Consider the following 123,715-nt stretch of genomic DNA (forward strand, 5'->3'; position numbering starts at 1 on the left):
CTAAATTGCCTAGTAGTTATAGGCCTCAGTTAGATAGACATCTCAGTTGGGTAAGACCATGGAACGAATGGTAAATGATAGATTAGTATTCTTTTTAGAAACTAAAGATGCATTAAGGAATTACCAGAGTTGTTTTAGGAAAGGCAGGGGGACCATGGACCCAACTGTGTTACTTGAAGATGACATAAGGAAAGCTCAGGTAAACAAAGAAACAGTTTTAGCTATATTTTTTTATAAGAAAGCATATGACATGATGTGGAAGGAGGGGCTTCTTATCAAATTATATCAGTTGGGAGTAAAGGGGAGAGGGTTTGCGTGGGTAAAATTTTTTTTATCTGGGAGGAAAATTAGAGTTAAAGTAAATGGGGTTTTGAGTGAGGAATATGAGGTAGACAATGGTACTCCTCAAGGGAGTATTATTAGCCCATTACTTTTTTCAGTAATGATAAATGAGATATTTAAAAATGTAGAAAGGTCTATTGGTGTAGCTTTATTTGCAGATGATGGAGCAATGTGGAAAAGGGGAAGAAATGTCAGTCACATTGTAAATAAGATACAACAAGCAGTGGATACAGTTCACAAATGGACAATTGAATGGGGATTCAGGATAAATGTGGAAAAAAACTAATTAATTTTCTTTACCAGGAAGAAAATAAGCCAGGAGTTACAGATTCAAATATCAGGTAAGGAATTGGAAAGAGTAGAGAACTTTAAATATCTAGGTATATGGTTTGACAAAAGATTAACATGGGCAGTTCATATTCAGAAGATGGTAGAAAAGTGTAAAAATGTATTGAATGTAATGAGGTGTTTGCGTGGGGTGGAATGGGGTGCAACTAGGAGTGCTATGCATACAATATATATTGGACTGATTAGATCAGTGTTTGATTATGGGTGTGTTGTATATGGGTCTGCTGCTAAGACGGCTTTAAATAAACTAGAAAGAGTGCAGAGTCAAGGTTTAAGACTATGTTGTGGAGCCATGAAGACAACTCCAGTGGCAGCCATCCAAGTAGAGATGGGGGAGTTGCCTTTAGATCTCAGAAGGGACTGGCTTAGCCTGGTATTTTGGGCAAACCTTAAAGGTCATAGGGAAGACCATTTTAGTCAATCTACATTGGTAGAGTGTCAAGAGAGACATAATGGTACAAAGAGTAGTTTTGGGTGGACTATTAAACAGAAAATAAATGAGATGGAAATAGCCTTGTTGGATCTAAGTCCTACAGTAGTGTTTCCAAGAGTTCCTCTATGGACTCTTGAAGATCTTTCAGTTGATCTCAGTCTCTTGGAAGAAGCTTAGAATGGGGATATAGATAGTAATGTGGTGCAGGGGTATTTAAGTGAAAAATATGGCGATAGGATTATATTGTACACAGATGGGTCCAAAAGGGATGTGAGAGTGGGTGTGGCTTTTGTTATTCCAAAATTAAAAGTAGTAACACAAAAAAGAATGAATGATAATTTAGCAGTGTATACAGCAGAACTAATTGCTATTTTAATGGCGCTCTCTTGGGCTGAGAGTAACAGGCCAAGAAGTTTAGTAATTGCTTCAGACTCAGCATCAGCTCTGATGAGTATTCAGAACATTAATTCACAATCCAGACAAGACATTGTTATATAAATGGTCCAAATGGCTAGTACATTAATGAAAGCTGGAGTCAGTGTTGGACTTGTATGGGTTCCTGCCCATACAGGAGTAACAGGGAATGAGTTGGCTGATAAGTATGCAAAAAAGGCAACAGAAATGGAGTATATACATTTAAACATTAAGTATAGTAAAGCTGAGGTGAAATCAATCATTAAAGGAAAGATAAAGGAGAAATGGCAAGTATTGTGGGATAATGGTCAGACTGGTAGGAAACTAGATATCCAAAAAAGAGTGGGGGTGAGTAGAAGTACTTGCAGAAATGCACAGAAGGAGAACATCATTTCAAGAATGAGATTTGGGCACACAGGGTTAAACAGTACATTATTTTTAATGAAAAAACATGCTGATGAGGGGTGTAGTGTATGTAACACACAGGATACCATAGAGCATGCTATTGAAGAATGTACTAGATATAATAATGAGAGGCAACAATCCAGCAGCTAGAAGATGAAGAGATAGCTTTGAAAGTAAGGGATATTTTGCTAAGGAATTCTGGTGATTTTTGTCTTGGGTTTGTCTTTTCCTTTTTTAGAAGAACAGGTTTAATAAAGATGATTTAAGTGTAGGGAAATATTTTATTCAGACCCACACTCCATTTCAGAAGGTGGCGGTAATGCGACCAGACGTTGTTTGCCAACCGCCATAAAAACAAGAAGAAGAAGAAGAAGAAAAGAATCAACTTCTCATCCTACACGGTAGAGGGCGGTAAACTTCTATGCTCCACTAAACCTTGTAAAGCTGGCAGTCGAGGAAGAAAAGCCAAACAAACCCAAGTTCCGTGGAGCTAGCGACAGTAAATCTGTTTGTTGTGAGTGGCTTATACTTAGGTATTTAGTACGGAAAAGTGTGCTCAGGTATATCTAAACCTATATCTCACGGAGGAGGTTGCAATTAAAAAAAAAAAACTCAGTATGTAAACGTTATCCTTAATCTTAACTGGAAGGCAACACGCAGCAGGGTTCGACTTTGCGCTGCCTCCGTTTGAAACATTAAGGCTTAATTTAAACTGAGAAAGACTGAACACAAACAATATGCCTCCCAAAAGAAAATCCTACTCTGCAGATTACAAACTGCAGGTAGTAAAATATGCAGCAGAAAACGGTAATCGAGCAGCAGAAAGAAAGTTTGGAGTGAGTGAGAAAGTTGTGAGGGACTGGCGAAAAGTAGAGGTTACTCTTACTGCAATGAGGAAAACAAAGAAAGCTAATCGCGGGCTGAAAGCGAGATGGCCAGAGCTGGAGGAACGAGTCCTCAAATGGGTGCATCAACAACGTGCTGCCGGGAGAGCCTGGTCAACGGTCGAGTTACGTCTCCACGCGCTGGTCGTCGCCCAGGAGTTGAACATACATGACTTTGCAGGTGGGCCTTCTTGGTGCAACCGCTTCAAGCAACGCAACCGTCAATCTATCAGAATCAGACCACGCCGGACAACGTTGTGTCAGAAACTTCCCGCAGACAATGCCAAGGACGACAGTTTCCGTGAGTTTGTTGAAAAGCAGGTAACTGAACACAAAGTGTCATCGGATCATTAAATTATTTGAAGGAACTTTTACTACGCCACCAAATATTCGATTTTCGGGGCACGTTGACTTCCAGTCCAGCCTGGTTAACACCAGACCGCTTGGCAAATCTCAAATGTTGTTGACTCGATTGCAACCCCAGGCTACTTGCAGTCACTCTTGGAATTGAACTCCTGCACACCTAGGCTAACTAACACACTGTTGATTTAAGCCATCGCATCATCAACCATTCCACTTTGACAATATACTTATAAGACATTTGCACAGAGAATAACACCAACATCAATTTAATGGGTTTTAATGGGTTTCGAGAAAAGACCTGCTACCATTCCCCTTTGCGTAGACATTATCACATTACCATAGTCACTTTGCACGTCTGAGGTTTGGAGCAACAGTGTTGTGTTATAATGGTGTTGTAATAGAGGTGTGTGTGTGTGTGTGTGTGCGCAGATGAACGAGGTTCGTCAGCATATGGACTTGAATCACAAGCAAGCCTGCATCGACCTGGAGAAGGCCACCCAATGCATCATACAAGCATTTCAGGTAAGACACACACATTGAATGTGTATTGTGTTGTGATATTCATTCTCTCTCTCCACACACACACACACACATACCTGTATATGGCCATCTCTGCAGTATTTTTTCATACTCACAGGATAGTTTAACTACACACACGCACACGCACACACTTTGACACCTAGACTGCACATACACACATGATTTGAACGGCCTTTTTGCAGTGGTGGAATGTAACAAAGTACAAATACTTCGTTACTGTACTTAAGTAAATTTTCCACGTATTTGTACTTTACTTAAGTAGAATCTATAGAGCATACTTTTGACTTTTACTTTGTTACATTTTGCTGCAATTATCTGTACTTTTACTCCACTACATTTCTACAACACCATCGTTCCTTTTTACGATACATTTTATGATCAGTTTTTTCTCTCTCTTTGACAAACACGTTTGTTTCACCAGGGGGCTGGGTTGCTACCAAAGATAGAGCGCCACGTGTCCCGCTTCTAAATCTTTGAAACTAGTCTAGACCAGGCAAAGCGTGAGCTTGTAGTCATCTGCATTCGGTAGGCTATATTCACCAGACCCATGGCTATACTGGACATGCAACTGTGTTCTGTGCCCTGAGCATATGCTTGCCTTTCTCTATCTATTATCTGAAGCGTTAGGGCCTCCTCTCCGATGAGATTTCTAGTCCACGGATCAGCAAAGTTACAGGCTATGCCCATGTGTCTGACACACGTCTGATCATTTGCGGCACAAATGAATGGTAGACTATAACCGCTGTCCGAAAAAAACTAAACATGTTCCAGATTAAAATATTTCTTTAATTGTGTGATCAAATAAAGAGGCATAGCCTACATTTGGGGGGTAGTAAAGTGAGCGCTTATTCAATGTTTATGCGCATCTGCGCAAGTGAAACTGAACCTTATCATAAAGACACCTTTCTCAACAACTTTTCTGTTCAATCTGGACCAGCAGAATTGGCATTATGATCCAGCGGACGTTTCCCTTGTTTACCCCGTTAAACTTCAGGCTCTCGTGTTTTACTGAATGATACTTAACTCAGCAGATCACACTAGATAACCAGAATTAGTCTCCAGAATTGTAAGTCAGAATGTAAACTGGGCCACAGATGGTAAGCACAATTACCGTATTTTCCGGACTATAAGTCTCTCCTGAGTATAAGTCGCATCAGTCAAAAAATGCGTCATGAACAGGAAAAAAACATATATAAGTCGAACCGGACTATAAGTCGCATTTATTTAGAAAAGTATTTCACAAAATCCAAAACCAAAAACAGAGACTATGTAACTGGATTATTGAGGCCAAAAAGATTAATGTTAATGAAGACAAAGAAGTGAATGCAGCCAAGAGGAGGGCAGGAAGGTAATTGCAAAGCAAAAGATTCACTGAAAAAAAATGGCATGTGGTACACCAAAATGTATTTGCATTGTATTCTCTGCATTTTAATCAAGCATTTTGGGCGATGTGGAGTCACAAGCTGGCAGCAGATTAAATGCTCACGAGAGAGAAAAAGATGCAGTTTTAGACTTGACTGAAGCAAGCCAGGCGATAGGCCAATAGGCCCGACAGTAATTGTAGGCAATTTACAAAAGATTCACTGAACAAAAATGCTGATATGATGCATGAAAATTTAGCTAAAAATGTGGAGAATGCAATGCAATCAAGCATTTTGGGCGATGTGTTGTCACAAGCTGGCAGCAGATTAAATACTCATGATAGAGAAAAAGACGGTTTTAAAAGGACGTGACCGAAGCTGAGGCAAGCCATGCAATAGGCCTATAGGCCCGACGGTAATTGTAAAGCAATTTACAAAAGATTCACTAAACAAAAATGCTGATGTGGTACATGAAAATTTAGCTAAAAATGTGGAGAATGCAATGCAATCAAGCATTTTGGACGATGTGGAATTACAAGCCGGCAGCAGATTAAATGCTTGAGAGAGAAAAAGATGCGGTTTTAAAAGGACGTGCAGGTGATATTTAGAAATTTATTTCACAAAATCCAAGACTAAGAACAGACCGACTATGTCAGACAGAGGCCAAAAATATTGAGAATTCTACAGGGAATGTTGAAGACGAAGGAGTGAATAGTGGCAAGAGTCAAGCCGAAGGCTGCTGACAAGGGCCTGATGCTAATGTAAAGCAATTTACAAAAGATTCACTGAACTCAAATGCTGATGTGGTACATGAAAATTTAGCTAAAAATGTGGAGAATGCAATGCAATCAAGCATTTTGTACGATATATTGGCACAGGCTGGCATGCAGCAGAACAATTGCTTGGCTGGCCACATCCGAGAGAGCGAGAGAAAAAAAGATGCACATTTAAAACCACGGCCTACATTTCAGTGCGGGATTGTGGGTATTGCGCATAAATTATTACGTATTGAGCATAGGCTACTAACAGAAATTCCCACACATTTTACAGCGCTGTCTGACGTTAATCTAATAATGGAGCGGACTGAATGTGGGACTATTGACTGGACGGGCCAACTCTGACTTCACTTGAACCCCATGCAGAGACACACACACGCACGTGCGCGCGCAGGACCACTTTGGGGGTGCCTCTCTCTCTCTCTCTCTCAGCAAGATTTGTCACCGCTAAAGTCAAATTATAGCCTATAGGTGCTTCTACATCAACCGCTTTCGACAGGAAAGGAAAACAAATGTTTAGCGATCAGGAACCGTCAGGAATTTTGCAAACACAGAAGCATGACAGCCTATAATATAACGCGAGAGAACATGGATGTGTTCTCCATTTGAGAAACGTTATAATGGATTGCGGACGTGAACAGACAGCTTTCTGTGCATATTCACGTGAAAGATAGCAAAAAAGATAGATAGATAGATAGATAGCAAAACAGTGATGAAATATTACATGGCAGTGAGTTTTGTTGCAACTTTTGTTGCAAAAATGTTTTCATGTCTAGATAACAGGTGAGGAATGTTTAGGTGACAGACTATCGTAAATCCTCAAAGTATGGCTGGGCAAAGCACAGCACCTTTATTTGGACCATGGCTTGTAGGCTATTCGAGTCAGCTATAGGCCTTTATTTCTTGCGTTTTACTGTGAGGCATAGGCCTATATCAATGGCAATGGTTCATTAAGTTTCATGTATGAAAGAGTGTTGGGATTTCCATCCGCTTATTGCGAGATAAGGCATCCGCTTTCATTCATTCATGGAACGTGTGCTGTGCTGCAAGGGAAACCTTATTCCAAGAGGTCTAAGATGGCCTACATTTAGTTATTTTTTAAATTATGCATGATTTACTTTTTTTTATCAAATTCGTAGGCTGATGCCTGGCAGCAACAATTGTGTTTAAATGTAGGTTATTGCTTTAGCCTCTAGCTCAGAAAGGGGCTGCGTGCGACTGGTAGCTTGAGCGCAACGTGTTGTAGAGTCATGGTGTGGGACACTGACTTTTCATTGGCAACAATATTAAACCAACCAACAATATAAATTATTAAGAAGAGCTCTTTTATGAGTTAAATTGAAACAAAATTATACTGGCTTTTATTTGTCCGAATCTGAGGCTATGAATAGAATCCTGGCCATAATTTGAGCATTTAGAGTATGCACATGTGTTTCAGGCATAGCAAGCACTAATCTCTGACTGAAAGTGCACAGGACTTGTGCATTTGAGAGCGCTCTCTCGCGGCTAGACAGTAATGTTTCATGTAGGGTTCATGTCAGTTAATATAAATTAACATTTAAAAACATTCAATTATATCATTTTTTTCATATATAAGTCGCACCTGACTATAAGTCCCAGGACCAGCCAAACTATGAAAAAAAGTGCGACTTATAGTCCGGAAAATACGGTACATCAGCTTAAAACTATCTGAGCTGTCTTCGCCACCCTTTGAATTGCTCTGCGGTGGTGAGCTCACAGCCACAGATCTGAGCTGTCTTCAGCACCCTTTGAATTGCTCTGCGGTGGTGAGCTCACAGCCACAGATCTGAGCTGTCTTCAGCACCCTTTGAATTGCTCTGCGGTGGTGAGCTCACAGCCACAGATCTGAGCTGTCTTCGCCACCCTTTGAATTGCTCTGCGGTGGTGAGCCGTGCACTTCCCATCCCGTTAGTATGCTTTCGATGGAGCAGTGGAGTATGGGTAATGTAGTCCCGTTAGTATCCTTTCAATGGAGCAGTGGAGTATGGGTAATGTAGTGCAGTATGGGTAACGTAGTGCAGTAGTGAAGTATGGGTTGTATAAGTATAAGTATATATACTCTTTTGATGTGCATCCCGTTAGTATGCTTTCAGTGGTGCTTCTGTAGAAGGAAGACGGTGCTGGGACTCATGCCAAATATCTTCTATTTGGTTCCCAATCTACTTCCTCTGCATTAAGATAACATATGGAATGTTAAAACGGAAGCCTTGTGGGGCCAACTATGATGCTGATAATGGAACTCTCTTGAAAGGGTCCATTTACTCTTTTGATCCCATGAGGCAAAAATTCGGTCTCTGCATTTTTCCCAATCCATGAATTAGTGAAACACACTCAGCACACAGTGAGGTGAAGCACACACAAATCCCGACGCAGTGAGCTGCCTGCAACAACAGCGGCGCTCAGGGAGCAGTGAGGTGTTAGGTGCCTTGCTCAAGGGCACTTCAGCCGTGCCAACTGGTCGGGGTTCAAACCGGCAACCCTCCGGTTACAAGTCCGAAGCGCTAACCAGTAGGCCACAGCTGGTGCTTCTGTAGAAGGAACAGAGGGTGCTGGGACCCATGCCAAATGTCTTGAGTCTTCTTAGGTGGAAGAGGCGTTGTTGTGACTTTAACATTTCCTCTGTGCATCCCATGTGAGGTCTTCTGTGATGGAATTTAGAACAGCTTACCCTCTCCACAGCTGCACACTTGATTGTAATAGGGGCCAGATGTGTTTCAGTGTTTTGAGTTGTGTGTGTGTGTTTACCTGTTTGATGTGTTTGTCATCAGCATGAAGTAGATCAGAACCAGGAGCTCTGCATGTTGATTCGTCGTCTGGAAGAGAAGGAGGCGGAGATTGGGCGGAGTCTGACAGAGCAGGTGGAGGCAAACAAGCAGCTGAAGCTGAAGATCGATGAACTGCAGAAACACCTGGAGGAGAAGAACAACTCACTGACACAGGCCAACCAGGTGAGTGTGTGTGTGTTAGTGTGGCTACCCGACCCGAGCCCGACGGGACCCGATGGGTCGGGTCGGGTTCGGACAAATATTTAGAAATTGTAGTCGGGTTCGGTTCGGGTTCGGACACATGGGGGCGATATGCATTGGAAGCTTTACATTTAAAATTCCTTATTATGTTGGGTATCCAACAGGTCTGCTTTACATGATTCAAACGTTTGTTTGTTGAGAATAAAGTAAAATGTAAAAAAGACCTAATAGTGTGTAAGATTTGTTTATCGTGACTAAATGCACACGCGTTGTCACGACTAGATAAACAAATTTTTATGCACATTTCGCACATAAGCACAGTCTTGAGTGACGTTAAAAAAAAGTTGTTAGCCTATCAGGAGATTTTTGCATTGCATAGGGGAGACCGGGGCTGGTTGGAACAGGGGCAGGTTGAAACTGTTAATATCCAGGCTACTAGAGGGAGCTGCAACAAAATTCCAACGCTAAACTGACGGCCTTATTGAGTAGCGTAAACTCACGTATGTAACTGGTCTCCAGGTCCCTTTAGGTGAGAACAACTTTTTAATTTTGTAGTGTCAAAACTTAGAATATGCACCTCCCACTAAATACATCTTAGAAGGGTAATAGTTAGGGATATAAAAAAAAGATTAGAATTGATTGCTAGGGGACTCATCTAGATTTTAAAATGAAGTTTGAAAACCTGAGGTGACTGATATTAGCAGGCTAACAGCATTTGTGCAAAAAAGTTTGACCTAATGTGGGCGGGGCAGGTTGGCACACTGATTTTGGGGTTGGTTGGCACATACATTCCCTATGGCTATTTTGTGACAAATCTATAAACTTTGTATTTTATGCATACAAACATCATCAATCTTTATTTTAACATTGCTATTGTAATTACTGAACATAGTTTTACATTTGGAAAGCATTTCAGACATTTTTAAACATTTGAAGTTAAAAAAAAATCGGTAGGGAGCAAATTGATCTTGACGGTGGGCCCTACTGAAGAAAAACACACAGGAAAGACATCAGCAAAGCCCTACAGGCAGTGTGATATAGATGAGCACTTCAAACAAAACCAAAAGCAGTACTGCAAAGGACTATAACATAGGTGTTCCAACCAACCCCGACTACATGTGCCAACCAACCCCGTGCATGGGGCAGGTTGGCACACATGCACAACACCACTTTAATCATAAATAACTCAAAACAAGGGATCATTTGTTGACATTGAATGTACACATTTTGTAGCTGAGATCCCAAGCTTTCAGTTAATAACAATTTGACCATTTCAACGCATTGTAAGACGGAGAAATATAGCCGAGAGTGAAAAGTGTTCCAACCAGCCCCGGTCTCCCCTACTGTGGTAAAGACATAGGCTACCGGTATGCTGCATATGGATAAGTGACAGAGGCACTTTAGTTTCAAAGACTGTTGCAGTTCATTTCAAGACTTTTCGTCAATGGTAAGACAAGAATTCTATTTAGGCTATGCTTGCTTGGGCCTCTTGTGTTAATGTGCGCTGTGTGTGACCTGCGTGCGTGCATGCTCATCTGATTCTGTAGACAATTTGTTGTGTGTTCCGTTTAATGGGCTAACGTGAATGTTTAATCACTAGCATGGGAATAACTGAGGCATCATCTGCGTCGGGCTCAGGTCGGGTTCGGGCATAAAAATGAAAATACCTGTCGGGTTCGGACCCAACTCTGTCGGACGCGAGTCAGGTTCGGACAGAAATGTGTGGCCCGATCCGCACTCTAGTGTGTGTGTGTGTGTGTGTGTGTTTGAAGAGACTTCATGCGATCAAGACACACACACACCTGCTAACATAAGAGTTACATACAGAGTAGAGTTACTCAGTAGATCTGGGTTATTTGTTTGCCTTACTGTTGTCATATGAACCAAAGATTCTAGAGCAGAGCAGAGCGTAGCGCTGTTGAAGGCGACGTTGAAGTTCAAAATTAGTCATTTTCGTTTTTTTTGCAGAATGTGCTAAAGTTGTAGGTTGAAGTTGAAGTCCTAAAAAAGCAATTCCATGTTTCAGATAACAGCATTGGTTGCTTGACCATTAGTGCTCTTTTGTTCTGTCGGCCAATCAGCTGTATGCTAGAAGTAACCTCATGGCTACTTATACTGAACCAGCATGCTGTTTGTTTACAATTGGAATGGAGATGGACAAAACACAGCCGGTTGCAGATGAGCTGAATCGTGGTTGCAGCAACACAGATCTATGGAAGTACTTTTGTGAAGAGCCCACTCCAGATTCTGAAGATGAGTGCTCTGATGATGAAGGCGACTGCATTAGACTACATTGGATAACATCCCTAATCTAGAGCTGACCTTAGCCGAAGATCATTACAACGAGGAAGAATCTCTCGGTCTGGCAGCAGAGAAGCTAGATCGTAAGATATCAGATGCTATCTCCACAATTACATTTGACGGGGATAAAGACCGCGAAATGGAAAAAATCCGTAACTTTGACTGCAAATGTTATGGAAGAAGAAAGGAAAACTCTCTCCTTGGTACACGTTCGTGTAGTCACAAACTTTCTCCAGAGGTTATGTACAACATACGCTTGGATTCTCTGGCTGCCGAAAGAGAGTGGCAGGACATGCGAATAATTGGGCATCTCGAAGCAAGCAGACGTACTTCAGAGATAACAACATCAACCAAAAAGCTCCCGAAAAAAAGAAAGTGTGCCCGGACAACTTATTGCATTGGAGGCACTGATGTCTGCAGGAACACCTTTCTGTTTCTTATGGGGTAAGTTATCTACTTTGCGTTTTGTGTCCATTCGAGATAATATGGTTTGCAAACGTGATCTCATGTTTGTTTTAGACTACTTTATCCATTGCTACTAGCTGGTTCTGTAACCCATTACAGATAGTTTCGATGGGTCATTAGCATCATATGACGACTAGTTTCAATGGGCAATTAATTTGAATAATGTGTGAATAATGTTGACTAATAGCAGGTACCTGGTGCCTTGTCATTGTCTGTGATGCTAATTATTTTGAGACTAGCCTACTGGAACAGTTTAGATGAGCATCCCGAGTCAGGTGACTAATGATGTGAAATGTCTTTGCCTTTTTCAGAATTTGCAAAAGCACCCTCACTGATATAATCAAACACTCTGAGGAGAATGGGGCAAGACCACGGTTAAGAAAGAAGAACTCAAAGCCACAGTCACCAGTCAGGTTCATCAACTCTGAAGATATCAACAGAGTTGTGAAATTTATAAAAAACTATGCAGAAGACCATTCCATCATGCTGCCTGGCCGACATCCTGGGCCAACCCATGTGTCCAAGGTCTCAGTTTGGCGTCTCTACACAAAGTCTGCCAAGGAGCTTGGTATGTATATACATTGATTTAGAATTGAGTGCTTGTGATGTGAAGCACTATTAGCAACTAGTATAATTAACCATAAACCTATCTGTTTTCAGGTGAGCGTGCAGTTTGTAGAACAAGCTTTATAGCACTGTGGAACGAACTTCTCCCACACATCAGAAGTTGCAGGCCACACACAGATCTTTGCTGGCAGTGCCAAAGTAATAACGACCTGCTGATACGAAGTGCAAACCTCCCAGATGATAGAAAGTCTGCAGCGGTCAAGAAGCAACACGATCATCTTGCCCTTGTGCAGAAAGAGAGGGCTTTGTACAACGAGCTGACTGCTGCCTGCAAAAAGACATGTGCTGACACTGTGCTGACCCTCCCCACCAGCAAGTAAAAACATCAGGATTCATTACAGCTTTGATTTGGCACAGCAGGTACTATTTAACACACATTTACTTCACTAGAGAGCTTACTTTACTTGGTCTAGAGAGAGCGCTGTAATTTCAAATCTTGTATACATCCTGTTTTTTGGTAATAAAATCATTTTCATTTCAACAAAGTATCTTCTAATTCATCATCCATCAAATGACACACATAGTAACTGCAATGGTTAACCATGGTTCAGACCACTACAACACACTCTGCACTGCAGGCTGACAGATCAGTGACCGTGACAGGGGGAGGGTTGATCTTAATGTCATGCAAATGAGGACCATTGTGTTCCCCTCCCATGGATTCAGGGAGAAAGTAGCCAATCTTTCTTGAGATGTGTATACTTTAAAATGGCTACAACTTCTTCAAATGTTATCGGATTTCCACGTGCAAGACATTGTTAGAAAGCTTAAAACCTACACTTTCTGAATCTGTGAATAACTCAAAATGCCTCAAAACGCACTTGCGACCCTCAATTCCACGCCTGGTCACAATTTGGTCTCTGCATTTATACCAATCCGTGAATTAGTGAAAGACACTCAGCACACAGTGAGGTGAAGCACACACTAATCCCGGCGGAGCAGTGAGGGGTTAGGTGCCTTGCTCAAGCACGGCACGGCAGCTGCACGGCAACCCTCCGGTTACAAGCAGAGACTTTCTAATGAGGAGACACAAAAATACTCCATAGAAATGCATGGGGCTAGTTTGTCACGCCAATATGGCCGTTGTCTACACATATCGAACCCCTTCCTCGGCAAAACGTCGACATGTGAATACATTGAGCCAATCATGTGGTGTGATGTGAATACATTGAGCCAATCATATGGTGTGTTGTGAAGACATCGTGCCAATCATGTGTTGTGATCTCGCCGCTGGAGCGAGATTGGTGTCGTGAAGCCTTGTGCACGCGCATTTCTGCCAAAATGGATGCCCGACGAGTGGCCAAAAAGCGTTGTCATATGGCCGTCGAGTGGAGGGACTTAAAGGACGTTGTTACAAGTCCGAAGCACTAACCAGTAGGCCACGGCTAAAATTTACGGCTAACAGTTTCTTCCAGTAGCAGCAACTGGAATCCATGCATTTCCACAGAATTATTTTTGGAATCTGATCCCTTATCATACCTGTTCATTCTTACTCGTCGCTCGACTTATCGTGACTAAATTCAAGATGGCTGCAAACACTAAACTTCGCGGAAGATACTGTCTGTATAAATCGCCTTGTAAGTAAATGACCAGTGCTTTTTCAAAGTTCTCAATGTCTCGTTTTAAATGTCAGGGCCCTCGAAGTCTACCAATGAAGTGTGGAGATACATTGCGCCGTAAATGGTGTAAAACAGTGATTTATTTGCATGGCTAGGCGATGCCGAAGCACCACCATTGAAAAAGCTGTTGGTAGCATCGGGCTAACTAGCCAGATTTTGGAGTGCAGGGGACAAGCCGAGATGGGCTATGAGACATACGTTCACACTCTGTATCATGTTTCAACACACTTTAGGTCAATATCACACCGGAATTACATCAATATGAAATTACTATTATACTACTATACTTACTTGGCTATTAGTAATTATGCAGGTCACAGACTATGAATTATTAAAAAGATATGAACTTAATATGAATTACAAAATATATGAATGTATTGAAACATATGACATGATGCCATCTCTTTAGGTGACTGTCTTTTTTGGACAGTTCTACAAAAGGTTATACTGCTTTGTCAATTACCTCAGTCAAAGCATTTTCACAAATAAAGTAGGCCTACTTTGATTTTCTGTAATCCTTACTGTTTACCTTTGATTATAATTTTTTAATAAGCATCAAAATTATCAGTGTGATTTTGGTCTTACTAACCTTAATTGCCCTAAATTAAAAAAATCGCAACTATTTTTGCAATTTTCACTTCCTCCTGCAATTTCTCCACAAGAAACAGCTAAAAACACAGCAACTTCCATCCAGGCATTTTAGGTCGCAACAGTCTCAAAAAACCTTGTGAAATCCTGGAGGGACTGATTTTCTACCTATCCCTTACTGCCACTGGGGGAAAAAAAAAAAATTCCCTACCGACCCATGGCCTCAACTGACAACCAACAGGAACCAAACCTTTTTTTTTATGCCTTATTGGGAAAATAAGTCCCGACAGGGCGAACCGGACTTGTTCCGCTTATTACAGGGCTACTTGCCAAAACGAAACGATAAACTCCCCACGATGTGACTCTTTAGCCTACATAGCCTAGGCAATAGCTTCTTTGTTACCGTTTCGTCGTGGCTTTTGGTGAGAAACAAATAGCAAAAGCACACGCTGAACTTGAATCAAACATTCTTTAGAACTCAGCTGATATAACTCTAACTGCATTTTCCGTTCTTGGAATGAGTATTCGCGAAGTTAAAGCTCATTGCTTGCAGCTGATGACTGAAGCTATCGGAGAACCAGGGCCTTCAGCTTTCACTGAGAGAATCTGCTTCTCCACTAGGCCTGACTCAACAGCTTTAAATAAAGACTCCTTAAGCGTTTTATCATCACTTGAAAGAGAAATCGAGTAATGAGCCGCAATCTCGACTAATTGTTCTTTAGTGCATTGTGCCAAAAGAACATCTGACGGACTCTCAATAAAGTTTTCTACCACAGACATTTTGACTAATTGCCACTAACGAAATCGAAAAGGTCTGTGATAGACAGAATATCCAGTATGAAAGAACTATTGTGTTTACTGATTTCGTTTCCTCCCTCCACACCCAAAGAACAGGCCTTTATTACTCAAAAATATCCAGTATGAAAGAACATTCTGTATGAAAGAACTAGGTTTACTAATTTCGTTTCCTCCCTCCACACCAAAAGAACAGGCCTATTGCTCAAAAAACAATTAACCAGGAAGAGGGGAAAAAATCGAAGCCACGAAATCTAAGCTTTTGCTATACAAAGCCACAGCAAAAACGCGTCTCTGTCCAACCCGAACAACGATTGGGACACAGAAAAAAAAAAATTGCACGAGTCAAAAAACAGCCTTGCAACTAGACTAACAAAAATGGCATCTCCCAAAAAAGTTTGACTAAAAAATCTCAGAAAACGATAATTCGAAAATACAACGCTGTAACCTACCCCGGCTTGGGCACGAAACTCTGGTCCCTACTTACCTACCCCAAAACTAACATAAACCTACCATAGCTTCAAAAGCGTACCAATTGAAGGTCCACAAGGAACCTCCCCCCGGAGTTGCTTTCAGAAACCCACAACCCAAACAAACAAATAATCAAACGTCTAACTCATCAGAGTTCCACGATCACAGCGTTTCTAAAAGACAAAAAAGGCTTTTAACGCAGAAAACGATTAATCAAAAAACGAGTTAAAAAAAAAACGGATGAGCCCCCAATTTGTCACATCCCACTGTCTAGGGGTTTTGTGGGACATGAGCAAATGATAGGAGATGGCAAAAACTACTGCGGAGGATCAATGCAAAAATATTTATTTACAAAAATATAAGAAAAAGTATTATAGAACAAAGACTAAGGCTGCAACAAAAGTCCAAAACGTAAGGCCTCGAGCACAGGCCCAGGCAATCCCCAGCCTATTCCCGACTCTCACTCCGAGAGCACAGGCCCAGGCAATCCCCAGCCTATTCCCAACTCTCACTCCGAGAGCACAGGCCCAGGCAATCCCCAGCCTATTCCCGGACTCTCACTCCGAGAGCACAGGCCCAGGCAATCCCCAGCCTATTCCCGACTCTCACTCCGAGAGCACAGGCCCAGGCAATCCCCAGCCTATTCCCGACTCTCACTACGAGAGCACAGGCCCAGGCAATCCCCAGCCTATTCCCGACTCTCACTCCGAGAGCAGGCAGGAGCGACGGAGACAAAACTGCTGGAGCGCGTGGCTTGCGCGAAGCGGCGTAGCGGCAGAGCAGCGGAGCAGCGTAGCGTGCCATGGCAGCGGCAACCTCAACCAAAATCCTGAAAACGCGCGCGAGCAAACGAACTCCCGGATGACGTCAGCCGACACCTTTTTATAGGCAGGCCCAGCAATTAAGCCCCCCCCCCCTGCTGGACTGTCTGAAACACAACAGAAACATACACAGGACAGACCAAAGCAAACAAACACTGATAAAACATACAGGGACGTAACCAGGGGCGTTACATGGTTGCAACTTCCGGCACCAGTTTTTACATGCTGATTGGTAGATGACAGCTCATGCACGAGTTTAGTGTTGGGCACGAGCGTCCTCGCGCGTCCACGTTGGTTTACATTTCTGTAAGACGACAAATAAACAACTAACTACTTGGATTAAGCTACTGATACTTGTCTTAATGCCTACATGGTTAGGCTGTATTATACCGGACTTTGTGGTAAATAAAATAAAAAGTAAATGTTGTCATATCAGGATATTATTTGCCTTATGTGTGGGTTGACAAGGTAACTGATTATGACCATACATTTTAGCAGAGACATAGCAATGACCTATATCCAATTAGGCCTATTAGCCTACTCATTGCGTTGTGTATGAAAACTATTTTAAAACGTAGATTGTATTCATACCTGTAGTCCATGACAACGCAACGCCTGGATCATGTAACCTATCTCCTCAAGTGATTAAAAACGAAACAAATGTCAATGACTTATTTAGTTTGCTTTCTTGCAACATTCACATGATTAGGCTATGCATTTGATTTAAATGGCCAGGATTCGAGGCAAAAGCCAAATATCAACTACAGTTGCAGACTCTTGAAATGCCTGCTCGAACCACAATACCCGAGGGATGTGCGCTTATCGGTAAGTTTAACTTGCGCTGGCCTTTCGTCTGCCTGCAGATGAAGCCTAGGTTTAACAAGCTGCAAATTCACACTGGGTGCAGCAAAAATCCCAGCTATCCACAAGTTTCTTACATCCCATGTCTACTTAATTATAGCCATTTTCGTTAGATAGCCTATTTCGTAATAGGCCTACAACCTGTCCAAATATAGCATTTAGGAATCATTATGTGTGTAGCCTAAAGTGACTCAATATTGATTCGCATTGTTTATTATCACATTAAATAACCTAGGACTTCAGAGACAGGGCAAACTTCTACCACCATTCCCAAAATGTTATCCAATGAAATACATTTGCGCTTATAACTGAGTGAAGTGAAGCGCGTTCCTGAACAAATTCTTTTCCTCTGAGGGAATGCCCAATCCTCATCAACGACATACCGTTGTACCTGACGTTGTCTCTGTCTGTAACGTGAAATCTAATAGGCTAATTCTAGCTGGTGCCGGAAACGAACACCCATGAAACGATATTTTCATAAAGATGGCTGCGGTCAATTTCAAACTTTTTTTGGCTGAAGTAGCTAGCCTAGCATGGGCCATTGAAATGAATGGGGGCGGGACTTAGTCACTCTCTCCAGTTATATATAATACCTCCATGGACGTAACACACACACAGACACACAAAAGGTTCACATACTATCTCTTGCCACTGTATAATACCTCCGTGGTTTCAAAACACACACGTACAAACATTCACACACGTTCTAACATCTGTCATGTGTTTTGCAGCAAATCAAGAGTCCCAGCTCTCCTGTCCAATCAGATCAGCTGATGGCAGCTGATGAGCCACTGGTCTGGTCAGAACAAATGATCTCGCCTGAAGTCCAGAGCGTACTGGCGTCGTCTGATGGTCAGATTCCGCCAGTCTCGTCTGATGGTCAGATTCTGCTGATCTCGTCTGATGGTCAGACCCATGCGGAAGCCCCAGTGTCCGGGATTAAAGAAGAAAATGCTGTTCATGGATATGAGGAGTGCAGTCAGTATGGTAAGGAGTTGTGGGGAGGAACACACACACACACACAATTGGTTTTTGTTCTGAGCTGAACCTGTATTTAATGTTCTTCCTTAAAGGAACCCTAACATAACATGTCTAAAACATTTTGATGGCACCCCCTACAGTTGAGAAGCGCAATGAGGGAATGCATTGACAGCAGTCTTTAGAAAGAGATGTCCTAATTCCTGTAGTATAGTGGAGAAAAAGTAAATCCTTTATTTTTTAACTTGACGTAACCTGTCCAAAAACATTTAGATGCCAGATACCCTCTTAGCATCACAAACGGCACTTCTGTCTGAGCGGCTCCCTATAGGCGATTACAGACCTATCGATTACTGACTTAGCAACTTTCTGTGTTCCGGTAGGAACGCTGTTCCCCCTTTGAAATCTAAATGTAAAAAAAGATCTGCTATGCTAAAGGAATTAGGAAATCTCTTTCTACAGACTGCTGTTGGTGCATTCCCTCAATATTGTACTGGAGTTATGTTCATACTTTGTTGCAAAACACACATAGTAAGCTTCTCAACTGTAGGGGTCCCCGAGAACACATCTTCTTTAGTGCTGCTTTAAAACAATTATTTCTGAACCAGTTGGTGGCCTGACATTTAAACTCAAAATCCCTTGTTAAAACATTATTTTCAACGACTTCGTGTGTTTGTTGATTTATTGATTCTGATGGGTTTCTGCTAAATAAAGTGGTTTGAATATAAATGTCCTCTATTCCTAATTTAGAGACCAGATTGGAGTATATTGTCACTTCCGCTGCTGACATTAAACTTGAACAGATCCAGGTACTGTATTGGGATTGTGTGGATTTTTTATAATATCATAATGGCAACCCGTTTGATCTGACATGCTAAGGCTAATATAATTGCTAACCCATTTGATCTGACATGCTAATGCTAATATAACTGCTAACCCATTTGATCTGACATGCTAATGCTAATATTGCAGCTAATCCATTTGATTTAGCAAGCTCATGTTAGTACACCTGGAAATTGATTTAATAAAACCATGTAATGTCAATGGTCAACAACCTCACATCATAAAACAACAAAATATGGTCAGAAAAACTAATAAAAGGTCTCGTCTCAGACTCCGCTGGTCTCGTCTGACGGTCAGAGGCTGCTAGAGGCTCCAGTCTCTGAAGATGAAGATGATAAAGATGAAGATGGTGACGATGATGAGTATGAAGAGTACAGTCATCCAGGTAGGCAGTGCTGAGGAAAGAGCAACAAACACACACACACACCAGGAAAAAACTATTTTTATTCTGGGTGGAAAATCACTTTTTACTGTAGACTACAAAAACATGCCAGCAAAGACTGCAGAGTGAAGTTCTGTGTTCTATGTGATAGTGACATCATGAACAATAGAGTACCAAAGCCATGAAGTAGCGTTGTCAAGGCAGCAATTTCACAGGATCTTAACAAATCAATGATAGAATGACCAATACCAGAGCCGTCATACAGCTAAAGGCTTTGGTGATCGCTAAAGAGCTAAAAACAATGGGCAATGCTGATCAAATGCCAGTTTTTTGACATGCCAACATCTGTCAGAGTTGAAATTGTTTGTTTCAAGTCTGCACTCTAAGACGTGTATGGTTAATGCAGTTGTTGAAAGTTATTGAGGTTATGGTTCTTTTCTTTCATAATAGTGTTTCCTCTAGATTTTTTTTTAACAGTGGCGGCAGGTTATAATTGGTTATAATGAATCAAACTTGCCGAGAACCAAGACACGATAAAGGGTATAGCGGTTACATTCGGTCTCATTCAGTCTCCTCGTAACAGCCTGCAGCCTACAGTCATTCACTTCTAAGCATTTATTTAACTTAACTACCAAGATGACATTAGGCCTATGTGTATTTGTAGGTATGTGATATAATACTTTCCCATCGATGAAATTTCCATGAACATAATCATCTAGTTTAGGCACTAGAAAGGCTTAGGTGATCGGTTGATTACTGGAACTTGCCGAGAACCTAGCGAACGGTTTGACTCGTGTGGTGTGGCAGCCACATTTACGAGGCCCAGAGAACCTAGTGAACTGTTTGACTCGTTTGGCAGCCACGGTTATGAAGCTCAGAGCCATACAGGCTCATCATAGTTTGACTGATTTTACTACCACTCCAGTAGAGGCGCTAATACGCGATACGATGAAAGAGTAGCGACGAGAACACTCGAGCACTGCCAATCAAGCCAGTGTTGCTCTGTATGTGAAAACGAATGATGTTAGGAACACTGAGTCGGTTTATTGACGTTTGGCATTCGATTCTCCCGGCTCAGTGACACGAACCGGGTTAATTAACCGACACATCGGTCAGTTCGTCAACACTAGCTATTACTCAAACCCCCTGCAGGACAGCAGACTTATCTCCAAGTGGTCGACAATTTTGTGTGGTAAGTTATTACATTAATCTATTTTGGGCATTCGCTGATAAAATACGTATATTAGAAGTTGTGTTGCACTCTCAGACTTATAAATCTGGGATTTTGTTTTCTTTATAAAACTGTTGACTTAGAAGTTGCATTCCCGCCAGTTGTCAACGTTATCTTAGCACTGAGTTGTTAAAGCTTTTAGCTGCTTGATAACATACTAAATTACATTCTGTGTGTTTGACTTGGTGTGGTGTTATGTGTTATCTTTATTTTCATTTTTAATTATTTATTTTCACGAAGTCCACGTTGTCTGTTTGATCTAATACATCTACATCACCATGCCTTGTTAGTTAATCTTACGTTAGGCTAGCGTTATTAGCTGTAACATAACTGGTGTGCTAACTAGGTAACCCAGTTACATTCATGCATAATGACATCCACATGGTCAGTCAGCTAACATTAACGTTACCGACGTAAGTTAGTCGCTAGTAGCTAAGATAGATAACTTAGCTAGATATTCATCTGCCAAGCGAATAGCGTTACCCACATTAAAATGAAGATTGTAAAATTGTTTGCCTTTTTCATCAACAGATGTAACATTAACTAAAGTGGATGTGATGATTATCAAGGTAAAATACCAGGACATAAAAAAATATATCAAGATATGTGAGCCATGCTTGGATATGTTCATGACTGAAGGTAAGTTTTATATGCAGCAGTAGGCTACTAGCTAGTAAGCCTCTGGTAGGCAAACGTTATCCTACGAGGTGACATGACTTACGTTAAAGGTGCCATGTGTAATGTCCGCTAAAAAATCAGTTCTAACTCCACATTCCATAAAAGATGGGGGCAGTATACCTCCAGAAAATGAGTTGGTCTACCCTAGAGTAATAACCGAGAAACGTGTATTGCAGTTTGGCTGGCGGTTATGTTGCCCGTATACCACCTCCCATGGCCGAAATTGGTATTATGACACCTGTCTTTTTTTTTTATGACATCATCGCCCTTATTTCTTCTCATTCTTTTGATGTGTGTATCTCATTTTTTGGATATTTTTACCTCAATTCTTACACATGGCACCTTTAAAGTGAAATGGTTGGCTGAAGGGGAATATGTTTGCTGAAATTATCCAACTTAAAGGAACCGTATGTAAGAAATGTATTTCAATTAATTATAAAATTGTCCTGATATGTCACTAGACATTAAGAAATCATGTTCATTTCAAATACTTATATCACTGACAACAGTAGTCCGGCCAGGATATTGTCATTTAAAAAGTGAAGTTGCAGCCCTCAACTGATGTTGATGTCATGTTTTGTCATGTCATGTTGTGTTTTGGCCTGATGCACCACCCTCCACCTATCTACTAATCACAAAGTCAGTAGCGTTTCGGCATCTGGGTTGGCAACCTCGAGTCGGGGGAGGGGAAGGGGATACACCGCTCTACAGTAATTTGAAAGTGATTGCAGTACCAGTTTTGGCCACAATCTTACATACGGTTCCTTTAACTAAGTTCCAGTACTCTCTTAGTTGTGCAGCATGTGTACGTTCCACAACTGTCTCGACAAAAACAGAACGCGAGCGAGTTAAAAGGTTAAAAGGTGCAGTCGTTTTTCCTCTCCTGATTTCGCCGTCTGTTCGTTCTTTAAGTAAGATGCAGAATAAAACCATAATGCGGAATGAACGACAATGACGTTCATTTATTTATATGTTTGGGAAATGTCATTTTTCTGAGTAATATAGAGTGTTCCATTGAATCACGTCATGATTTGCAAGTTAGTTTCTGCATGAAGTGCGCCCTGTGAATAACATTACGTGATCACTTTCATAATTTGTGCACAGATTAGCTTTAAAAATGTTTGCCATGCAGCTGTTGATGCCATGTGCATATTCATGGATTTCTTAGACTGCAAAGCTCAATTCATTTCAGTTATTAATTTGTTATTTATATACGTACTTTAACATTTACCTTATTTAAATCGCTAGTGTTCTGAATTAGTGCTTGTTGTTAAACGATTCTAGGCAAACAATATTGGAGTTGGGCAAAGAAATGTCAATGTTGATATCTGTTGTGTGCACCACCACAATATATTTTGGATAATAGTAATATATTTATTTATTTTGTAGTCCGGGTGAAGTTCTCCATAAATGAAGACAAAACCTTGATAGTGACTGATGATGGAGGAATGGAAGTGGATGCTGATGTGTTTCCAGAGCTGGTTACCAAGGACATGTGCTTAGTCATCCATGATTCTGATGAAGGTATAATTTGTGCTTGGTTTGGGGTTTCATACAGTTGCCTTGCAAAGGCACAGAAGGAATTGTGGAGCTATTTTTGAAAGTGTACATGAATGTGTTGCATTTTAATGGTGGGTGACACGCAACGTTTCGACCACTCAGGTCTTCGTCAGGAGTGGTCGAAACGTTGTGTATCACCCACCATTAAACAGAAATTTAGACACAGTGTGCGAATATCTCTTCTTCTGTTTTACTTAGTATTCCCAGTATCCAGCACAATTAATATAGATGTGCCTCTACACTTCAGTTTGTGTTGCATTTTCCCTCTTTGCTAGAGTCGCCTGTCCCTGAGTTTTCATCTAGCCTCACGGACACATGTTCGTTGCCAAGTAGTCAGGATAGTGGGACTACCCTTAGCTTGTGCAAAAGAGCATGCTTGGAGGAAGACGTGTTGCAGTGTGTTCCAGCCAGAGAGGTGAGAATGCAGAGATTTGTTTTCCGGATTTTCTGCATTATTCTATTGTTTTAAAGTTGTTGTTAAAACTTTTTTTATTTTTTTTTTCATTATTATTTTTTTATTATTTTCATCAAGAAGTAATACATCAGGGGTGTGATTCTTCCGTTTTTAAACGGAATTCCGTTTTTTTCGACTTCAAAATGAGACCCACGCAATTCGTACAGATCCGATGAGTTTTTTTTTTTTGGGGGGGGCGGGGTCTGTCGATCAGAGGAATGCTATATTTCTGCATTACAGAGGCCATCATTATAACAGGCCGCTGACAATGACGACGGGTTTTGTGATTCACATCTTTCGGGGCGGAGTGTCACTCTGTGCTACGTATATTTTCCTTTTTTTGCCAATCACACCCCTACCAGCATATACTGTGGAACTTCATATCACCATCAAAATACAAGTCTAGTAACTAGTAACAGTACTCCTCGACTCCACAGGATCTTAACCCACACTCAAGTTGTTGTTAAAACTGATGAGTTTAATAGACATACAATTGTTTGAGATTCATGTAAAAACAAGGTAAGACATTATTTACTTTGTATTGAGACATATGTCAAATATTTGATGGTGATTCATATTTTTGCTAATCATTTCAGCTTGTTAAGAAGGTTCTGCTTTCGAGAAACCTGGTGGAGCGGCAATCATGAAAGAGTATGAGGACACTGGGAGTTTGTGTGACAGTTCGAGGCGACAGATGGTCAACATTTTAGCGGCACACATGACAGAAACTGAAGGGTATGCCAGTCTTAAAGTTCCTTTTTCCTGTTTTTTAATATGTAATAGTATTGTATTTTAATTTTAGTTTTTATTTTAGGAGAATTCCACAAAGGCTGACTAAGGAAAAATATGCCCTTGGTGTCATCACCTTGTTCCCATACCTGAAAGACCCATTCTCTAAAAAAGGCTATGTAAGTTATTTGAAACATTTGGGTTAGCCAATTACTTCTTATTATGTCAGCTATTATGGTTAAGTATTACAAAGTATGTTGTGTTGTGTTCCTCTCAGTCTAAAGCTACACAGGCACACTGGGTTAGCGCACAAATGTCAGCAGTATATAGGGGTTGTGGTAAAAAGATGTAGGGGTGGTGTTGTGACGTAGGATGCCATTTATAAGGGAGTATTCTATAAGGGAGTATTCTATAAGGGAGTGTTCTATATGGGAGTATTCTATAAGGGAGTATTCTATAAGGGAGTATTCTGGTCTTTTACTGAAGGCACAGTTACAGAGAATGTGTTGTTTTGTCAGGAGCATTTCTATGATGGCCAAAGTGGAACAGGATTCATCGCTTGGCGACTCAAGACCATCCAACGGAAGACTAAGCTTCGTCCTCTGTCATCTAGTTCTCCGAAGGCAGATGGTGGTCCAACGGTCGCCAGGAATATCAGTCAAGATCAGCTTCAGGATGAGGCATGTGAAGAGGCCATTTCTCTGATGACCCATACCAATGATCGTGAGACAATATTCCAGAAGATGCAAGAGACATTCCAGTACAGGCAGAGGCTTATCCACAACCCTGCAACTTCAGCAAAAGTCTTGTCCGTGTTCCCAAGACTGTTGGACACAAAAGGATTAGTAAGTGTGTAATTGCTGATAAGGTTGTCAAATTCAACAGTGCTCTGCCTTTTGCCCTATTCTAAGTTGTACTTGTGTTGTCTTTAATGTGTCAGGTTCTTCAAGACTTCAGCCTTCTCGTTGGATCTGAAACATCTGCAAGACTTCTGGAAAGATGGCCCTCATTCAAGCCCAAGCTAATAAAAGAAGGAGCTGCACTTGTACAAACACCATTGCTCCAAGGCCTATTGCTGTCTGCCAGGGAGGAGCAAGTGGAGCCGTCTGCAGACGACTTACAAGGTAAGTGTAAGGAGTCATGGAATTTAACATTTTAGGAAATTACATGGGTATTTCTGGGTACTAATTACAGTGCATGAAAATGCACTGTACTGTTCTTCCTAGGCTTCTTATTACAGTGCATGAAAATGCACTGTACTGTTCTTCCTAGGCTTCTTCTTATTCTTCTTCTTCTAACGCGTTTAATGCAGCTTCAACCGTTTAACGTACAAACTTCATTCAAACTATGTTACGTAGGTCTTACTTAGGACATGGGTGCTATGTATTTTTTCAGCTTTGTAACTTTTATACTTTTTTAAACTATTAATTAAAAACTGTTCAAAATTTCCCCATAGACTTAACATGGGCTGATGACATCACAATAGAGCCGTTAAGCAATTAGAATCCTATGGCAGGTGTTCGGGCCACCTGTCCCAACTGCCATTCTCAGGCTTTAAGCATACAAACTGGCCCTATTAAGACTACACACCCTATTCAACTGCTTCCTCTGCCAAAACTGTTTCAGAATAAAAGTCCTCACTACAATATTTCACTGTTAAACAATTTAACCCTTTAAACTACTGAACCTTTTAACTGTTCAGCCATTGTAACTGTTACTTGTCAACAACTATGACTCCTACCCACTGGAGCTAGTTAGCTAAGTCACATGGTTAAGATAGTTAGCATGCTAGAATGCTAGTTACCATTTTTAGCAAAACTGCTTAAAATGATTAGCTAAGTTAGCTAAGTCACATGGTTAGCATAGTTAGCATGCTAACATGTTAGCATGCTAGTTAGCATTTTTAGCAAAACTGCTAAAAATGATTAGCTAAGTTAGCTAAGTCCCATGGTTAGCATAGTTAGCATGCTAGTTACCATTTTTAGCAAAACTGCTTAAAATGATTAGCTAAGTTAGCTAAGTCACATGGTTAAGATAGTTAGCATGATGTTAACATGTTAAGATCTTAGTTAAGCATTTTAGCAAAACTGCTTAAAATGATTAGTTAAGTCAGCTAAGTAACATGATTAGCATAGTTAGCATGTTAGTTAGCATAACTGCTAAAAATAATTAGCTAAGTTAGCTAAGTCACATGGTTAGCATACTTAACATTTTAACATTGTTAGCATGCTAGTTAGCATAGTAACTTGGTTAACATTATTATCTTTGTTAATATAGTTAGCATAACTGCTAGCAAACATTAGAGCCATTCCAAGTGTCAGTTATCGTCAACTATCTACCTAAATAATTTAACCATTTAAACTATCCACTTATTTAACCGTTCAATCATTCCAACTATATTAAACCTTATCTACCAAGTAAATTATTTACCTATATAAACTATCCACCTATTTAACTGTTGAGTCATTCCAACTATATTAAACCTCATCTACCTAGCAACCAATATAGTTTGTTTTTACTCTGTATGATATTTGACATCATATTTTTTGCATTTTCATGCACTGTATTTCCTTCAGGAAATGCTTTTCTAGTTTGTAGTTACTGTACGTTTTCAAAATACCTATTTTACGCATGAATGTTGAATCTGAAGAATTAAATAGTTATTTTATGACTCTTCTCCAAACTCCACCCTTACCCAGGCTGGGACAGTGATATGTCCACTTTACTCCTGCTGTTGCACATCCTGTCACCTCAGGCAGCTGGGAGAAAGAGGAGTCACAAGATCAGTGCAAGTCAAGCCATAGACAACTTGGTAGTTTTTCACAAGGTGTGTAATTCCATTGGCCCACTGTATTGTCTTTGACATGAAGTGTATTCATTTGAACATGGGGACTTGATTATAATCCTTTCTCTTATGTTTCCTCCAGTCATGCCAGAGTCTTGATGAGCACTTGAATGAAGATGAACGTCGGCAGCCATATCTGCTAGCTTCGGGAACCTCCAAGCGAGCCATCAACAACTTCTACATAGCTATGGATAAGAAGCTCATTCCATGCCAAGGAAACACGTCTCTGGCAGCATTCGACGAGCTTTTCAAGGTTCATTTTGTTTTCAGTTTGAGTTACGACGAGTCTCTTTGTAGCTTTTTTACATTCTTGCAGACCACTGTCTACAATATTGATGTGGGAACCACCAAAGAGAGCCCAAAAGTAAAGGAATTGCGAGCAAAGTTGATGAATAATGTATAGGTGTTACGTTTGTGGGACACTGCATGGCTCTGGTGGGGTCTTGATTCAACAACTTAAACTCTTACATGGCTTATATCCTGGCAAAAGGTTACGTTTGATATTTGCACAGGATAGTTGTTTGAGTTCAGGTTACTCTGGTTTCCGCAGACATCTTAAACGTTTACACACTGACTCTAATGCTACTGAACCAAGTTGGTCAGACGAACCAATGCCTATGTCTGACATCACAACCAATGACATCACAATGCCTACGTCTGACATCACATCATCAGGTATGCTGGCACTGCCTTTGGATGGGTGTGGTGATTCACATTCTATTGAAACTTTGGACTTATATCAAGACTTGGCCAATCAAAGTGAATGTTCTATAGTGTCAAAACATATGTGTGCTTCTGTTGTTGCAAAGTTGCAGGGCAGTGGAGGTTCAACTAATGTTATTTTGTCAGTTGTTGGGAGTATGGAGGAATGTTTGAATGATATCCACACATCCATTAAACATCAAATCTTGAAGGTTGTTCCAGAGTGCAACCCTAGTAGAAGGGCAGTTGAGGATGTAGAACCCCTGAGGATGTAGAACTTGCAGAACCCCTTTTCTGAACTCAACACTGATAGCAAATAGAAAAAAATATTTTCATACTAAATGGGGAATACACAACCTGTAGAGGTGCAATTAGGAGTGAGATATGATTCTAAGAAAAACAAAGTTTCTGGAAATTATGAACAGGTACCAGACAATGACACTTTCATCTATATACCGTTGTTTAAAACACTTGATTTTATTTTCAAGAATGAGGTGATTCGCAGCCACATCCCATCTTCTACATTTAGTGATCTGTATTCTGATTTCTGCGATGGTTCTTATTTTAAGACTAATCAGTTGTACTCTAAAACCGAACATGCCCTACAGATTCCGGTTTATTAAGACTTTCGAAACCGCTAACCCTCTCTGTTCCAAGCATGGGGTACATAAGCTCGGATGTTTGTATTTCACAATCTTCCACCTCATCTCAATTCTTCACTTATGAATATACATCTCATTTCTCTATTTCACTCACAAGACGCCAAGAAATATGGCTTGGATAAAATACTGACTCCTTTTCGAGATGATGTTAAAAAACTTGAAGTTCATGGAATGAAAGTGTCATTTTCTGAGGAACCTCTTTGTGGAACAATATCACAGATTACGGGTGACAATTTTGGTTCAAATGGCATCCTTGGCTAAGTAGAGTCTTTCAGTACCACCTACTATTGCAGGCTATGCTTAACAGACAAGCACACAGCTCAGACTGTATAGTGAACATGATCCAAGGGTTGTTTTGAGATCAAGAGAGCTGAATGAGCAGCATTACAAATCCCTTGAGAACTCTGGTGATGGTTTATGGATATGGTATTAAGCACAACAGCATTCTCAATGATTTAAAATATTTTAATGTTGCAGATAATGTTGTCGTTGATATAATGCACGACCTGCTTGAAGGTGTAGCACAGTATGAAATCAAGCTACTTTTAGACTACCTCTCTCAACATTTCATTACCAGTGAACACATCCTACTGGGAATTTATGGTTATAGCTATGGATACTTGGCCAACAAAGATCAATATGCAGCGTAATCGACTTGGTCTTAATGCTAGTCAAACTATGTGTCTTTTGAGAAACATTCCACTCATATTTGGGAGTGTTGTTCCAGATAAAGATAAACATTGGAGTCTACTGCTACTTCTGCTTGATATTTCTAGTATAATCTTTTCGCCTAACATTTCTGAGGGTATGACAGTCTATTTGGGGTCTTTGATCGCAGAGCATCACAAATTATTGAAGAAAGTCTACCTTAGTCAGAATTTGCTCCCTAAACACCATCTAATGATCCATTATCCAGGTGTGATTAGAAAAATCGGTCCATTTGTCCATGTATGGACCATGCTATACGAGGCCAAACACAGATTTTTTTTAAAACCAGCATTAAAAATTCTTTAGCAGTAAAGCATCAGTTAGCTACAGCCTATCATTGGGAGTCACTTACGTCACTTAAAGGTATCGAATCAGGTCCAGTGAAAACTGAAATCTTAAATGAGTTTGACTATGAGGAACTGGTCTGTGCACATTTCCAAATGGACAAGTCCACTACTGTTTGTTCTACTTTGTGGGTAAGATGTGATGTGGTTGATTACCATTGTGGATCTATTGTTTGTGTTGATGTGGAGGATGAAATGCCATTGTTTGGTAAAATTGTGTCAATAATTATACAAAAACAAGACATACATTTTATTTTGATGGATACTGAGAGACTGTTTATGTCGAGCACCTTTACGCTTTTGAGGTTAAAGAACTTAATCATTATTATATTGTTAAAAAAGATGATTTGCAACATTACAAACCGTTTGATCTTCAGATGTCATATGGCTGTGATTTGTTGTTTTATATTGTGCCTGACTGTTGCATTTTGTAATGAGCTGAATGTTTCACTGTTTAATAAATAAATGTAGTACATCTTTACAGTAAGTGTATTAAGTGTTGTTTTGTTGTTGTTCAGCAATTCTAAAACATACTGTATATAGCACCACAAGAAGTATTCCTTTACTGTTCTAGGGATTAAAACAAGAAGCATTATTTGGCAACAAAGTAATGTAATAAAAATGCAATCCTCACTACTAGTGTCAGTTTAACATTGGGCTTAAGTTAGCAACAACTTTTTTAGCCTGAAACTTCTGTGTTAGTCATTGTTTACTGTGTGGAAATGATTAGCATGTGACATGATATGTAATATCTTGGTATAATGAAATGAACAGCTGTTTATTTTAGCCTAAGTGATATTGACAGACCGTCATTTCATACATAGTAATTGTTTGCCTTGTATTTTTCCTTTAGTTATACACTGAAAATGAATGGAAAGGAAGAATGGGAAATAAACAACTGTATAATCCGGACAGATCTTCGTCCTGCGGGAGCATTCGTGCCAGTTTGCTATCTGCTTGTTAAGGACACAGTTGCGAGGGCGGAATAGTGTTCTTGTATTCCAAAGGCCTCATGGGAAGTGGAGTTTTTTTGGACCTCGGATGCCATTGAGTTGGGACAGCTGGTGATGCTGTCCAGCAGGGGAGCGTCTTTTGGCCTACATGCTTTAAGGCAAAGATTCTAGAACAGAGCTCCGCTCTAGAATCTTTGCTTTAAGGACTCTACAATCAAGTTGTAGAAGCATCTCAAGGACCATTGATAGAAGTAGGATGCACCAGAGCTCAACTGCAAGTGTCATCATAAAAGGTGTGGAATACTTATGTAAATGGAATATTCCAGTCTGTTATTTTTTTTATACATTTACAAAACACTCCAAACACTTGCTTTTTTGTGGGGTGTTGTTGGAGTATTGTGTGTAGAGTGATGAGAAAAAATATATATAATTGAATCCATTTTAAGATGAGTCTGAAACATAACAAAATGTGGAAAAAGTGAATCGCTGTGAATACTTTACGAATTGTTGAATATTGGTGGTTTTTGTTACTGTCTTTTGTCTTAGCCAGACCCCAGGAATGTATATTATGTCACTCACTATATTGTGTGTTCTAGATGTCAGATAGTTCATGGTCTTCACTTAACTTTGCAACACTGTGAGCTACCAGAACTCTGTTATTACATCCAGAATAAAGAACTATTCTTTCCCAAGCCAGGCTCAAGTTTTTGCTCAACTGCACTGGATCAACTCGGTCAGCAGTCTCCATTTGGAATTTAAGGAGACCGTTTCTAATAGACCCTTTCAACAATAAAAACATAAACAATGCTTGAACATTCTATTTGGGTCCCAATCTACTTCCTCTGCATTAAGATAACATATGGAATGTTAAAACGGAAGTCTTGTGGGGCCAACTATGATGCTGATAATGGAACTCTCTTGAAAGGGTCCATACCATTCTTCTCTATATCTTTCTGCCGTACTCTCACACATACAACACGCATCATACAACACAACAAGACAACATACACACATACAACACGCATCATACATCACAACAAGACAACATACACACATACCCTAAATTCACAATCACATGTAGATGTATTAATGGCAGTTCTTACAGCCCTGTAGATATATACACACTGATAGTAGCAATATAGGCTATAAACAGGTGATTTTCTAAGCTTATTGAAACTTGGAACTATGTTATCATTCAGGAAAAGCTTCTACTTTGGCAGAGTGATTGCGCACAGCACCTCAAAAGCTAGTAGCATGTAGTTCCAGGCATGTATATGCTTAGAAAATTGCTGTGTTGCATTTTACATTGAAGTATCTTGAGTGTTCAAACTAATGTTTATTTCTCAATGCTGCTTCCAGGCCATAGAAAATACAAGGAGGACACCTAGTGGTTTATCTGGGTATCGTTGATATTTTGGGGCATTTAGTTGATTGATATCGGCAGCAACTCTCACGTTCAGAGTTTTGTGAAGCGAAATGTTTATATAAAAACAACGATTTCATGTTAGCAGCAACACTACTGACTAGCCTGAAACTTCTGTGTTAGTCATTGTTTACTGTGTGGAAATGATTAGCATGTGACATGATATGTAATATCTTGGTATAATTAAATGAACAGCTGTTTATTTTAGCCTAAGTGATATTGACAGACCGTAATTTCATACATAGTAATTGTTTGCCTTGTATTTTTCCTTTAGTTTTATACTGAAAATGAATGGAAAGGAAGAATGGGAAATAAACAACTGTATAACCCGGATAGATCTTCGTCCTGCGGGAGCATTCGTGCCAGTTTGCTAACTGCTTAGTTGCGAGGGCGGAATAGTGTTCTTGTATTCCAAAGGCCCAGGGACCTGTTGGAGCATTCGTGCTCATGTTTGCTATCTGCCTACGCCTTGTTAAGGACACAGTATTCGTGCTCATGTTTGCTATCTGCCTACGCCTTGTTAAGGACACAGTATTCGTGCTCATGTTTGCTATGTGCTCATGTTTGCTAACTGCCTACGCCTTGTTAAGGACACAATTGTTCGGGCAGAATATCGTTTTTGTATTCCAAAGGCCCAGGGACCTTTTAGACTTTCAGTTGCCTTCCTTTGTATCCTCCATATTTATGGGGCGTAGTAGGAGAAGATTACAAGCTGTTTTATTGGCAAGGTATTACATGCAGGGGTGCCAATAATTGTGGCGCTTGGCATTGTGGTCTTTTTGGAAACAAATATTTGTTTCTCAGAATAAATGTGATTTCCTTGAATGTTTGGTTTCTCCTTGTTTTCACGCTTTTAGTGATCTATTATGATCTCACAATGATTTTCTGTTTTCTATCTATGTTTTTGGTCAACTTTGGGGCTCTATTTTAACGATCTAAAATGCAGGGTCAAGTGGATGGTTTAAATACGTTAGATAGCTGCACCAATTAACAGTAAGTGCTCTATCTTAGAAAGTTAAATTTGAGGTAGGCTACTCCGGGTTCGAATAAGCTGGCAGGAATCACATTTTTAGGGCGTTTCAATTGCAACCTCCAGTTTGTAACTGGAATACGACTTAGGAGTTAGCAGGAACATACCATAGCACTAGGTTGTTCAAAAATCTTGATTTCAATTTCGGCTATTGGAATCGGATAGGATCAGATCTTGAAAACCCAATATTGTTTTTGATTGGGATAAAATGTTTAATATGTATTGTAGGGCTGTGCAATTAATCAAATTCCAATCTCAATTTTGGCTCCAAACACATCACAAAAACAATCACTTTCAAATTAATATAAAGCGGTCCCAGATAGCAAAATTTGACCGGCCCACCTCTGGCCCACTACCTTGCCTCAGGGTTTTGTGAGTGGCCAACAATGGCCCAATTACTGATAACTGACACAAAGAATTTCCTCTGGCCCAGATGTGGCCCACACACTGCAAAATGACTCTCATTGTTTCTGTTGGCCCAGGTCTGGCCCACACACTGTAAAATGACTCTTATTGGAACTGTTGGCCCAGGTGTGGCCCACACACTGTGAAATGACTCTTATTGTTTCTGTTGGCCCAGGTGTGGCCCACACACTGTGAAATGACTGTCATGCATTCTGTTGGCCCAGGTCTGGCCCACACACTATATAACTGAGTGTTGGCTGAGTGTCGGCTGGGCCTCTGGGCCTGTACTGGCCCACACACTATAAAACTGATCTGACTGAGTGTTGGCTGAGTGTCGGCTGGGCCTCTGGGCCTGTACTGGCCCACGCACTATAAAACTGATCTGACTGAGTGTTGGCTGAATGTCGGTTGGTCCCCGGCCACATGTGGCCCATTAACTACCAAAAGTACTTGAAAATAAACACAAATCCAGAACTAGTAATTAAAAGCACAAGCTACTTTTATTAACAAGTTTGACAAACACAACCTTGCAAATAAAACAAACATTTAAAAATTATACAAGCTTTTACATATATACACTTTAGAAATTAAACAAGTTAAAATATACAATCTACTTTTATCTACAACAATCGACTTCTTTCATATACAAAAACACAAACAATTAAACATTTTAAAACTGTATAATGATTCAAAGAAATAAATTATTCTAAATTAACATTAAACATTTACAGAAATATTCTATCTCTCTCCCTCACTCACTCACTCTAAAAGAGTAATTCCATTGTCAGTAGTTGTGGGTTGTGAGTTAAGTGTTGTGCTAGTGCTTTAAATTCTGTATTTTTGTACCATGTACCATGACCTACCCAGCTACATACATGCACACACACTCACTCTCAAAGTATTTTTCAATAGCAGCCACCTTTGCCACCTGCCTTCTCTTTCTGTTGCCGCTTCATTGTTGCCTCCACCAGTTTCAGCAGCACTACCAGCCGGGGGTGTCTCCAAACTGCATTTAGGTATAAAAGAATATTATAAGATCATTATGAGGTCTAAAGCAAGATTTCAACATGTCATCTGTCAGAAGTTCTGTTTGTCCACTCAAATATACTTACAGATAGCCACCTCAGCTCTCTGTGGGGGTTGATCAAAGAGTTCTTTCCATCCATCCTTCAATTTGAGATGTATGGACAGCATGTCATTTCAAAAGAAAAGAAAAAAAGTCATTAAACTATGTATCCTTTACTGTCTGACAAAATATTACTAAAGCCCAGTCTTGCCATTCTGCAGCTGTCTTGGTAACACCTCCCTGGTAGTTATTTTGGGCAACATTGACATTGTGTGATTGTTAAATGCTGATATATTACCAATGACAATCACCAAGAGCAAGACATATTTGTCAACACATACAGACCTGAAGCACTTGAGGACTTCCTTCACAAGAGCCTTGTGGGTGCTCCAGTTGGTTGGCCATGTTTTCAACAGCGCATGTTTCCTGCCCACTCCTGTTCTTTGCTGACATAATGGATGAGGCAAACCAAAAGCATCTAAAAATGACATCACAAAACACAGGCCTAGATGAAAGCTGATTCCTATGATTTGGCTCATCTAAACAAAAACGTATTACTTATTCTATTAAATCAATGTACAACTTACCAAGAGCTCTTCAGGTCTCCTGTTTTTCCAACACAAGAAATGGTTCACACATGTATACACGGGTAGCCTTCTTCATCCAAAGGAGTGCAGGCAGGTCTCTGGTCAGTGTGGCCTGGATTCTGAGGTGTACATTTAAAAAAAGTCACAGTAACGTTAGGTTAATGGAAGTATATGTGCTCAAAATGATTACATGATCATAAAACAACCCCTCAGTACAAAATACAGAACGACCTTAAAATACAGATTTTGATGAGCTTTACATGACCAGGACAGGACCCACCCTGCTACCATCTCTCTCTCTCTCTCTCTCTCTCTCTCTCACACACACACACACTCTCTTAAGGCATACAGTCTCAGTCCTGCCTGCCTAGTGCCTTAAGTTGGATAGATAACGATGAAATGCCCAATTACCAATCGCTATATTCTAAGTCATGCAATACTGGTTAACTGTTAAGCTATTTCTAAAATGATTAGATCACACTTTTCTTTGAAAACCACATAATTATGCAAGTATAGCTAACGTTACAGCACTGAACGTTTTTGACCACCAACACTGACGTTAAAGGTAGCAGCTAATTAGGCCAACAAAGTAGGCTAAGAAATCATATGTTACCGCTAGCTTCGCCATCGTCAAGGGGGTTAGATTGAAACACCCATTCTTGTTATGCTACTTGTTAAACTTTGTCTGCAATAATAAGCCTACGTACATTCATAATGATTTACATGCAATAACAGGTAAAGTTGCATGTTACTTACCACAGGCAGTGTCCAAAACGAGACAGTTTCGCGCCGTCCTGCTGGTTTCAAACTGAACAGTTGCTCTGCTCGTGGCTCTTCCACATGTAATGGGCCGACAGTCACTTCACAGAATTGGGCCATGTACGTTTAGCGTCCGGCTGTCGCTAAATGTTTCATTTTTGCCGCCAACAGCCTCGATACTGATCAGTGTTTGTTCCTGAAGTATCGGGCCACACACTGTATGAAATCCGTCTGCCGAGATTGATTCGAAAACTGGCAGTAGCCCACCAAACCCCAATCGGGCCAAATAAGACACTCAGTAATCAGCCCAACTACTGCGTGTCAGTGTCGGCCCATTCAAGGGGACAGTGCCTCAGCCGACCTGAAACTCCGCCGACAGTGGCAGCACTCAGCCAGGATCGGGCCGACTGTGTTTACTGTGCTTCAGCCGACTCGGACCTCAGCCGACACTGCCAGCACTCAGCCAGAATCGGGCCGACTATGCTTGCTATCTGGGGTGTATCCCGTCCCCCTCCCCCCTGACTGGCAGAGCTGGTAACCCGGATGCCGAAACACTACTGACTTCGTGATTAGTAGATAGGTGGAGGGTGGCACATCAGGCCAAAACACATGACAACATCAACATCAGTTGAGGGCTGCAACTTCACTTTTTAAATGACAATATCCTGGCCAGACTACTTACTGTCAGTGATTATAAATATTTGAAATGAACATGATTTCTTAATGTCTATTGACATATCAGGGCCATTTTATGATGAATTAAAATACATTTCTTACATACGGTTCCTTTAAAGCTTCCTTCCAACACCTTGACCAGGCCGACGGTCTCGCAGCCTAGCTTGCAGCCTCGCGATGCAACACATTGCTTTACTGCACTACACCCACACATGCCAAGCACCGGCTAGAACAAGGTAGCGATGGAGTTTCTCAGACATTCATCATGACGGAGCCAGAAAAGATGCAGAAAACGAGTAAATCGTTATTGGAGGAACAGGAAAAGAGGAAAACGGCAGAATGACCGATTGAGGAGTGTCGTAAATCATATACTCTGAAGCTGTAGGGGGAAGAAATAGCTAAAACTGCATAGGTTCTCTTTATATTAGTGCATTGGTTAAGTTGCATTGCATTGTGAGTGTGGTTATGTGTACAGTGATTAGGTTTTGCTAATGCATTGTGGTTAGGTTGCATTGTGAATGTGGTTATGTGTAGGTTAAACATTAGTAATAAAGTTGTTATGGCATCCTGTCAATCTTTTCCCCATTGGGTGTACTAAGGGCATCTTGTGTAGCCTATGCTAATAACAACCCATTTACAGGATACAGTTTCATACATATTATTTGACCCTAGGCAGATCAGGCCCTTGAGTCGTGGATCTGCTCGAGGTTTCTTCCTACATGTATCTCCAATTCTAGTTTCCCCCCCCTGTTACCCATGGGCCTCTCTCTTTCTTTTCTTTTCTTCCTTTCTTTACTTTTGCCCCTGTTCCCCTGTTACCCTGTTACCCATGGGCCTCTCTCTTTCTTTTCTTTTCTTCTCTTCTCTTTTCTTCTTTTTCTCTGATTGTCTACACTCTGTAAAGCGCCATGATACATGTGTAATGTTTTGCCGCTCTATAAGCACAATTAAATTAAAATTGAAATATTATTTCTGTGTAGATTGATGACCCCTTGGTTTCAGCACGGATCTCGGATTGCCTCTCAGACATAGCTACGTGGATGAAGGCACACCACCTCCAGCTGAACCTCTCAAAGACTGAACTGCTGGTCCTCCCAGCTAAACCTACCATACACCATGACATCAACATCAAAGTTGACTCCCTGTCTGTTTCACCTACCAGGACTGCAAGAAATCTAGGAGTTGTTCTCGACAACCAACTAAACTTCTCAGATCATGTTGCCTCAGTCGCCCGGTCATGCCAAGCGCAGACTCTACAACATACGGAAAATCAGGACTTACTTGACTCAACCCAACTTCTGGTTCAGGCAATAGTCATCTCCCGACTCGACTACTGCAATGCCCTCCTGACAGGTCTCCCAGCCTGCGCAGTGAAACCACTTCAGATGATCCAGAACGCGGGGGCGCGGCTGGTCTACAACCAACCCAAAAGGGCACATGTTACCCCGCTGCTCATCCTCAGTCGCCCGGTCTTCTCTTCTTTTATTTTATTTTCTCTGATTGTTTACACTTTGTAAAGCACCATGATACATGTGTAATGTTTTGCCGCTCTATAAGCACAATTAAATTGAAATTTAAATATTATTTCTGTGTAGATTGCTGGAGCCAATATGGAGGAGTCTTGGGGATTGACAAAGAAATGTAAAACTCTGTGGAACGTTTCTGCATTGACACTGACTTGTCACCCCATAATCAAAAAGTAACACATGAGACGTTAAAGTCCTCAGCAGGATACCATGTTGAACAGCTGCCTGCAAAAAGTATCTCACTCTGAGAAAACCTCCACAAGGCCGAATGTGTCGACATCTCAAACATTGCATCTGCATGCTTTAATGTAGAATCACAGTAATTAATTTATTTGAATTACTAATTTGAATATAACTAATTTGAGTGAGTTGAATTGGCTACGCTACTGTTGTGAGGGCATTTTAATAAATTGGTTAGTCATTTGCTAGCTTACTTGTTTTAAAGCAATTTTTATTTTTATTTTTTCTATATAAAATTATGAGAAGTGCCCTTTTCCACTTGAGCCCCTGCATGCCCTCCAAAATATCTGTGCACGTCCCTGCTCTGTAACAGAGCCCATCTTCTCTGCTGTAGGCTAACAAAAAGGGGAAAAAAGAAGCAAGCATAAACAGTCTATCTAGGGCAGTGTTTCTCTTGGGATAGATCCCAAGCGTACCACTTGGGATAGATTGAGGACGACCAGTGGTGCCCGGACCACACTTTGAGAAACACTGACTAGGCTAGGGAATCAAGAGAGAGCGATTCGACGAAAATCATTGGATGTCTTTCAAGGCGCGAAATGAGGGGTTCGCGAGCGTGGTAGTCTACGTTACCTCAGAGGTTCGGCACACTGATATCAACGGAGGGAGTAAGAAGAAAGCGCTTTGCCAAACGTCCTAACAGTGAGATCCGTTGGTCACATTTTAGATAATCTAAACAGGTTTGTGATATTGAACTTAAAATTAATAATTACCGACTGCATTCAAAGTAGTAAAAACGTTTACTGGTCACTCAGCCTTAGCCAGTGATATGGAGTAGCAGCCGATAACGTTACCGTTAACTTAATGCTAAGTCGGTTAGCCAAAAATCACTTCTAACATAACGTTAGCACATTAGTTAACATTAACCAGCTAACGTTAACGTTGTCGGTAACGTTATGTCAACTTACAAGACTAAGTTAGTGTATTGGCGTCGAATAACGTTAGATAACCCACAGCTCCTGTAACGTTAAGTTACTGTACAGTTAACATCAATGTTAGTATAACTTGTTAACAGCGGTGCTTGGCCCACAGTTAACGTAAAGATTTTGGATTAACGTTAGTGTTGACCGAAGTTAGGTTAGAGTTCTGTGTTAGTGATGATGTTATTTTTCTTCACAAATTATTAATGTTAGTTGGGGCATACATTAAGACAAATGAAGTTAATGTTAACGTTCGTTTTAGTTATGTGATTTTCTTTCGCGTTCTCCCGCGCATTTTGTTCTGAAGATATAACAATGGACATTTAGCTATTGTTAACGTTACCAGTTGCACTGCTTCTCATGGTTTTGGCCAGGTGTTTTTGAAAACGATAGTTTACCTCCTTTGCATCGTAGGCTCTGTCCAATTAAGCTTTTTTTCACGGATGTATTTCCTCCTTTGCATTTTATTATTCTCATACATCTAGACTTTTACAGTGTAATCATGGAATGGGCAGCTAGCAGTCGGGACAAGGTGCTGAATGTGACAAAAAAATGTTGGGCTTGAAATGGCGTAATTCCTGACTGCGCCTTTAAATAGGCTAAGGCCATCCATAAAAAAAATTTCGTTTGCCGTAACCCGACCGACCCTGTCAATTTAGAACCGACCCAAATATTTGTTTTTTTTTTCCCTTTTAGTCCAACCGACTTGCCGGTTGTAAACTTGCGTTAATACCAACCGATTGTTTTTTTTTACTCTAAACAACCAATACAAATGCAATAAAATAATATTTCTTTTAGTAGGCCCAAGTATTGTGAATATAAATTGCCTACATGCAAACGTGGCTCACTTAAAAAAAAACCTGTGGCGTCATCTCTACACTATGGCCTACGCTTCGTTTCATTCACACAAACTGATAACGCTTTTACTTGGCACGAAGTTCTGGAAGAACTGTGGCCAGATCTTTTCTCATCCCTTCTCCCCCTAGTCTAGCGGTGACCGTGTCGGAGTATTGAAATTGGTTGTGGTCTATTCAGCATTTCTCAAAATATGGGTCCGCAACATGGAGACTGCTGGTCCGCGGAGTCGTGGAGTGAAATTAGGCCCGGTGCTTCATCTGATAATTTGCTGCGCAGTTGATTAAGAAACCGCGGATCGACGAAAAAAGAAAACAAACGTTTCTGCTATCGATGTCATTAAACATGGAGCCCTACAATTAAGTGGTGGTATGAGCATTCATTCATTGTGCGTCTGCGCGAGAGAAACTGAAACTAATCGATAACGTTGGTATCAAAGCTCTGCTTCAACCTGTTGGAAGGCTATTTATTTATTTAACGAAACTTAATAGAACGACGTTGTTTTTTGGAACTTCCTTAGAAACAGAGCAGAGACTGTAAAATACACTGTATAGCATTGAGTATTGTATAGTCAAATTTCAATATAACGTGGCCAAGAGCTATTGTAGCCTTCTTTCTGCATACATGTAGATGAGCCCTATGACCCAAAAGTCTGCCATGACCGGGCCTCAGGTCAAAGAAGTTTGAGAAAGGCTGGTCTATATAACCTGCATCAGAATGAGGTTTGCAATGGTGCGCCTGAAGGCACGGGTTGAAGTTACGTTATGATATGCACATTTGTGTAAATTCATTCCTACATAATCACCATGACCAAAATTGTTCTTTTTTTTTTTTACTTTGAATCTTGAAAAAAAAAAATATTGACCTACCTACCGACCCATTTAAAAAAAAATTTTGGCTGTTACTGCAAACAAAAATATTTTTAAGGATGGCCTAACGTTAAAGAAAATGTTGATAACATTGGGTAAATGTTAAATTACAAGAAATTACAAATGTTTTCTTGTTTTTTGTTTGTCAAATAGGCTGTGTGTCTTATCAAGAGATTTCCCACTCAAAAATCCTAGGTCCAATCCTGCTGTGACGGTAAGGTTTGGTGGGAGCATACATCCAGCCATGAGTTCATCCGATGAGGTAAGTGAAGTACAACAATACTACACTGAAAATCAGCCACTCAGATTATCCCCGACAGCTGCAGCAGTCTCGCCGCTACAGTTACAATCATAACACACACACACCACACACTCAGACACTAAAGCAACGTGTCCGACAGAGTTGCGTCCGAACCTGGCCCGCGTCCGACAGAGTTGCGTCCGGTTAGGTGGCGTGGCAGTTGCGCGGCATTTTCTATCGCCGGTTATCCACTAGCGTGCGATGCGAACTCCTCAAATCGCAACGCTACCCTCCTTGAAGACGCTTTGATGGGCGTTCCCTTTTGTAGATGTGTGGAAACGGCAGGGCAAGAGCAGGTAGCCTAGTAAACAACCAAACAAAATGTTTCCCTCCACTATTGAAATTACCGAGGGAAAGTCACATCTATAAATTAGTTTGCAAGTTGGGAGGTTATTTCAATCATGAAGTTGTCCCTGTAGGATTCTAGCCACAAATCATACAAACACGGAAATATACTTAAGACACTGCTATGATTATTTTTTCTCATCTGCCATGTTTCTGTACTTTGGCGTTAACCACACTACCTGAAAATGAGGTTTTGTTTAATTAGGCTATGTGATGATGGACCTCCCCTGCGTTTTTGCTCTGCTATTGAGCTATTATAGAGGCCACGTAGCTGACACGCTCACTCCACACACCCGGTGTGAAACGGGCCTAACACAAGAGGCCCAAGCAAGCATAGCCTACTGAAATAGAATTCTAGTCTTACTATTGAAGGAAAGTCTTGAAACTGCAACAGTCTTTGAAACCACAGTCTTTCTGCCACTGATCCATATGCAGCAGCAACGTTAATTTGGGCAACTTAAGGAAATCCTCCTCCAATTGAATGAGACGAACACACAGTATGCAACGCAAATAGGCCTGCCTTCACATAGTAGGCCTAGACTTAATTTGTTCCGCTTTCTTTGCTCTTAGAATCTCCCAATAGACTAGCAACTTTTTTTGACCTGAAATGCACATGCGTTCTCACGGCTACATAAACAAATCTTTCACACACGTAGAAAACTGTTAGGTGTTTTTTAACATTTTATTTTATTCTCAAAACTCTTCTTCGTAGTGACATTTTTGAGTAAGTGCAGTCTGGCTATCGTGGCTGAAGGAGGCAGACAAAGTTAACTTTGCTAACGTTTTTCTGAGCTATGACCGACTAACTAACTAACCAACAAATTCCCTTAATAAATTGACTACATTTGTTGCATATTTGAAACAAAATGTCTTCAAAAGTATGTAGAAGGTTGATATTGTTGAATTTTAAAGTCTATAATGTTGGTTTGGCAGTTCATTGATTCACTCTCAGTTTTGCCAAACTTTTTGTTTTTAAGATATGTTCATAGTAAAAATGAATGCATGCGATTCATTTAGATGAATTAATCACAGACTGTCGAGTAATCGATTGACAGCACTAATTAATACCATATTAACTGCCCACGTGTATTAACCTCATAGCTAAAGAAATTTTGCAAAATCACTGTATAAGCCGTGGCTAATAGTTGGGAAATTTGGCCCCAGCTGTGGCGCAACTGGCTGGGGCTAATAGTTGGGAAATTTGGCCCCAGCTGTGGCGCAACTGGCACCTACACCGTACGCCGGCGCCGTGGTTCTTTCCGGATCCGGACCCCGACTCTCTCTCCCACTCACTTCCTGTCATTCTCCACTGTACTATCAAATTAAAGGCATTAAAAAAAAAATAGTTGGGAAATTACGGTACTGTGAGTTGTGTGTGTGGTCCCATCCTAGGAGAAGTTCGATGGCCTCAGGGTGCACTTCACCCAGACGGAGTGGGCCCGGCTGGCCAAATGGGAGAAGGTGCGCTACAGCAACATGAAGAGGAACCACCTGTTCATGCTGGCCATAGGTAGTGATCAGGTCACAGTTTTCTACTGCTGTACTGGGACGCCTTTCCCAAAACCATAGTTGCTAACAGGTTAGCAACTATGGTTTTGGGAAATGCACCCTTGAGCATCTGACACCAACATACTCTGTTGAATTGATGTTGCAGTGTTAGAATGCAACGGTATCTGGCCTGTCGGTGTGTTTTGCTCTGTCAATCTCTCTGTTTCTCTTGTTTTTGTCTTGCCTCCAATGCTGTCTCTCTATCTTACTCCTTTCTCTCTTTATTTTGGTTACTTTGCTGTCCTTTTGTCTCCAATGCTGTCTCTCTAACTCCTTTCTCTCTTTATTTTGGTTACTTTGCTGTCCTTTTGTCTCCAATGCTGTCTCTCTAACTCCTTTCTCTCTTTATTTTGGTTACTTTGCTGTCCTCTTGTCTCCAATGCTGTCTCTATCTTACTCCTTTCTCTCTTTTATTTTGGTTCTCTCTATCTTACTCCTTTCTCTCTTTTATTTTGGTTACTTTGCTGTCCTCTTGTCTCCAATGCTGTCTCTCTATCTTACTCCTTTCTCTCTTTATTTTGGTTACTTTGCTGTCCTCTTGTCTCCAATGCTGTCTCTCTATCTTACTCCTTTCTCTCTTTATTTTGGTTACTTTGCTGTCCTCTTGTCTCCAATGCGGTCTCTCTATCTTACTCCTTTCTCTCTTTATTTCGTTACTTTGTTGTCCTCTTGTCTCCAATGCTGTCTCTCTATCTTACTCCTTTCTCTCTTTATTTTGGTTACTTTGCTGTCCCTCTTTGTCTTGTCTCTCTATCTTACTCCTTTCTCTCTTTATTTTGGTTACTTTGCTGTCCTCTTGTCTCCAATGCGGTCTCTCTATCTTACTCCTTTCTCTCTTTATTTTGGTTACTTTGCTGTCCTTTTGTCTCCAATGCGGTCTCTCTATCTTACTCCTTTCTCTCTTTATTTCGGTTACTTTGCTGTCCTCTTGTCTCCAATGCTGTCTCTCTATCTTACTCCTTTCTCTCTTTATTTCGGTTACTTTGCTGTCCTCTTGTCTCCAATGCGGTTTCTCTATCTTACTCCTTTCTCTCTTTACTTTGCTGTCCTCTTCTTTTCTTTCTCTCTCCATTATTGTTTCTTTCTGCTTCTGGGACCCTCTCTCACTCTTTTTCTCTCACTCTTTTTCTCTCACTCTTTTTCTCTCTGTCCTCTCTCAGGGCTGTCCTCTCCTGCTCCTGCTTTCATGAGGCAGGGCCGGGCCAGGAAAAAGGCGTTGGTCAGACCGCCCCCTGCTGACAGCAGCGACTCAGAGGAAGAGTGGACACCCAGTCTGGAGAGGAGGCCTCCAGGTCAGCTTACAGCACAATCACACACACACACACACACACAGCTGTAATGTCTATGGGTAAATGTGATCGTCTTGAATCGCCCAAAGCATGGCGTCATTGAACAGATCAAGAGTTGTGATCTCTCACACAAAAGTTATGATATGTTACACAAACGCATATGTAATAACCCCCTCATACGAATCTCTATTAGGATGGATCTTGTACATGTACCGTATTTTCCGGACTATAAGTCACACTTTTTTTCATAGTTTGGCTAGTCCTGCGACTCAGGTGCAACATATATATATTTATATATATGTTTTTTTCCTCTTCATGACACATTTTTTGACTGGTGCGACTTATACTCCGGTGTGACTTATAGTCCGGAAAATACGGTAATAACCACCACACCACTATTATGAATCTGTAATGAGTTCAAGATCTTGTATCCATTCCCTCATGTATGTACATGCACATACATTTTTTATTATTAAATAAAGTACCAAAGAGTTCTAAAATAAAGACATTACAGTATAGTATAGTACAGTATAGTACAGTATAGTATAGTACAGTATAGTATAGTATAGTACAGTATAGTATAGTACAGTATAGTATAGTATAGTACAGTATAGTATAGTAGAGTCTTTATTGTCCTATAATGACATTCTTTTTTCACACACATCATTATTACATTCCATGCAGGATATACACAGCCTCATACATAGTTTCCCTCCCTCCTCAACACCATACAAGCAAAACGGTGGACAGTGCAGACAACATAAGACACAAAAGAATAAGGGGGATGAATGATTGTCACAGGAGTTTGTTTAGTGCAGTGATAGCTGAGGGTACAAAACTTTTCTTAAAGTGCGCTTTTTTCCAGTCCAGGGCTCTGTATCTGCGGCCAGATGGGAGTAGGGTGAAGAACCGGTTCAGGGGATGGTATGTGGTTTAGTGACAAACCTGGGTATATTAACTCAGAGTAAGTGGTAAACCTCCTACAACAAGAGCCCTATGGTAATGTTTAGTCAGGAGAATGAAGCCATACAGCTCTTCTACTAGGAGGTTTACCACCTACTCTGAGTTAACTTACCCAGGTTTGTCACTAAACCACGTACTTGGAATACCCCCCAGGGCTGCTTACTATGCTGCGTGCAAGGCAAAGAGTAGTAAAGATAATCTGCTTGATTTGGACTTGAATAGCTGATGATGTTTTGTTCTCCTTTAGCCCCTCGTGGCTTCAGAGCTCCAACCAGAGGCCCTGCGGACTCCAGAGTCGCCCCCGTAAAGCCCACCCAGCCCCCAGCTCCTGCTCTTCCATCTCAGGTAAACAGCAGGACTGTTTTGGCCATTCTGTTTTTTGGGGGGGGGGGTTGCCTTTACTTGGACAGGACAGTAGAGAGCGACAGGAAGCCAGTGGGAGAGAGATGGGGTGGGATCAGGAAATGACCGCAGGTCGGATTCGAACCTGGGTCCCCGTGGGCACTCGGACCCGTATATGGTACGGTACAATGTTCTCAGGCCTCTGAGGTGGAACCAATAGTACAGGCTATGGAGACAGAGGAGAATAAACAGGTCTCGTTAAAGATAAACCCACAGTAACATGCACTGTGTACACACACACACACACACACAGAACATGAGTTACAGTTTGTTGACAGCACTATGGAGGGAGTGAAGAGCCCCGACAGAGGTCTCATTAACACACACTCATTAACAACACACAAACACACTCAAACACAGATCATTAGAACAAAACTAAGACAATACGATGGATGTGTTTGCTCTGAAAATGGAGTGTGTTTGGTGCTGCTGTTGTTCCTCAGGTCCCTACAAAAGACTCAGACCAGAGTAGAGAGAAAGACAGAGTGGAGACTGTGGATGGACAGGCAGGGAGAGAGACAGACCCAGCAGCAAAGACACGTGGTGAGCAGGGTCACACAGAAGAGAGCCTACATACTGTTTCATGCACTGTTTGAAGTTGCACTGCACGCTGTTAAATGGAATTACAGATCTCATTCTCATTGGTTTTTAAAATGAGGTTACGGCCAAAACATACCCATGACTGATTTAAGAAACATAAGGCCCACTTTCTTGCGCCACGCGCCGAACATTTCATAACTAAACCACACCCAATATGGATTGGACAAACCCTTGGATTTGTTTCAATTATTCGCCAGTGACCATGCGTTTTAGACTGTCACGATAGAGCCCCTAATGTTGTTAAAGTTAGTGATATTAGACCAAAATATAGAGAGACACCGCGAGTTCATTTGATGAAGAATACATGATGTTTGAACCATCTAGATCGGCAAAAGGTGAAGCAAATAAACAGACTTCAGATAAGTTTAGCAAGCCAAAAAGAAGAAATAGGAGAAGGCATTTTTTTTAAGGCTAGACACGGCAGGTGAAAACATTGTGTATATTTCTCAGTTTCTCATAGTTCAGCCAGTGTTTGTAAAATATCTGAAATGCAATGGCTTTCAATTTGTCATTATTTAATCCGTGTAGCACACACTTGATTTGACATTCTTGAACAATCATCAACACATGAAGCGGTTCATTTGTAGCCATATGCCCTTGGCTACAGGCTTGCATCATTTAAAGTAGCCCACTGGCATAGCCTATTTATCGTCACTGAACAGGTTACTCTTTATTGAAAGACATTCCTACAATTGACAATGGTCATGCTAGCCTGGCGAGCCAGACCCACATTAAAATGTAGGGTCTGGGCACTCACCGTTCGCAGTGCTCAGTCCGAGGGGCGGGATAATCAGTTGTCTTTCAAATTCCACACTGTCAGGAAAAAAAAATGTTTCGACTTCCATTTTTGAAGTTGTAGGTGATGAAAACACAAAGCAACTTGGCGGAACCGTCTTTTGGGACTCGTTTTGGGACTGATGTTTTTTTTATTACAGTGCATGAAAATGCACTGTACTGTTCTTCCTAGGCATTTTCTTCTTCTTCTTATTCTTCTTCTTCTAACGCAGTTAATGCAGCTTCAACCGTTTAACGTAGAAACTTCATTCAAACTATGTTACGTAGGTCTTACTTAGGACATGTGGGCTATGTATTTTTCATCTTTGTAACTTTTATACTTTTTAAACTATTAATTAAAAACTAGTCAAAATTTCCCCATAGACTTAACATGGGCTGATGACATCACAATAGAGCCGTTAAGCAATTAGAATCCTATGGCAGGTGTTCGGGCCACCTGGACCAACTGCCAGTCTCAGGCTTTAAGCATACAAACTGGCCCTATTAAGACTACACATCCTGTTCAACTGCTTCCTCTGCCAAAATCTGTTTCAAAATAAAAGTCCTCACTACAATATTTCACTGTTAAACAATTTAACCGTTTAAACTACTGAACCTTTTAACTGTTCAGCCATTGTAACTGTTACTTATCATCAACTATGACTCCTACCCACTGTAGCTAGTTAGCTAAGTAACATGGTTAACATAGTAAGAATGCTAGCAGGGAAGCCTGCGCTCCCGCACTACCAGACTCACCAACAGCTTCATACACCAAGCTGTAAGGATGCTGAACTCTCTCCCTCCTCTCCCCCCTCCACCCTCAGCTACATAACATCCTGGACATTGGATCCACAATGGCCGCCTGCACTACTCCACCTGCACACTTGAACACTTGCACACTTGCACACTTTACAACTTGGTGTTGTTGTCTTGAAAACACAACACTTCTGCTGCTCTTACATAACTTGCACCACTATGCCACTTTCTTTATTACTTAGGTCAAACAGAACTAACCAAGCCTCTTATTGGCCTGACTTTGCACTAGTATTTTATTGACTGTCTATGCACAATTTCAACAAAATTTTGCTGCTCTTATTTTTTCATTATTATATGTGCCCTCTTATTTACTTATTTACTTACTTTTTTGTTTACTTGAATGTTATGTTTGTCTGTGGACTTAAAATTGGTCAAATATGTCTTGTCTTCACCGTGGGATAGTGAGAAACGTAATTTCGATCTCTTTGTATGTCTGGAACATGTGAAGAAATTGACAATAAAGCTGACTTTGACTTTGAGCATGTTAGCATGTTAGTTAGCATTTTTAGCAAAACTGCTAAAAATGATTAGCTAAGTTAGCTAAGTCACATGGTTAGCATGTTAGCATGCTATTTAGCATTTTTTAGCAAAACTGCTAAAAACAATTAGCTATGTTAGCTAAGTAATGTGGTTGGCATAATTAGCATGCTAACATGTTAGCATGCTAGTTAGCATTTTTAGCAAAACTGCTTAAAATGATTAGCTAAGTCACATGGTTAGCATAGCTAGCATGTTAGCATGCTAGTGAGCATAACTCCTAAAAACAATTAGCTAAGTAACGTGGTTAGCATAGTTAGCATGCTAGCATGTTAGTTAACATTTTTAACAAAACTGCTAAAAATGTTTAGCTAAGTTAGTTAAGTAACGTGGTTAGCATAGTTTGCATGCTAGCGTGTTAGCATGCTAGTTAGCATAGTAACTTTGTTAATATTATTATCTTTGTTAACATAGTTAGCATAACTACTAGCAAACATTAGAGCCATTCCAACTGTCAGTTATCGTCAACTATCTACCTAAATAATTTAACCATTTAAACTATCCACCTATTTAACTGTTCAGTCATTCCAACTATATTAAACCTCATCTACTTAACAACCAATATAGTTTGTTTTTACTCTGTATATTTTTGCATTTTCATGCACTGTATTTCCTTCAGGAAATGCTTTTCTAGTTCTTCTTCTTCTTCTAACGCAGTTAATGCAGCTTAAACCGTTTAACGTAGAAACTTCATTCAAACTATGTTGCGTAGGTCTTACTTAGGACATGTGGGCTTTGTATTTTTCATCTTTGTAACTTTTATACTTTTTAAACTATTAATTAAAAACTAATCAAAATTTCCCCATTGACTTAACATCATGATTATGACATCACAATACGGCCGTTAAGCAATTAGAATCCTATGGCAGGTGTTCGGGCCACCTGGACCAACTGCCAGTCTCAGGCTTTAAGTATACAAACTGGCCCTATTAAGACTACACATCCTGTTCAACTGCTTCCTCTGCCAAAAACTGTTTCAAAATAAAAGTTCTCACTACAATATTTCACTGTTAAACAATTTAACCCTTTAAACTACTGAACTTTTTAACTGTTCAGCCATTGTAACTGTTACTTGTCATCAACTATGACTCCTACCCACTGTAGCTAGTTAGCTAAGTTAGCTAAGTAACATGGTTAACATAGTTAGCATGCTAGTTAGCATTTTTAGCTAAACTGCTAAAAATGATTAGCTAAGTAACATGGTTAGCATGCTAGCATGTTAGCATGCTAATTAACATTTTTAGCAAAACTGCTTAAAATGATTAGCTTAGTTAACTAAGTCACATGCTTAGCATAGTTAGCATGCTAACATGTTAGTTAGCATTTTTAGCAAAACTGCTTAAATTGATTAGCTAAGTCAGCTAAGTAACATGGTTAGCATAGTTAGCATAACTGCTAAAAATAATTAGCTAAGTAACATGGTTAACATACTTAACATTTTAACATTGTTAGCATGCTAGTTAGCATAGTAACTTGGTTAACATTATTATCTTTGTTAACATAGTTAGCATAACTGCTAGCAAACATTAGAGCCATTCCAAGTGTCTACCTAAATAATTTAACAATTTAAACTATCCACTTATTTAACCATTCAATCATCCAACTATATTAAACCTTATCTACCAAGTAAATCATTTACCTATATAAACTATCCACCTATTTAACTGTTCAGTCATTCCAACTATATTAAACCTCATCTACATAGCAACCAATATATTTTGTTTTTACTCTGTATGATATTTGACATCATATTTTTTGCATTTTCATGCACTGTATTTCCTTCAGGAAATGCTTTTCTAGTTATTATTATTATTATTATTATTATTTGCAACACAGCTAGATTAAGCTTGAAAGTGAACCTGCTATGGACCAGGTTAGTTCTGTGATCCTGTGAGGAAAGAAACCCGGAGCAGTGAAAATTTAAAATGTCACCTGGAGTCTGGCCTTAAATGAGTCAATGTACCCTCTTCACCTGGAGTCTGGCCTTAAATGAGTCAATGTACCCTATTCACCTGGAGTCTGGCCTTAAATGAGTCAATGTACCCTATTCACCTGTAGTCTGGCCTTAAATGAGTCAATGTACCCTATTCACCTGGAGTCTGGCCTTAAATGAGTCAATGTACCCTATTCACCTGGAGTCTGGCCTTAAATGAGTCAATGTACCCTATTCACCTGGAGTCTGGCCTTAAATGAGTCAATGTACCCTATTCACCTGTAGTCTGGCCTTAAATGAGTCAATGTACCCTATTCACCTGGAGTCTGACATTAAATGAGTCAATGTATCGTAAACGTCCTAATTACCGACCATTTCGTTCGGAAATTCTAAAACAACAATGTTTTTTAATACTTCAAAATAACATTTGTTAAATGAACCTTACATTTTTCAGTAGTCATAGGTGTGTAGATTTGAACAAAATCTACTTTGGTTCTTACCGGGGCTTTTACTGCCTGAAATATCCGATTTTGTTTACCACGCTCTGAGTTTAGTGCTAGGCTGGTGGGTACTTATTTGCAACCTTTCTCACTGCACATCAACGGTTAGCCCGAGAATTATCATCATCGCAATTCAAAATTCCACTGGAGCTCCAAGCGGATTTGTACACGCAGCCTTACAACACTCTTTACAGCTCTTCGAGTCACAGTAAAATGTAATTTTTGGTACATAGCTAATTTAGATAAACTTAAGGTGTGGGTGCTTGCGTTTCTGTAGGAATCCGCCGTCTTGGTTTGTATAGAAATTAATATTAAGTGACACATACACGTAAGAGGTTGGACATAAGTGACGGTTGGTAATATATGACGTTCCTATATAGTTTGTTTTCTTGGTAAATCTCTGGTTTTGAGCCATTTCATACTCTATGGAAGCTATTCACTATTGGCAACAACTGTTTTAAACTCATAGTAATCATTAAACGTTAATTTTAAAATGGAAAAGTATTTATTTTGTTGTTGTAGGGTATAGCCCCATGTCAGTTCTTGATGTTTGTGCAGAGTTCACTAAAGGAAAACATTGTTGCTTTGTGGTATTCTAAAGGAAAACATCGCTGTTTTGTGGTATTCTAAAGGAAAACGTCGCTGTTTTGTGGTATTCTTGTGTGTGTAATATGTGTCAGGTGTGTCAAAGAGGGAGTGGTTGAAACAGCAGAAACAGCAGTTGAACAGCTACAAGCGAGGAGGCAGTCTGCGCAACAGACCCAGAGTGAGCTACACGGAGGAAGATGTGCCCAAAGATGAAGATTACCTTTGTGAGCTGCTCTTGTCTTTTTTGCCCCTAATATGGCTCAGTAACACACGCTTCAGTCAGAGCTCGCCACTGGGTTTTCCCCCAAAGTTTATACGGCTGCTTAAGAATTAAAGTTTAAAATGGTTTCAGCTTTTGCCTCAAGCAACACGCCTCAAGCAACTCACTCCCACAATTCAGTTCGGCGATGCCTCGAGCAACACGCTCCCACAATTCAGTTTGGCGATGCCGACTGTAAAGTGAATTAGAAGCGCCACAATCAAAGCTTTCAACGCCTGTGTGTGACTGAACTGTTACTTTTCTCCCTGCTGACAACGCAGTGATTAATACGTGATTGGTTGCTTTCTTCTGCAGACTGTGAGGACTGCGAGTCTTTCTACATTGAAGAGTGTGGGGTCCACGGTCCCCCTCACTTCATCCCCGACACCCAGGCTCCTGTTGGGGTCCCCGACCGAGCCAGGCTCACCCTGCCACCAGAGCTGGAGGTCAGGACATCCAACATCCCAAACGCAGGTCTGGGGGTGTTCAACCAGGGCCAGACGGTGCCCAAAGGTGCCCACTTTGGCCCCTATGAGGGGGACGTGGCCGACAGGGACGAGGCCATAGAGAGCGGATACTCCTGGGTGGTGAGAGAGCGAATGCTGTTTCTAAACGGAAGTTTGTTGACTGTGTCTTCTCCCTTAAAGGATCAGTATGTAGGAAATAATGGAAAATAAACTGTAACCATTCCAAAAATGATCACCATATGTTGTCAGAGAGTAAGGAAACACGATGAATTGAAGTAATGGCTTATTTGACAACATTACTCTAACCCGTAAAACCCATGAAAATAATGAGTTATGGGCCGGAATCTCTTGGAATTTTCGTTTATATCTTTAACGATTAATTCTAGAATAGCGTATAAATAATGGGCTGGCGTGTCCTCCTATTTGTGTTGCCAAATTAGCAAAGGCTAATGAACGCCTACGAGAGGCAGGCAAATTTCCAAAATTAAAACAAGAAACAAATTAAGTGGACATCGGAGAGCTTCCTGAGATGGTGATGTCTTCATCAAACGAAGAATATCAAGCTGGCCATATTTCTCCACAACAGGTAGCCTAGGCTAAACTTAATCTGCATCGCTAACTTCAGCTAAATATGTTACGTTGGTTAGAGAGGTATTTTTTGTTTTCACTGTTTCCGTAATGTGTAGTTGGGTCATGGTTGGAGAAACGTTAAAGCAGCTGGTCAACTAACGTTAGCTAAGTCTTCATTACACCTGGCAACCCAGAAGAGGCTCGCGTCTGGTAGTCTTGAGAATGTTTACCAGTGTTTTGATTTTGGCCTACAGAACATTTGGTAACAATCCTACAAATCGCACCTTTAACATAGTTTATTCCTAGTTTACTATCCCTTTTTTGCAAAAGGCATGTGAAAACTGAGGTATGTCCTCTAGAATGAATAGAAGTGTCGTTCTCCTAAATGTGGGCCCTGACACACATCCTGCCTGACTTCTGCAGGATTCCTGCAAGGCGTTTTTAGGACCCTGCCCGGGTTCATTTCCTCTGCAGTGAAACCAAGTTGTGTTTGATGTTTCCACAGATATACAAGAGCCACCATTCAGATGAGTACATAGATGCCAAGAGAGAGACACACTCCAACTGGATGAGGTTACATCCTGCACTTTTCACTTAAATGTCAAGAGTTACATTGTAACAGAGTACATGGAGCTCAAAAATATCTACCGGTATTCTTGTAGAAATAGTATAATACTGGGGCAGCCGTGGCCTACTGGTTAGCGCTTCGGACTTGTAACCGGAGGGTTGCCGGTTCGAACCCTGACCGGTAGGCACGGCTGAAGTGCTTGAGCAAGGCACCTAAACCCCTCACTGCTCCCCGAGCGGAGCTGTTGTTGCAGGCAGCTCACTGCATCGGGATTAGAGTGTGCTTCACCTCACTGTGTGCCAAGTGTGTTTCACTAATTCACAGATTGGGATAAATGCAGAGACCAAATTTCCCTCGCGGGATCAAAAGAGTATACATTCAGGGAAAAGTCATGGACTTTTACATTTGACTTAGAGTGGGAACCCTGCACTCTTCTCTGTTTTAAATCTCTGGTTTCTCCATCAGGTATGTGAACTGCGCTCGTGACGGTGAGGAGCAGAACCTGGTGGCGTTTCAGTACAGAGGGGGCATTATATACCGCTGCTGCAAACCCATCGGCCCTGGAGAGGAGCTGCTTGTCTGGTACGGAGAGGACTACGCCAGAGACCTGGGCATCGGCTTCGACTACCTGTGGGACATCAAGAGCAGCGCCACAGGTAGCAGCACACAATGGCAGCGCTCGGGGAGCAGTGAGGGGTTAGGTGCCTTGTTCAAGGGCACTTCAGCCGCGGCCCACTGGTTGGGGCTCGAACCGGCAACCCTCCGGTTACAAGTCCAGAGTGCTAACCAGTAGGCCACGGCCACTCAGATGTTTCTTTGGCTGATCCGATAATTTATCAAATGAAACAACAGTAAGAACTCAGATGACTCATACCTCTTGATGGTACAGGAAACCTGTTTGAACAAACCTTCCCTCTTTATTCTTTCTTTCAGACGTGACAGTGTCTCAGGTGTTCCCGTGCTCCCTGTGTCCGTTTGCCTACACGGCTCAGATCTACCTCCAAAAGCACATCAAGAGGAGCCACACGGACGAGTACACGCGACTGCTGAGGTCTGGAGAGATCGGACCAGAGACTCTGGCACCTTCTAGAAGTAGCCGCAACCAACACACACAGAAAAACTCAACTGTGCCATGCAGGTCAACATCCGGTAAAGTCATTCACCGCTCTTCAGAACAGGAAGGAGGGAATGGCCAGAGAGGTCATGCATGTGCTGAGTGTGGCAAGAGCTTCACTCAAGGGAGGGATCTCAAACGACACCAGCGCACTCACACAGGAGAGAGGCCGTACCACTGCACTCAGTGTGGCAAGAGCTTTACTCGAGAGGATACTCTCAAACTACACCAGCGAACTCACACAGGAGAGAGGCCGTACCACTGCACTCAGTGTGGCAAGAGCTTCACTCAAGGGAGGGCTCTTAAACTACACCAGCGCACTCACACAGGAGAGAGGCCGTACCACTGCACTCAGTGTGGCAAGAGCTTTACTCGAGAGGATACTCTCAAACTACACCAGCGAACTCACACAGGAGAGAGGCCGTACCACTGCACTCAGTGTGGCAAGAGCTTCACTCAAGGGAGGGCTCTTAAACTACACCAGCGCACTCACACAGGAGAGAGGCCGTACCACTGCACTCAGTGTGGCAAGAGCTTCACTCAAGAGGCACATCTCAAACTACACCAGCGCACTCACACAGGAGAGAGGCCGTACCACTGCACTCAGTGTGGCAAGAGCTTCACTCAAGAGGCACATCTCAAACTACACCAGCGCACTCACACAGGAGAGAGGCCGTACCACTGCACTCAGTGTGGCAAGAGCTTCACTCAAGAGGCACATCTCAAACTACACCAGCGCACTCACACAGGAGAGAGGCCGTACCACTGCACTCAGTGTGGCAAGAGCTTCACTCTAGAGGGAAATCTCAAACGACACCAGCGCACTCACACAGGAGAGAGGCCGTACCACTGCACTCAGTGTGGCAAGAGCTTCACTCTAGAGGGAAATCTCAAACTACACCAGCGCACTCACACAGGAGAGAGAGAGGCCGCACCACTGCACTCAGTGTGGCAAGAGCTTCACTCTAGAGGGAAATCTCAAACTACACCAGCGCACTCACACAGGAGAGAGGCCGTACCACTGCACTCAGAGTGGCAAGAGCTTCACTCGATCAGATCATTTAAAGACACACCAGTGCACTCACATGAAAGAACCCTAACTATGGTTTTGGTGAAACAACAATTTAATCTAATTTCCAGAAACAAACAAGTGCAATAGTAAAGATGTATTGCTGTTTAATTACTTGCATAACTAATGCTGTTTTTAAATCATTTTTAATTCAGTACTGTGTAACCTTTATAACATTTGACATACCTAATGTGAAAACCTAAATTTACTTTTTAACTTTTTTACTCTGCATTATTATGCTGAGACTTGAAATGACTTGTACATTTTAACATTTGAACTAGTACATTGTACATTTTAAACATTTGAACTAGTTTGAGTAGTGGCTATTTTGTGTTTTTAAATGCTATAAAATGAAATGTTTTGTGTAAGGTATTGTGCGCAAGGTGCATGTGCTTTGAAATTGTTTTAGGATATATTTATTTTTTAAATCATATATAAATGATGTTGATGAAATACATTTCTGGGTACAGTCTGTTTGGTAAAATCTAAATCATTACTGTGCACAGTGCAGTAGGGAGCATGCAGCTGGAGCAGTGAGTCATTGAGTCACATGACACTTGCAAGATGCAGAAGCCTGCTGGGGAACAAGATGAACTGCTGGGCACATCACAAGGTTACCAAGGTGACATAGACCTCTGAAGTTCGCCTACAAAAAAGCAGCCATCTTTGACATCCGGTATCTGGCGATTTTTCCTATGGGAAAATAACATGGGGATTTTGAATTATCGCATCTTTTAAACTCTCGCGGGGATGAAAACGTCTGAAATGCAGACGTTTTCCTGAACACACTTGTGTCCTCTGCCTTCGAGTGGATACTGTGATCTCCGGTGCGTGAAGGCGGCAGGACTTGTAAGTAGTGCTATGAGAGAATTGGAATATTGTAGATTAAACGATACCAACCTCGTCCTGCCGCTCCCCAGGCCATGTCTGATGCCAAACTTTCAAAGCAGCCATCCGATCCAGCCCCTTCATTAATTACTAAACATCTGGTGTGATGGCACAGGCACTCCATTTCAACTCATTACAAAAGTAAATACGAAATTCACAGGCATGTAAACTCCTCACCTTTCGGCGAAATTCGCCGTTTTGAAACCAAAATTACATGGGGACTTACGTGGTTCGCGCAGATCCGATGAGAAAATATTGTGGGGGCAAGTTGTAAGACAACTTGCCTGATCCAGCAACGATTATGTGAATGCAGCCCCTATGCATTTAGCCTTTCAAACAGTGGGAGCTAATTTTTGCCGCGGATGCAACGCGAACAGAACTGTAGCTACAGATATATGCGTCTGAAATGTTAGCTGGAATGTGAGCCCGGCGAGGAGAACCGCCGTCATGCTATCCGGCAAAAGATTCTTTGGACGCCGCTATTTATGGATTTCCGGCTCCCATTGACTTACATTGAACACATGTAAACAAAACGTCAATTATGTGCTCAAACTAACGCCGCTGACTTATGAAAACCACCATTCCACTTTGATACGAAACTACATAATTGTACAACATTTATACAACAAAAATCACAGAATTTGGATCAAATAATGTGGAGAAATCTTATGCGTCATTAAGTGTCAACTCCTAACAATGTGCCCATTGTCCAAATTTATGGTCGACTAATGTCGAATGTCAGAGTAATGACATTGAAAAAGGTACCTTAATGATACACTTTAATTTATAAAGGTACGAAGTATAAAAAGAAAAACACAATTTATCAGATGGATTACCCAAATAATTAGTAACAAAGTACAACATTTATTCGAGGGCACATCTATTCCCAGAACTATAATGGGTGTTAAATATTCCACAACCACTAGATGGCAGCATGACAGCACATAAAGTACACCTACGTGTCGCTGCGACCTGAAGGATGGCGTGGTTGAATATCCACTTCTCCTGCACTTCGGGTCTAATAGCGGGTGAATTGTATGACCACCAGATGACGCCATTTCACTGCACCTCGGGCCTAATAGCTGCTGTAACTTCGTTTAAGTAATAAGCCTCGAGGAGCCGACGGTTACACTTGTTTTAGGGGCGTTGTTAGCCACGCTGCGCAAGCCTGGTAGGCTACAGGAGAAGCCCATAGGCTACAGTCTACAGTTTGTGGTGATTTATTCCATGTATTAACAAAATAATAATGTAACATTAAAGAAATAGCCTACATAGATAAAAAAAAAACTAAATAAGTAAAAAAGCTTTATCATTGATATATAAGCTTACTGAAAATCAAATATAGGCCTAGCCTACAATTGTGTTCCACAGACAATATGTCCTACAGATAATAACAACAGTAAGAACATAGGCTAACCTAAGTCATGACGACAGAGGGTTTAAGTCTCATGTTGGCCTATGACTACGTAGCCTAGGCTACCAAGCACGTCTGTGTCTGCGACAGTGAACTAGCTCCAATATTAATTGTGTCGCCAATAAATATATGCTAACATGAATCTCATCAGTCACCTATAGATAAGGGTTAGGCTATAACATATGTAGGCTATAATGTAAAAATAGGGTCATATCATATAATGTTGACTTATTAAGATGGGGGAGAGAGCTGGACATATTACACTGAACTAACTGTTCATTGTTGAAAATCAATCAAAAGTTTGTAGTTGATCCGGATGTCATTGGTTGCAAGGACTGTTAATGGGTGTATCCACAATTGGGACCTTGTTACAAGTTGGTCTTTCAGCTGCTAATGCAATCAGTGGCCGTCAGAAAACATGTTAGACAACTGAGGAATGAGATGCCACACATAAAATGTACAGTCAAACAGAACCCACAAACATCAATGGGAATCAACCAAACACTGCAGGGAACCATGTTATTGTCAATCAGCACTCTGCCACGCTAAATCAGACCCTCCTTATGTTTGTGCAGAGCAGAACAGATATTTGTAGATATGGTGCAGGACCTGTTAAGAGAGATTGGCAGCTCAGTCTCCCTCATATTAGTCCCTACGGTGAACGATATAATAGCATAGTGCTGCTGCTTCTGATGTGCAAGACAAGACAGGTTATATATTCATAATGTGACAGGCAGCATGTATTTATCATTATGTTACAACCTCTGCACAACTACTATTGATGTTAGAAGAACAAAACAATACATCTTCAAATGTTCATTGCTTATTACATGTGTTATAAAAACAAAATCCTTGTCTGCTTTCTGTGTTTTTGCATGCACCTGTCTACAGGGGTGTAAAGACATATTTGTTCACCATGCACTTAGGCTGTTCTGAGTCATTGTTTGTATGTTATAGTATTTGTTGATTTCCATTTATTGCCCATTGATATTGCATTCACATTATTGTTTATTATTGCTATTCTCCTTATTAATGTAGTGTCACCAACATTTAAAATAATATCAACTGACATTGTTATTCATAGCCATATTTATTCTGCTCTTATAAGGTAATACAGTGCACATATTTATATTTCATTTATACTACTCTAAACCACCTTCTGAAAATCAACTGTATAGTACTGCACCATATTTCTTGACCTGTCTCACCACCTGCCTATACTGTAGGCTACTTACACCACCTTACAACACTTTGAAGAGCCAAAAACAAAGCTCAGCACACCTGTTCTGTGCATCAGCAAAGTTGGAGGGTTAATTTATGAACCATCACTTCTAGCTGAAACATCACTTCTAGTAGGCTACATGTGACGTGTAGGCTAGAATAGAAGTCTTGGTAACACTTTATTTTAATGTGTCGCTGTTACAGTGTACCTACCTAATTAGGTACAGTGGTACAACCTGTGTAACAACATGTACTATCAGGTACTATCATTGTACTTGCATTATGTATTTGTGGGTACCTACATATAGTTGTTACACTGTAATACTGAGTGCTTTTACAAAACTTTGCCAATTTGCCTACATTTTCATCAGAGGCAAAGAGCTGACCTGAGACCTGCTGGATGGGGTAAATCTGGTCATGATAGATTTGATATACAAAGCATTCTTAGCTCCAGTCAAGGCCTCATTGTCTTCAGTACATGTAACAGCTGTGCTGCTACAACCTTGTTACTCTTTGATACAGTGGAATAAACCTATTAAGTGTACCAGTTAATTACTTACATGTACATATGACATGTATGTTATATCTTCGATGTCTTGGAACAGGTCTACTAATTCACTACATAGTACATATATTAACTGTGTTGGTACACACTTATTGCTCTTTGATACAGTGGCATAAACCCATTAAAATGAAGTGTACCAGTTAAGTACTTACAATTACATATTACATGTATGTTGTGTCATTGGTGTCTTGGAACATGTCTGCCATTACCCTACATACTGTAGTACATGTATCAACTGTGTTGGTACACATTTATTACTCTTTTGATACAGTGGAATAAACCCATTAAAATAAAGTGTACCAGTTAAGTACTTACATCTACATATATACATCCTGTAATTGATGTGTTAAAACGTGTCTGCTGTTACACCACACAGTACATGTGAATTAGTAGACCTGTTCCAAGACAAGACCTGTTCCAGTTTATTCCACTGTATCAAAGAGTAACAAGGTTGTAGCAGCACAGCTGTTACATGTACACTGAAGACAATGAGGCCTTGACTGGAGCTAAGCATGCTTTGTATATCAAATCTATCACACAGAATGTGTATTTTGTGTTGCGATATACATTATCTGTATGTTGCCATCTCTGCAGTGTTTTTGTTTTCATACTTAGTTAAGCTACACACACATATGCCTACATGTACACTACTAGACAGATGTGTAGGGAGAACACACACACACATGCCTACATGTACACTACTAGACAGATGTGTAGGGAGAACACACACACACATGCCTACATGTACACTACTAGACAGATGTGTAGGGAGAACACACACACACATGCCTACATGTACACTACTAGACAGATGTGTAGGGAGAACAATTGTATCACTTATTTTCTCAGTTCGGTACAGATGTATTGCTTGCACAGTAGGCCTACTGCCATTAACAATGTTACAAAGCAGTTTGACCATCTTGTTCAAGGACAATAGAGTAAGGACTTGTCATTCAGATTCCACTGACAGTTTCATTGGGACTGTCTGGCACAGGGAAACGCGTTTTGAGTACCAAGAGAAGACGAAACAAATATATCAACTTCTCATCCTGTACAATAGAGGGCAGTAAACTTGTATGCGTCACTAAACCTATGGCTTCAGTCGAAGAAGAAAGGCAAAACAAACCCCAGTCAGTTTTCAGAGAGCAGTCTGAATGAATGGTGTGAATGGCTTATGCTTAGATATTTATTACGGAAACCTGTGTTCATGTTTATATAAACCTCTATATCTCACTTAGGAGGTTGTAATATATATATTTTTTAAAAGGTCAGTATTTTAAATTTCATCTAAGGCGACATGCAGCACGGCTCGACCTCGACCTCGCGATGCCAGCGTTTGTCCTCGTCAAATCACACCGATCCCGGGAGGCTACGAAGTGTTGCCACAAAGGTGGGAGTCGTGCAGTTGTTTTGGTATATTGTTGGAAGGAAATATATTGTCTAGTGGTTTTGCCTAGTGACAAAAATTAAACTCTACCGAAATCAGTGACCAGCTATAGCCAATGAATGAGGCAGCAGGCATACGCTACGCCAGATAATCATTTTTCCCGTACGCTTTTTTTCTTCTTTTTTTTCTGTGAGCTTTTTTGTCTCTTCTGTTTTACACCACCGGTGTCTGTCACGCTAGCAGTCAAAATATTCTTTTGTTCATTATTCGACATAACTTTGTGCCCGTTTATTAAATTGTGTCAAATGAACGCACAAATGAGCACATGAAATAATTAGTCACATGAGCGCACATTCTTACGACACATACACACACACAGACACACTGTATTGATATCCTAATGTAGCCTATTCTTTCACACAAACATACCGGGTATTTGTGGGCGTTTTTGGGAGGTAACCACGCCATGCTTTTGGAGGTGCAAATAATAGCTGCATTGCCATTGAGATAACATAGTCAGGAACCAAAAATCCAATTGTTTGCACCTCCAAATGGGCGGTGACGTACGTATGTGACGCGAGTTTGTGTGCAAAAGAATAATTCCGATGCAAAAACGTTTAATAAAGAAATAACTGTTTGTAGCCTATAATTCTACTCAAGAAAAACAACTCTGAAATGTATACAACTGAACTAGCAGATATCAAAGAAAAAAATAAACATATAAACATCACAAGCAGCTCCAGAAACACATTTGGTGAAGCCTTGTATTATTTCTGGCCTTTTCTGTCTCACGCTACTTTTAGCACAATATCTGTGACTCCCAGTGGCTCTGTTATATATTAGGATAGTGATGACAAAAAGAAAATCTAAGAATCATGCATTCGTAAAGCCGAGAAATCTAGATGCACCCTAGTGGCAGCCAAAGTATGGCTTGTCAGGCTAGCATTCTTCATTCATAGTCTAAATCGGGGATGTCAAAGTCAAATACATTAGAGGGCCCCAAAAAACAAATTTGCTACAAGCCGAGGGCCGGACTGGTTCAATGTTTATTAAAACATATTAAAATGACTGCACGTAACCTATTGAACCAAGACGTGTACTGTATTTTATTTAATGATTAAATGAATAATGACTGTGACTGAAGTGCGGGCAAAGTTTGCACAGAAATGTACGATTTTTCCCACCCTCATCGACCTTGTCATAAAACTTGTTTAAATGATCACACGACGCCTCCTTGCTGCTTTGTCGTCTACATGAGCCTTTCTCAAACTTCTTTGACCTGAGGCCCAGTCAAGGCATACTTTGGGGTCATAGGGCCCACCTACATGAACCCACCCCCTCCTCCCAACCCCCATTAAATTATCATAATGATATCACAATTATTATTATTTTTATACTATATTGCTATACATGCACTTCAAAACAGTCAAGGTTTCAAGTGCTAAGATTGTTCACAAAAGTTTGTGAAAACATGCACATCAGAGTACTGCTTTACTAATGTAAAATATAATTAGGCCTACAATAGTTTCATTGTTTTTGCATTGTTGCATGATGCTTGCATGACAAATACTTCTCAAAACAACAGCAGTTATATGGGTGCCGTTGTTTTGGGATGTTTCCCTCATGCAAGCATCATACACTGATAGAATATTTATATGTTATTTAATTACATTTCATTTGAATGCCTGAATGTAAGGATTCAGGAGACACAATACCAGCTTGTGTGAATGGTAAATGGCGGGTCAGATCATGCTTAAATCACTGATCTGGAGATCTTTAACTATCTTTAACTAAGACTAATTAATAGCTTTTGGCTGACTTTAATACTTAATGCTAAACAGTGTTTTATATAGTCTGTGTTCTCTTTTTTATGGAAGTTGCATAAATCCACGTTGTTCTATTAAATGTCGTTTCATAATTAGCCTTCCAATAGGTTGAAGCTTAGCTTTGCTACCAACGTGCACACGCATGCATTGAATAAACGCTCATACCACGACTTAATTCTATGCCTCTATGTTTGATGACACCAAATTAACAAGTATTTCCTACTAATTGCAGAAATGTTTGTTTTCTTTTTCTGTCCGCGGCTCCTTGACCAATTGCGCAGCAAATTGTCAGACGATGGCCCGGGAATAATTTCACTCTGCAGACCATTGTCCACATTGCGGACCGCGGCCCATAGTTTGACAAATGGTGACCTGCATGCTGCCATATTAAGGCCTTTTTACGGTGTTTTAGACGGGTTTTTCGCGTGGAAGGCTCTGTAGAAATCTGGCACCCTATTCAACGAAGTTAAACTGAAAGAGCGTGCCGCTCAGACACCAGAATGAACGAGTTCATAGTGATGTTCAGCAGTAGTAGCCTAATACAGTATACGTTCAGTTCAAGGAACCATATGAAAGACATGTATTTCGATTAATCATAAAATGGCCCTGATATGTCACTAGACATTAAGAAATCATGTTAATTTAAAATACTTATATCACTGACAACAGTAGTCCGGCCAAGATATTGTCATTTAAAAAGTGAAGTTGCAGCCCTCAACTGATGTTGATGTTGTGTTTTGTCATGTCATGTTGTGTTTTGGCCTGATGCACCACCCTCTACCTATCTACTAATCACCATAGACATAATATGCACTCACCAGCCGTTTTAAACTGACAAGTAACTGTTAAAAACAGCACTCACCGACGCACTTATTCTTACTGTACTCTAATGTTTTTTTTTTTTTAAACTGTCCTAAAATTGTGAGAATTGTTCTAAAAACTTACTGTTTACCAGGTTGTTAGTCGCTTTGGTTAAAAAGCGTCAGCCAAATGTAATGTAATGTAATATACATAGACGCCGCATCGACCGCTGCTCCCTACTAGCGCTGACGAGATTTGGAGCCGCCATCTTGGACCGGTCATCCACTCCACTCAGTGTAATCTGTTTGGCCGGTGCAATGAGCTGTCAGCACACTTAATTAATCATATCTCACTGAATACCGAACAGATTTTCACACGTTTTTTTTTGCTGCAAAGGTCATACATGTAGCTATGATACAGGCCACATTGTTCGAAAAATACAAAAATACAACCAATAGTACGGTAATGTTAAATCTTACTTGTGAAAAGTAAATCCCGAGTATGGTCCGCCGATTTGAGCAGGAACATGCTGCACAGTGCTGTCATCTTGTGTTTTCTGCTGCAACGCAATGAGGAGTATGACAGGTCCAAGATGGCGGCCGCATTTCTTGTTTCCAGTAGCCAATGCGGCGTCTATGTATATTATGTCTATGCTAATCACAAAGTCAGTAGTGTTTCGGCATCCGGGTTGGCAACCTTGAGTCAGGGGGGAGGGGGAGGGGATACACCACTCTACAGTAATTTGAAAGTGATTGCAGTACCAGTTTTGGCCACAATCTTACATACGGTTCCTTTTACGTTCGCTCAAAATACATATGAACGAGTGACTTTCGTTCAATGAACGCGTTCAGGCACAACACTGGGGAGGGGGTAGCTGAAAGTTGACATCTGCCCTGACTGAATACTGATGAATAATGAAGCCGAGGCCCACTTGTGCCGCCGCAGTGAGTTTGTGGGGCTACCGTTGCATTGTGGGGAATGGTGTATTGATGCGCGAAACAGCACCCGGCGGCTGGCCTGCGGGCCGGTTCTAATACTAATCAAATATCATCCTAGCCTGGGTGTTCCCATGCTGCCTTGCGTGCGATTTGATTCACGCTGCTATGGCAGCCTGGAGACCATGGAGCAAATTTTCGCCTGAGATAGGGGACCAATCACAGAACAAGGGGGAAAGCAAGACGATGATGAGCTATGCACAGACGCATTTGATAGACATCCGTGGCACCCAATAAACGGATCTGGGTATTTTTTTCAAATACGAGAAAATTAACGTTTGGTTCCCAGACCACGTCTCATTGAGAAGTGGTGGTGCTAGCCAGGCTAATATCATCCTGGGGGCCGTAGATAATTCAGATCCGGGCCGCGGGCCTTGACTTTGACATGTCTGGTCTAACTTATTATACTGATCTGTCATGGATTTGCACTGAGTTGATTCTCAATAAAATGTAACAAAATACGGATTACGTATTTTACCGAACGGTTGGCAACCCTACCGCTAGTCTTCCTCTAGACTACTAGTGTAGGTTAACACCAGACCTCTTGTCAAAGCTGAATTGCTGCAGTCAGTGAGCTTGTGAGCTCCTGCACATCTAGGCTAGTGCACTGTATATTTAAGCCATCGCATCATCAATCATTTCACTTTGATAATTCACTATTCCGGAAAAATAAAGACGTTGTGCGGAGAATAATACAAATCAGTTGAATGGGTTTCGAGAAAATACAGCAGTATATCACTTCCCTTTGCGTATACAATATCTTGCACGATTGAGGTTTGGAGCAATAGTGTTATAATTGTGTGTGTGTGTGTGTGTGTGTGTGTGTGTAGATGAATGAGGTTAGTCAGCATATGGACATGAGTTACAAGCAAGCCTGCATCGACCTGGAGAAGGCCACCCAATGCATCACATTAGCATTACAGGTAATTGATACACACACACACACACACACACATAATGTGTACTTTGTGTTGTGATATACATGTCAAAATAGTTATCTTTGAAGCCTGACAGCGGTTTGTTCGATGTAGCTAATGTTACGTTGTTCACAGATTTGTTATTTCCACACAGCAAAACATAATCCTTTTAGGTTAAAATGTGACTGATGTCTGACAGTAACAGTCGCGCAATGAAACGTTGCAGTTAAATTACCCTGCAACCAAGCCATCTTCGTGTTAACGTTAGTTAACCAACCCATCTTCGTGTTAGCGTTAGTTAACTAACCCATCTTCCTGTTAACGTTAGTGAACCAACCCATCATCATGTTGCAAACCATCGGTTACATCGGTCTTGAAATCTGCTTTACAGTGGAGGTTTTATATATTTGTGATATACATTCTCTGTTTTATTTTTTTTTCATACTCACACAGGATAGTTTAGCCACACACACACACACACACTTTGACACGTAGGCTGCACTTCTCTGAACTGGTCTTCCAGAAACAGTGGTCTTTTCTGTCTGTTATAAGGGGCCACATGTATCAATGGTGTTTACAAACTGCAATCATGCTGAGAGCTTTTCTAGGCACAAAACTGTGTGTTTTCCCTGTTTGATGAGTCTCTGCCTTGATCAGCATGAAGTGGGTCGGAACCAGGAGCTCTGCATGTTGATTCGTCGTCTGGAAGAGAAGGAGGCGGAGACTGGGCGGAGCCTAACAGAGCAGGTGGAGTCAAACAAGCAGCTGCAGCTGAAGATCGATGAACTGCAGAAACACCTGGAGGAGAAACACAACTCACTGACACAGGCCAACCAGGTGTGTGTGTGTGTGTGTGTGTGTGTGTGTGTGTGTGTGTAAAAGAGGAACACAACTCACTGACACAGGCCAACTAGGTGAGTGTGTGTTTAAAGAGACTTTATGTAATCAAGACACACACAAACCTGCTAACATAAGAGTTACATACAGAGTAGAAATGGGTTTGGTTGGAGTTACTCAGTAGAACTGGGTTTGGTTGGAGTTACTCAGTCTGTTGAACTGGGTTCGGTTTGACAAATTCAGTAGAATTGGGGTTGGTGTGACAGGGTAGGGGCCATTGATTTGCCCTGTGCTTTATTTATTTGTATTGTATTTATTTGCAATACTGTTGTTGTCATATGAAGGGTTGATCGTTACCAAGAGTTTATAGACCCCTTCAATGTGTGTAAACATCCAGAGCTCATGGCACCACAAGATATGAGTGAAGGGGTCAGTTAGACCTCCATGTGAGAGATAGAACGGACGAGTGGGAGAGCGGGAGGGAGAAGTCATATTTTAGTGTAAATAGAGTGTGTGTGTGTGTGTGTGTGTGTGTGTTTCTATTTCTATACAGACTGTGGCTTCCTTTAAGAATGAGCTAAGGGACCTGCATCAACATCAAGCCCAACAAAGTGATAGGTATACACACACACACACAAACATGCACGCACGCACATAAACACACACACGCACGCACACACGCACGCACATAAACACACACACACGCACATAAACGCACACACAAACACATACACATATACACACACACAAACATGCACACACAACACATTCACATACACACACACACACAAACATGCACACACGCACGCATATAAACACACACACACATAAACGCATCATAAACGCACACACGCACATAAACACACACACACACATAGACACACACATGCACATAAACGCACACACAAACACACGCTGTTTTCATTATGGAGCACTCTATTTTGGTCTCTCTCTGTATGTCATGCCACATTGGGCTGTTTCATCCAGCATGTTTAGTTCCGGTAGAGCGCCAAACAATGGCAACACACACACACTTTTCAGCACGTTTAGTTCCGGTGGTGTGCCTTCTGTTATTGACACACTGGGCTGTTTCATCCAGATAGATAGATAGATAGATAGATAGATAGATATATACTTTATTGATCCCCAAGGGGAAATTCAAGGTCTCAGTAGCAAACAGACATCACACACAACATGTACTTACAGCAGAAAGGGTAAATATAAGTATATATAACAAAACTCCACTGTACAATAGAGACAGTAGAAGATAAGAAAAACTAACAAACCTAAATACTAAATATACTATATAAATTAAAAATATACATATTTAAAAAAATTGATTCCGGTGGAGCGCCAAACAATGGCAAACACACACACTTTAACCATTTATTTATGTCCACATGAAGAAAATGGTACAGGGACACAAATGTTAAGAATGCAGCACAATACATATGCAAACCCATGGACCAGTAGCATGCACCAGGTCTTCACAATATCACTTAAGTGATATATAACTTAACAAGCACAATACTCAGTTCTTAAGGGTATAAGTACTGTAGCAACGTCTACGCCACATGTGGCGGCTGCCAATAATAGCAGAGATCGCACAGTACTTTGCAAGCTGTTTACAAATACATATACACAGACACACACACACTCACACACATTTTTCAGCATGTTTAGTTCCGGTGGTGTGCCTTCTGTTATATTGACACACTGGGCTGTTTCACCCAGATAGATAGATAGATAGATACAAACACATACACACACACACACACACACACACACACACACACACACACACATACACACACACATGTTTAGTTCCGGTGGTGTGCCTTCTGTTGTATTGACACACTGGGCTGTTTCACCCAGATAGATAGATACAAACACACACACACACACACATGTTTAGTTCCGGTGGTGTGCCTTCTGTTGTATTGACACACTGGGCTGTTTCACCCAGATAGATAGATACAAACACACACACACACACATGTTTAGTTCCGGTGGTGTGCCTTCTGTTGTATTCTGCTCCGACTCTAGACAACTTGGCCAACAACGGCATCTTGTTGTTTATGGCTGAGAAGCCTTCCAGGAAGTGCGTGGCATGTTACCAACAGGACGGTTCAGGAAGTGAATAAGTGGCCACAGGGTGGAGAGAGCCAGATCAAGGTGAGATGTACACACACACTACACACGCACTCCATAACAATACACCACACACACCACACACTACACACTACACACACAATACCCACACTAATAACCACACCACACACTACAATAATACCCCAACATACCACACACCACACACCACACACACACACACTACAGTTAACACCGTACACTGCACACACACACACAATAAACACACTACACACACACACCACCTACAATAATAACACACACTAATAATAACACACCGCAATAATAACACATAATAACACACATTGCCGAACATCAGCAAGGCGTGGCATGTTACCAACAGGACGGTTCAGGAAGTGAATAAGTGGCCACAGGGTGGAGAGAGCCAGATCAAGGTGAGATGTACACACACACTACACACACACACACACACTACACACACTACCTACACACACTACACACACACACCACAACAACACACCACACACACACTACACACACACACACTACAATACCACATACACACACCACACACACACCACTAACACTGGCCAACACACAACACTGCAATAACACTACAATAACACAACACACACTACAACGCATGCACACTGCACAACACTAACACACACACTACACACACTACACACACACACACTGTACACACTGCACACAAAATAATACACACACTACACACAACACACTACACACACTACAACACACACACACACACTGCAATAAACCACACACACACACACTACACACACACTACAATAACCACACTCACAATAATACTGCACACTGCACAACAACAATTACACTACCACAATTACACACACCACACACTACACACTACAATAACACAATAATAACACCACATACACATTACCAATCTTCACAATAACACCAACAACTAATCGCGGCATGTTACCAACAGGACGGTTCAGGAAGTGAATTACACAGGGTGAGAAGCCAATCAAGGTGAGATGTACACACACACTACACACGCACTCCACACACACACACACACACACTACCTACACACACTACACACACTACACACTACACACACACACTACCTACACACTCACACACTACACACACTACACACTACACACACAATTGCACACACCAACAGGACGTTCAGGAAGTGAATACCACAGGGTGGAGAGAATCAAGGTAATAATCACACACACACCACACCACAATACACACAATTGGCTACACAACAACACTACTCAATAATTAATTACACTACAATAACACACACTACACACACACACACACACACACACACACACTACACACACTACACACGGTATGTTACTAACACACGTTCAGGAACACACTGTGGGTGGAGAGACAGCCAGACAGGTGAGATGTACACACACACTACACACACACACTACACACACTACACACACACACACACACACACTACACACACACTACACACACTGCACACACTGCACACACATTCAACAATACATTACCATTCATACCACACACTGGCTAATACTATTTATTCTACAAGTGCGCGGGTGCATGTTACAACAGGACACAGGAAGTGAATAAGTGGCCACAGGGTGGAGAGACCAGACACGTGAGATGTACACACACCACACACACTCACACACCACATAATAACAATTCGCGTCACACACACACCACTAACACACATAATTGCCAACACCACACACCACACACACCACACACACTACACAATAACACTAACAATGTTACACACACTAACACACACACACCACACACCACCCACAATAATAACACACCACACACACCACACACCACACTCCACTACCAATAACACCTACAATACACTGCACAATACCTGCAACACACATTACACTACAATTAACGCCTATACTTTGCCAATAACACACACACACTAACACCACACACAATAACACTACGTTTACTGGCATAACAACCAACAATAATACACCAGGAAGTGAATAAATACCCACAGGAAGAGCCAGACTAAACAATGATGCACACATAATTGGCCACACACAATAACAACACCACACACACACACCACCTACCACACACACTACACACACACACACACCACACTACATAACACACACATACACTACCCACAATAATAATAACTAAGCACAATAACACACTACAATACACACAATAACACACACCATCAATAATATTATTCACAAGTGGGGCATGTTACCAACAGGATCTGTCCAGAAGTAAAATGCGGCCACAAGATGGAGAGAGCCAGATCGGGAAGGTGAGATGTACACACACACACCAAGCACACTACACACACACACTACCCACAATAATACCCGGCTAACAATAATAATAATAATAATTGCCACACACACCTCACAATAATAACCAATAACACCACTACAATAATACCACTCCAATAACAATAATAACACACATTGACTACAAGCGTGGGTACGTTACCAACAGGATCGGGCGTTCAGGAAGTGAATAAGTAGCTGTACAGGGGGTGGAGAGAGCCAGACTGGCTAATAAGAGATGTACACACGCACACTGGGCTAATAATTAATTCCTCACACAATACACACCACCACACCTAATACTACACTACACAATAATACTACACACCAGCACACACCACCTACAATAATACCACACACCAAACGTCAATAATACCACACAATAATAATAACAATAAACAATAACACACACAAAAATAATTCACACACTACATTAATAACAACACACAATAAACCTTAACAACACACCTGCCACTACCACAATTACACACACACACCAAACACACACCAATAACAAGCACAATAATACACAAAACACACCACCAGGTCAATAACACACAATAACACACAAAACCAATACACACACAAACACACAATTCAAACACTAACACACACACTAACACACACATACACTACAATTGCCACACACACACACACACACTACACACACAAACACACTTCCCACACACACCACACACTACACACACACACTAAAACACACACAATAACACACACACACACACACTACACACACACTACACACACACACACACACACACACACACAATAACACAATACACACACACACACACACACACACACTACACACACACTAAACATTCGAGGTGTGAATCTTCCCTTATCTCTCGATTCAATTATGATTATCATGTCAGCGATTCGATTCAAATCCATACTTCTATGCATCACGATGCATCACAATGCGTCAAATACATTTTTCTATTAAAGCCATATAGGATATTTGACTTGACAGAATGCATTAAGATGCTATATATTACTTATGTTTTCATCCAAAAATACAAGCAGTAAGATATAAACTATCTTTTTTATTTAACAAAATCTGTACACAGCAGACAATCTGATAGACAGATAATCAATTATGGCTGGCCACGCAGCATCGTCCATGTTTTAATACATCTACAGTGTGTCTACACCAGAGGTGGGCAATCTCATTGGGTTTTGAAAATAGGCTGGCGGGCCGCATTGCACTGTGCACTGTCGCTTTAAGAACAATTCACGTTTAGTTCTCCATAGACCTCTGAAGTTCACCTACAAAAAAGCTGCCATCTTTGAGATCCGGTATCTGGCAATTTTTCCAATGTGAAAATAACATGGGTATTTTGAATTATCGCACCTGTTAAACTCTCGCAGGGATGAAAAACTCTGAAATGCAGACGTTTTCCTGAACACACTTTTGTCCTCTGCCTTCAAGTGGATACTGTGATCTCCGGTATGTGAAGGCGGCACACTTAGATTTTTGCTACCCCAGAGCTAACTTGCAATGCAACTTGCCATAGGTAGTTAGCTTTAATTAACAACTGGAACTCCTTATATGGGCAAAAGATGTCCGTTTTGGTTCTTTTTTGTAGGTGAACTTCAGAGGTCTATGATCTTCTGCCCGCTCTGTTATGGCTAGTGCTGTGCCTATGGCTGTGCCCTCTCACAGTTAAGAAGGAGATATCAATTATCAACAATGATAAGCCAGCTGGAACCTGCCACTCTCTCTCACTCTCATGCACGCTCAGAGGCCTTCCCAATTAAATGGAGGAGCATAACGTTTAAGTTAGACCTGCTGCAAAGGAGATATCAAATAGTATCATCTCTATGTAACATGCTGTTTTGACATTGACATGCTAAACGTTCTCTAAGAAGAGTGAAAAGCAGTTTGCAGTAAAGCTAACCGATGTCGTCACAGGAAAAAAACAGCGAGCAGCCTGATAACCAAATTAAATGCTCGGTGAGCCGGATTAAAGTGCTTGGCGGGCCGGAGTTTGTAACTGGAGTTTGTAACAGAAACCCTGACACACACACAAACATACAAACACACTTACACACACAAGCGTACATACAAACACACACACACACACAAACATAAATACTCACTGTGTCGTGTAGGCTACGATTCGAAGACTATTTAAAACGCACAGGCTGTAGTTTGTACCTGTAGTCCATGACAACACAAACATACAAACACACTTAGCATACTTACTAACACATACAAACACACTTACACACACAAGCGTACATACAAACACACACACACACATAAATACTCACTGTGTCGTGTAGGCTACGATACACAGGCTGTAGTTTGTACCTGTAGTCCATGGCAACGCAGCGTTGGGATATGTCTCCCCGTCATTGGTCACACACACATACACTCAATCATACGGACAGACATACAAACACACATACTCATATACACTGTTACACACACAAACATGCAAACACACACACTCATGTACACAGTTACACACACACACACAAAAAATTACATTTATACATTCATCTCAAACACAATGTCTCTCATGTGTTTAGCAGCAAATCAGGAGTCCCAGCTCTCCTGTCCAATCAAATCAGCTGACAGCAGCTGAGGAGCCAATGGTCTGGTCAGAACAGCTGGAGTCGTCTGACGATCAGATTCCGCCAGTCCCGTCTGATGATCAGATTCTGCTGATCTCGTCTGATGGTCAGACCCATTTGCAAGCAACAGTCTCTGGGATTAAAGAAGAGAATGCTGTTCATGGATATGAGGAGTGCAGCCAGTATGGTAAGGAGTTATGGGGAGGAACACACACACACACACACACACTGACATTTGGAGGGGGACATTACAGGTGTGGTATTATTTATTAGAAAAAGCTTCAGAGAAAACATAGTTAGTCTGAAGTGTTTACATTAACATTTCTGAATGCTCTTTCTACTTTTATGTAGCCGACTCTTATGTTTACAAGGTTCAGACTTCACAAGTCTTTTCTGATCCAAGATGGCGGCGCGTGCACATGCAGCGACCTCTCTCGGTCCCAACCGAACGGTGTTTTGTTCATTTAAAAAGTGTTTCTCCGAAAGTTTTACGTGTTCGTCTCGTCTTACTACGTCGTACTACAAGTACAGCAGGCAGTTTCTACTGGACATCTGCAAAAGCAAGTTTTGCAGCGTTCTGGACTTTGCAACAGAGACGCTAAAGGAACTCGGACTACTCCGGCCTGCAACAACACTGGACTTGCCTGCTACTCCTCCCCCAGAAAGAAAGCGTCGGAAGCGGTGTGCGAGGAAGCAGAAGGGGCAAGCGCTGAGGGCGTCGGGCCAGGCTAGCCAGCCCAACTTCGCCCAGCCATACCATCCATTCTCCTGGCAAATGTACGATCACTGGACAACAAAATGGATTACATACGACTGCTGAGATCAACGAACCGGACAGTAAGTAACTGCTGTGTGCTCGTCTTCACTGACACTTGGTTAAATGACAACATTCCGGACTCTGCTGTACAACTGGATCAGCTAGCATGCTATCGTGCAGACAGGGCCATTGTAAAGGGAGGAAAATCACGAGGAGGAGGAATCTGTGTTTACATCCGTGATTTAATGGTGCCGGACACTGTAGTAGTATGCAAACACTGCTCACCACTGGCGGAGTTTATGATCATACAGTGCCGTCCTTTTTACCTGCCAAGGGAAATTACTGCGATTCTGCTAGTCGCAGTATACATCCCGCCTACCAACAATAACAGCGATAGGAACACGGCTCTTAGTGAACTGTACCAGGCTGTCAGTGAACAACAGACACACCCAGACGGTTTCACCATCTTCGCTGGAGATTTTAACCATGCAGATCTTAAAACTGTTCTTCCAAAGCTACACCAGCATGTTGATTTTCCAACAAGAGGAGACAACATCCTGGACCTGGTCTACACTACACACAAAGGAGCATACAAAGCCACCCCCCTCCCCCACATTGGACTTTCTGACCATATCACTGTTATGCTAATGCCCGCATACAGACAAAGAGTGAAAGCAAACAAACCGGTTCGCAAGCAGGTAAAAGTGTGGCCTGAGGGAGCCTCTGATGCTCTTCAAGACTGCTTTGACACAACAGACTGGGAAATGTTTAAGCAGGCAGCCACTTACAACAACCAGACAGACATAGAGGAGTATACAGACACTGTAACCTCTTACATCACCAAGTGCATTGATGATGTGACCCACACAAAACATCATCATCACGGGCTAACTGGAAGCCATGGCTGACAGGGGATGTCCTCAGGCTGCTGAGGGCCAGAGACAAAGCCTACAGAGCTGGGGATGAAGCTGGCATGAGAACAGCGAGAGCCAACCTGTCCCGTGGCATCAAGGAAGCAAAAAAGGAATACACTCACAAGATAACCACCCACTTCAAAGACAGCAGGAACGCACAAAGCCTATGGCAGGGCATTCAGGCCATCACGGACTACAAGCCCGCGCCACAGAGCTGTGAGAGCAACATCCCTCTGCTCAACAACCTGAACCGCTTCTTGCTCGCTTTGAAGCACAAAACAGCACTTGCCCACAGAAGACCCCTCCCCCTCCACATGAGCAGCCCCTGTGCCTATCTGCCGACAGCGTGAAGAGGACACTTGCTGCTATCAACACCCGTAAAGCAGCAGGCCCAGACAACATCCCAGGTTGTCCGCTGAAGGACTGCGCTGAGGAGGTTAAGGATGTCTTCAGACATCTTTAACACTTCCCTGAAGCAAGCCATCGCCCCATCATGTTTCAAAGCTGCCACCATTATACCTGTGCCGAAGAAAACTGCTCCATCCTGCTTCAATGATTACCGCCCCGTGGCACTGACACCCATCATCATGAAGTGCTTTGAGCGGCTTGTCATGTCACACATCAAATCCATTCTCCCCCACCCTGGACCCCTTCCAGTTTGCATACCGAGCCAAACGGTCCACAGAGGATGCAATCTGCTATGCCCTCCACCCAGCCCTCACCCACCTGGAAAAATGAGACTCATATGTGAGATTGCTGTTTATAGACTTCAGTTCTGCATTCAACACCATAATACCACAACAACTCATCTGCAAACTTGACAAACTGGGACTCAGTACCTACCTCTGCAACTGGCTACTGGACTTCCTCTGTCAGAGGCCTCCAAGTAGTAATGCGTGTTGGCAACAATATCTCAAGCAGCATCACACTGAGCACGGGCCCCCCCAAGGCTGCTAGTGCTCAGTCCGCTGCTCTTCACCCTGCTGACACATGACTGCACTGCAACCTACAGCAACAACCACATAGTGAAATTTGCTGACGACACAACTCTGGTGGGTCTCATCACCAAGGGCGACGAGACTCAATACAGGTTGGAGGTCGACCTGGGGGTGCACATCAGTGAAGACCTCTCCTGGACCACCAACACTGCATCACTGGCGAAGAAAGCTCAGCACCGCCTGTACTTCCTGCGGAAACTCAGGCGAGCAAGTGCTCCACTAGCCATAATGACCACATTCTACCGAGGCACCATTGAGAGCATCCTCTCCAGCTGTATCGCTGTGTGGGGCGGAAGCTGCACTGAATACAACAGGAAAGCCCTGCAGCGCATAGTGAACACAGCTGGAAGGATTATTGGTGTTTCAATCCCCTCCCTGAAGGACATTTACACCTCCCACCTCACCCCAGAGCATGACTACAATTGTGAGTGATGCAAGTCACCCCGCTCACAATTTGTTTGATCCACTGCCCTCTGGGAAGAGGTACAGAAGCCTGCACTCCCGCACCACCAGACTCACCAACAGCTGAACTCTCTCCCCCCTCCACCCTCAGCCACATAACATCCTGGACTTTTGGACCCACAATGGCTGCCTTGCACTACTCCACTTGCACTACTCCACTTGCACTACTCCACTTGCACTACTCCACTTGCACTACTCCACTTGTACACTTGCACACTTTGTAATTTGTTGTTGTTGTCCTGAAAACACTTCTGAACACACTTCTGCTGCTCTTACATAACTTGCACCACTATGCCACTTGCATACTTAGGTCAAACAGAACTAACTCAGCCATATATTGGCCTGACTTTTGCACTATTATATTGACTATCTACTGTATGCACAATTGCACAATTTCAACCCAAATTTTGCTGCTCTTATTTCTTCATTGTATGTGCCTTCTTATTTACTTTTTATATTGTTTACTTGAATGTTATGTTTGTCTGTGGACCTAATTGGTAAAATATGTCTTGTCTCCACCGTGGGATAGTGGGAAACGTAATTTCGATCTCTTTGTATGTCTTGACATGTGAAGAAATTGACAATAAAGCAGACTTTGACTTTGACAAGTCTTGCCAAGACATATTTATAGTGTCTTTTTTTACATGGTGTGAAGACCTCTGAAAGTAGTTTTTTGTCAAGTTATGTTTACATTGAGTTTTAAAAAAAAACTATTTTCATTACATTCACTTTACTCTCATATTACATTTATGATTTACATTTACATATTATTATTATTATTGTTGAGGTGCATAGATGTTTTTAGTTAGATTAAATACTTCAAGATGTCAAGGTGTAGCAGACTGTCTCAAAGTGTCTGAAAGGCCCGGGACCTCAAAGGGTTAAGGATCCATGGGCACCCTGTTGATCTTGTGTTTGTGTGTTTGACAAATGTATTGATTCTGAGGGTTTCTGCTACATGAATTGGTGTGAAACTGTGAAATCTCCTCTATTCCTGCTTTAGAGAGAGCTGACTGCAGAGTGGAGCATACAGTCCCTTCAACTGCAGACATTCAATTTAAACAGATCCAGGTACTGTATTGGATGTTTGTGTTTGTAATATCATAAATGCAACCCAATTGATCTGACATGCTACTGCTAATTTAATTGCTAACCCATTTGAACTGAAAAGCTAATGCTAATATAATCGCTAACCCATTTGATCTGACAAGCTAATGCTAGTAAAACTGCTTACCTATTTGATCTGACAAATTTGTCAAGCTAATGCTAGTAAAACTGTTAGCCCTTTTGATCTGACAAGCTAATGTTAATATTACTGCTATCCTATTTGATCTGACAAGCTTATGCTAATATTAATGCTAACTGAACATGCTAATGCTAACCCATATAATTTGACAAGCTAATGCTAATATAACTGCTAACCTATTTGATATGACAAGCTAACGCCAATAGACATGTGAAGTCAAGCTAGATGGTCACACATCACTTCATCAGACAAACTAATAAAGGTCTCGTCTCAGACTTCGCTGGTCGCATCTGATGGTCAGAGGCAGCTGGAGGCGCCAGTCTCTGAAGATGAAGATGAATATGGGGATGATTATGACTATGGAGATAGTCATTCAGGTAGGCAGTGCTGATTAAAAAGCAACACTCACACACAAACACACACACAGACACTGCAAAACTGCTTATCTGATCAAATCTAACCAAGGGTTATTCATGTTATATCAAGCGTCGACAAAAATACTACCAGCGTGGATGAAAATATAACCACAAGCTAGACTACCCTTAACGTAAACCTGCCTCAAAACCAACGTTGAACGGCTCCAAATTTTCCCCATCGCAAGAAGCCAGACTGATCTGCGAGTGGAAAAATGGAACTCGCAAGATCGTTTTGGTTGTTAGTCCGCTGTTGCTGGTATTTTCATAAAATGCCCCATCTCCGCGATTAGCTATTGAAAAAAACTTTTTTTTTTTGAAATCCGAGACATTCCCCCGCCCTATTTTCCCCTGAAACCAGGCGTATTCCTCTAGACTAGGGTTGGATTAGCCTGACGAGCCAGACCCACATTAAAATGTAGGGTCTGGGCACTCACCGTTGGCAGTGCTCAGTCCGAGGGGCGGGATAATCGGTTGTCTTTCAAATTCCCTCTGCACTCAATAGGACAGCGCTGAGTCCCATGCGTTTTCCCACCAGCGGAGCTAGTTGGCTAGTTCAAACTTTTGCCAACTTAGGGATCGTTCGGTATTTATGGAATGGACCACCGGAGGAAAATAGGGGAGGGTCATGTCTTTTTATTCTTTGTTGAGGGGAGGGTCATCGCCCATGGCCTCGCGTCTGATGGGCCTCGCACCTGGCCAAAGATGTCATTAAGCGTTTATTCTTCATTAACGCCTATTGTAGCCTAAGCAAAAAGCTTAACGTGGCTTAATGTCCTAAAACAACAATCAGTGATCACCAAATTTCTCTCATATTGTTCCTCATAATCACTAAGAACCTTCAGGTTACCTGACGTGACCGCATGTTTCTTCACTCTCCTTCACTGACACATATGGAAAAGGCTTAACGTCCCAAAACAACGATCAATGATCATCACATTTCTTTCTCATATTGCTCCTCATAACCATCTATAAAATATCTATCCCGAAGTTTTTTTTTTCTTTTGGAGCACGTCCGAATCCCAGGACATAAAAATCCCTGCACTTAAAACTTAAAAAGATGAACCTTCCCGAACTTTTAAATTGCGATCAGTGACTGGCATCGGGTGAACAAAGATTTTTGAAGTTGAACAGGCTATTAAAAACTATTTGCGCACCTCCATGTCACAGGAGAGACTATAGTGGGCTCGCTATTTTCAAGGCATTTCAAGGAAGGAGTGGTAGCATGTAAGCTCCTTAATTGCCCCAGTACAGAAGGCCTCAATAAATTGTTGGGGAGGGTCATGCGTTTTTTCTCAATCATTTTGGAGGGTCATAGAAAAATGTCTTGCTGGCGAGGGAGGGTCACGCCTTTTTTGACTAACACTCCCAAAACTCCTCCGGTGGCCCCTTAAATAAATAACGAACAGTCCCTAAAAAAAAGCTTAACTCGTGTCACGCTGTTTGCCAACAGCAACATCCATCTTCTTTGTTTTCAAGTAGCAGGGAATTCATAGCTTCGTGAGACCATCCTGATCTCGCGAGCTTCAGGTTTTCACTCGTAATCAGTCTGGCAACTTTCCGATAAGGAAAATTTGGAGCAATTCACCAAACGAACGGCCAATCAGCGTTGGTTTTGAGGCGGGTTTAGATGTGACACAACGAACAACATGACTGCATCCACAGATGAGATGAGCATAGCTATCGCGCAAGTTTTATTCAAATTAGAAAGTATTCCTGGGTAAGCTGTGAAGCTATGAGTCTCAGCCATGCAGCTGGGAGGGATGAACGACACAGACATCCTCCATGGCCGATTCCAGTTCATAATGGAGGAATATACTTTCTTCAGAAGTGTAGGGCCTACTGTGAAAACTTGATGGGAATTGTCGTTGATTAGGTTCATGTCACATACAAATGGTAAGTTAAAAAAATCTTAACGTTAGTTCGTTACCTAACTTAATTGTATGTTAAAGCGAAGGCATTAGAAGAACACTTTGTTCATCTAATTGGTTGATTTGGCCCGTCGATAACCAACAAAGGTGGTGATAGACAGATGGTTTATCCAATCAGCTAACCAGTATTTCTGCGCAGAGCAAATGCGAAGCATCCATCTGGCGGAGTCAGGTTAGGGAATTCAAGCCAAACCGTTGCAACTCTGTCATCAATCATTATGTGAAGCCCGCCTAACGTCTCTATACACAATTTGATTGGCCTGATAGAAGTTTAATTTTTCCAGCTCACAAGCCAACCGAGAGTTGCTAGACTAGCCCTGGCAGCAAATGTAATTTGTGTTTTGTGCGTCTAGATTTCTAGGCTAGGGTTGGATAGCTTTTTTCCTTAAATAAGTGAAATCATTTAATTTACTAAATGCATTTTGTGTTTCCTCAGGTTATCTTTGTCTAATATTCAAAATGAGTTTGATTACTTGAAACTTTCTAGTGTGGCAAATATGCAAGAAATAGAACAACAGCAGGTCAGCAGCTCCCCACAAATCACAAGAAGGGGAGTTAAAGAAGGTTGTTGTTTGTGTTTACTTAACCCTCTTAGAGTTAATGTCGCACAATTGCAACAAACAGCAACACTCATTAAAACCGACGATAGAGCAGTATTTCTAAGCCAACTACAGTGGTTCTAAAATTATCTTGTTGAACTGTTGGAATGGAACTCACTGAATTTTTGATCAAATTTTGCTTTTTGCATTTTGCTTTGTGTTTGATGAGTTTGTCTGTCTCAAAATATCACGAGAGATACAAATCTATAGACCAGCATTTATTCATACTTCAACTCCCCACAAATCACAAGAAAGAAAGATAAAAGAGGCTGTTGTTTGTGTTAACTTACCTGTCCTCCTTTTGTGTTTTGTTTCGGAAAATAGGAAAAGATGCATCTCCCTCCCCCTCCATCTCATGCACAGAGTTGGAGAAATCAAAACAGTACTCCTGCTCTGAGTGTGGCAAAACCTTCCGCTTCTGGTGTAGGCTGAAACAACACCAGTTGACACACAAGGAGAGACCGTACCGCTGCTCTCGGTGTAACAAGACTTTTATTAATGGGGGAAATCTGAACCGACATCAGCGCATTCACACAGGAGCAAAGCCATACCCATGTACTCAGTGTGGCAAGAGTTTCACTGATGGGGGAAATTTGAAACGACATCAGCTCATTCACACAGGAGAGAGGCCATACCAATGCACTCAGTGTGACAGGACTTTCACTGATGGAGGGTCTTTGAAACAACATCAGCGTATTCACACAGGAGAAGCACCATACCAGTGCACTCAATGTGGGAAAAGTTTTAATAGAAAGACTAGTCTCAAACTACATAATCACATTCACTCAGGAGAGAAGCCATACCACTGCAGTCAATGTGGTAAGAGTTTCACTCGAAAAGAAACACTCAACCGACACCAGCGCATTCACACAGGAGAGAGGCCATACCACTGCACTCAATGTGGGAAGAGTTTTAGTCAAAAGAGAAGTTTTAGATTGCATCATCACAATCATTCAGGAGAGATGTCATACCACTGCAGTTAATGTGGAAAGAGTTTTGCTCAAGGAGACAAAGAACACCAACACACTGCAACAAGTGTCACTAGACTTTTACTGATGTCGAATAATTTGATAACAAAAAAATCGATGCTGATTAATTTTGTAGCGCTAGTTAGAACACGTATGGTATTTGTAGCGGCTGTAGCCTGATGTCGTGAGTCGATGACTATATTTGATGTTAAGTTGTGGAAACTTTAAGTAGTAAACTAATTAATGTTAAATTGCAAGTGAGAAATACACTAAACACCTTCACACACACACACACACACACACACACACACACACACACACACACACACACACACACACACACACACACACACACACACACACACACACACACACACACACACACAAACACATCTTATCTCTTATACCCATCAAATAGACCTACCTCAGACTTTTCCTTTTATAGGTGATTTGGTAGTCATGGTAAATGCTGCAGATGCACAAATCTAGTGTTTGCATGACATGTCTTGTGCATGTTAAAGGTGCTCTAAGCTATGCCACACGTTTTTTTAAACCTCACCATCCGCTAGCTGCCTGTGTCCTGAATACACTGTAAAAACGTGATCTCTGTGGACAGCCAAGGCTTCAAAAAAAGGCAACAAAAACAACCTGGGCAAACCTAGCCCATAAAAACATAAACTATTCCAGCAAATCACAGACAAGATGCGCGTTTAGGAGAGTTTTAACTGCACAGGAGGGAGGGGGAGGAGGTAGCGAGCTAGCTTTCTGTTTAGTTTGAATGTCAACAGAAGTGACGTTACCCAGCATCGCTTAGAACACCTCTAATAAATTGCATTTAAATTGCAAAATAATTTTTTATCCTATTATTCAATACTTGATTCCAATAGTGATAGCTGTGGCCCTTGCCTAATCATTAATAGCTCTATTCTCATCATCTGACTTTCCCCCTCTTTGAGCGAACCATGATTTTAAATAACTTATTTATTAATCTGATTGTCTCTCGTCCCGTCTCCTAATTATGGTAATTATGGTCCAGGTCCTGTATAGGATTGTCAGAGCCCTCTCCTTTTTCGGTTATATATCATAGAATCTCCTAATTATGGTCCGGGTCCGGTATAGCATTGTCAGAGCCCTCTCCTTTTTCGGTTATATATCATAGGTACTCTACTTCCCCCTCCTTCCTGCCAACATTTTAGATTCAGTTTAGAGTCAATTTTGGCCACTGATATCATCAAGGAATGTTATCTGGTCCTGCACTCCTCTAAGGAACCAAGGAACGTCATCTGGACCTGCACTCCACCAAGGAACGTCATCTGGTCCTGCACTCCTCTAAGGAACGTCATTTGGACCTGCTGTCCCCACATTTGTGAAACATCCAAAATATGTTTTAACAGGTGCCAGACAAAACATGTCAGAGGGAGAGTTCTTATGTTGCCTGATGTTGGGAACGTTGCCTTTTTAGAATAAATAGAGTATTTCTTGGAGCACGTATAGAGTGCGCAGGCCATCTCCTGATCTCCCTGCCACCCTCAATCCAGACTTTTTTCATCTGTGGTCCCCCGATGGTGGGAGAATACCTCCTGTGCTGGCACTTCGGACCTTCTCCTCTCCTGTCCTGTTGTACTAGTGTTGACAGATGCAGTAGTAATTTATTGTTTTTGTTTGTGTGTTGACAGATGCAGTAGTAATTTATTGTTTTTGTTTGTGTGTTGACAGATGCAGTAGTAATGTATTGTTTTGTTTGTTTGTGTGTTGACAGATGCAGTAGTAATTTATTGTTTTTGTTTATTTGTTTTGTTACATTAATATATTAATATTATTTTGTTTTCCTCTTGTTGTATTTGATGCTCCAAATGTAAAGTACTTTGAGCTGCATTCTGTGTATTAAAGGTGGTATACAAATAAATCGTATTATTATTATTATTATTATTATTATTATTATTATTCCTAGCTAGTCTCATGCACTGTATCTTAATGTATCTTAAATGTTATTATATTGCTGTAGCGCTGTAGCTTAAATGTTAAAATGCTTGATGTTAATAGCTTAACTGTTATTCTACTGCTGTAGTTGTAGCTCGGTAGCTGAAATGTTAAAATGAGTAAATGTTTAATGGCTTAAAAGTTATTCTACTGCTGCAAGTTGCTTTGGATGAATGCCCCAGCCAAATGAATAAATGTCATATGCAAATCATCATTGTTGAGGATATCTGACTTCAAATTGAATTGAATGCATAGTCTTTGATCTGTATTACTGTCTTGCCTAATCTCTCCAAGCTGTATTAGATGGAAAACCTGGAAAAGTATGGAATTTGATTTTAGTAATTTCCAGGTCTGGATAAGTATGAAAAAAAGAAGCAAAGATATGGAAAAATATTTGTGTTTCCAGACTATTGCATTTGCAGTACTAATCACTTAACTCGGGTCATAATGAACCATTCCTACTGTTGTGTAGCTTAACTGTCAGTCCCCATCGTCAAGATACAACTGTGATACAACTAAGATACAACTAAAAATGAACCAGCTAAATGGACGAATATTAAGTGTAATTTTTGAAATAGAAATCTAGGCTACTTGTGGGGCGGCAAATTAATTTGCTCAGCCTGTACGTCTAGTATCAAACCACAGGGATTTCTATTGGCTGACGCCGTGGACGTCATCCAATCACAGCGCTCTATTTTGTTAGCGAGTCTTAACAGGATAACGACAGTCCTGCGACGGTGAACAACAAGGAAGGTGGCTATGGCGAACGAAGAGCGGTTGTTTGAATCGGAGTTGGACTTGTGCTTTTCTTTGAAAGTTGAGCAGCACATTGCACTTAAGTCATTACTTTCGAAGAAGGATGTATTTGCTGTTTTGCCGACCGGATACGGATATGGTCGTAGTGCTGGCCTATTGCATGCCTAGGCAGTTTGAAAGACAATTCTCTGCCCGCCCCTTGGATTAAGCGAGGTGAATGGTTCGATTCCAGACTATACATTTCAGTGATATAGGATGGCCCGCCAGGCTACCAAACCAGATGTGGCCGCAATGTCGAGAATATGGTCAGAAAAGTCTACAGAGAAGTTTGGAAATTTGAGTATGGAAAAAGTATGGCATTTTGAAATGGAAAATGTGTGTCTCTTCTTTTGCATACTTGTAGTAGTGAGAATAATTATGTTCGTGTTCAACTCTACAGAGGAACACTGTGGCCTCGGATATGTGCAGTATATTAACAGTAGCATTATAAGAGCAAAATAAATATGGTATGGGCTGTATATTGAAAGTAGCATTGTAAAAGCAAAATAAATATGGTATGGGCTGTATATTAACAGTAGCATTGTAAGAGCAAAATAAATATGGTATGTGCAGTATGAACTGTAGCATTATAAGAGCAAGAAAAACAGTACAATAGGTTTACAGTAAGGATATGTGCAGTATAATAGCAGTAGCATTATAAGAACAAAATAAATATGGTATATGCAGTATGAACAGTAGCCTAGACAGAATGTGAACAATTGTATCACTTTTCTATTTATTCAGTTCAGTGCTGATGTATTGCTTACAGAGTACTGTCTTATTAACAACATTACTAAGCAGTTTGACTATCTTCAAGAACAATAGCATATGGATTTCAGATTTCATTCAGATTCCACTGCAGTTTCATTGGCAGAAGTACTTGCTTTTGAGACTACGCATTGTGAGTTTTTTGGGGTTGGGGAATGTTTTTGCGCTACAATGGTTACTTTTACCACACTGCACATAGCTGTACATATCTGTCTACGGTTCATACAGACTATTTATTCTGTTTTTCTTATAATATTTTATGTTAATACACTACATATATCTATATTATTCTTACTACTCTTATAATGCCACTGCTACCACATTGCACATCTGTACATGTTGTTCATACAACCTAGAAAGCAAAATCAGTTTGGCAGATAGCAGACCGCTGGTGGCATGCCACTTGTGGTCCGCCGTTGGACCACCATCTCTTCAAATTTAACGTGTCATGAATATTAAGAAAAGACATGACATGTTATTAAAATGATGTATGGACTATGGAGTATAACTGAACAAATGAAAAAGATTTTAGACCAATAGTGGCAAAATATTGGGCCATTTGTCTGCAACCTGCCAGAGAACCGATGCACCTAGTGGTCCGACAGCCTCTTGCTATCTGAGATTGTTCATACTACTTTGACATATTTATTCTGCTCTTATAAGGTAACTGCTAATACACTGCAATAATATTACATTTTTGGCCTTTTGTAAACCTACTAGCCTAGAAATCTAGACGCGGCCCTAGCGGCCGCAAATTACATTTGCTGCCAGGGCTAGTCTAGCAACTCTCCGTTGGCTTGTGAGCTCCAGAAATCGAAACTTAATCAGGCCAATGAAATCGTGTATAGAGTCGTTAGGTGGGCTTAACATAATAATTGATGGCAGAGTTGAAACGGTTTGGCTTGAATTCCCTGCTACTTGAAAACAAATAAGATGGATGTTGCTGCTGGCGAACAGTGTGACACGAGCTTTTATTAAGTAGGCAAACGTTTGAACTAGCCAACTAGCTCCGCTGGTGGGAAACGCATGGGACTCATAGCGCTGCCGCTGTCCTATAGAGCTGCACAGTCCCGCCCACAGCCGATGCCGGATGTAAAAATTCAATGCAATTTCTCCATTGACAAATAGAAGTAGACTTAAAACCAGCTACGGCTGTACTAAGCGATTGTATTGTGGTCAAAATTTATCCCACAGTATATGCTCCTATAGACACCAAGAGTTCATGGGGCACTAACCTTGTTTTGAGATAAATGCCTTTTATTCGCGATCTCTTGGCTAAGTACTTCATTACCCACAATCCTGAACAATCCCACAATCCCACAGTGATGCCTCTGATTGGTGGAAAGGCTGTTATGGTCATAGTTTGAAACTTTCACAGCGAAAAATATTGACAAAGATGGCGAAGTATTTTACTGCCTATGGCGAAAATCTTAATGTGATTAAAAACTTTCTTGACGAATATTGGTACTTGTATCAACAAGGATTGGGGTTTATACATCACACAAACTTAGTCAGGGCCAATACACTATCAAATAGACCACTGTAAATGTTAGTTTAAACACTCAGACTTTCCAGGTAGCCGACAGGCTAACCTTTAGCATTTCCGACATTGTATGTCATTACATAATGCAGCTAACATTAGCCTACATGCTGCAACACAGGTATGAAATATATTATGTTTTAGTGAGTGTCCAAAGGGGTGAAAGCCACTTTAAATCGGGTCACATTATTGACTGTTGTGTGTCCGAGAGTCAGTTTGTGGGTTTTGTAAGGGCCAGCATGAGGGACAAGACCTACAAAGTTGTGGTGAGTTAAGCAGGGAGGTTGGTAACGTTAATGCTGCTAGCAGTGCTAGTTAACATTAGCTAGGCTACTATAGCCTTCATACTGTATGATTCATATCAATCATTAACCTAGGAATACTTTGTGCATTAAATGAACATTTTGTGTAATAATTCACGGCAAATTAATAAACTGAATATGGTGGTCCAAGAGCAGACCATGCACCAGTACATGCATCAGCCCAACTGAGCAGTGATGACAGCATAGGATGAGTCAGGTAACGTTACGAAGCACTGCCGTTAACGTTAACCGCGTTCACACACACACAATATAAAATACATGATGATAAATATAAAATTCAATATCAAAACACTATTATTTACACGATTACTCATGAAATAACTGCTATTAACTGCACATTCACTATATAAAAATCACTGTTTGGAGGAAAGGGTTCGCGTGCTGTCGCCGGTTGGAAATGGCGAAAATAAATCACGCCGATTTTGCCTATATTATTCAGTGAGGCGTGGTGGTTTATGGGATGAGTAGTTCCTTCGCTCGGAAATGAAAATATGTACACAGTCTTGTACCTTTGACTTTTTTTGGATTTTCTCCTCGTTTTTTCACTTGAAATGATATGTTGTATGCTTATGAGTTATGCCGTAGCTGGTTAGCCTAAGACATGCTGTAAAACTCTTTAGATACGGATTTTTCCAAACGTCAATGGGACAAATGAATGGGAATCTTACATCTGGCACCTAACCGCATTTTGGCTGTGGGCGGGACTGTGCAGCTCTTTTGCGTGCAGAGGGAATTTGAAAGACAACTGATTATCCCGCCCCTCGGACTGAGCACTGCGAACGGTGAGTGCCCAGACCCTACATTTTAATGTGGGTCTGGCTCGTCAGGCTATAAACCTACTGCACCTGCATTGATAAAATCTAATCTTCTCATCCTGGGCGCTAGAGGGCGGTAAACTATACTCCACTAAATATTGTGAAGGCGTCAGTCGAGGAAGAAAAGGAAAACAGCCCCACGATGTTTACTGTCTGGGTGTGAGCGGCTAATACTTACATTTCGTAAGGAAAACGTGTTTTCATATATCACCGAGGAGGTTGCAGTCATTGTTTCAAGTCAGTATTTAAAAGTCAACCGTTTATCTTGGCTGTTTTACACGACATGCAGCAGGGTTCGACCTCGCGCCTGAAGCACTTGTCGTCAAACCACACCGATTCCGGGAGGCTAAGAGTTGGCACGAAGGTGGGAGTCTTGTTTGAAGGAAATAAACTACATTGGGGTTTCTGGTGTAGTGATAAAAATGGTGTTTCCACCATCTGGTTTCGCTCGCGTTGCTCCCCAGATAGCAAAATCAGATTGGCAGATAGAGTAGTGGACTGCTGGTGGCGTGCCACTTGTGTTCCGCAGTTGGACCACTAAATATTTACATTTCAATCGTCATGAATATACCAAATATTACTAAAGTGATGGATGAAGGATAAATGAAAAATATTTTAGACCAATAATCACTACGAAACAAAACCCCTTAATTTCACCCCTTATCAATGCCTTATTTTTGCATAGATTAAGGAGAAATGGCAACTTAATCGATTCGATTTTCCCTTAATTTCCCCCTTAATCGAATCCCTTAAAAATAAAATTAAGAAATTGTCCTAAATTACCCCTTAATCGCAACAAGAGAACCCCTGACTTAACACCTTACATGTAGACTAGGCCTAAGGGTTTGTAAAATTAAGGGCCTGTTTAACAAATTAAACTATGTAATTCCAGGGAATTACGAGTGCATGAAAATGCAAAAATGGCTGCTGAATGAAATATTGTTGAATATTGTCTAAAATATAATCTAAGTAAAAAGATGGAGGTCAGATAGAGAAAAAAACTGGCGGGAATGGCTGAACAGTTAAATAGTTGGATAGTGAAAATGGTTAGGTTATTTAATATAGAATTATTGTAGTGAGTACTTTTATTTTGAAACAGTTGTGGGCAGACGAAACAGTTGGCAGGAGTCATAGTTGATGACAACTGACAGTTTGAAAGGCTGAACAGTTAAATAGTTGGATAGTAAAAATGGTTAAATTATTTAAAATGGAATTATTGTAGTGAAGAGTTTTATTTTGAAACTGTTGTGGGCAGAGGAAACAGTTGACATTGCTAGAGTAGTTATGGTGGTTGCTATGCTGGTTGCTAAGTTAATGATGTTGGTTGCTAGGTTTTAACTGTGAATATGGTTGCTAGGCTGTTGCTAGTGTACTTGTAGTCATTGCTAGGTTGTTGCTAGGGTGTCCATGGTGGCTACTATCAGAAATAAAGGAGTTACTACTGTGGTTTGCTAGTATAATCAGGTTGGTTGCTATGGAAATTGACATAGATGCTTAATTTCAATGGTTGCTAAATTGGTTGCTAGGTAGGTGGTGGTTTAACATAGTAGGCTAGAGGCATAGTTGATGATAACTGACAGTTGGAATAGTTGAACAGTTAAATAGTTGGATAGTTTAAATGGTTAAATTGTTTAATAGGGAATTATTGTAGTGGAGACTTTTAATTTGAAACAGTTGTGGGCAGAGGAAGCAGTTAAACAGGATATGTAGTCTTAATAGAGCCAGATTGTATGTTTAAAGCCTGAGACAGACAGTTGCTGGAGGTGGCCGGAACATTTGGCATAGGATTCTAAGTGCCCTAGTAGTTTTTAATTAATAGTTCAAAAAGTATAAAAGTTACAAAGGAAAAAAATACATAGCTGAAGTCACATAAGTAAGACCTACGCAATGCAGTTTGAACGAAGTTTCTACGTCAAATGGTTGAAGCTGAATTAAACGCACAAATATGTAGAAGAAAAATAATAAGAATAAATCGGATAACAGTAGAGTGCATTTTCATGCCCTCTAATAAATCGGATAACAGTAGAGTGAATTTTCATGCCCTCTAATTAAGTGGTTTTTGATGTTTTCAAGGGTAATTTAAGCTAAATTTAAGTACATTACTTGTCGTAGTGAAGGGCACAATATTGTCGGCAACCCGCCAGAACCGATGAGCAATCATTATTGAGGCATATTGTCATTATTGGGGCAGCCGTGGCCTACTGGTTAGGGCTTCGGACTTGTAACCGGAGGGTTGCCGGTTCGAACCCAGACCAGTAGGAACGGCTGAAGTGCCCTTGAGCAAGGCACCTAACCCCTCACTGCTCCCCGAGGGCCACTGTTGTTGCAGGCAGCTCACTGCTGAGTGTAGTGCTGGGCGGTATACCGGTTCACACCGTATAACGGTGTATATTTTCGTTATGATATGAATTTTTAATATACCGCCATACCGGCCAATATAATATATTTTAATATACCGCCAAACAACGTTTGGAACGCTGCGCCGCGCGAAAGTGTTTCAGACGGGACTTTTTTCACACGCACGCATGGTGCCACTGCGAGGCATAGTGAGGGTAAACACAAAACACCTACGTTTTTCCCCTGAAGTATGACCCTTAAGGCTTAATTTCTCTTTAGGTAGGGGGTTTATTTAAGGGTGTTTAAATTGTTTCTTTAGTTAAGGAAAAACGTTAAGGGATGCTGCATTGAAAGGGATTTACCGTCACGAAAATTCTATTGAGATTGTTCAACAGCTGTAACTAGCTGGCTAGTAGGTGATGTCGTTAGAAGCAACCCACCGAACACAGTGAAGTTTATTGTTCTTATCATTCATCTCACCTTAAGAATATTCGCTGAAATTATCCAGATAGCAAGTAAAGCATGTTATAGACATGCACTGAGCAATACTAGCTGGCTAGTTAGAAATGATCCTGACTGTCATCAGTGCACCAAAACAAACTTTTTTGTTAATGTTTTGCCTAGCGAACCGAACCGAAGCTCATGGCAGGCTAACAAGACATCCACATCCACATGAAGTTAACGTTAGCCAGACATGTGGACTCACATGACTTGGACTCGAGTCAGACTCGAGTCATGATTTTAATGACTTCAGACTTGACTTGATAAAATTCGGCATGACTTGCGACTCGACTTGGACTTGAATACTATTCACTCGAGACTTGACTCGGACTTTGCCTCTTTGACTTGTGATGACTTGACATGTCTTGAATCAAAAACTAAATTTCCTGATCGTGGACCAGTCACCCCAGAGACGCTTTCCGACCGCGACTAAAAAAAAAAAAAAAAAAAATAGCGGAGACAAGCGGCCAGAGCACAGTTCAGTGCTGCCGCTACCCCCACACGCGTTACGCACTGTGTGTAGGGCACCAAAAGACAGAGGAAGGACCAACATTTAGCCAATCACTAGTAGCTTTAATGCAAACTGATTTGCACTTTTGTTAGAGAACGTTTCATGTCAAAATGCACCAAGAGCATGTTACATAAAGATGATACTTTTCGAGTCCTCTCCATTAAGATCCAACTTGAACTTATGCTAGCCTACTGCATTTATTTGAGAACGCATCTAAGCACGCATGAGAGGGAGAGAAAACTAGTAGGTTCCAGCTGGCTTGTCATTGTTAATGATGATTGATTTCTTGTTTTAAATATAAGAAACGTATAAAAGGAAATCGTGAAGTCAACAAATATGAGATCAGAGGAGATTGCGAATTTATCCGGTTCTCACTATAGCCTACTGTTATAAACTATGAGTTCCAGGTCACTATGACATACTAGCTGCACTCACTGTGATTTGGAAAGTGAACAAGAATATGAAGAGTTGTCTTTGCCTTTGTGTAATGGAACTGGTGAGTCTTGAAGTATTCTATAATTTATTTACATGAAGCATGTGATATGCCGATTGAAACGCATTCCACTCAGCTACTGTAGCGAGGTGGCTACTGGCTATCAGGCTCATAATTCACTTTTAATTGCAAACAGAAAATGTCAAGCAAGCATCATGTCATACATGCTTCTTTTTCCAAAGGAATGAAAGCTATTTGTGCCAACTTAATATCATGCTTATCATTGTTAATATTGTGCTATACATGTGGCACAAATGTTTGAGTTTGAGGACTAGCCATAGGCTATAATTGAATGGAGCTGGTAAAATAACATTATTATGAGAACGTGTGGACAGTGGCACACAATGGGCTTAAAGTGACAGTGCACAATTTACAAATGAGATAAATAGCATCAAATGTTTAGTATTTCTTAAGAAAGTCATACTTTAAAACAAAATTACTGTCATTATTATCTTTTAAATAATATAAAAGTGTTGACCTTGGCTTCCCTAATGAGTCGCCACTGGCAGACAGCCTAATAAATTGTTTGCAGGCAAATCCTAGCTCGGTGAACTGCCATCAGTCAAATTATTACTCATCCTTACAGTGGGCTCCACAATTTGGAAAAACAATATATATACATTTGCAGCTGTGCTGAGTGTCATGTAGCTATCCGTTTTGTACAGATTACTCAGGTATGCACATGTGTATATTACACAGGTATGTCATATGTCATATGTCGTAAAAGATTACAAGACAGAAACATTGAACATATTTTAATCTGTATTTATAAAAAAAATACTGTGGATTAGATGGAAGTGCTAAAATTATGATCGATAGTCTAATAATGGCATTATTAAGTGAAGAGTACCTGATGACTTGTTCAGGACTTGAAAGAGATTGGGACTTGGACTTGGACTCGACTTGGCTTTGATGGGACTTGGACTTGGACTCGACTTGGCTTTGATGTGACTTGGACTTGGACTCGACTTGCCCTTCTCTGTCTTTACTTGGGACTTGACTTGGACTTCACTGCTAAGACTTGGGACTTCACTTGTGACTTGCCAAACAGTGACTTGGTCCCACCTCTGACGTTAGCCTACCACTAGCGTCATGTAAACCACACAATAACATTAAGGCATGTTTCTGATAGGCCTATTTGACAGAGTAAGCATATTAGCAGAGAGGTTTTATTTTAAATTGTATAATTTTCATAAAAGTATAATTATTGCAAGTTGCACTACTTTTTGTATTGGGTTTATACAGTGGTGGGGGAAGTACTGAACCTCAGTACTTAAGTAAAAGTACAAATACACAGAGAAATATTTACTTTAGTAAAAGTAAAAGTACCACAATGACAACCCTACTTAAGTAAATGTAAAAAGTACCTGCTTTTAAATGTACTTTAAGTATTAAAAGAAAAAGTATTTGCATAATGATTTATTCTCTTAATATCTATATTCTAAAAGGAAAAATCAGTATGGGCTGTGGCATTTCAATTAAGCTAGTTTTAGGTTATACTCGACTAGATAGTTTTAAGTTAATGCAATTGTCCTTACCATCTGTGGCCCAGTTTAGATTCTGACCTACAATTCTAGAGACTGTAATTCTGGTTATCTACTAGGGTGATCTGCTGAGTAATATCATTCAGCAAAACAGGAGAGCCTGAAGTTTAACGGGTAGACAAGGGAAACGTCCGGGTGGATCGTAATGCCAATTATGCTGATTGAACAGAAAAGTTGCTGAGAAAGGTGTCTTTATGATTAAGTTCAGTTTCACTTGTGCAGACGCATAGACGTTGAATGAGCGCTCACGTTACTACCCCCCAATTGTAGGCTATGCATCTTTATTTAATCACACACAATTAAGGAATATTTCCTAATCTGGAAAATGTTACGTTTTTTCCCGCCACCGGTTCATTAATAGTCTACCATTCATTTGTGCCGCAAATGATCAGGCGGTGACAGAAGCATGGGCATAGCCTGTAACCGCTGATCCAGCGGATAGCAATCTCATCGGAGAGGAGGCCCTAACGCTGCAGATAACAGACAGAGAAAGGCACAGAACACAGTTGCATGTACAGTGTAGCCATGGGTCTGGTGAATATAGCCTACCGAATGCAGATGGCTACAAGCTCACGCTTTGCCTGGTCTAGACTAGAAGCTTATGTTTCTAAGAATGCCGTGGCGGCTCCAGAATCTTTGGTAGCAACCCCGGTAAAACAAGCGTGTTTGTCAGAGAGAAAAAAAACTGATCATAAAATGTATCGTAAAAAGGAACGATGGTGTTGTACAAATGTAGCGGAGTAAAAGTACAGTTAACTGCTGTAAAATGTAACGAAGTAAAAGTCAAAAGTACGCACTATAAATTTTACTTAAGTAAAGTACAAATACGTGGAAAATGTACTTAAGTACAGTAACGAAGTATTTGTACTTTGTTACATTCCACCACTGGGTTTATACAAGATGTTTGTGAAATTTGCACAGTAAAAGTTCTGTATTTTTGACTGCAATTGTCTTGGCATTCTGATTAGATTCTTCATTAGAATCATGAGGGGCTCTTTGTAAACAGCATCATTTTCTGGGGCCATGCAAAACTGCATTAGCCTACCACTAGTGTGGAGTTATTCTACATCATGACAGTAAAATAGACCATCCTTAGTCAATGTACTGCAGCAATTCCTCTCTCAACCTGTAGAAAATGCTGTGAACATCTGATTATGCATGAAAAAAAAAAAAAAATTTTTGGTCATACCGCCCAGCACTAGCTTCTAGCGCCTAGCACTAGTGTGTTTCACTAATTCACGGATTGGGATAAATGCGAATACCAAATTTCCCTCACAGGATCAAAAGAGTATATATACTTACTATACAAAACGCCGACAGTGGTCCGCCAGCCTCTTATCTGGGTAACCACAGCTGCAGGAGTTGTCAGACACTAACTAGTTTTAGGGCCTCCTTACACTAAACATCTTTGACAAGATTTGGGAAAGGTTCTTGACAGATTGTAGTTTTTTGAGTAAAGCTTGAATAGAGGGCATTAGTTAAAAGACTACAATGGGGAATTTAGGGGAAGGGGGGGGGGGGACTCCAATCTGACAAGAATCTTTCCCAAATCTTGTCAAAGTTGTTTGGTGTAAGGAGGCCCTTAGACAGATTTGAAGTCGCATTAAAAATACATATTGTGCAAATTAGCATGAACTGGATTCGATTATGCAATAAACAAACGTAGCTATAAGACACCGGTAGTGATTGAGCGCCTTATCTCACCGTTACTGCATTTCTCTCATCACATCCAATCAGTTATCAGTTATCAATTAATGACGTAAGCACCTTGGCAACATTTTGCCTTGCATTAGGTGACACAATGGTTACATTGCCCTTATCTTGTCCTGGCGACTGCTAGGCCTATGGTTTTCAAAAGTCGAATGCTCCCTGACACAGATATTCAAAAAAGATTTTTTTTTTTAAATTGAAGAATAGGCTACATATTTTTGCAAACTCGCTTTATTCAAACCTTGAAGACATCCCTCTCTCTATCCTATTGGTTGTTTTTATATCCGTTGTCTTGTATGTTGGTTTCTTGTTTGTTATCTGTTGTGTGTGGACCCCAGGAAGAGAAGCTGATGTTTTCTGATCCAAATAAAATCATAAAATCGTCAAAGACATCTCGGGCTGGTGCACTAAAATGTAAATTATTTCTTCTCATTTAGTTTCTCGGAATTTACTATAATAATAATGTCAGCACCCAAGACATCTTTTTATTTTTAGTTGATCAACCACAAAGATAGACGCCCACTAACACTGCACTGACGATTGTTGCAGCCTAAGGTAGCCAGTTGTTTTAGATCGAGGGCAACCACTTATTTCAGATAGGGGCAAATTAGAACAGAATTTAAAGGGAAACTTGGCAGGATTTCCCCCTCTGCTGGAGAAATTGTGCATTATGCTATTTCAAACTGGAAAAAAGTAACGATAAAGCACATGGATTTGTTTACAAGCTAGCAAAACGGTTAGCATAAGTTTGGCAGACAATGTGGATGTTACAAGGTAAGAAACACGATTTAAAACGAGTTTCTTGTTTCTCACTTCTCTTTCCGGGACGGTAGTCTCAATGTTGCAAGGTTGGTTTTCCGCCTGGGGACGCTAGGGGCAGCGGGAAAAGTCACCATTTTCACCGGAACAGGTCATTTAACCATCCAAATAATTTCTAAACGGGTTTATTACGTTGAAATAGTTGCCAAGGTCCCCTTTAACAGGAGTTGGCTCAGTGAATAGAGGGACATACAAGTGAGAATGACACTTCGGTCAATTTAGCTAAATTGCTGGATCATGTCGGGGAACGTTCACTTCGTCTGGGTTCTCCCAGTCTTGGAAACGTGAACGTACATCTGCAACTAACACTGTTGATGTTCATCAACCACTTCTCTTTGATAATACACTATTCCAGATGTAAAGGCCAAGAATAAAACAAATCAATTCTATATATAATTTCCCTTTGCGTAGACAATACCATAGTGACCTTGCACGTCTGTAGTTTGGGGCAATAGTGTTGTGTTGTAATAGAAGTGTGTGTGTGTGTGTGTGTGTGTGTGTTTGTAGATGAATGAGGTATGTCAGCGTATGGACATAAGTTACAAGCAAGCCTGCATCGACCTGGAGAAGGCCACCCAATGCATCACACAAGCATTACAGGTAAGAGACACACACACACACACACACACACAGAATGTTTACTTAATGTTGTGAATGTTTAGCTACACACATAAACACAAACACACACACTACTAGAGTAGATGAGTAGTAGCACTACCTACAACTAGACTTGCTAATTCTAGCACTTAGAAATGACACTTGACTGTATGGAAGTAGCACTTGCTAACTTGTCCTTATTGTACTCTACATTGATTGTTTCCCTGTTGGAGTCGCTTTTGGGTTAAAAAGGGGCAGCCAAATGTAATGTAAGGTAACCAATGGTGCAAGTGTGTGTGTGTGTTTACCTGTTTGATGTGTTTGTGCCTTCATCAGCATGAAGTAGGTCGGAACCAGGAGCTCTGCATGTTGATTCGCCGTCTGGAAGAGAAGGAGGCGGAGACTGGGCGGAGCCTGACAGAGCAGGTGGAGTCAAACAAGGAACTGAAGCTGAAGATCGATGAACTGCATAAACACCTGGGGGAGAAGGACCACTCACTGACACAGGCCAAACAGGTGTGTGTGTGTGTGTGAATGGAAATGTCAATATATTTATGTAGCATATTTAAAAAACAACAACAGTTGACTAAAGTGCTGGAAAATAATAAAAATAACAATACAAAGTAGATCCTAAATTAAAATAATAGTAATAAATTAAGCAGTTGTCACAAAAAATAATAAAAATAGCAATACAAAGTAGATCCTAAATTAAAATAATAGTAATAAATTTGGCAGTTGTCACAAAAATAATAAAAATAACAATACAATGTAGATCCTAAATTAAAATAATAGTAATAAATTAAGCAGTTGTCACAAAAAAATAACAATACAAAGTAGATCCTAAATTAAAATAATAGTAATAAATTAAGCAGTTGTCACAAAAAAATGATACATCAACAAACAACAACAAAACAGGATCAAGAACAAAAAGAAATGAAATAAAAGGTAATAATCTAAAATCTAAAATATTGTGGTGGTTACGTACGAGTAACGTTATTTAAAATCTAAAATATCGTGGTGGTTACGTACGAGTAACGTTATTTAAAATCTAAAATATCGTGGTGGTTACGTACGAGTAACGTTATTCAACCATGGTACAGCTGTAGATCGCATGGCTTTGCAAGGGGCAATAGTATCTAAGATCATTTTGGAAGAGGAGTATAAACTCTGTGTGTTTGTTGAGACTTAAGACACACACACCTGTGGGGTATACTACGAATCTCGATTAGTGGCTTAGCGAGGTATGTTGTGCTCAAAGCCAGGGTATGCTGTGACACGAAAGTGGATCTGTTTTAGTGTCGCTATATTACCATGGTATCTTATGCTCGCAACTAAACCTGGTCGGGAGGAGGTTATGTGCGTTGTTATAGCTCAAATCGTGTAATCTACCGCCCACTGACCAATCAGTTGTCTTGAAAAACGAAGTTATCTCACGTGTAGGATTCTGTCATATATCTTACAGGTGGAGCTCCACCTCTACAAACATTTTGAATCTCGAATGCGCTTTAATAGTGTTGTGCGTGCAAATATGCCACTATGGACGTGCATACCATAAAACATCTGATGACAATCGATTTATTTGACGTTATAGGCTAGACACTAAAAATGACCGCAGTGTAGATTACACTATCACTCATAAATGCGGAAGTAATTGTTTTTTAATATAGGCGGTCTTGTGCGTCTCCACGTTTCACGATTGGCCAACGTCATCCCAACACTGAAAACGCGCACAGATCTGTGCTGAGTTTGACAAATATATCACATAACTGCTATCGTAGTATCACTTAACGTATACCCCTGAGTCAAGGCTTTGTGAAGCCTCGATATGTCTACATAGCCTAGATATGTCTAACGTGCTTCGTAGTAAACCCCACTGAGTAACAGAGTAGAGGTACTGGGCAGGTTTGTTTGGACTTGCTCAGTATAAGTGGTTTGTTGGGACTTGCTCAGTATAAGTGGTTTGTTTGGACTTGCTCAGTATAATTGGTTTGTTTGGACTTGCTCAGTATAATTGGTTTGGTTGGACAAATTCAGTAGAACTGTGTTTGGTTGGACATGGAACTTGGTCTCAGCGTTTATCCCATAGTGAACATACAAAGCACACAGTGAACACATAGTGAGGTGACGCACACACTAACCCGGAGCAGTGAGCTGCCTGCTACAGCGGCACTCGGGGAGCCAGTGTTTCCCATACATTGACTAATCTGTGGCGGGGGGCCACGAAATAAAAATCGGCCGCCACACATAAATATTCTGTTTAATTTAATTTAATTTAATTTAATTTAATTTAAATTAAATATAAGGTCAAATCCTTGCATTGCCATTGAGCTGTGCTTTTTACGCATGCAGCCTTTCCTTGCCCCGCCCCGCTCTCTCTCGTAGCCCGCTGCCCCTCCTCTACATGTGCATTTAACAAAATATTCACGATTGTTGAAGGATTGTTGTTGCCACATAGAAGCATTGCATAGAAGGCGTCTGGCTAAATTGCTATTAAATCCGCTTAGCATCGTGACCATGCTGCACAAATTTGTTCAAAACTGCTGCATTGAAGTGAACTCTGCTAAGGCCTTATCACAACATAGTAAGTTAAGTTATGAAATCAAGCAGTATCTTAAAGCTAACGTTAGAATACTGTTTGGATGTCGAATTTAGCATGCTTAGCCTACTTACAGCTGCTTGTCAATTTCGTTGAAGGGCTCATTCTATTGACTCTGACACTGAATCTTTGCAAAATCCCGATGTAAATGGAAAAGTGTTTTCCAAAATTTAAAAGTGCTTGTCCCAAGGAGAAGTGCGAACCTTTATTTTAACTATGTAGAAAACGTTATGAATTGCATCCACACATCAGCAGCCTTTCAACTGTGTTACAATTGCAAGGGTTCCCTTAAACGTCTTAAAAAGTGACAGGCACTCAATTAGACCTATACTAAGACGATCTTAATACCCCCCATGGATCCCCCCATATCGATCATATGTTTGTTTTTATTTATCTGTTTGCCTTACTGTTGTCATATGAACAGCTGTCTTTGCTGAAGGGTTACTCGTTACCAAGAGCTTATGGGACCTCGAGAGAGGGAGGGAGGAGTCATATTTTAGTAATTACAGAGTGTGTGTGTGTGTGTGTGTTGTTTGTTTCTATACAGGCTGTGGTTTCCCTGAAGAAAGAGCTAAGTGTCCTACATCAACGTCTGCAAAGCCAACCAAGTAACAGGTATACATACACACACACACACACACTCACGCACATACGTACACACACACACACACACACTCACACATGCATGCCCACACACACACACCATGTTTGTTAAGGATCACTCTATGTTTCTATCACTCTATCTAACACACACACATATACACACACACACACACACAGCTTTCTCAAATTGCATCGATTTTGACCCCCCTTGCTCCCCCACACACACCACGGGCAAGGGGGGTGAATGAGTGGAGTGGAGACAGCCATATCAAGGTGAGACACAAACACACACACACACACACACATACACACACACGCTATATTACACTACACTGCCAGCCCGATCAAGGTGAGACACACACACACACACACACACACACACACACACACACACACAGACACACACACACACACTATATTACACTACACTGCCAGCCCGATCAAGGTGAGACAAACACACACACACACACACTATATTACACTACACTGCCAGCCCGATCAAGGTGAGACAAACACACACACTCTACACTACAATACACACACACACACACAATATGATAAAATGTCATGAACAAATTGAAAATCGCGAACTATTGATTGTGATGTGTGTGTGATATCGGTGTGACGAGAACTCAGCGAGAAATTTAGGCTAGTTTAACCTGAACTTGAGATTTAACGGGGGCACGTAACCTTTACACACACACACACTACACTACACACACTACACTACACACACACTACACTACACTACACTACACACATACAAACACACACACGCACTACACTACACTACACTACACTACATTACACTACACTACACTACACTACACTACACTACACACACAGGCTAGTTTAACCCGAACTTGAGATTTAACAGGGCACGTAACCTTTATGTAGTATACATGTCCTAAATGATGAGAGACTAAGTGAGGATTTGATGCACTTAACTGCCGCTGCTGAATACATTGTAGGGGAAACACTACACACAGACACATACACACACACACACACACATACACACTTTCACACACATTCACCTCTCATGTGTTTAGCAGCAAATCAGGAGTCCCAGCCCTCCTGTCCAATCAGATCAGCTGACGGCAGCTGAGGAGCCAATGGTCTGGACAGAACAGCTGGTCTCGCCTGATGGTCAGATTCCACCGCTCTCTCCTAGCGACCAGAGGCTGCTGGATGCTCCAGTGTCTGGGATTAAAGAAGAGAATGCTGTTCATGGATATGAGGAGTGCAGGCAGTATGGTAAGGAATTGTCTCTTTCTCTCTCCCTCTCTCTCTCTTAGGGCTGAGCGATAAAATGATAAAACATATGTTCGATAGAACATTCGATAGTTAAAAACAATACACACCTCCCGCCTTACGTTGTTCATAAATAAATAGGCTAAATATTTTGTAGCTAAAATGTGCAACTCTACCAGAGTAGGTGATGGAATTAGGCCTACCTTAACACAGACTCTCATTGATTCCTTGCCCAGTGCACTCCTCTTTCTCTCTCCCTCTCAACAGATGCATCCCTCCTCATCTTGCACATGTAATACAAACATTCACAATCGCGCAAGACGACTGGCTAAATTGTTATTAAACCCGGTTAGCATCATTAGCATGCTGCACGAATTTGTTCAAAAAGTTGCATTCAAATTGACATGTTCAGTTCTTATCATCTCAATCCAGATGTAAATGGAAAAGTATTTTCGAAGATTCAAACAGGCCTGTACCAAGGAGAAAAAAGTGTTAATATGAAGCTTAAACACACGTGGGGAAACTGAACAGTCCAACTAGTAGACTATGATTAACTAGCCAATCAAGCTACTTTGTTTACAATATTTCCAGGCTTCAACGAGTGCTGCTTTTTATTCAGACTTATGTGCACATTTATTCATTTGAGTGTTTTTTCATGATTGTGTTGACATTTCTTTTCCCTGTTTGCTTTGATTGATAACTAAGGTAATTCAAATCAGAGGAAGGTTAAGTTTAAGTGTTTAAATTGAATTGAATTGATTTTTTCTTCTGTTCCTGAAATAGTTAAAAAACAATCAATAATTATTGATATCGACTGATATGAAACACTTATATCATGATACAGTAATAATTACAGTGTAACGTGATACAGTAATAATTACAGTGTGCACTGTAACGAAACCGGTGCCAGTGGATTATTTTATTTTTTATATTTATTTTAGGCTCATTGTAACAACCAGAGCAGAGAAGGAAATTCATTGCAATTTTAGTTCTTTTGTGGTAGAAATATCGGTACCGCTACTCTATCGGCAACTACACAAATGTAAATACTTGTACTCGGTTTGAAAAAATTAGTAACAGGAGATCCCTAATCACAATCTCGACTTTGAAATAACCTTTTATAATTTTGCAAACGTTTGTATTTATAAACAAGCTAGGCTCTGCCTTTGTCAACCTAGAAAGCAGTTAGAGCTCGTTTTGAGTTCCCAGGCTAGCCGGCTAGTCTGCTTTGACCAAGAACATCTACCAGAAGACCTGAAGAAGAAGTCAATCAGACCAACACCAGCATTAGCAGTGGTAAGCTCACCATGAAAAGCTAACAATAATTGCCTGCCATTTTTGCAACAGAACATTATAAACCTTATGAGGTTACTTGCGGCACTGTAGAATTCATAGGAACGAACCGCCGCGTTGTCCAGGATCCACCTATCTTTCCATGGAAAATGTGCCTGTACTGTGAAATTATTAACGCCTGTCTGACTTCATCCGAAAGACATCAGATGTTTCAAGCCTATCTTTCGGCTGGACCCTGATGTAGTCAACTACTGCAGGTCAGTTTCCCCCCCAGCCATTACAGTGATGCAGTTAAACATGCGGTTAGCAATTTCGGCTTTTCGGAAAATGATACCAGTGTTTCCACTGAAATACAGTAGATCGATAGATCGATAGAGATAGATAGATACTTTATTGATCCCCAAGGGGAAATTCAAGGAATGAGGGATATAAGAAGGACAATTTTCTTGATTCAGAGAATGATGAGTCCATGGAGTTCAGAGAGCTTGCCACTATTTTGATTCGTAACAATGCAGCAGTGTATTTTGGGATGGACTGTCATACTGAATACCTGTACTCAGTGTACAAGGATGTAGGATGCATCATCTGTTTTCATCCATTAACATACGTGGTATTGGCCACGTTGGTAGAGATTGCATTCAAAAATTGTATATAGGCTTAATAGAAATTACTAGGAAAGATGCCGGTTTTCCTTTTAGAGTTAGCCTGGGTTTTCCCATGCTGCCTTATGCGCGCAATTTTATTCACGCTGCTAGGCAGCCTGGATTCCATGGAGCAAATTTTAGCCTCAGTAAGGGGACCAATCACAGAACGGAGGGAGGGCAGCAAGACGATGACGACACACCGAAGCCGTTATGAGCTACGTACAGACGCATTTGATAGACATTCGTAGCGGCCAATAAATGGCTCTGGGCATTCGTAAACCACGTTTCAAATACGAGAAAATGAATGCCTAGTTCCCAGACCCCGTCTCATTTGAGATGAGGGTATGACGTTAGCCAGGCTATTTAGATGTAGGCTACATTTTAAAAATGTAAAAGTAGTTTTACAACCTTTTCACATTATATGCATTCACATTAATGACTTGGTAGATTTGTATCCATTAACATCATACTGTACATGATTGATGGGCACCACATCATTCGACTGAGGCACAGTGATTGGCCACGTTGATAGACAGATTGTAATAAAATAAAATTGTACATAATGCTCAATAGAAATGATTAGGAAAGTGAATGTACATAATGCTCAATAGAAATGATTAGGAAAGTGAATGTACATAATGCTCAATAGAAATGATTAAGAAAGTGATTGGCCACGTTGATAGAGAGATTGCATTCTAAAATTAATGCTTAATGGAAATGATTAGGATGGGAAGTGGAAGTGATTTCATGTTATCCTTTTACATGTCCAAATTGAAAATGGTTCTTATCTGAATGCAATAAATGTAGAGTATTCCTTGACCAAGTGCTTTTTATCTGGATGCATTATATGTAGAGTATTCCTTGACTAAATGTCTTAGCTACTTTTCTTCCTAATGTTATATGTTGCAGACATGACGGGCACATTTCTACACACCGCCATCAATGATGTCTTACCTGACCTTCCAGAAATGTCAAAAGACATTTTAAAAGAAACCTTACAATCCCTCGGGGTGGAGATCTTCAGCTTATTGAGGAGGCAGATTTGTTGTCATCCTTGCGACCCATTCAAGCCCGAAGGGTGGTTGCTGCCTGGAAGCGGAAATGTAAGTTTTGTAGTATGCGACGCAACCAGTTGGTCCAAAATAGAGCGGAAATGTAAGTTTTGTAGTATGCGACGCAATCAGTTGGTCCAAAATACAGCGGGAATGTAAGTTTTGTAGTATGCGACGCAACCAGTTGGTCCAAAATAGAGTGGAAATGTAAGTTTTGTAGTATGCAACGCAACCAGTTGGTCCAAAATAGAGCAGAAATGTAAGTTTTGTAGTATGCGACGCAATCAGTTGGTCCAAAATACAGCGGAAATGTAAGTTTTGTAGTATGCGACGCAATCAGTTGGTCCAAAATACAACGGGAATGTATGTTTTGTAGTATGAGCCGCAACCAGTTTGTCCAAAATGCAAAATCATTCACATTATGTCCCTTGTAATCTGTTGTGTGCGCGTGTGTGTGTTTTTAAAGGCCAGACTCTCGAATGCAGCAGACCGTCTCTTGGGGCCCTGGCAGGACCTCCCCCATCCTTGCCTCTGTCTTCGCCCAGGAGCTCCATTTCAACCTCTCCCAGCATCTGCCGAAGCCCTGGTGCAGACTGTGTGGACGCCTTTAGCATACCGTGGGAGGAGCTCCCAGCGGAACTGATGCAGGCATTAGAGAGAGGTGCTCGGCCGAGTCCACAAATGAGGAGGCAGATGGTCAGGATGGTAGTGAAAGAAATGACGGTTAAAACATCCCGCGTCACTTAACGAAACGTCTTAGACGTGGGCAAAGCGATGGTAGCTAAATACCCGAAGTCTCTACAGGACCTCATTGAGGGCGACGTAATTGGGTCAGGCTACCACTCCCTCGTGAAACAACTGCAGAACAGATTTGAGAACGTGAGGCGATGCACGGCGCCAAAAATACGGAAAAGAAAACGTCGCGCCGATGAGTCTGACACAGACGACAGTCCTCCCGAAAGAAGAGCTGTGATCCAGGACACCTACGGTTGCATCAACTGGGATCCGAAATCCATGCCCCTGGGAGAGGGCCAGGAGAGCCAGCGCCAGAACAAAGAAAAGCTCCAAACGTTGTCTCTACAAACTGATCCAGATCCAGAGGAAGTGACACTACTGATGAGGTCAACTTTCTACGCACAGCGCAAACAGGTCAACCAAGGGAAAGATATCAAACACCTCGTGGAAGAGTGGCCCTTTTGGTTCGATGAACTCGGCATGTCGGTTCACTTCGAGGAACTAACTGGAACTGACCTGAAGGAAACATTCGCGCGCAATATTGACATGAAGGGGAAACGCCTCCTGGACTTCATGAGAACTGTTGGTATGAAAAAGAGCAAGTTCCTACCAGCTTTCATGAAGTTCCAGTTGAGAGTTGACCGGTCGCTCTGAAGACGTCAAAGAGATAGTGCTACTTTTACTGTCTTACTTTGACGAGAGGGAAGACGCGATGTTTTGCTACGTGGAGGACTCGTGCCTGGCAGGGGAGCTGCAGATGAAGCAAGTTCCCTTGACCCCCACCATTGTGGTGTGTGGTAAGTTAGCTTTTCTTACTAGCTCACACATACACACACTCACTCTCTCCCAGACACACACACACACACACACCTCACATGCATCTCACACACACACACACACACACACACACACACACACACACACACACACACACACACACACACACACTCACACACACACACTTGTCTGTCACTCACACTAAAACACAAATACACTGCCCTCTCTCACACATACATATACCCTCTTTATTACACGGCTTCTTCATAATGCTGAAGAATGCTCCATTCACTTGAATGGGCCTTCCCAACGTTCGGTGGTCTGCTAATTCTCAATAATAGACCGTTGCTAAGTATAACAGACCGCTGTCAAGGAAAATGGGTTTTGTGCTTCTATTTCACGTCTTTCATATCACTACGCAAGGACTAGAACTTCATTCAAAAGTGAAAGCGGACGGTTGATCAGCTGTGTTCTAAAGAATGTGCTGGTTCAAACTATTTGTTTCTCAGCAAAAGCCACGATGAAACGGTAATAAATATGATTATTATTATTATTATTAACATTAAGATTAATGTTTATTTTATTATTTTTTTAAAGGACAGAACTGTTTTTCCTCAAGCTGCTTTATGCTGAGTGTGGATCAGACAATAGTAAATAACAACATCTCCTCCTTCACGTCGGCCCTCAACTTGATGTTTGGCTCCTACTTCTGCTTCAACATCCATTACCCAGTAGAGCTGGCCTCAACGCTGGAGTTTCTGCAGAGGTAGGTCTCATTCATTACCCAGTAGAGCTGGCCTCAAGGCTGGAGTTTCTGCAGAGGTAGGTCTCATTCATTACCCAGTAGAGCTGGCCTCAACGCTGTAGTTTCTGCAGAGGTAGGTCTCATTCATTACCCAGTAGAGCTGTAGCCTAGCTCATTGAGATGGCCCAGAGCCTTTTATTGGGCACTACAAATGTCTATCAAATGCGTCTGTATGTAGCTCATAGAGCTGGTAAGTTCCGCCCCTTCCGCTAACCCCGCTGGACCTCTAGGTTGAAAAATCGTCAATGCAAGTGAATGTGAGAAAAAAAAAATTCTGGTCCCGTTTGAATTTGCTATCATGGGTGACTTTGTAGTTCTTCAGAGCCCTATTTTTACTACCTCTGCTGTCTGTACCACGTCCATTACGGACACTATCATCACAATTAGCACTGCCACCTCCAGCTATGTTGGGCAGAGGGACGAAATAAGCATGGTATGCCATAGTGGGCACCGTTGTATACACGCAGAGACGCACCTCCATTCACAGACGCACTGTGACTACGATCGTCTATTGACAGTGATAATTTCCAAAAGGCAGATATTCTCCTACAGAATCTGAATAGGTGAATAACCTACCAAAGACTTCATTACACGTTAACGTTTTTTTAACATTTGGTGTATATTTCTGCTTCAAATTGTGCAAAACTATAGCCTGCATCGCTTCCGCATCATTACAAACAAATGCACGTCTTCGTGTTTCTCGCGTGTAATACAAGTATTTTCTGAAAACTTTGTGCAGCGAATTTGGGCTTGAATCGAAGCTCTGGGTGTCTAGCAACTAGTGGAGGAGAGTACAAATGAGATTTGTCACCATACTTGGATCTATCGTCTATTTTAATCAGTGTTGTTGTTTGTCACAATCTAAAAATACCCTTAAGGGCCGAATTACATTATTATTGTGACATTAGGTCGCGGGTCGGAATTGGGCCGGATTTTTAGGGTTTTCTGGCTACTGCATGCTAGCCTAGCTCCTTAATCACTATGCTACCACCACCCATTATTCTTGAATATCCCCTGGGGATCAATAAAGTATCTATCCATCTATCTATTATTAAATTCTCTCTCTCTCTCGCTTTCTCTCTCTCTCTCTCGTCTTTCTGTTTCCCAAGGTGTTTTTATTCAGTCAATCCACAGAAGGGTACCAAAGTGACGAAGACCAGCACGACCCATCACATGAACCCGCGAGTTCTCACCCTCATTTAGGACCTCTCAGACCATGATTGGCTCGAAGTCTAAACAGTCTCACACTCTCTCAGACCATGATTGGCTTGAAGTCTAAACAGTCTCACACTCTCTCAGACCATGATTGGGTTGAAGTCTAAACAGTCTCACACTCTCTCACTCACACAGTGTTTTGTATGATGAACCCCCCCGAGTTCCCACCGTCGCTAAGGGCCTCTCAGAATGTTAAGACTTCGAGCCACTCATCATGGTCCAAGTCTCACTCCCACATGTTCCGTTTCACTCACACATATTCCATCTTACTCTCACTCACACATATTCCGTCTCACTCTCACTCACACATATTCCGTCTCACTCTCACTCACAAATATTCCATCTAACTTTCATTCACACATATTCTGTTTCACTCTCTCTATAAACACTTGTTTGTCCCATTGTTGGTACAATGTTTTGTACAGTTTTGTAGACAATTGAGATTTGCTACAATAAAGTTTTTGTAGTAAAAAAAAAAATCTTTGAGACTATTATTGATACTAACAACTGATGAAAAATACTTACTCACAAAGTACTTTATCCTGCTGCCAAGAGTACTCCTAAATCACACTAAAAGTGTTTAGCTAGGTGTTTTCTCTTCAAACCTATTCACAAAGCTGCTGAGACCAACTGAGTGACGTCTCCAACCATCAGGGACCTAATTCACTTAATTGCCAGTCTTATAATGAGACTTTTACAGTGGAATAATTTAAATTTCACTTACAGAGCACCAAAACATTACACACGTCTCATGGCACTTTACAGAATGCTAAACATTCAAAGAGAGCACATGCGTAACAGGGGCGAGGAAAAACTCCCTAGAATTGGAGATACATATAGGAAGAAACCTCGAGCAGATCCACGACTCAAGGGCCTGACCCATCTGCCTAGGATCAGTTACAGGGCAGTAAGGTCTGTATACATGATAAATGAAAGGTTAGGTTTAGAGAATAGAACATGGTGTGTAATGCCACCTGAGGTATATGTTACAAAGAGGTAGGATGGTGTTGCTTAATGTTGCTTATTTTAGTCATGCTAATTTAGCAGAAATCCAGAGTGAAGAGGAAAAACGTCATAATTTAAATGTGATAATTTAAAATTCCAAGATACCGGAGCTCCTTACTTGTGCAAAGCTGGTAGCTTATAGGCTAATTTCAGTGGTCTATAGATGAAAGTGAGCAAAATAATGCAGCGCTCTGATTTGTCGAAAAACTTTTCAACCCACTTATCAGGAATCAGGTCAAACTTATAAAAGAGGGGAAAAGAGTCCAGAGTACTTTTGAGGTCAAAGTGCGCGGCTAGTATGCAAAATGCATACAGGGTAGCTGTGGCTTATTGATTAGCACATCGGACTTGTAACCAGAGGGTTGCCGGTTCGAACCCTCGACCAGTAGAAACGGCTGAAGTGCCCTTGAGCAAGGCACCTAACCCCTCACTGCTCCCGGAGCGCCGCTGTTGATGCAGGCAGCTCACTGCGCCGGGATTAGTGTGTGCTTCACCACACTGTGTGCTGAGTGTGTTTCACTAATTCACGGATTGGGATAAATGCAGAGACCAAATTTCCCTTACAGGATCAAAAGAGTATATATACTTATACTTATACTTACTTAGGTCAGAATATAAGATATACATCATTCATTCTGCTCCTGATCAAACGTAATGCCTGCCTCCTACAATCCCAGACTTTTAAAAGCCTTAAATATCAAAAATGAACTCTTAAGACATTTTCATCTTAAGACTTTCTAAGGATCCACAGGACCCTGTCAATCTTGTGTTAGAGTGTCTGACAAATGTATGTTAACCTTTAACTGAAATTCTAAGGAGTTTTTGCTAAACAAATTGGTTTGAATATAAATCTCCTCTATTCCTGCTTTAGAGAGAGCTGACCCCAGAATGGAGTATACTGTCACTTCAGATACAGACATCAAATCTGAAGAGATTCAGGTACTGTATTGGAATTTTGTATACATAATATCATGATTGCAACCCATTTGATCTGACAAGCTAATGCTAATAAAACGGCCCATTTGACCTGACATGCTAATGCTAATACACTTGTAAACTCATTTCATGAAACCATATCATGCTAATGGTCAACAACCTCACATCATCAGACAAACTCATAAAAAGACAAAATATGGTGAGAAAAACTAATAAAGGTCTCGTCTCAGACTCCGCTGGTCTCGTCTGACGGTCAGAGGCTGCTGGAGGCGCCAGTCTCTGAAGATGAAGATGGTGATGATGACGAGTATGGAGAGTACAGTAATTCAGGTAGGAAGTGCTGAGCAACACACACACACAGACACATACAGACACACAAACACACATACACAGTGAGAAGTGAGAGTAGGGTGAGAAGTGAGAGTAGGATGAGAAGTGGGATGAGAACTAAGAGTAGGATGAGGCAGTGAGAGTAGGATGAGAAGTGAGAGTAGGATGAGAAGTAAGAAGTGAGAGTAGGATGAGAAGTGAGAGTAGGATGAGGATGGAAGTAAGAGTAGGATGAAAGTGGGATGAGAAGTGAGAGTAGGATGAGAAGTGAGAAGTGAGAGTAGGATGAGAAGTGAGAGTAGGATGAGAAGTGAGAGTAGGATGAGAAGTGATAAGGAGAGTAGGATGAGAAGTAAAAGTGAGAGTAGGATGAGAAGTAAGAGTAGGATGAGAAGTGGGATGAGAAGTGAGAGTAGGATGAGAAGTGAGAGTAGGAGTGAGAATAGGATGAGAAGTGAGAATAGGATGAGAAGTGAGAGTGGGATGAGCAGTAAGAGTAGGATGAGAAGTGATAGTAGGATGAGGATGAGAAGCAAGAGTAGGATGAGGATGAGAAGTGAGAGTAGGATGAGGATGAGAAGTAAGAGTAGGATGAGAAGTAAGAGTAGGATGAGAAGTAAGAGTAGGATGAGAAGTAAGAAGTGAGAGTAGGATGAGAAGTAAGAGTAGGATGAGAAGTAAGAGGATGAGAAGTGAGAGTAGGATGAGAAGTAAGAGTAGGATGAGAAGTGGGATGAGAAGTGAGAGTAGGATGAGAAGTTAGAGTAGGATGAGAAGTAAGAGGATGAGAAGTGAGAAGTAAGAGTAGGATGAGAAGTAAGAGTAGGATGGGGGGTGGGGGTGAGGTGGGATGAGGGGTGAGGTGGGATGGGGAGGTGGGGGTGGGGAGGTGGGATGGGGTGGGGAGTGGGATGAAAGGTGAGAGGGATGAGGGTGGGGGAAGTAAAGAGTGGGATGAAGTAAAGGAGTGGGATGGGGGTGGGGTGAAGGTGGGATGAGGGGTGAGGTGGATGAAGTAAGAGTGGGATGAGGGGGTGAGAGGAGTGGGATGGGGAAGTAGGAGTGGGATGAGAAGGTAAAGGGGATGAGGGGTGAGGGGAATGAAAGAGTGGGATGCGATAAAGAGTGGGATGGGGGGTGAGAGGTGAGAGTGGGATGGGGGTGAGTGGGATGAGGAAGTAAGAGTGGGATGGGGGTGAGAGTGGGATGAGAGTAAAGGTGGGGATGAGGGTGGGGGTGAGGAGTGGGATGGGGAAATTAGAGGGTGAAGTGGATGGGGGGTGAGGAGTGGGATGGGGGGTGAAGTGGGATGAGGGTGGGATAAGAAGTGGGAGTGGGGATTGAGGAGGTAGAGTGGGATGGGGATGGGGAGGTGAGGAGTGGGATGGGGAAATTAGAGTGGGATGAGGGAGTGAGGGGGCAGGATGCGAGGTGAAGTGGGATGAGAAGTGAGAGTGGGATGAGAATTGAGTGGGATGGGGAAGTGAGGAATGTGAGACAAAGCACAGAGTGAAGTGGGATGAAGTGAGAGTGGGATGAGGAGAATGCAAGAGGCGGGGAGGATGAAGTAAGAGTGGGATGAGAGATGGGATGAAGTGAGGAGTGGGATGAAGTAGAGGTGGGTTGAGAAGTAAGAGTAGGATGAAGTACGAGAGAGTAAAGGTGGGATGGGGAGGTGAGAGATGGAGTGGGATGAAGTGAAATTGGGATGAAGTGAGGAGTGGGATGAAGGAGAATGAGAGAGGGACGAGAAGCAAGAGGACGAGAAGCAAGAGAGGATGAGAAGCAGAGGGAAGGAGAGGGATGAGGAGAGGGACGAGAAGTGAGAGTAGGATGAGGGAAGTGAGAGTGCCAAGAGTAGGAGGACGAGTGGGATGGGGATGAGAAACAAGAGTGGGATGAGGAAGAAGTGAGAGTAGGATGAGAAGTAAGAGAGTGGGATGAGGTAAAAGTGAGTGGGATGAGCCAAGAGCAGTAGGATGAGGATGAGAAGCAAAGAGTAGGATGAGGAGAGAAGTAAGATGGGATGAGAAGTAAGAGTAGGATGAGAAGTGAGAGTAGGATGAGAAGAAAGTAGGATGAGAAGTAGGATGAGAAGTGAGAGTAGGATGAGAAGTGAGAGTAGGATGAGAAGTGAGAAGTGAGAGTCAAGTCAGATCAAGTCAAGTTTATTTATATAACACATTTCATACACAGAGGTCATTCAATGTACTTTACATAAACAAACCAAACGATAATAACAAATAAAAGCATAGAAGGGCAATATAGTCAAAAATAGTTAAAAGGTAAAGATCATAATAAAAAAGAAAACATAAAACACAAGGTAAAATCATTTTAAAAATAAAGAATAATTAGTAAAGCAAAAACAAAAGGCAAAAAGTAAAAAAAAGTAATAAAGACAAAAGTAGAATAATTATCGAGGGCAGATTCAGAATTTGTAACTTCGGCACAGTTAGCAGAAAGCGTCTGAGAACAGTTTGATCTTAAGTCTACATTTAAAACTGGTTACAGTTGGGGCCTTTTAATGTCATCCGAAAGTTGGTTCCACAGCTGAGCCGCATAGCAGCTAAAAGCTGCTTCACCATGTTTAGTTCTAACTGTAGGTTTTACTAGCAGGCTTGTCACCTGGGACCTGAGAGGACGAGAAGGTGTGTACTGCTGAAACATGTCTGACAAGTATTTAGGTCCTGCTCCATTTACTGATTTATAAACAAGCAATAGTGCTTTAAAGTCAATTCTGTGACTTACTGGAAGCCAGTGCAAGGACTTAAGAATTGGAGTAATGGTCAGTTCTTTTAGTTTTTGTTAGAGTCCTAGCTGCTGCATTTTGTATCACCTGAAGCTGTTTAATAGTCTTTTTAGGAAGGCCTGTGAACAGTCCATTGCAGTAATCAACCCTGCTGGAGATAAATGCATGAATGAGTTTTTCTAAGTCATGTTTTGACATCAGCCCTCTGAGTTTGACAATATTTTTGAGGTGGTAAAAAGCTGATTTAGTTATCGCTTTCATGTGGCTGTTGAAATTTAGATCACTGTCAATTAATACACCAAGGTTTTTAACAGTATCCTTTGCCTTTCAACCCTTTTTTTTGTGTCAAGGAGAGTGGCAACCTAAGTCTTTCCTCATTTTTACCAAATATAATTACTTCAGTTTTTCTTTGTTCAGCTGAAGAAAATTTTGAGACATCCAGGTGTTGATTTGTTCTATACACTGACACATAGATTCAAGAGGACCATGGTTGTTTGGTGATAGAGCTAAGTAAATTTGTGTGTCATCTGCATAGCTATGATATGAAATCAAATTATTTTGAATGATTTGTCCAAGTGGGAGCATATAGAGGTTGAATAATAGTGGCCCCAAGATCGACTTGGGGAACACCACAGGTCAAGGACGTTGGTGTTGAGGTACAGTTTCCGATGGCAACAAAGAAGCTCCTTTCTTGTAGATATGATTTTAGCCAGCTGATAACTATGCCTGTAAATCCAACCCAGTGTTCTAGTCTGTGTGTGTAGTAAAATATTGTGATCAACAGTGTCAAATGCTGCACTAAGGTCCAGTAGCACTAGGACTGATGTTTTACCTGAATCTGTGTTGGTATGTCATTGGAAACTTTAAGGAGAGCTGTGTCAGTGCTGTGATTTGCCCGAAAACCAGACTGAAAGTAATCAAAATACCCATTTGATGTTAGGAAGGTGGTTAATTGATTAAAGACTACTTTTCAATAATTTTGCCAATAAAAGGTAGATTGGATATGGGCCTGTAATTGTTTAGCATGGAGGCATCCAGGTTATTCTTCTTGAGAAGTGGCTTTACAACAGCTGTTTTCAGTGACTTAGGAAAAGTGCCAGACAGCAATGATACATTTACAATTTGAAGGACATCCGCTATGAGGTGAAAAACAGTTTTGAAGAAATTGGTAGGCAGAGTGTCTAAGACACATGTGGAAGGGCTGAGATTCTGTACCGTTTTTTCAAGTGTTTCAGAAGTCTATCAAGCTGAACTCTGACATCAAGTTTAGTTTCCCTCTGTTTGTTGCTGGAAGTTCAGGTTGTTGAATTTGTAATTGAGCAGATATGTTGAGTCTGATTTTGTCAATTTTACCTTTAAAAAAAGATGAAAACTCATTGCATTTATTAGTTGAGAGAAGTTCAGGTGCTAATTGTGAGGGGGGATTTGTTAACTTATCAACAATTGAAAATAGAATACGAAAGTGTTATTTGAACTTCTATTGATAATGTTAGAAAAGAAAGACTGTCTTGCTTTGCATATTTCAGAGTTATATGTGGAGCATCTCTTTATGGATTTCATAGTGGATCTGAAGTTTGTATTTACGCCATTTTCTTTCAGTCTTCCTACACTCTCTTTTAGAAGTTTAACTGCTGGATTTTGCCTCCATGGTGCTTTCTGTTTGTCCTTAACTTTCTTGAATTGTAATGGAGCAATGTCATCCATAATGTTTGCCATTTTTGCATTAAAGTGATCAAATAAGTCTTCAGAGTCTGACAGTTGACTTGACTTTAGTGAAAGTGCTTGCTCAAAGAGAGCACTTGTCTGATCATTTATGATTCTCCTTTTTACCATCATAGCTGTGTTTTGAGTGTGTGGGGACATAGACACATCAAAGAACACGCAAAAATGATCAAGGCCAGGTCTTTAACAGCTGTAGAGACATCGAGACCCTTTGTGATAACAAGGTCGAGGGTATGGCCGAGGGAGTGTGTTGGCCCCTGTACATGCTGTGTTAGGGAGAAAGTATCGATTAGTGCAATGAATTCCTTGGCATAATTGTTTTCAGGATTATCCACATGCAAGTTTAGATCCGCTGATATAAGAAGACAGTCATACTCTATGCAAACAACTGATAGCAGTTCACCTAGCTCTTCAAGAAAAACTTTAGCTGAATGTTTTGGAGGCCTGTAAATTGTCAGTAATAAAATCTGAGGAGAAGACTTAATGCATGCACACAGATATTCAAATGAAGTAAAGTCACCGAATGACGACTGATTGCACTGAAAAGACGTCTTGAAAATTGTGGCTATCCCCCACCTCTTTTATTTGCTCTGGTAGCACTCAAAAAACTGAAGTTTGGGGGAGCTGATTCGATGAGAGTAGCAGCACTGTTTGCTTGATCTAACCATGTCTCAGTTAAAAGTAAAAGTGAGAGGATGAGAAGCAAGAGTAGGATGAGAAGTGAGAGTAGGATGAGAAGTGAGAGTAGGATGAGAAGTGAGAGTAGGATGAGAAGCATTGTGTGATGGTGATCTAGACTGTTGAGTCGAAGTAAGAGTAGGATGAGAAGTGAGAGTAGGATGAGAAGCATTGTGTGATGGTGATCTAGACTGTTGAGTCGAAGTAAGAGTAGGATGAGAAGCAATTTTCACAGGCAGTGACCAATCATTGTATGTTGTTGCAAGTTGGTAAATTGCAGGACTGTGATTGAAGGAGACTTTTTTGTTCCCGGTACATTATCAACAATCCAAAATAAATAACTCTCCTTTTGCGTTCTGGCAGTAGTGAGAATAAATCCCAGAACAGAGTCGTGTATCTCTTCAGCTGCAGAACTTACATACTGGGCCAGGTCAGTTTTGTTTTGGTTAGGTGACTGTGTCTTCCTTTTTTATGTTGAACAGGAAATGGATCATCTTCCACCCCACTCGTCTCGCACACAGCGTTGAAGAATAGGAAACATTACTCCTGCTCTGTGTGTGGCAAAACCTTCCCGTTTTGGTCTGCGCTGCAACAACACCAGAACATACACACAAAGGAGAGGCCATACAGCTGCACCCAGTGTGGCAAGAGTTTCACTTTAAGACAGTATCTCCGATCTCACCTCCGTATTCACGCAGGAGTGAAACCACACCAATGCACTCAGTGTGGCAAGAGTTTCATTCGACGTAAGCATCTCGAGGATCACGAGCGCATTCACACAGGAGAGAGGCCGTACCACTGCAGTCAATGTGGCAAAAGCTTCACTCAAGAGGCAAACCTTAAACTGCACCAGCGCACTCACTCAGGAGAGAGACCGTACTGCTGCACTCAGTGTGGGAAGACTTTCAATAATGGGGACACTTTCAAACGACATCAACTCATTCACACAGGAGAGAAACCCTTTCAATGTCCTCAATGTGGGAAGAGTTTCAGTCGAAAGGGAAATCTCAAAGTACATCAACGCATTCACACAGGAGAGAGGCCTTATCAATGTGTTTAATGTGTGAAGGGTTTCTGTCAAACCTATAATCTAAGGGGCCGTCTACACGACGCCGGTTTTTCTGAAACCGGTGAGGTTTTGTTATCGGTTACGCCTTGCGTGTACATGACGCCGGCAGTTTAGGAGACTGTAACCGAGAGTTTTTGAAACCGGCTTCCGAAGTGGGAATTTTTAAAACAGACGCCTGTAGGTGCGAAGCCGGCAATTTTATCACGACAGCCCCACCTCTCAACTCAGCCACGGCACTCGACCTGACACGCTGCTTGTCAAAACAAACCAAACCATTTATTTATCATATTAAAATGTTTTTTCTTTCCCCTGTCATGATTTATGTGCACAATGTAGCCTATCAGCCTTTTGTGACTAAGTTAGAAGCATACGTTAGCTTAACTTAGTTAAACATTAGCTTACTGCATGTTAATGTTTTCTCCAGTGGTGCTCAGACCTAATGCAATGCGTAGGCTAAGCATTTGAAATTTCACATAGCAGTCACATACCTTGAAAACTAACTTTATTAGTTTAACAGTTGAACCGAATTGTCTGTTTTTTCTTTACCGGTGTCATTAAAGGTGTGAAAGCGGTAATAGACAATTCACCCGGCGGTTTCGTGTGGACGTACCCTAAAAGTACATCAGCAGGTTCATACAGGAGAGAAGTATGTTGGTCAGGCAAGAATTTCACTCAAGAGGTCAAAGTCAAACAACACCAGTGCAACTCCCACCTTGTGGTGTGCTGTGAAGTCACTTGGTTGTTGGTGAAATTGTAAACACCCTGAAGTGTCAGTGTACAGCATCATCCTAATGTTGTGTTCCATTTGCCTTGTAAGTGGCAACCATAGATATTAGAAAGCTAGCTCCTGCATTGGGCTCCAGAACGTAGGTAAATAGCGCTGCCATATTCATAGGGGCAACGATCACTGGAGTTCAATGGAGAAACATGTGACAGACTGTAAATCAGACAGGTGTCTCTGATTGCCAGCAAGTTTTGCCCATAGACAGTAAAGGCGTTTTGCCTTTTTGTTTTGTATATAGCTTTCTAATATCTATGGTGGCAACTGGGAATTACAGTGTGGATGTTTGTGAGGCAAGAGTTTCACTTGAGAGCGTCAAACGCAACTAACACCAGTGCAACTCCCACAACGTGGTGTTCTGTGAAGTCACCCTCCATTCCACCAGGTGGCAGTACTCTGTGTAGATTGTCCATTTGCCTTGTAAGTAACTGAGAAATTACAGCGTGGATATTGCTTTACTCGACTCCAAGATTCAGCCAGAGCTGTGCAACGCTGCAAGAAGTCAGAATTGAGTAAAGCAATATCCACACTGCAATTCTTTCACACAAATATACAGGCATTTGTGGCCGTTTTTGTGAGGTAACCAGGTACACCATGCTGTTGGAGGTGCAAACCAATGATGCATCGCAATTGAGATCACATAGTAAGGAGCTGGCTCAAGGGTTATAAAAGTATTATATCATGTTTATTTGTGTAATGAAAGCACCATTTTTATAGCCATCCATGTGTGTTCACTTCTGGCTCCTTGACTTTCATTTTGGTAACTATAACGAGCTATTTGATGTCTTTAGAACACTAACCATGTCAGAGGTGCCTAATGTTGAATATTTTTTACGTTAATCACTCTTATGAAGTATTGCTATTGTCTGAACTGATCAAATCAACCGAAACTCTTATTGTTTGCACCTCCAAGTGGTCTGTGATGTAAGATTGTGTGAAAGAATTCCAAGTTACCACTTATATGATGCTACTGTAACTTCCTATAGAAACAATTCTTTGTTATAACCTCTCTGTACACTTTTCACCGTTTACAATACCTGGGAAAGTGTAAAGCTATTTTGAGCCTTGGCAGTGGTTTGAAAATAGTTATTTATTATATAGATATTTGAAAATATTTGTCTTTATGGCATTTTTGTTTTTCAGAATAAATTTCCTTTCCTTCAAGGTTGGATTTCTACTCGTTTTCAGCTTTTGGTGATATATCATGATCTCACAATGATTTTCTATCCCTGTTTTTTGTCAACTTTGCCAGAGGTGCCAATATTTGTGTTGGGCACAGTAATAACATTCAAAGATTGCCCATATAGAAAAATTTTTTTAACATGTATGTGAATCTCATCTCCCTGATATAGGTGGCATGAAAGGATCAGTCATCAAGTCAGTAAACATTGGTCGTAGTGTTATAGTGTTATCCAATTTCGTAGAAGTCCGGAATCAGTCAGTAAACATTGGTCGTAGTGTTATCCAATTGCGTGCAGTGATATTTTCAACTGCAAGCTTGGTGCTGCCCCTTGGGCCATTTCTTTCTAAATTTGTGTCTGGATTTCCAGGCTAAGTGTCATTTTCCCTGCACAATCCTGTAAAAGGCTTTTATCTTCTTGTAACATAGTCTGCCAACAAATTGCAAATTACAAAGAGTAGGCTACATCGGGCTACAATACAAATTTAAAACATATCCAGTCTTTCGATTAATCCTTCTGAAAAGTAAAATAATGTGTGACTGTAGTTTTGTTAATAGATCATTTTGAAACAGTGCATCATACGCACAAGCATTCTAAGGACCAATGACCAAAAGGAGTTACCAAAAATTTAATGCAACTTCTCATCCTGCATGATAGAGGGCGGTAAACTTGTATGCTCCACTAAAGGCGTCAGTCGAAAAAGAAATGCCATTGTAAGACGCATCAGAAACTATATATATATATATATAGCCTCGGAAACATAGAGACATCGAGCTATATCCTCACTTAAAGGAGATGGGTGGACAAATAGGGTGAAGAGTTAAATGGCAATTATATTATTACATACTCGTTAATCTGACTCCATTTGATTAATAATTTGTATCACCAATCAATTACCAAGTAACTAGTTTATCAGCTATGGAGGAGAATGGCATGGCACACTACGAGAATTGAAGATATACTATTGGTAGACAAATGAACAATTTAATAGGCATTCAGTCTTAAAGGTAAATGTAACCAATATCACTTCAGTTGAATGTTGAAGTAAACTCACAGGGTCTACTGTAACAAAGTAGCAAATGGTAACAAAGGAAACTTAACCAATTCACAGAGGTAAACTTGACAAGATAACAGATACACCAGATAAAACAATACAAACCCAGAGACAGAGAAAGTGGGGGGGGAGAGAGAGAGAGAGAGAGAGAGAGAGAGACAAAGGGAGACAGAGATAGATAGGGGGAGAGAGAGGAAGAGGGAGAGAGAGGCAGGGCCTAGCTCAAGAGGAGAGAGCAGATGGAAAAGGAGAGAGAAGAGGGAAGAGAAGAAGCCCCCCAAGATGGGAAAGAAGACAGAAGAGCCCTGGAGGACCAGAGCCTCCACTTTTATCATTGCCCCCGACTCATCAGAGCCTCCACCAAACCCCCGACTCATCAGAGCCTCCACCAAACCCCCATCAGAGCCTCCACTTTTATCATTCACTTGGGCCACCCCCCGACTCATCAGAGCCTTTGTTGTCTGAGGTGGATGGGTGTGGCCCAGGTGGATATCATAACTTTATGCTACAGTTTAATTCTTAATCTACAACTATGCACAGATACATTCAATTGTACCAAAACCATAATCAGACTGTTGCCCACATTACAAGTATTAATTCAAGACCAAACATGAATGTATTATTCACAACACATATTTACAGAGCAATACTGTATGATAATGAAGTTGGCCTATCTCACCAAAAGACATCAAGTAGGCCCAGGACTGAGTTATCTCTCAGTAGAGGGGGCAGAACAAGGAGCAAATGGTCACTTTATGCATGAGCGGGTGTTGGGGATCTTTGGCCATGGCCAGCTAAGACAATATAGATCAAACACAGGCATCCACACATGTAAATTGAATGCAAAAGGCATTCTTTAGAAATGCAGAAGGTTTGGGCTAAAGACGGGCCTTACACCATTATCCTTTTGAAATGCCGTTATCCTTTTGATTTTCTGTACATTTTTGCACATTCCAACATAAAGAAGCTGCATGGGAAACTTGTACTTGTCTTATTTTCTAACTATTTTTTCCGAGCCTGAGGTAGGCTACAGCTGTTACACGAGGGTCTGGTATCCCTTTGTTATGACGCACTTCCTGCGACCGTGGCAAAAAGTGAAATGTGACGTGAAGACAAAAGACTGTCCTGAAAAAGTAAGATATAGGCTAGCATAGATGGCCAATACAATGACCAAGATAACAAGCTTATATAAGATTAACTATAGCGGAACAACACAGGTGACCACAACTGCATAATTTCATGGAGTGATGAAATGTACATATTTTTGACCAACTGAAACTCATCAAATATGCTTTGTGGTTGTGAACTTATTGCAGTATCATCATAACTATCCCACCTGTGTGTGCATGGTTAACATTCTGAAGTGCAAATTAGTTTAGGCCACAGCACAAATATTTCCATCCAAAAAAAAATACAAGTCTAACCTTCAAAGTGCATCAGATTGATTAATTTTCTTCCAGGAGAGTACACGGACCCCCTAGGATGACACAGCTAGCCCAAAAGGACCCTGAACGGACGAAGAAGCAGAAGAAGAAGCAGAAGAAGACGCATGGGCGTCGAAACGTTAGTCGGTTTGCACTGGCTGATAAAAATCACTCAAAGCGTTGTGTGCTCCGGTCCTGCTCCTTGTTAAGCGTTGTGTGCTCCGGTCCTGCTCCTTGTTAAGCGTTGTGTGCTCCGGTCCTGCTCCTTGGCTCTTGTTAGACCTTCGGTCTCCTCTTTTGACTTCTGCGTCCTGTTCCGCGAGCACCAACCAGGCTGACGTGACGCCCTTCTACTGTGATGTGAAGACGTTTGCACAGAGAGTAACATCAATTTAATGGGTTTCGAGAAAAGAACTATCATTTCCCTCTGCGTAGACAATACCATAGTGACCTTCTATACCATAGTGTCCTGACGTCTGAGGTGTAGAGCAATAGTGTTGTGTTGTAATGGAGGGGTGTGTGTGTGTGTGTGTTTGTAGATGAATGAGGTTCGTCAGCATATGGACTTGAATCACAAGCAAGCCTGCATCGACCTGGAGAACACCACCCAGTGCATCAAACAAGCATTACAGGTATGAGACACACACACACACACACACACACACACAAGCCTGCATCGACCTGGAGAAGGCGAATGTGTATTGTGTTGTGATATACATTCTTTGTATACACACACACACACATACAGTTAAGAACAAAATGATTTATACCCCTGGCAAATATTGATTCAATGTTGATTTTCTCTTTATCGATATGTTTGTTCTGACAAACATTCTGAATTCTGAAAATGACACTACCACATGTCAAAACGTTGTAAGACAATGTGGTAGAAATATGGAATAAAAAAAAGAAGCATTTTCATCTTTTTAATTTTTTAATGAAAAATGGTGTGGTGTACCCTTTTTAAATAATCAAATGAAACATCTTCATTTACATTCACAGCTCTCAAAATGGTTCTTATAATACCTACCAAGCCTCGCCATGTCTCCACAATGATTCTAGACTGCACCTTTTTAACAGCAATCTGGGTTTTGAGTGATTATTTGCCATCCCTCTGGCCTTGTGCTCCCTTTTTATAAGGATTGAGGTCTGGACTATGGCTGGGCCACACTAAAATGTTGGTATTGTTCTTGGTTAACCATTTCTTGCCTTGTTTAGCTGTATGTTTTGGATCATTGTGTTGTTTAATGGTCCAATGCCGCCTATTGGGGCAGGTCTCTCGGCAGACAGCCTGATCTTCTCCTCCAAAATTCTCAATTTGCCCCTTGTTTTAGTGTTACCGTTTACTTTGAGAAGTTCACCAGGTTCCATTGTCTGAAAAACACCCAAAACTAATACATTTCTATAGCTATTCTCCACATTGTGGATGGTGTTTTGGTGGTTGAAATGTTCACTCCATCTCAAAATGGATCACTTGGTCAGCAAGGTATGTTGCGCTCTAAGCCAGGGTATGCTGTGACACGAAAGTGGCTCTGTTTCAGCATCGCTGTATCACCATGGTGTCTTATGCTGCCAACCAAACCTGGTCGGGAGCAGGGTATGTGCTAAGGTATAGCTCAAATCGTGTAAAACCACCGCCTACTGACTAATCAATTATCTTGAAAAACAATGTTATCTCATGTGTAACATTTTGTCATATATCTTACAGCTCCGCCTCTCCAAACATTGTGGATCTCGCAGGCGCTTTAACAATGTTGTGCGTGCAAATATGCCACTATGGACGTGCATACTATACAACATCTGATGACAATCGATGTATTTGATGTTATAGGCTTAAAATGACCTCAGTCTAGATTACGCTATCGATCATAAATGCGGAAGTAATCGTTTTATAATATAGGCAATGTTGTGCGTCTCCACGTTTCACAATTGGCCAACATCATCCCAACACTGAGAATGCGGCCAGATCTCAGCTGAAAGACTAGTTTTACAAACTGCTACCCTGAGTCAAGGCTTTGTGTAGCTTCAATATGTCTAGATAGCCTAGATATGTCTAACGTGCTTCATAGTATACCCACCCACAGGTCTACTTTTTGGGTTTGGCAACACAACGATTATATCTGAAAATATGACAACACTGTTTGGATGCCTTGATTTGTGAAATGTATTGTCTTTGAAACTGGCTTTTCGAATATTGTAGGAGTCAGGGCAAGAGCTGTCTGCTAGGAGTCCTGAAAGATGTGTATAGCAACTTAGGAATGTGTTACTTTGTTACTAGGAACAGATTATACTGATGTTTACATTGCCATTTTTAGGAAAACCTGTGCATGAGTCAACGGAGGCCGGACACACAAACTCAAAGATTGGGTTAAACGGGAGTTTATTTTATCTGAATTGAACAACTTTGTTTGCCAAAACTACCCTCACATCAGTTTAAATTTGGTAGGCTTTGAATGGGCACCAAACAACTATGGTCCTCTTGAATCTATGTGTCAGTGTATAGAACAAATCAACACCTGGATGTCTCAAAAATTTCTTCAGCTGAACAAAGAAAAAACTGAAGTAATTATATTTGGTAAAAAGGAGGAAAGACTTAGGGTTGCCACTCTCCTTGACACAAAAGGGTTGAAGGCAGAGGAGACAGTTACAAATCTTGGTGTATTAATTGACAGTGATCTAAATTTCAACAGCCACATGAAAGCGACAACTAAATCAGCTTTTTACCACCTCAAAAATATTGCCAGACTCAGAGGGCTGATGTCAAAATATGACTTAGAAAAACTCATTCATGCATTTATCTCCAGCAGGGTTGATTACTGCAATGGACTGTTCACAGGCCTTCCTAAAAAGACTATTAAACAGCTTCAGATGATACAAAATGCAGCAGCTAGGATTCTAACAAAAACTAAAAGAACTGACCACATTACTCCAATTCTTAAGTCCTTGCACTGGCTTCCAGTAAGTCACAGAATTGACTTTAAAGCTCTATTGCTTGTTTATAAATCAGTAAATGGAGCAGGACCTAAATACCTGTCAGACATGCTTTAGCAGTACACACCTTCTCGTCCTCTCAGGTCCCAGGTGAAAAACCTGCTAGTAAAACCTACTGTTAGAACTAAACATGGTGAAGCAGCTTTTAGCTACTATGCGGCTCAGCTGTAACCTGGCTAGCGCCACCACTTCTCAATGAGACGTGGTCTGGGAACCAAACGTTCATTTTCTCGTATTTGAAAAAAATGCCCAGATCCGTTTATTGGGTGCCACGGATGTCTATCAAATGTGTCTGTGCATAGCTCATCATCGTCTTGCTTTCCCCCCTGTTCTGTGATTGGTTCCCTATATGAGGCAAAAATTAGGGCGGTAGTTTCCAGTCTGCCTTAGCAGCGTGAATCAAATCACGCGCAAGGCAGCATGGGAACACCCAGGCTAGCT

At 41.2% G+C, this 123,715-nt stretch overlaps 6 protein-coding genes and 1 long non-coding RNA gene across 11 annotated transcripts; 6 read left to right on the forward strand and 1 right to left on the reverse strand.

Moving 5' to 3' along the window:
- Positions 1-2,403: 2,403 nt before the first annotated feature.
- LOC125297320 lies at positions 2,404-24,433 on the forward strand. 3 transcript variants are annotated; one of them, XM_048247622.1, is made up of 11 exons: positions 2,404-3,147; positions 3,619-3,711; positions 8,656-8,835; positions 18,133-18,388; positions 19,130-19,188; positions 19,493-19,607; positions 21,367-21,474; positions 22,903-23,037; positions 23,349-23,488; positions 24,124-24,262; positions 24,342-24,433. In XM_048247622.1, the coding sequence occupies exons 1-10, from the start codon at positions 2,680-2,682 to the stop codon at positions 24,172-24,174; spliced, it is 1,605 nt and encodes a 534-aa protein (XP_048103579.1). In that variant the 5' UTR covers positions 2,404-2,679; the 3' UTR covers positions 24,175-24,262; positions 24,342-24,433. The 3 variants fall into 3 exon arrangements, with proteins under 3 accessions (XP_048103579.1, XP_048103581.1, XP_048103580.1); XM_048247624.1 differs by having other exon boundaries at positions 2,404-3,127; XM_048247623.1 differs by lacking the exon at positions 24,342-24,433 and having other exon boundaries at positions 23,351-23,488; positions 24,124-24,256.
- Positions 11,228-12,689, forward strand: LOC125297391. Its single transcript, XM_048247754.1, has 3 exons — positions 11,228-11,598; positions 11,931-12,187; positions 12,280-12,689. The coding sequence occupies exons 1-3, from the start codon at positions 11,294-11,296 to the stop codon at positions 12,564-12,566; spliced, it is 849 nt and encodes a 282-aa protein (XP_048103711.1). The 5' UTR covers positions 11,228-11,293; the 3' UTR covers positions 12,567-12,689.
- Positions 24,434-34,242: 9,809 nt separating the features above from the next.
- On the reverse strand, positions 34,243-36,219 carry LOC125297428. The gene is made up of 5 exons (XR_007194008.1): positions 35,738-36,219; positions 34,982-35,100; positions 34,740-34,872; positions 34,441-34,495; positions 34,243-34,334 (listed from the first exon to the last, which is right to left on the reverse strand). It is a non-coding gene; the product is annotated as an uncharacterized LOC125297428 (long non-coding RNA).
- Positions 36,220-38,728: 2,509 nt separating this feature from the next.
- Positions 38,729-55,542, forward strand: LOC125297267 (histone-lysine N-methyltransferase PRDM9-like). The gene is given in 12 exon segments (XM_048247524.1): positions 38,729-38,861; positions 41,021-41,087; positions 42,864-42,981; positions 44,180-44,311; positions 45,519-45,616; positions 46,117-46,216; positions 51,514-51,645; positions 51,996-52,267; positions 53,223-53,290; positions 53,751-53,941; positions 54,219-55,320; positions 55,322-55,542. Coding segments are annotated over 11 exon segments (2,409 nt in total). The 5' UTR covers positions 38,729-38,861; positions 41,021-41,069; the 3' UTR covers positions 55,500-55,542.
- A 5,130-nt stretch (positions 55,543-60,672) lies between these two features.
- On the forward strand, positions 60,673-78,127 carry LOC125297683 (mitotic spindle assembly checkpoint protein MAD1-like). The gene is made up of 8 exons (XM_048248122.1): positions 60,673-60,946; positions 65,396-65,488; positions 66,140-66,319; positions 66,873-66,937; positions 68,410-68,494; positions 73,315-73,546; positions 77,494-77,561; positions 78,011-78,127. The coding sequence occupies exons 1-8, from the start codon at positions 60,854-60,856 to the stop codon at positions 78,125-78,127; spliced, it is 933 nt and encodes a 310-aa protein (XP_048104079.1). The 5' UTR covers positions 60,673-60,853.
- A 21,694-nt stretch (positions 78,128-99,821) lies between these two features.
- LOC125297386 (gastrula zinc finger protein XlCGF7.1-like) lies at positions 99,822-115,995 on the forward strand. The gene is made up of 5 exons (XM_048247746.1): positions 99,822-99,852; positions 100,632-100,836; positions 109,231-109,298; positions 109,526-109,625; positions 115,257-115,995. The coding sequence occupies exons 2-5, from the start codon at positions 100,695-100,697 to the stop codon at positions 115,832-115,834; spliced, it is 888 nt and encodes a 295-aa protein (XP_048103703.1). The 5' UTR covers positions 99,822-99,852; positions 100,632-100,694; the 3' UTR covers positions 115,835-115,995.
- LOC125297408 lies at positions 101,575-105,253 on the forward strand. 3 transcript variants are annotated; one of them, XM_048247782.1, is made up of 4 exons: positions 101,575-102,129; positions 102,220-102,383; positions 103,680-103,873; positions 104,289-105,253. In XM_048247782.1, exon 4 carries the CDS (start codon positions 104,597-104,599, stop codon positions 105,209-105,211), a length of 615 nt encoding a protein of 204 aa, XP_048103739.1. In that variant the 5' UTR covers positions 101,575-102,129; positions 102,220-102,383; positions 103,680-103,873; positions 104,289-104,596; the 3' UTR covers positions 105,212-105,253. The 3 variants fall into 3 exon arrangements, with proteins under 3 accessions (XP_048103739.1, XP_048103738.1, XP_048103740.1); XM_048247781.1 differs by lacking the exon at positions 102,220-102,383; XM_048247783.1 differs by lacking the exons at positions 101,575-102,129; positions 102,220-102,383 and having other exon boundaries at positions 103,417-103,873.
- Positions 115,996-123,715: the final 7,720 nt, after the last annotated feature.

This window comes from Alosa alosa, chromosome 7, assembly GCF_017589495.1.
Source record: "Alosa alosa isolate M-15738 ecotype Scorff River chromosome 7, AALO_Geno_1.1, whole genome shotgun sequence".
Lineage (NCBI taxonomy): Eukaryota > Metazoa > Chordata > Actinopteri > Clupeiformes > Clupeidae > Alosa > Alosa alosa.

Coding starts and splice junctions, on each gene's coding strand:
- LOC125297320 (XM_048247622.1), top strand. CDS start 2,680: ATGCCTCCCAAAAGAAAATCCTACTCTGCAGATTACAAACTGCAGGTA. Junction 3,712..8,655: donor GCATCATACAAGCATTTCAG/GTAAGACACACA, acceptor GTTTGTCATCAG/CATGAAGTAGATCAGAACCA. Junction 19,608..21,366: donor TGAAGAGTACAGTCATCCAG/GTAGGCAGTGCT, acceptor TTTCATCAACAG/ATGTAACATTAACTAAAGTG.
- LOC125297391 (XM_048247754.1), top strand. CDS start 11,294: ATGGAAAAAATCCGTAACTTTGACTGCAAATGTTATGGAAGAAGAAAG. Junction 11,599..11,930: donor ACCTTTCTGTTTCTTATGGG/GTAAGTTATCTA, acceptor TGCCTTTTTCAG/AATTTGCAAAAGCACCCTCA. Junction 12,188..12,279: donor AAAGTCTGCCAAGGAGCTTG/GTATGTATATAC, acceptor ATCTGTTTTCAG/GTGAGCGTGCAGTTTGTAGA.
- LOC125297408 (XM_048247782.1), top strand. CDS start 104,597: ATGGTAGCTAAATACCCGAAGTCTCTACAGGACCTCATTGAGGGCGAC.
- LOC125297683 (XM_048248122.1), top strand. CDS start 60,854: ATGCAGCACGGCTCGACCTCGACCTCGCGATGCCAGCGTTTGTCCTCG. Junction 66,320..66,872: donor CACTGACACAGGCCAACCAG/GTGTGTGTGTGT, acceptor ATTTCTATACAG/ACTGTGGCTTCCTTTAAGAA. Junction 73,547..77,493: donor TGAGGAGTGCAGCCAGTATG/GTAAGGAGTTAT, acceptor TTCCTGCTTTAG/AGAGAGCTGACTGCAGAGTG.
- LOC125297386 (XM_048247746.1), top strand. CDS start 100,695: ATGGTCTGGACAGAACAGCTGGTCTCGCCTGATGGTCAGATTCCACCG. Junction 109,299..109,525: donor TCAAATCTGAAGAGATTCAG/GTACTGTATTGG, acceptor GTCTCGTCTCAG/ACTCCGCTGGTCTCGTCTGA. Junction 109,626..115,256: donor TGGAGAGTACAGTAATTCAG/GTAGGAAGTGCT, acceptor TATGTTGAACAG/GAAATGGATCATCTTCCACC.